The following is a 109,553-nucleotide window of genomic DNA, read 5'->3' on the forward strand; positions in this document are numbered from 1 at the left end:
TACGACACTTGTTCAACCGGTGCATCCTACGGAATCCCCGGAGAACCACCGTGACGGCTATTTTTGTGTTTACGAGATTTACTTCAAGGGCTGCGGATTGACCTTCCCCCTTCCCGAAGCCCTAGTTCGATTCTTGGCGGCTCTCGAGATTGCTTTACCTCAATTAACCCTCAATCTCCTCCGAACCATCCTCGGGATTATAACCGTTGCGGCGGAGGCTGGCTACGTCATCGGGGTCCCCGAAATGAACGAACTTCTAAGTGTGAGAAGTTCGTCAAAGAAAACAGGATACTTCTCGGCATACCCAAATGCCAATAGAAACGTCATCTCGCACCTCCCGAACAAGGATGAAAACTGGCACCATCCTTGGTTCCTGATTAAGAAAACTCCTGCTTCGATTGGGAATCTTTCCGATGTACTCCCATCGAAGTGGTCTACGAAGCCTGGTAGAGACTAGGTCGTATATTCCTTTCCTGTTCATTTTTTTTTTTTTACTGACCAAATTCGTTGTTTCACTTCGCAGCTTTCATCGCTTCAACTCTCCCGACTGAAGAATTTGTCAAGTTCTTCAAAACAATCCTCGAAGGGGAAACCCTTTGGAATTCTTTCACCCTCGATCGGTTTGTCGAGGCCAACCGAAAACTCAGGATGAGTCCTCCCAATCTACTTCATCGTCTTCCGCCTTCTCCCTCAACTCAGGGAATGTCAGCTCGGGCCCTTACTGCCCAGCGTAAGAAACTCTCCAAGCCGATAGCAGAGGCTTGTGATGAAAACAAGGCGTTCCTTGCGGCCGCCATTGACAAAAAAGATTACAGCAGGACCCTGCTGGTTGATGATAACAGCTCCGAGGGAGCCAGATCCGTTGCTGCTTATAGGCTAACACCTCGTCGCGAACGTCATGACGAACGTTCTCCTCGGAGAGAGCGATCTCCTCGTCGTGATTCTCCTCGTCCTCCCCGAGACGATTTAAGCAATGAACCACTCAAGAATTTGGTTCGTAGGAAGAGGGACAAGTCATCCCGTAGCGACTCGTCTCCGCGAAGGGAGAAATCAAGGGCCCGGATTGACCGTTCACCTCGATCATCCCCTCCCACTGAACCAATGGGTCCTCCCCGACCTGTTGACATGTCTTCTTCTTCCCGGCCCGACAGCGAAAAGACTGCTCGGAGTGCATCTCCTAAAAAGGGAGATTCTGAATCTCGAGATGCTTCCTCGAGGTAAAAGCCCGTTCTTGTCCCTCAAGTCAAATCGCTTTCAGGTTTGGTGATTTACACATACTCAAACGTTTTTGTCTCTATTAAGATTCTTATTTTCACAACTCTTCCTTCTTCGCAGCGTCTTCCGATGCTTCAAGACCCGGTCGGGTTCGATCTTGCCAGACTTCGACAAGTGGCGCCCTGCGATTCGTGAACGCTATTTGCTTCACGCGCATCACTCATCTCGGGTTAGTTCCGTTTTTGTTGTTTATTTTTTTATTGCATTGCCATTCTGCGAACTAACTCGCCATTCCGGGTTTATGTATAATGTCAGGGTCAAGGCGAACTTAACGACATGATTGAACATTACGAAGGGTTGGTCATTGGACGGGAGAAGGAGATTGACATGTGGAAGAAGAAATTCTCTGCTCTTGAGGCTGAACTCAGTTCTTCTGCCAGCTCCAAGCACGATCTGGAGGACAAGGTCGACAGTTTAACATCCGAGCTTGCGCAGATAAAGGGGGAGTTGCAAGACCAGTACGACCGGAATTACAAACTCCAGGATGAACTTTCTGGTGTTCAGGGTAGACTTCATGAATCCGAATCAACCGCCGATACCCTGAACAACCAACTTATCGAGCTTGACGCGAAGTACAGGGCGCTAGCCAAGTTGCGTGATTCCGAGTTGGCAAGGTCGGCATCGAAAGCCAGAAAAGATGTTAAGGGACGCGGGATGGAGTTGATCCAGGGGGCCATCCACTTCATTCAAACCGAGAAGGCTAGGTCAGATCTGGAATCAGACGTCAAGGAGCATGAAAGCAACCTGATTCTGTTGGACCAAATCCATGATGCGGATTTCTCCGAGGTGCAAGAGAGGGCCGAACTGTCGACCAATCTTTCTGAAAAGCGGAGTCGTTTGGCAGCTCTTCCCGCTTCGACTTTCAACCCGCAGGACTTTGAGGAATTCTTCACAGAATCTCCTCCTATAAGTGAATCGGGTCTAGACTGGGCGGGTAACTTTTGGCTCTTGATACTCACTACCTTTTCTTGCCTTGTACCTTTGATTGACTGGAATTATTATTATTTTTTTTAGGCTCAAGTGAGACGGAAGACGTTGTCCCACCCGAAGTTCCTGCGGCGCCGGAGGTCACTCCGGAGGATGGTTGTACCGTGGAGGGTGGTCCAGGAGCTTCATCTGATCAAGCACCAGTTAAGGAGGCGAGTGAAACTTTGACAGCTGAGCCGGAGTCCGAGGTGGATGTCGATCCGTAGTGGCTGTGTCCACTTTAAACTGGGGATTGTCCCATTTAGTTTAAACTTAATTTCGAACTTTTTTATTTTTTTTTGGCCTAAGGAGGCTTTATCATTTCTTTTGAACAAGATATTTGCCTGAGGAGGCTTTTAAACCTTTCTAGGTTATGACCCCAAGGGGGTTTGGTTAAAATTATATGCGGGTTTGCAAAGTCCGCTTTTAACCTTTTGTGGCCTTGTGGTTATGCTTTTGGGATTTTTAGGCTGATCAGACCTTTCCCTTAAGAATGCGAGAACTGAGCTCGGCTTAAAACGAGTTCCCCACTTCGGGTTTAGTCAACTCGATAAATTTATTGGGCTTGGGCCTTAGAAACTTTTGTAGTTAATGCGACGGTTGCTCTTTCCCTTCTTATAAGTAAGGAAAACGGCTCGTCTTTAATGCAATAACTACATTTTCTCGATTTTCCAAAAATGGTTTAAACCACTCGGACACACTACCATTATTGGATTTATGGTTCCAAGACAAACCCTAAATCATTATAAATAAAGGCTTACCTACTTCTAAGCTTTATTTAAACACGATTTTAGAATCTTACTTGAGAAATATTTCGAGAATGGAAAACGAAAAAGTAGCCCCCATTGATCCCGGCAGCCCACTTTTCTTGTCCGGCGATGGCTTTGAACCGGCCGGCGTTCTTTTCCCTCATGCCGTCTTTCACTTTCCTTCAAAGGAGAAGAAAGAGGCTTGCGACTTCATTGACAAGGTAAATACTTAAAGTTTTTGATTTAAAAACTTTTTGTTTTATCTTATTCATTCATCTTTATGCTAGGTTGCCGACAAGCACCGTCGCTTGTGTGAAGAGAGGCAACGGCTGGGCCTCAAAAGGCAAACACTCGAGGCTCGCATTGCTCGGGTGGAGAGGAAGATACGGGCCTTGGAAAGTGATCCCTTTCAATGGGAATGGCGGAACTTTGACTCTGTCGCTGAGATCCCGAAGATGCTTCGGATGTATCTCCGTGCTAAAGGAGTCCCGGGTCCCGTGAACACCCCCGTCTGTGCCGTTCCATCTGACAGCGAAGAAGAAGACGAAGAGGAGGCCAGCACCTGTCGGAAACGCGTTCGGGATCATCCCGAAGTGGATACCAAGAACAAGGCGTCCACTTCGAGGACTAAACCGGTGATGAAGGAGCCTGTTCCTGAGCCTCTTCCATAGATGTTCTCTAACTTCTTCACTTATTTTGAACTCGTAATGGGCTTCGGCCCCTTTTTATTTATGGAAACATTTGCAATTTTCCTTACTTTTCAAATATTCTTGGAGATGCGTCTTTTAATGCAGGAATCTGTTTGAGGGCATAAATCTCTCCGCGAATCACTCCATTCCTTGGATAGAATCCGCAGCTTGGCTAGGGATATGGCGTTCCTATAAATTATGGTCTCAATCTCCCTTTACTCCTCACCATTCTTTTCATTTTAGTAGGTATGGAGTTCAATCCTTCGCTGTTCAGAATCTATGCCCGACTTCTCCCAGAATCGGAATGATAAACGAAGATGTTCCAAATGAGCCAATCAGGCAGCCTCCTCCACTTCACGGCTTTTTAAGATCTCAGATCCGAACCCCATGTGCTTTGATCAGGCATCTCCCAATCAGAGACCAAGGAACAGCGATGGCTTTCATAGAGGCACTCACGCTTCAGCATCGGAAGCTTACACTGGAAAAGAGGAGACTCCGGAAGAGAATTAACCGGATGCAACGTAGGCTTACTACAGTGTCAAGAGATCTCCACATCCTTGAATCTCACCCCGGAGAATGGATAGAACTCGGAATCTCTGACTTCGCTCGAATTCCAGACTGCATGTTGTCAATCCTTGACCTTGCTGGCCAAGGAGTCGAAGTGTTCTGTTCGTCAACAAGATCTCCATAATCCAAAGTGTACGATGAGGGATATTTTGCCTTATTTGCTTGAATAAAAGCTTTATTTCCAATCTCTTGTATGTTCGCATAGCCGAACCTTTATTTGCTTCACTAGTTCGCACAGTCGAACCTATTTCCTTTAATAAAGAAATAAAACAAATTTTTATTAATAGCTGAACTCGTTTCCGAGCTGCCTACGTACCCATTTCGGGATCAAGCCAAACCGTAGTTCATGTACATAAACAATGCATGTAGCTTTAAACATAAAACTTCTTTAGGTTGATCACATTCCAAGGTCGCTTGACTGGATTGTCTTCTAAGTCTTTCAACCTATAAACACCGTTTCGGACCACTTTGGTAATAAAGTAAGGTCCTTCCCAATTAATACCAAGTTTACCGGCACCTTCTTCTTTTTTATTGTCAAAGACGCGCCTTAACACATAATCTCCTACGAAGAACGGCCTACTTTTGACTTTAGAGTTGTAATATCGGGCTGCTGCCTGCTGGTAGTTTTGAATCCGAATCAAAGCTTGATCACGCCTTTCATTTATGGTATCTAGTGAATCATTAAGCATTGCTGAATTTTCTTCCTCACTTAACGGTGCTTCTGTTCGATGAAGTCCGGGCACGTTGAGTTCAGCTGGTACTACCGCCTCCATGCCATAAACCAAGGAGAATGGAGTTTCTCCTATAGGTCGCCTAGGGGTTGTACGATAGGCCCACAGGACGGGTTGGAGTTCTTCATACCATCCTCCCTTTAGATGATTTAAGCGTTTCTTGAGATTGCTCAATATCGTCTTGTTCGCGGCTTCAGCTTGACCGTTTCCTTGCGGATATCGTGGAGTAGAATAACTAACTTTGATTCCCCAATCCGCACAAAAGGCATCAAACTCGTGTGAAATGAATTGTGGTCCATTATCAGTGACTATTTCGTACGGAACTCCATGTCGACATATAATGTTTTTCCAAATAAAGGTCTTCACCGCCGAATCCTTGATACCAACATACGCCTCAGCTTCAATCCATTTCGAAAAGTAGTCCGTAAGGACTAAAAGGTATTGTACACCTTGAGTTGATTTGTGCAATGGTCCAATGATGTCCATTGACCACCTCATAAACGGGTATGGGGCGGAAATGGAGGAGAATAATTCCGACGGTTGATGGATCAATGGTGCATGGAGTTGGCAGCGTTTGCATCTTTGGGCGAACTTAACACAATCTGTGATCATAGTGGGCCAATAATATCCCATTCTTTTAACTTTAAAAGCCATAGCTCTTCCTGATGAATGACTCCCACATAATCCTTCATGTACTTCGCTCATGACGATTTCGACTTCGGGCCCAAAAATGCATAATAGGTAAGGGTCACTGACACCTCGTCTATATAACGCATCCTTTGATAGACAAAATTTCGTGCTAACGATTTTCATTTTCCTGGCCTGCCACTTATTCTTTGGGAGCTCACCTCTCATGATATAGTGCTTTATTGGCTCCCTCCAGTCAGCCCCCCAGTCTTTAGCCGGAATTTGGTCAACTTTGTGAAATACTCGTGGCTCTGGCTCGGGATGCTCGTTTGGTTCAAGAGCATCCTCCTCAATTAACGGCTCGGTTTCTAACATTGTTTCTGGAATCACATCTTCAGCTAAGACAACGGGTTCCTTGTTAGATGTATTTGATCCCTTTGACTTCCTTCGTTTGTTGGGTGGCGGTTCGATCTCTGGTTCGCCACGGTCGCGTGCCGCTGCTCGAGACCTTGTAACGACGAGGGTTTCTTTGCTGTCTTGAATGCTTCGCTCCGAAATGCATTCCACTGGAATAACTCTTTTCAACTCAGGATCTGATGTTGATGCCAATGCGGCAAGTGCATCCGCAGTTGTATTCTCTCCCCGAGGTATGCGGATTAATTCGAATTCGAGAAATTTTTAGATAGATCCTTCACCACTTCGAGGTATGCTTCCATTCTTGAGTCTTTGGCTTCATAGTCTCCATTAAACTGGTTAACTACTAATTGCGAATCGCAATAAGCCAATATTTCCTTAGCTCTAACTCCTTGTGCTAATCGAAGTCCGGCAATCAGGGCTTCGTATTCTACCTCGTTGTTGGAGGCATTGAATAACAACCGGAATGATTGTTCTAGAATTTCTGATGTTGGAGACTCCAACTTGATTCCCACTCCGGATCCTTGCTTTGTTGAAGACCCATCTACGTGTAATTTCCAAGTTTGGTTCTCCGGTTGCTCTATCGTTCCAGGTATTGGTAGCTCGGTTAAGAAATCTGCTAAAACCTGAGCTTTCATATTGATCCGGCTTTTGAATTCTATATCGTACTCGCTTAACTCCACCGCCCATTTCGCCAAACGTCCGGACTGACTTGGACTATGAAGTATTGTTCGGAGTGGTTGGTTGGTTAATACTTCAACCGGATGGGATTGAAAATATGGGCGCAGTTTCCGAGCCGAAATTACCACCGCGAGTGCAAGTTTTTCCATCATTGTGTATCTGGTTTCCGGATCCGTCATTGACTTGCTTACGTAGTAAATTGGTTTCTGCTCCCCACGGTCTTCCCGAACCAAGACTCCACTAACCGCGTGGTTTGAAACCGACACGTACAAATAAAGTTTTTCATCTACTTCTGGGTTGGTCAATATAGGTGGAGTGGTTAAGTATGCCTTAAGCTGCCCAAAAGCTTCTTCACACTTCTCATCCCAAAGGAATCCTCTGTTCCCTTTTAGAATTTGGTAGAAAGGTAGCGACTTATCTATTGATCTCGAGATAAAACGATTCAAAGCCGCAATCCGCCCAGTCAACCGTTGTACTTCTTTGAAGTTTCTTGGAGATGGCATGTTTAGAAAGGCATTAATTTGATTTGGATTGGCTTCAATCCCTCTTTCTGTCACGATATAACCAAGAAATTCTCCGGATGGGACTCCAAATGTGCACTTCGCCGGGTTCAGCTTCATTTGATATTTATTGAGAATATCAAAACATTCCTCTAAATGCTTAACGTGATCCTCTTTCTTTAACGATTTAACCAACATATCATCTATGTAGACTTCCATTGTTTTCCCGAGATGATTATGGAACATGCTTTATTGAGGTCTGTGAAGTCGATGCAAACCCTATCTTTCCCATTCTTCTTCTTGACAACGACAGTATTTGCTACCCATTCCAGATATTGTACTTCTCTTATGGACCCTATCTTCAAAAGTTTATCCACTTCGTCATTTACTATTTTTGCTCGCTCCACTCCAAGCTTTCTTCTTTTTTGTTTCACCGGTTTGAAGCTTGGATCCACGTTTAGTTCATGACAAATTATACTTGGATTTATGCCAGGCATGTCCGCTGCTGACCATGCAAACGATGTTTTGTTTTTCCTTAAGAGTTCGATCAAAGCTTCTTTTATTTGGCCAGTCAAAGTTGCCCCAATTCGAATTTTCCGGTCCGGCTTGTCTTCTTCCAACACCACTTCGATTACTACATCATCTTTCTTCTGCCCGTTAGGAAATTTTGTTCTTAGTCCCTCTTTTGCGGGCTTCGTTAATTGCTATTGAATCTTCATACGGTGGCTAGCTAGATAACACGTCTGTGAAGTTTCTTGATCACCCCGAACTGTTTCCACTCCTCTTGATGTTGGAAATTTCATACATTGATGATATGTAGAGGGGACTGCTTTCATTTGATAAATCCAGGGAGTACCGAGGATGATGTTGTAAGCTGCGGGCTTATCGAAGACAACGAAGTCCACGATCTTCGATACCTTTTTGGCGAGGACCGGTAGCTTGATTGTCCCGAGAGACATGGCTGACTCACTTGTGAATGCAACTAATGGAGACGGAGGCCCCACTATGTCCGCCCGACTAATTCCCATTCTTTCTAAAGTACTTAAAAAGATCAAATCGACCGAACTGCCTGTATCTATAAGGATCCTTGATACTTCGAAGTTGGCAACGTCAAGGGTAATGACTAGAGCATCATCATGAGGTCTTTCGAGGTACCGCGTTTCTTCTTCATTAAATGATATTGATGCACCTTGAAAATCGACTTCTTCGCTTAAGCTTGCTTTGAGTAGGATATTTCGTCTATGTTTCTTGATGGAACTTATCGAATCTCCGCAAAATTTGGAACCTCCTAGAATAACATTGATCTTACCCTTAGAATTCCTTGGTTCTTCCTCGTTGGTTAACCTTGGTCTTTTGGAATTTTGATCTTTGGAACTTTCCTTTGCTTCGTGGTATTCCTTCACAAAATCTTTTATATCGAATTTGGAAAGATCTCCACTGGCCCAAAGTTCTGCGAGGTGCCTTTTAAGAACGCTACAATCCTTGGTTAAATGTCCGGTTACTTTATGAATGTCGCAATATAGACTTTCATCACGGACCCAAGTGTTTGATCTTCCTTTCCCTTGGAATTGCTTTCCGACGGTACTGTTGAAGGGTTGCGACCCAAATTTCTTTGGTCCTTTGTTCTCCCTGGGTTCGAACTTTTTTGTAGGGACGGTGACTGCCGGCTTCTCTTGCTTATTTCTTTTGGCAAAACTTTCTTTTTCGTCCTCTACCTCCATCCAGTTGTTTGCGCGGAAGAGTGCATCCTGAATTGTGTCTGGTTTATGAAGTATTAAGTCTTCTTTAAACCTTGAATCATGTCGCAATCCTTTTCGTAGGGTAGATAAAGCTGATTGCTGCGAGATTCTTGGGAGCTTTGACAGCACTCCTTTGAATTTGGTGATGAAAATTCGAAGTGACTCATTAGATCCTTGCGATAAGTTCCAAAGATCGGCATCCAAAACGCTTTTATCCATAAGGATGGAATATTGCTTTAAGAATACGGCTGATAGTTCGTCGAAATTGCTGATCGAACCCGGCTCTAACTGGGTGAACCACATTAGAGCTTGGCCACATAGATTTTCCGAGAAAAGCTTGCAGTAACCTGCGTCCTCGTCAGCTTCATCCAATTCGACTCGTCCAGCAGCTATCAGGAAAGCTGCGAGATAGCTCTTTGGGTCCTCTAATCCGCTGTAAGGGTCCAACTTGAGTTTCCGGGAATCTTTGATCCTCAAACTTGCAATTCGCGAGATGAAAGGTGTTCGCCTAGCTTCTTCAATGACTCGATTGATGTCTGGCTCCGAACTTGTAGCTTGATGAAATTTCGATTTCATTTCTTTTAATTCCTGGCTAACCTTCCTCATGGTCTCGAACTGGTCGAGGTTCTCCTGCTCGTATTGAGCTGCAAGTTGTTCTTCATCTCCGAGCTGTGTCTCTTCTTCCAACGTCTGAACTACATTATTAGTAGCACCGGGAGTTGTTTGTCCGCTGGTTTCATTTCGTGCAGCGGAACTTGGCGAGTTGAATATCCCTCTTCGGATTCCCACAAGGTTTCCTGCACTTAAAGAGCGAACACGAGTTTGTATAGTATTGACGTTTTGACTAAGAGATACCTGGGATGTTTGCAACGTATCGACGGCTTTTTCCACATCCGAGAACTTTTGTGATATGTCCGACATGGTCTGCTGCATAGCTTTGAGGGTTTCGGCCAATGATGTCTCAACGGCATCTCCTCCGGACATTGTTGCTTATCTCGGAAGTGTAATAAAGAAAAATCTGACCACTCAAGAATCCTATGTTGTGGATGTCGGATTCACACACTCAAGTATTTTATTAAGTAGGAAAGATTATTCTTGAGGGACAAAAATGAATATGTAAAAAACTTATAAATTGCTACGAAAATTGCTATAGTATTTCTTTCTTTTTGAGGAAGATCCCCCTTTCATGGCCATTGGCCTTTGTATTTATACATAGGAAAACGACATTAAAATGGCTAATTAAGTATAATTATTCCCTCTTAAATGCGTCCGTTTTGATCTTCGGCTTTAATGCCTCAACGTTTGAATTTAAATTGACTCTGATCTTCATGGGCCCCGCCTTTTGGCCCAAATGTCCTTAAACCGACTTACCCGTGTCTTCTACACCGAACTCATGTTGAAGCGCAATCACTTCGGATTCTTGAAGTGGTGATAACCACTTCGACCGTTCCTCCGGCTCACGGGTCCAATGGGCTTTATCCTTTATGGGCCATTATCTTGTCTTCGTGGCAATCTTTGGTTGGTCTCGGACTTCTGGTGCGGGATCCGACACCAACAATTAGCCCCCCAAGTTCTTCGAAGTGCTATTCCAATTCGGAGGACTTTAAATGCTTAAATGACCAAAGATTGCGTTCCGAGGAATCTTCTGATTTCTTCCCGCCAAGATCCCATCAGTCCTTTAATTTCGGCGCTACCCATATTTAGTTGCGTGACATCTGTCACCATTATGACCGTATCTTAATTATTTTCTATTAAAACGGGAAACCTTTCCACTTTCCCCACGATTCCCAAGGCGGTTTCATCCTTATCATTTAGCTGTCGTGAGGTAACTTCTTTCATCATCACTTTTACTCTTACGCTTTAATCGAAAACTTTCTCTTCTCTTTCTTCGCCGATTTTCTCTTTGCCGGATTTTAAATTTCTCATATTCTCCGATGACTTCTGATTCCGAAAGACCCGAATCTCCGTCATTCGACGATAGGCGCCCTAGTAATGACGAATGCACTCGCCCTAATGATATTGCCGGTCCGCACTATAGATCCACTTGTACTCTTCAATCCCTCGAGCGGTTGAGAGAGCTTTGCAGGATTCCGTCGGTAATTATGGCGGAAGCACAAATAGCTGCCCCCACAGAATCCCCAGAGAACCATCGCGATGGTTACTTCTGTGTGTACGAGATTTATTTCAAGGGTTGCGGATTAACCTTCCCGCTTCCCGAAGCCCTAGTTCGATACTTGGCGGTTCTCGAGATCGCTCTTCCTCAATTGACCCCCAATCTTCTCCGAACAATACTTGGAATTATAACAGTAGCGGCGGAAGCCGGATACGTTATAGGGGTCCCCGAGTTGAATGAGCTTCTAAGCGTGAGAAGTTCATCGAAGAAGACATGGTATTTCTCGGCATACCCTAATGCTAACAGGAACGTCATTTCACCCTTGGTTCCTGATTAAGAAAACCCCTGCTTCGATTGGAAGTCTGTCAGATTTACTTCCATCGAAGTGGTCCGCGAAACCTGGTAGAAATTAGGTCGCATACATTCCTCCAATTTTATTATTCCTATTGATTAAACTTGTTATTTTCACTTCGCAGCTTTCGTCGCTCCGACTTTACCAACTGAAGAATTCATTGGCTTCTTCAAAATAATCCTCGAAGGGGAAACCCTTTGGAATTCTTTCACTCTCGATCGGTTCATAGAAGCCAATCGAAAACTTAGGATGAGCCCTCCCAACCATCTTCATCGTCTTCCGCCTCCTCCCTCAACCCAGGGAATGTCAGCTCGGGCTCTCACTGCCCAGCGAAAAATGATCTCCAAGCCGATGGCTGAGGCTTGCGACGAGAACAAGGCGTTCCTTGCGACCGCCATTGACAAAAAAGATTATAGCAAAACCTTACTGGTTGACGACGGTAGCACCGAAGGAGCCAGATCTGTCGCCGTTTTCAGATTGACACCTCGACGTGAACGTCGCGATGACCGTCCTCCCCGGAGGCTTCAATCTCCTAACCGTGATTCTCATCGTTCTTCCTGGGATGACTTTAGCAACGAACCGCAGTGGTTCTTCTCCGCGAAGAGAGAAGTCAAGGGCCCGGACTAACCGTTCTCCTCGATCGTCCCCTCCTACTGAACCAATGGGTCCGCCTCGTCCTGTCGATATGTCTTCATCTTCTCAACATAGCGGTGAGAAGACGAACCTGGGTGCAGCTTCTCAGAAGGATAGTTCTGAGTCTTGAGATGATTCTCCGAAGACAAAGCCTGCTCTTGTTCCTCAGTCAAATCGCTCTCAGGTATGACGATACACATGTATTCTTTTCGTCTTGTACTTATTTTGAATTTCTAAGACCTTTCCTCTTTCGCTTTCGTAGCCATGGAGAAAGAAGGTAACGTTTTTCGGTGCTTCAAAACCCGGTCAGGTGCGATCCTGCCGGAATTCAACAAGTGGCGCTCTGCAATTCGTGAACGATACCTAATTCATGCTCATCATTCATCTCGGGTTAGTTCCGCTTCAATTTCTGACTTTACCGTCATTTTTCGAACTGATCCGTCATTCCGGGTTTATGTGTAATATCAGGCGAACGGCGAGCTCAATGACATAATTGAACATTACGAAGGGTTGGTCATTGGTCGGGAGAAAGAGATCGACACGTGGAAGGATAAGTTTTCTAATCTCGAGGTTGACCTCCGCTCCTCTACCGACTCCAAGCATGATTTGGAGGACAAGGTTGATGGTCTATCATCCGAGCTTGCGAAGATAAAGGGGGAGCTACAGGACCAGTACGACCAAAATTTCAAACTCCAGGGCGAGCTTTCTGGTGTTCAGGGTAGACTTCATGAATCCGAATCAACCGCCGACACCCTGAACAACCAGCTTATTGAGCTTAACGCAAAGTACAAGGCGATTGTCAAATTGCGTGACTCCGAGTTGGCGAGGTCGGCATCAAAAGCCAGAAAGGAGGGTAAGGGACGCGGGATGGAGTTGATCCAAGGGGCCATCCGATTCATGCAGACCGAGAAAGCTAGGTCAGATTTGGAATCAGACATCAAGGAGCACGAGAGCAATCTGATCTTGTTGGATCAAATCCATGATACAGATTTCTCTGAGGAGCAAGAGAGGACCGAACTGTCGGCTAATCTTTCTGAAAAGCGGAGTCGCTTGGCAGCTCTTCCTACTTCGACCTTCAACCCGCAGGACTTTGAGGAATTCTTCACTGAATCGCCTCCTATAAGTGAATCGGGTCTAGACTGGGCGGGTAATGCTTGGCTCCTGACACTTATTACCTTTTCCTCACCTTATGTGTTTTTTTTAAAAAAGTTGACTGGAACTGTCCTTCCCAGGTTTAAGTGAGGCGGAGGATGTCGTCCCACCCGAAGTACCTGCGGCACCGGCGGTCACTCCGGAGGATGGTTGTAATGTAGAGGGCGGACCAAGAGCTCCATCTGACCAAGCACCAGTCAAGGAGGTGAATGAAACTTCGGTTGCTGAGCCGGGGTCCGAGGTGGATATCACTCCGTAGTGGCTGCGTCCACTTTGAATTGGGAATTGTCCCATTAATTTTAAGACTTAATTTCGAACTTGTTTTTGCCTAAGGAGGCTTTATTATTTCTTTTGAACAAGATATTTGCCTGAGGAGGCTTTTAAACCTTTCTAGGTTATGACCCCAAGGGGGTTTGGTTAAAATTATATGCGGGTTTGCAAAGTCCGCTTTTAACCTTTTGTGGCCTTGTGGTTATGCTTTTGAGATTTTTAGGCTGATCAGACCTTTCTCTTTAGAATGCGAAAACTGAGCTCGGCTTAAAGCGAGTTCCCCACTTCGGGTTTAGTCAACTCGACAAATTTATTGGGCTTGGGCCTTAGAAACATTTGTAGTTAATGCGACTGTTGCTCTTTCCCTTCTTATAAGTAAGGAAAACGGCTCGTCTTTAATGCAATAACTGTCTTTTCTCGATTTTCCAAAAATGGTTTAAACCACTCGGACACTCTACCTTTATTGGATTTATGGTTCCAAGACAAACCCTAAATTATTATAAATAAAGGCTTACCTACCTCCAAGCTTTATTTAACTACGTTTTTAGAATCTTACTTGAGTAATATTGTGAGAATGGAAAACGAAAAAGTAGCCCCCGTTGATCCCGGCAGCCCACTCTTCTTGTCCGGTGACGGTTTTGAACCGGCCGGCGTTCTCTTCCCTCACGCCGTCTTTCACTTTCCTTCAAAGGAGAAGAAAGAGGCTTGCGACTTTATTGACAAGGTAAATATTTAAAGTTTTTGATTTAAAAACTTTTTGTTTTATCTTATTCATTCATCTTTATGCTAGGTTGCCGACAAGCACCGTCGCTTGTGTGAAGAGAGGCAGCGGCTGGGCCTCAAAAGGCAAACACTCGAGGCTCGCATTGCTCGGGTGGAGAGGAAGATACGGGCCTTGGAAAGTGATCCCTTTCAATGGGAATGGCGGAACTTTGACTCTGTCGCTGAGATCCCGAAGATGCTTCGGATGTATCTCCGCGCTAAAGGAGTCCCGGGTCCCGTGAATGCCCCCGTCTGCGCCGTTCCATCTGACAGCGAAGAAGAAGACGAAGAGGAGGCCAGCACCTGTCGGAAACGCGTTCGGGATCATCCCGAAGTGGATGCCAAGAACAAGGCGTCCACTTCGAAGATTAAACCGGCGATGAAGGAGCCTGTTCCTGAGCCTCTTCCATAAATGTTCTTTATCTTCTTCCCTTATTTTAAACTCGTAATGGGCTTCGGCCCCTTTTTATTTATGGAAACATTTGCAACTTTCCTTTCTTTTCAAATATTCTCGGAGATGCGTCTTTTAATGCAGGATCTGTTCGAGGGCATAAATCTCTCCGCGAATCACTCCATTCTTAGGATAGAATCCGTAGCTTGCTAGGGATATGACGTTCCTATAAATTATAGTCTCAATTTCCTTTTACTCCTCACCATTCTTTTCATTTTAGTAGGTATGGAGTTCAATCTTCGCTCTTCAGAATCTATGCCCGACTTCTCCAGAATCGGAATGATAAACGAAAATGTTCCAAATGAGCCAAGCAGGCAGCCTCCTCCACTTCGCGGCCTCTTGAGATCTCAGATCCGAGCCCCATGTGCTTTGATCAGGGATCTCCCAATCAGAGACCAAGGAACAGCGACGGCGTTCATAGAGGCACTCGAGCTTCAACATCGGAAGCTTATGTTGGAAAAGAGGAGACTCCGGAAGAGGATTAACCGGATGCAACGCAGGCTTACTACGGTGTCAAGAGATCTTCACATCCTTGAATCTCACCCCGGAGAGTGGATTGAGCTTGGAATCTCTGACTTTGCTCGAATTCCGGACTGCATGATGCCAATCCTCGATCTTGCTGGTCAAGGAGTTGAAGTGTTCTGCTCGTCAACAAGATTTTCATAGTCCGAAGTGTACGATGAGGGACATTCCGTCTTTTGAATAAACGTTCTATTTCCAATTTCTTGTATGTTCGCTTAGCCGAACCTTCTATTTGCTTCACTTGTTCGCACAGTCGAACCTTTTTCCTTTAATAAAGAAATAAAACAAATTTTTACTAATAGCTGAACTCGTTTCCAAGCTGCCTACGTACCCATTTCGGGATCAAGCCACACCGTAGTTCATGTACAAAAACAATGCATGTAGCTTTAAACATAAAATTTCTTTAGGTTGATCACATTCCAAGGTCGCTTGACCGGATTGTCTTCTAAGTCTTTCAACCTATAAACACCGTTCCGAACCACTTCGGTAATAATGTAAGGTCCTTCCCAATTAATACCGAGTTTACCGGCGCCTTCTTCTTTTTTGTTGTCAAAGACGCGCCTTAATACATAATCTCCCACGAAGAACGGCCTACTTTTAACCTTAGAATTGTAATACCGGGCTGCTGCCTGCTGGTAATTCTGGATCCGAATTAGAGTTTGATCACGCCTTTCATTTATGGTATCTAGTGAATCATTAAGCATTGCTGAATTTTCTTCCTCATTTAACGGTGCTTCTGTTCGGCGAAGTCCGGGCACGTTGAGTTCAGCTGGTACTACCGCCTCCATGCCATAAACCAAAGAGAATGGAGTTTCTCCTGTAGGTCGCCTAGGGGTTGTACGATAGGCCCACATGACGGGTTGGAGTTCCTCATACCATCCTCCCTTTAGATGACTTAAGCGTTTCTTGAGATTGCTTAATATTGTCTTGTTCGCGGCTTCAGCTTGACCGTTTCCTTGCGGATATCGTGGAGTAGAATAACTAACTTTGATTCCCCAGTCCGCACAAAAGGCATCAAACTCGTGTGAAATGAATTGTGGTCCATTATCAGTGACTATTTCGTATGGAACTCCATGTCGACATATAATGTTTTTCCAAATAAAGGTCTTCACCGCCGAATCCTTGATACCAACATACGCCTCAGCTTCAATCCATTTTGAAAAGTAGTCCGTAAGGACTAAAAGGTACTGTACACCTCGAGTTGATTTGTGCAATGGTCCAATGATGTCCATTGACCACCTCATAAACGGGTATGGGGCGGAAATGGAGGAGAATAATTCCGACGGTTGATGGATCAATGGTGCATGGAGTTGACAGCGCTTGCATCTTCGGGCGAACTTAATACAATCTGTGATCATAGTGGGCCAATAATACCCCATTCTTTTAACTTTAAAAGCCATAGCTCTTCCTGATGAATGACTCCCACATAATCCTTCATGCACTTCGCTCATGACGATTTCGACTTCGGGCCCAAAAATGCATAATAGGTAAGGGTCACTGACACCTCGTCTATATAACGCATCCTTTGACAAACAAAATTTCGCGCTAACGATTTTCATTTTCCTGGCCTGCCATTTATTCTTTGGGAGCTCACCTGTCATGATGTAGTGCTTTATTGGCTCCCTCCAGTCAGCCCCCCAGTCTTTAGCCGGAATTTGGTCAACTTTGTGAAATATTCGTGGCTCTGGCTCGGGATGCTCGTTTGGTTCAAGAACATCCTCCTCGATTAACGGCTCGGTTTCTAACATTGTTTCTGGAATCACCTCTTCAGCTAAGACAACGGGTTCCTTGTCAGATGTATTCGATCCCTTTGACTTCCTTCGTTTGTTGGGTGGCGTTTCGATATCTGGTTCGCCACGGTCGCGTGCCGCTGCTCGAGACCTTGTAACTACGAGGGTTTCTTTGTTGTCTTGAATGCTTCGTTCCGAAATGCATTCCACTGGAATAATTCTTTTCAACTCAGGATCTGATGTTGACGCTAATGCGGCAAGTGCATCCGCAGTTGTATTTTCTCCCCGAGGTATGCGGATTAATTCGAATTTCGAGAAATTTTTAGATAGATCCTTCACCACTTCGAGGTACGCTTCCATTCTTGAGTCTTTGGCTTCATAGTCTCCATTAAACTAGTTAACTACTAATTGCGAGTCGCAATAAGCCAATATTTCCTTAGCTCCAACTCCTTGTGCTAATCGAAGTCCGGCAATCAGGGCTTCGTACTCTGCCTCGTTGTTGGAGGCATTGAATAACAACCGGAATGATTGTTCTAGAATTTCTGATGTTGGAGATTCCAACTTGATTCCCACTCCGGATCCTTGTTTTGTTGAAGACCCATCTACTTGTAATTTCCAAGTTTGGTTCTCCGGTTGTTCTATCGTTCCAGGTATTGGTAACTCGGTTAAGAAATCTGCTAAAACCTGAGCTTTCATACTGATCCGGCTTTTGAATTCTATATCGTACTCGCTTAACTCCACCGCCCATTTCGCCAAACGTCCGGATTGATTTGGACTATGAAGTATTGTTCGGAGTGGTTGGTTGGTTAATACTTCAACCGGATGGGATTGAAAATATGGGCGCAGCTTCCGAGCCAAAGTTACCACCGCGAGTGCAAGTTTTTCCATCATTGTGTATCTTGTTTCCGGATCCGTCATTGACTTGCTTACGTAGTAAATTGGTTTCTGCTCCCCACGGTCTTCCCGAACCAAGACTCCACTAACCGCGTGATTTGAAACCGACACGTACAAATAAAGTTTTTCATCCACTTCCGGTTTGGACAGTATAGGTGGAGTGGATAAGTATGCCTTAAGCTGCCCAAAAGCTTCTTCGTACTTCTCATCCCAAAGGAATCCTTTGTTCCCTTTTAGAATTTGGTAGAAAGGTAACGATTTATCTGTTGATCTCGAGATAAAACGGTTCAGATCCGCAATCCGCCCAGTCAACCGTTGTACTTCTTTAAAATTTCTTGGAGATGGCATGTTTAGAAAGGCGTTAATTTGATTTGGATTAGCTTCAATCCCTCTTTCTGTCACGATATAGCCAAGAAATTCCCCGGATGGGACTCCAAATGTACATTTCGCCGGGTTCAGCTTCATTTGATACTTATTGAGAATATCAAAGCATTCCTCTAAATGCTTAACGTGATCCTCTTTCTTTAACGATTTAACCAACATATCATCTATGTAGACTTCCATTGTTTTCCCGAGATGATTATGGAACATCTTGTTAACCAACCGTTGATATGTTGCTCCTGCATTTTTCAAACCAAAAGGCATTACCTTGTAACAATAGATACCTCTATCAGTGATAAACGACGTTTTTTCTTGGTCTTCGGGGTTCATCATTATTTGATTATAACCCGAGAAGGCATCCATGAATGTTAATAGCTCGTTCCCAGCGGTGGACTCTACAAGTCGATCTATATGTGGGAGCGGGAAATTATCTTTGGGACATGCTTTATTGAGGTCTGTGAAGTCGATGCAAACCCTATCCTTCCCATTCTTTTTCTTGACAACGACAGTGTTTGCTACCCATTCCGGATATTGCACTTCTCTTATGGACCCTATCTTCAAAAGTTTATCCACTTCGTCATTTACTATTTTTGCTCGTTCCACTCCAAGCTTTCTTCTTTTTTGTTTCACCGGTTTGAAGCTTGGATCCACGTTTAGTTCATGACAAATTATACTTGGATTTATGCCAGGCATGTCCGCTGCTGACCATGCAAACGATGTTTTGTTTTTCCTTAAGAGTTCGATCAAAGCTTCTTTTATTTGGCCAGTTAAAGTTGCCCCTATTCGAATTTTCCGGTCCGGCTTGTCTTCTTCCAACACCACTTCGATTACTATATCATCTTTCTTTTGCCCGCTGGGAAATTTTGTTCTTAGTCCTTCTTTTGCGGGCTTCGTTAATTGCTATTGAATCTTCATACGGTGCCTAGCTAGATAACACGTCCGTGAAGCTTCTTGGTCTCCCCGAATTGTTTCTACTCCTCTTGACGTTGGAAATTTGATACATTGATGATATGTAGAGGGGACTGCTTTCATTTGATAAATCCAGGGAGTACCGAGGATGATGTTGTAAGCTGCGGGCTTATCGAAGACAACGAAGTCCACGATCTTCGATACTTTTTTGGCGAGGACCGGTAGCTTGATTGTCCCGAGAGACATGGCTGATTCACTTGTGAATGCAACTAATGGAGACGGAGGCCCCACTATATCCGCCCGACTAATTCCCATTCTTTCTAGAGTACTTAAAAAGATCAAATCGACCGAACTGCCTGTATCTATAAGGATCCTTGATACTTCGAAGTTGGCAACGTCAAGGGTAATGACTAGAGCATCATCATGAGGTCTTTCGAGGTATCGCGTTTCTTCCTCATTAAATGATATTGATGCACCTTGAAAATCGACTTCTTCGCTTAAGCTTGCTTTGAGCAGGATATTTCGTCTATGTTTCTTGATGGAACTTATCGAATCTCCGCAAAATTTGGAACCTCCTAGAATAACATTGATCTTACCCTTAGAATTCCTTGGTTCTTCCTTGTCGGTTAACCTTGGTCTTTTAGAATTTTGATCTTCGGAACTTCCCTTTGCTTCGTGGTATTCCTTCACAAAATCTTTTATATCGAATTTGGAAAGATCTCCACTAGCCCAAAGCTCTGCGAGGTGCCTTTTAAGAACGCTGCAATCCTTGGTTAAATGTCCGGTTACTTTATGAATGTCGCAATATAGACTTTCATCACGGACCCAAGTGTTTGATCTTCCTTTCCCTTGGAATTGCTTTCCGACGGTATTGTTGAAGGGTTGCGACCCAAACTTCTTTGGTCCTTTGCTCTCCCTAGGCTCGAACTTCTTGGTAGGGACGGTGATTGCTGGCTTTTCTTGTTTATTTCTTTTGGCAAAACTTTCTTTTTCGTCCTCTATCTCCATCCAGTTGTTCGCGCGAAAGAGTGTATCCTGAATTGTGTCTGGTTTATGAAGTATTAAGTCTTCTTTAAACCTTGAATCATGTCGCAATCCTTTTCGTAGGGCAGATAAAGCTGATTGCTGCGAGATTCTTGGGAGTTTTGACAGCACTCCTTTGAATTTGGTGATGAAAACTCGAAGTGACTCATTAGATCCTTGCGATAAGTTCCAAAGATCGGCATCCGAAACGCTTTTATGCATAAGGATGGAGTATTGCTTTAAGAATACGGCTGATAGTTCGTCGAAATTGCTGATCGAACCCGGCTCTAATTGGGTGAACCACATTAGAGCTTGGCCACATAGATTCTCCGAAAAAAGCTTGCAGTAGCCTGCGTCCTCATCAGCTTCATCCAATTCGACTCTTCCAGCAGCGATCAGAAAAGCTGCAAGATAGCTTTTTGGATCCTCCAATCCGCTGTAAGGGTCCAACTTGAGTTTCCGGGAATCTTTGATCCTCAAACTTGCAATTCGCGAGATGAAAGGTGTTCGCCTGGCTTCTTCAATGACTCGATTGATGTCTGGCTCCGAACTTGTAGCTTGATGAAATTTTGATTTCATTTCCTTTAGTTCCTGGCTAACCTTCCTCATGGTCTCGAACTGGTCGAGGTTCTCCTGCTCGTATTGAGCTGCAAGTTGTTCTTCATCCCCGAGCTGTGTCTCTTCTTCCAACGTCTGAACTACATTATTAGTAGCACCGGGAGTTGTTTGTCCGCTGGTTTCATTTCGTGCAGCGGAACTTGGCGAGTTGAATATCCCTCTTCGGATTCCCACAAGGTTTCCTGCACTTAAAGAGCGAACACGAGTTTGTATAGTATTGACGTTTTGACTAAGAGATACCTGGGATGTTTGCAACGTATCGACGGCCTTTTCCACATCCGAGAACTTTTGTGATATGTCCGACATGGTTTGCTGCATAGCTTTGAGGGTTTCAGCCAATGATGTCTCAACGATGTCTCCTCCGGACATTGTTGCTTATCTCGAAAGTGCAATAAAGAAAAATCTGACCACTCAAGAATTCTCTCTCCCCACAGACGGCGCCAAAATGTGGATGTCGGATTCACACACTCAAGTATTTTATTAAGTAGGAAAGATTATTCTTGAGGGACAAAAATGAATATGTAAAAAACTTATAAATTGCTACGAAAATTGCTATAGTATTTCTTTCTTTTTGAGGAAGATCCCCCTTTCATGGCCATTGGCCTTTGTATTTATACATAGGAAAACGACATTAAAATGGCTAATTAAGTATAATTATTCCCTCTTAAATGCGTCCGTTTTGATCTTCGGCTTTAATGCCTCAACGTTTGAATTTAAATTGACTCTGATCTTCATGGGCCCCGCCTTTTGGCCCAAATGTCCTTAAACCGACTTACCCGTGTCTTCTACACCGAACTCATGTTGAAGCGCAATCACTTCGGATTCTTGAAGTGGTGATAACCACTTCGACCGTTCCTCCGGCTCACGGGTCCAATGGGCTTTATCCTTTATGGGCCATTATCTTGTCTTCGTGGCAATCTTTGGTTGGTCTCGGACTTCTGGTGCGGGATCCGACACCAACATATGTCCCCACAGACGGCGCCAAAATGTGGATGTCGGATTCACACACTCAAGTATTTTTATTAGTAGGAAAGATTATTCTTGAGGGACAAAAAATAAGAACGTAAATGGCTTATGAATTGCTACAAAAATTGCTATCGTATTTCTTGCCTCAGAGAGGAAGATCCCCTTTACATGGCCATGGCCTTTTGTATTTATACATAGGAAAATGACATTAAAATGGCTAATTAAGTATAATTATTCTCTCTTAAATGTGTCCGTTTTGATATTTGGTTTTAATGCTCCAACGTTTGAATTTGAGTTGACTCTGATCTTCATGGGCCTCGCCTTTTGGCCCAAATGTCCTTAGGACCGACTTAACCATGACTTCGTCTCCGGACTCGTGTCGATGTGCAGTCACTTCGGACTCTCCTCACGTTGACAACCACTCCGACTGATCTTTTGACTTATGGGTCTAGTGGGCTTTATCCTTTATGGGTCGTTATCCTGTCTACGTAGCAATCTTTGGTTGGTCTCGGACTTCTGGTGCGGGATCCGACACCAACAGTTGGGTTTTGTTAAAGCACATGGAGATCACACTCTTTTTGTCAAAAGTTGTGATGATGATTATATTGATGTATTGGTTTATGTCGACGACATAGTGATTGCTAGTACTACTCATCATGCTGCTACTCAGTTAACAGAGGCTTTGAAGAAATGTTTTAAACTGAGAGAACTTGGTCCTTTAAAGTACTTTTTGGGCTTAGAGGTAGCTCGGAATGATGCTGGTATTTCATTATGTCAACGGAAGTACGCTCTGGAGCTTCTTGTTAACATTTTTCTTTGTAAAAATCTGTGAAGCGCAACTCAGGAGCATTGTCAGACCTCACTGACTTTACTTTAACATTGTACTGATTTTCAACTTGTTGAATGAAAGCAGGAAAGACCTGTAAAACCTCATTCTTTGTTCTGAGCAAATAAAGCCAAGTAGCCCTGGAGTGATCATCAACGATAGTTAAAAAATATCGAAAACCTTCAATAGCCTCCACTGAAAATGGACCCTAAATGCCAATGTGCAACAGCTCAAAGCTTGAATTACAAATATTGTTTGAAGAGGAGTAAGACAGCTTCTTCTGTTTTGACAAATGACAAATATGACAATAAGTAGTTCCTTTATTCTTAGATCTATGTGTTCCCAAAGCCTCTGAAAAAGAAGGATGCCCGAGTCTCTTGTGCCACATACCAAGATCAACCACGACATTAACTGAGACTGATGAACTTGAAGCTTCTAGCACATAGAGATTTCCTACTCTTTTACCCTTTCCAATTGTTGACCCCTTGGTAAGAACCTGAATTTCACAAGAAGAAGGATCAAATATCACTCTTGTTTGCAGGTCAGTAGTCAAAGAACTGATAAGTATCAGATTTAAACGAAACTCCGGAATGAACAAGACATTGTTGAGAAGAATATCATTGTTAATCCGGATAGTTCCTACTCCACTGATTCTTACACAAGAGCCTTGCGGTAGATTAACAGCACTCATAACAGAACTATCAAGGGATAGAAATAAATCCTTATCATAGGCAACATGATGTGTTGCACCTGAATCTATAACCCAAGATTGAGTAGATAAACTTTGTTGTGAAACTGTGAGAATACCAATAAAAGAGTAAGTAGATGGAGAGAATGAGATACCAGAGGTACTAGCTTGACATTGAGAAACATTCTGATCATGAGAGTTACTGACTTCTGATGGAGAGAAAGACTGAGATTGAAGCTGAGTACTGAAGAGAGCAATAAAATTCTGAATCTGATTTGGTGTCATGTCACCAATCAAACTCTCTAGATCAGTTCGCTTGCTATCAGATGACAAAGAAACATGAGCTGCAACCACTTTTGGTTTCTAGAACTTGTTATCAGGTTGAGACTTGTTATCAGGTTGAGACTTGTGATCTGATGGCTTGAATTTTGAAATAAAACCAGGTGGAAAACCATTTTTCTTGTAACAATGTTCATCAATATGTCCAACTATGTTGCAGAAAGAACAGATAGGCCTACTTTTGTTAGGACTAGATTGAACATAACAAATAGTAGAGTCATGTTCAACATTCTGAGAAACTTGAAAGGCAGCAGGAGGAGCAATGATATTGGAGAAACCTCTTTGAATGTCATCTTGATCCAGAATGTGATAAACTTCAGCAAGAGTTGGAAGCACTTTCTTCATAATAATTTGTCTCCTAATGATTGCATATGAATCATTAAGGCCTGCCAGAAATTTGACAATTTTGGCTCTCTCTGCCTTTAATTGCAGACGAGTAGCTTGTCCACAAACACACAGATTACCAGGTTCATCAGCACTCTCCAAATTATCCCATAGAGTCTTGAGAGTGGTGTAGTAATCTGAAAGAGACATTGAACCTTGACGGAGATCTTGTATCTCTTGTGTCAGATTAAATGTTCTTGGAAGATTAGTCATGTGAAACCTGCTGTACAAATCACGCCAAATATCGACAGCATCTTTCAAACGCAAAATACTGCGATAGATCTGAGGTGATACAGAGTTTAGTAACTAGGATTTCACCATGCTATTGCATCGTGACCAGATGCGAAAATTAGGATCAGTTTCAACAGGACGCAGCAATGTTCCATCTATGAATCCCAACTTATTCTTAGCATCTAGAGCAACTTCCATAGCAATATTCCAGTCATCATAATTCGTTCCATCTAGACGAAGAGAAATGATGATCAAACCTGGATGATCCGCGCTATGCATATAGAACGGAGAAGATGATGGATCTGTGATCGTCGGCATCAAAGTGGCTCGCGAAGCTCCAGAAGCTAAATCAAGTGCAACTGGAGGAGAATCGGGAGGAGAATCAGTGACGACGGTAGATCGAGATGTTTTACGAGGTCGAACTACAACTGACGATGTCAAAGCTTTATTCCGATTTGATCGGCGAAGAATCTTCATCGCAATCACCATTTGAGCTAAAATCGAGTAGAACTAAGCAAGATCTGAGCTCAAAAACAGTGAAATCGAAGCGGAATCAAGAGAAAAAGAGCTTTGATGGCTCTGATACCATATTAGTGAGAGAGAAGAAGACGATCGAGAGAGAAAAGTTTGTTAGAGAATTTCTCATCTTATTTATCAAGTAATCTGTACACAGTATATATATACACTTGGTTTTAATGTAAACCGGTCTACTAATCTAAATATATGTACATAACCGAGTAAACCGTTGTATACTCTCCAATATAAAGTCAAGTAACCAACACTGGTTACATAATAATGTTTCAGATATGACGTTAATCCAATGATAAGCTTACATATGTTAGATAAAACAGTTCTTTGAAAAGGAAAACAAAGTAATTCTGGAGCAAGAAGGACGTGTTCACATAATGATAGAACAATGAAAAATTGTAATATGTAAAAAGTCCGTAGTTCTAGTCTGTTAGAACTATAAATATTGCATGTTTGTGTCTAACAACAGTTTTTCTCGGGTTTAAATAGTTAAAAGATTTCATCGTGGAAAATATTCATGAAATTAACAATAAGCGTTAATGAAGTGGTACTGATCTAGTGGTTTCTATTTGAGAAGCAATCGTAGGTTTAGGTCTCAGAGATCGATTCTCTTAAAACGTAAAATTTATGAAACTATTCTTTTTGAACAAACGAAATAGTGTCATGTTTTACGTCTATTAAGTCGGTGAATGAGATACTTGACTATATTTATACAACTTCAAAAATTCGTAACAATGACCAAAAAATCTTATAAGATTCTATAAATGTTAGTGAAGGAATTAGCACCTCCGATAATACCGACTTAAACCGACTTAAACCGGACGAATTGCGAATAAATCTGAAAATTCAGTTAAACCAGGAAATCCCGGTTAGGCCTGATAATGGGCCAGAGACAAGAGGTCGCCTGGCGATCTCGGTCCAAAGACAGGAGATCGCCTAAACCGACATCTTGTTCGAGAAAAAGGAGATTTTCCTAAAAAGGAATGGAGAATCCCGAAAAGAAAAGAAAATCAGAAGATAAGGCCTCGAGGATTTAGAAGATTAACATATCTCTAAAACGTAACGTCATTAGCTATGTATAAATAGAGGGGTGTCCTCTATTTTAGGGGATCCGCAACTTTTACACAAAAACCCTAATCGTTTTGAGCTAAACCCTAGCGTTGTCTCTAAACAATAAAATTCACCCTTTTCTTCGAGTCTTTGATCGCAAATAACAAGAGAGTTAATTGAATTTGTTTTCCCTCTTTAAACAAATTTATTGTGTGATTTTCAGAATCAACAATAAACCTAGCTTTCTTTGGCTCCTCTCCAAATATGTATCGGAAGATTCCACCTACAGTAACCTGAAGCAAAACCCATTTCAGAAATTACCCTAAACTTTAGATAAAAAAAAACAATCACCCTAAACTAAACACTTCCGACTTCGGCTTTTCGCCACTCAAAAGACATGATTTTACGTTTATGAGCATATGAATATATTTCTAGAAGCTAATCAATGAGAGAGAAGACTGAGAAAGTTTTCTAGCACTGGAAAAAAAGAAAACCCAAGTAACATAAATATATGGTCCCGACTCAGTGATAGATATATTCAACCGACATATTGTACTAACGCCCTGCATGGTCCATGAGACACCACTCCGTTTATAATATAGTTCCAAAGACTGCACCATCATGCATGTCAACTTTGTGTCAGCTTTTAAAAGGACTTTACATTATTGAACACAACGATGGGAGAGTAAATTGCAATCATAAATAAGCTATCCGCCGATTCAAGCGTTGCTTAGGATAAGACTTGATTCAGGGCCAATCACGTCGATATTGCTATGCATTGTGGTAGATATCTCTGAAAAAAAGATAAATCTAAGATTTTGCAAAAAAAATAAAATAATATATAAATCTTAGAATGTAGAGATATACCACAACCTTTGATATAGGAACTAGACAGAAATGCCCACACAGCTGTGGTCCAGTGGTTGTTGAGAATTGGGGAAAAGTTTGAAAGAACTAACCCAGGTTCGATCTACGTTGGAAACAAAAAACACATTTGTGTAGGAAGTCTGGGCTTGGATCAAGCAGTTTATCTGGTAATCCAGTAACAGGCGATCTGGCTACTCCCTGGTATTAGTCGGAAAGCATTCCAAATTCGGGACAGACAGTGTGGTGGCTCTTCGGAGAGAAGTCCACTCTTAAGCACTTCGGTTACCGGGACTGACCGGATCAGCCGATAGGGTTTATCAGAAAAAAAAAAAAAAAAAAGACTAGACAGAAATCTTGATATGTCTACAACTACAAACCTGACTATTACGACTATGACCGAGCAGCTCACTCAATGTTCTAACGGTGGATAGTAAATTGTCCATGCCATGGAGTGGTTGATGCATGGCAATACAAAAAGCATAGAAGCTGTAAAACTAGGTTGTATCCAATTCACTAAACCAGAGAGACTTAATTAATTTAAATGTTCAACTCTAGCTCCCACCAAAAGCCCAAACCAACTAGAAAATCTATCCCTTTCAATGATCTACCAAGACAGCCTTATAAATCCAGCCCTCAATAATTACTCTCTCAGAAGCTTACAACAACTACAATGTGCTAGACTCAGTCCTAGGCTTAGTTATAGTAGACCATATGATTGTCTTTGGTTTGAGTTTTTCAAAAACCCAAGTATTACCCATTCTAGATTTTTGGTAAAATAGTTTTCAGTTTGTTTTCTTTCAATCATTTTCTTAAGAAAAACAAAAAACCCTATCATTTTGGTTGCTGCTTGAAAAGCTGTTTCATTTTAATAATTTTGAAAAACGAAACAATAAAACCAAAAACTTTATAGATCAAGTTTCTAAAATTAATAGGAACTAAAACTAAAAGGGTACCACTCAACTTAAAAAAAAAAACTAAAACCTATTGCAAAAACCAAAACATTAAAAACCAAAAACTTTTGTACTTATCAATGAATTTTGGATTTTGGCTTTTGGCTTTTTCAGTTTTTGGATATTGGTTTCTGGTTTAAGGTTTTGAAAAAAAAAAATGAATGGAAAGAAAAAAGGTTTATTTAGAGGAAACCCAAGTAGTAAGACCTCTATAAATTAATAATGTTGAACCATGATATTTTATTAATTTATAGTGATATTAATTTATCTATAAATTAATATTTATTAATTTATAGTATTAGTTAATATTTATTAATATATAAAGAGTTTTTTGTTTTAATTCATAAAATTTTAGAAAGAAATAAATTGAGACACTTTTGTTTAAATAAAATTAATGTTTTGGATGTTATAATTTTTGTAGTTTTAGACTTGAAATTTTAATAGCTAAAAGAAAAAAACTCTTTCAACAATAAATTACAAAGAGTTTAGATAAATTCACGTATACAAACGATATATTAATTGTTGACAAATAAACGATATATTAATGATCCAATATGTTGTAGTTTAACACCTATCAAACTACAGATTATTAACCTCAACAGTCATATTTTAACATATGTAAAACTATCAAAATGAAAATGATACACATTCAAAATTGAAAACTTACTGAAAAATTTGGGTATTTTTATGACATAGTTATAAAATATACTACAACACTATAGTTTAACAACACATTATAACAATTTTTTTATATAATAAAATTAGAGATGAGTTCTAACGAAAATACAATTTCTTTAAAAAACACTAATAGCATACATTATATATCAACATATAATATATATATATATATATATATGTATGTAAATTTATATGATTTTTAATTTATGGTATTAATGAGATCATATATCTCGAATTTACATACATTGAATCTACATAGAGATTCCAAAAAAATTATTATCTTATCGAATTTTACTAATTTTTATATTAGCCCGACGTTGATCCGGAGAAAAAAATATTTCATCCGTTTCAAAATATAAGGCGTTTAGCTAAAAACACGTCGATTAAGAAGATCTACTTTTTAAAAGTTCAGCCAATCATAAAAGAGACTGTATAATAAAAATAATTATAAAGTATTAAAATAATATATAATTTACATAGAAATTTGAAAACGACTTATATTTTGAAACAAAAAAGTTTCTCCAAAACGTCTTATATTTTGAAACGGAGAAAGTATTATTTTATCGTGTTTATTAATTTATCGAGTATTAATTTAGGGAGGTTCTTATGTAATTGGGTTTCTAAATTTTCATTGAAATTGGTGAAAACTAGTTAAAGATTATCAAAAGCTGTCTCGTTATGCCGTAAAGTTTGACATAACAAAAGCTTTCGACACATTTTTAATGGTCTTTTATAACAACAACAACAGCAACACTTGAGAGACAAAGCATTTTTCAGCTTCATTAATGGTCATTTTAATGATGTTTTATAACGACAACACTTGAGACAAGACATACATTGAATCTACGTGTGTATATATCTAATCTTCACGCCTTTTTTCTTTGTTACATTGTATCAATTTACGAGAAACTAGAAGGGTTTTTTTCGTGAGTTCGGGTAAGACTATGACATGGTCTCGTTGTCCCCTATCTATTTTTCATAAACATAACTCATAAATCATTTTCGTTGTGAAATAGGATTAACACATTTAATCTTTGTTGATGACATGGCTGGTCGAATTTCTCAAGCTCTTCTTAGAAACAATGACATTATACTTGGACATTCTTAAAGGCCATAGGCCCATGATAATCAATTTGTTATATGGGCTTACCTTATACAGTTTATACAATGGCTGACAATTTGGTGTCTCTGGTTTGTGTGTTTCATGGGAAAGTGATTGATGCACTTTAAGTGTTTGATAAAATGTCTCAGAGAGGGATTAAGAGTGATGTTTCACTCTATGGGACACTTATCAGAATTGCTCTAGATTTGCATAGAAGGATGATGCTTGAACTTTTAACATTTCGATATATCGTCTACTAACAAATCATATGATACAGTTCTAACAGTAACTTCTAGTATGCTTTTCTAATGTTTTTTTTTTTCTTTTTCTTGCATATAATACAATCGTATATGTGCATTTCTTCTACTGAGGGGAAAACTTGTTTAAGAATATAAAAGAATCACCATTTAAGGTAGAACAGAGCAAAATGATTAGGGTATATCACGGCAGCTTTGTTTGCTAGGCAGAGGAGTATTCCTCCATGAGCCACGCTTTGTGGCCACTAATTCCGGTGGTGACATATCAGACTCCAGCTTCTCCTCGGGCTCTGGATCTTCTCCAACCCTGAACTCTGGGTGGGCGTACGCATCTCGAAGGAAAGCCTTGAGGTTAAAGTTTGGCTCACGTATGCGGTCCAGTGTATCTTTGATCATAGCTTCCTGCTTTGGCTCGAAACAAGGAAAGGGTTAGCTTACACGTTTCACTCAAAAGCTACTAGAGATCTTCAGTTTTTTCTGTTTTTTGTATTAACTGACCTGTAACGGGTATGTTACAAAAGCAGGTTGGTAACGATTTTTGCAATGCATGTGGAACCCGATGGTCAGCAGCGGAAGCACAAGCAGAAATGGAGTGGACTTAGAAGCGTGTTTGGTGCTTAGAAGACCCATCAAGAGCAGCTGCGAAACAACCAGTGCGGTCACAACACGCCTGTGAACGTCAGGCCAGAACTTCCCTGCACTTTCATACTTTTGATTATACACATTTATAACCTGCAAATTGAGCCTTCATTGTTAGTTAACGACGCTCGAGCTTTGGAGGAAAAAGGAAGCAGAAGGAAGATTCAGTTATTTCACCTGATGACGGTACACTACGAAAGCCAGGCCGAAGAAGACGAGGATAAAGGGGAGAAGGATGGGGCTAACTGCTGCGTAAACAAGACCAAGAAGGAAGTAGAGTTGTATTTGAGGCTCACCAGTGTTGAATCCTATGGTTCCAGGATCAGTAGCTTCTTCCCTATCTTTCTCGGTTCTCACGAGGAAGGAGTTCTTTAGATGATAGATTATGAGTGGCTTCAACCTCAATATCTCCCCAGCAACACCAGCCCATCCATCAACCATTATGTATGTTATAAAGAAGGTTGCTTTCATTGGAATCGAGACACCAATTGTTTTTGGGATACTGCAGAAATGAAAAAGTCAGAAAGATATGATATCTCCCAGTGAAATGCGGACAAGGGAAGGTTTTAAAGAACATACTCGTTTGCAGACTGGTTAAGGAAACTATTGAGCTGTTGAAACGCAGTCCCGGTGACTATGCTTCCGAGGAAAACATTGATGAATTGGAACATGTAGAATCTAGTTGCGGCTCTTCTTTCTAATGAGGATGTGCTGACAAAACCTTCAAATTTGGACATTTGCATCAGTATTCTTGGGAGGAAAAGGAGGAAGATCTTCAAAGCGATTCCGGGAAGGAAACCTTGGATGATCGACTTTAACAATTTCCTGTTCACAAAGACCAAAAAACGTAAGAGATTTTATCAACGGGGCAGCGGGACAGAACAGGTTGATATATTCATGAAAGATAGACAGAGACATACACTTCTATAAGGGGCTTCAAGAAAGGAAAAGCCTTCTCTATGCCTTCGATGTTGGCAAGTGACTGTACAAATGCTATTGGTATCATGAAGAAGAAGGTGAGGAAGAAGTATGCGACGCCGACTATGAGCCTCCTTATCTTAAGGTCAACATATGGCAATGCCAGATTGTCATAGTAAATGTCACGTGGCTCTGCAGCCCACTCGGTTAGCCATTCTGTTGGGTTTCTTGTCTGTTGAGTTTGAGCACAAACCGCTGCTCCCCAACGGCTCTTGAAAGATACAAAAGCTGCAGGCACTATGGACTTTGTGCCGGTCCTTAACCTCTGTTTCTCCTCAGCTATCTGACACATCCAAAGATAGTATGATTAAATATGTTGCAAATGAGGTTGGAGAATAGCGTAGAGAAGTTAAGATGAATGCTTTACTTCTCTTGTGAGACCCTCGACGACGGACGTGTAATACTTGATTCCATCAGCTTCTTCACCACAGCAGCCAAGAAATCCCATCTACTTATGGACATTGAGATGCATCTTAAGAGAAACAGCAAAGGAGAAATTTAAGCTTATGTGATTTGCAAATGTGAGTTTACCTTTATTACTGGCCTGTTAGATTGATTCCTCATGTGTTTGTTTATATTGTAATCAAGCAGATTCTGCATTTGTTTCCTCGTCAGAACCAATTCTGAGAGTTTTGTTGCATCGTGGACTGCCTGAGTTAAAAGCAGATCAAGAATCATGAGCTCAGAAATCAAGTCAGAGATGGATAATATTAGTAACATAAAATCGAAAGATGATTTACCTGGAAAGTGAGGTAGTGATCTGGATGGTTGACTTTGAAGAAATGTTCAACAAGTTCACATATTGATTCATGAGGATCTGAAGGAATGTTTCTTACCAGCACCTAACACAGTAAGAAAACAGGTTTCAGCTTCTTCTATCAAAAGTAAAAACTCAAAGAGCATCAAAGGATTCATAGTGTCATTACAGTGAACTGGTTAGGTCTCCTTTGATCATTTGCAAGAAACTGTAGTCTCATTAAAGCTATATTCTGGTACTCTCTTTTCAGGATAAAGCATGTCCAGAAAGTGATAGCATAAGCCATACACAAATGCACCCAAAATCTACAGAAGATGAGAAGGATCCAAATGAGTACTCAATCATATTGAAACAAAGAAAAAGCCACCAAACTCGGAGAAGTGTATCTCTTACCTAGGTGAGCCATTTGGTATATTTGATAAAGAGAGTTTATCAATATCACTGAAACTTATATTAGAATGTCTTAACCGATCCAATCCCTTGTTTGTCCAATTAACAGGAACCATTGCCGTAAAAGCAACACAAGCTATAGGGAAAAAGATCTTGAGCCTGCAATCAAAAACCATGACTCAAATCTCTTAAACCAGAAGATAAAAAGAAAAGGGCTTGGAGATACATAAGTATATATATACCCGAGTAAGTAGATCCTCAAGTAGACAACAGAATCGAGTCCAGCGTGATCGACGAGCTCAGGTTCTGGCATTTTAAGTGCTTCAGGCATCCAATTAAGGAAACGAATATAGGATCTGAAGTCCAAGTTGATGAATTTGCTACCAAAGCCACCAGTTTGTATAGAACTACTTCTTAAGCCCTTGAGATACCATTTAGGGAAATAGACTCTGTCATTTACTGGTTGAATCCTGAATATAGCAAAAGCTAAGAGAAAAGCTAATGCTGTCACTATATTGATTGCTGCTGCTACTCCAATATCGTTTATTGTAGCCATGAGAGTGTCAAGAAGAAGATATAACTACTCTTCCTGTAAAAAAGATTCAACAGAATGAGAAACACAGATTCAGACTTTGCAAGTTGATGTAGGAAATTTCCAAAAAAATCTCAACTTGCTCTGTTTTTTTTTGGCATCCAAACAGAAACAAGAGCCATATGTCACAGTCACAAAGAACACTGAAGAAATAAAACCAGATTTGAACTCAATTACCTTTTAAAAGAGGTAAAAGACAAAGCTTTATTGTTCCAAATCGACCAAGACAGAACAGTAAGAGAAGAAGAAGAAGAAACAGAGGAAGAAGAAAAGTTGTATTTTTGGGAGAATTAATGAGAAAAATTCAGAATTTTTTCTTGCCGGGTTTTTAGGAAATATGTTCAAAGATTCATTCGAATAAAAAGATTACTGCGAATTTATTGTTTATAAATCCGTGAAGAAAAAAGGAGAAAAAATTGTTGAGGACTTGGCAAAATGTGAGCCTTGTGAATTTATTACATGAGGAAACAATAAAAAGATGCTCTTGTGCTTGTGGTATGGAAAGAGAGACTCAAGAGTAAACTAAAACCGTGACACAAAAGAAAGAAGAAGACAAGACATATCAATAATAGATGGTAGTGAATTTTTTGGATTTTGTCTGGCAACGTTTATTTTCCATCTAGAGAAAAATATGAATTTTTTTCATTTGCCTATAGTTCAGTGGGTAACAACTAGTGGCTATGATTCGTTTGATGTTTTTGATTCCAAATCTAATGTGTTAAAAATACGTGGATAATTATAAAGTTGATCCAAAATAAAATAAAAAAACGGTTAGTTTTTAGCAAGTGTGAACATATTTGTAGAAATATCACAACCACTATTATTTGATATTTTTGAAATTTTTAATGGTTTTTTTGGGTGGATAATTGAAAAAGCTGACGAAGTTTTTTTGTTTGTAAATTGTAAAAGTGGGTCCGAATCTACTTTCTTGCCAAAATAGAAATTTAGATCCAATCTGCATTATCCGTATTTAATATAGTGGTTTTTTTGCCGTAATATACAAAACTATAAAACTTTGTGTATTTTCTTATAAATTATATATAGAAACGATATGGTGATTGTAATGTGATCGTGATCGTGATCGTGATCGTGATCGTGATGGTGATCGGTAAGTAATTCTATTTATCGTAATCTTATGTGATACGGGTAAATATGTTCATTTTGAATATGGTGTAGTCTTTCGTGATTACTATTTACTAATCACATAGATAAAATTGTTTGTTGTAAATGTTTATTGCTTGCTCGTCATTAAAATTAAAATCATCATTTGTACCACAAATAAACATAAGTTTTTTTTTTTTAAAGAAGTTTAAATGATTAAAGAGTTGGTGATTGTGAAACCAATATTTGCATCGGTTCACCGTTCACACATTGGTGTGATGTGTTTAAGACTTTACGTTGCAAAAATAAAAAATCAATTAGGAAAAAGTCCTTTTTAATAACATTTGTTGATTTTGCCATTTTACTTTAAATTTTTAGATTTATCATTTTTTAAAAACTAAAAACACAATTTATTTATACATTATGTTTGGGTTTATTTGGTATTTTTTTTAGGGTATAATGTCTGTTATTAAGAATGTATTTTATATAAAACTAGATATGGACAACGTTACACGGGTTGCTGGTCGAAATTATCACTTTTTTTTTTTTAAATTTAACTAAAATTATATAAACATCTATGTTTTGATTTTAGAAAATGCAGCATGTTAATTATTTTTTAAACATATTTATTATGCATAACGCACAATATAAAACATTATTTGTTTTTATTTTATACTAATTAATAAATCATTTAATATAAATATTGGCCTATTTATCACCAACACCACCATTACCGCCTTTTCTCCTCTTTCCCAACTGATCTTATTTCACCTCCTTTTTTATCTCCTATAGCATATATCGAGCCGAGCCTCTTTCCGACAACAACTCCAGTCTATGTCCATCACCGTTCATAATTTCTTAATTGCCTCCATCGCCATATGATTCATGATTATTTTTAAAGTCAATCTATCACCACATCCGTAATCATCAACCACCACCATCGTCATCTCCATTAACAATCACATGCTACTCCTATTTCTTTTAGTATGATGTTATTTTATTAAATAACATTGTGTTTTCCTCTGATTCTCTGTAAATGTCTCTCTTTCGTCGTCAAAATTCTAGTATTGAATTTCTTTATCTATACGTATAGTTTCTTTATAATAATATTTTTATATCACAAAACTCTTTAAATTTATAATTTTGTTATAATTATCTTTTTACAATTTTTAATTTGTTAAAACCAAATTTTTGTTTTCCACATGACAAAATATCTTATGAAATTATAGGTATAATTTTCTGATAGTGATATTTTTACTTTTAAAACTGTTTAAGTTTATAATTATCTTTTTCTTTTTTTTAATTATTAAAAAGAAAATATTTATTTGACACATAGCAAAATCGAAGATCAATAGATTTGTCACGTGTCACGATCACGTGAATTACTAACTTTGAAAACCATACTTTATATAATAAGATCAATTCACAAATATATTGATTTTGAAATAGCAAAAAATGATAAATTGGTAAGTTTTATGTGAAAATAGAAAAAATGGCAAAATTCATAACATCGAAAAAAAAAAAAAAAAAAAAACTTCAAACTAATGTCATCTATATCATTAATTATGTTTCTACCACTATTAATGTTTTCTAGTGGTGTTTAATAAAGTTAACGGTGGAATATCTTTTCAGCTATCACTACTCTTTGAATATGTTCCCAGCCATAATAAAGTTTAGGGGAATATAAGACATTATTAATTATATATTCGTTTACTGCTTTTAAGAAGAAGTATCTGGATCCACTTGAATTAATCAAGAAATTAATTAATTCGCATGATAAAAGGTTATAGCTAGTACTAATAATGCGTGGTCAGACGTTAATCTAAGAATTGAAGGGACATTGGTGATATATGAATTATTTTTAATTTTTGTTTCCAACTTATTTTCTGGTAACTTGCAAAGTACAAAATCTCTTGCTCCTTGCTCTATTTTCAGCCACAGAAGTTGACTTAGAAAGAAAATAGAAATCATACATAAAGAAACTCTCACCAAGCAACTTGGTCCTATATTTCTTAAAACTTTCTATTAAACAATCACTCTCAATCATTGTCGTGACTACTACTGACCCACTGTAATAATACTTGCACATTAAGCATCATTGTTTTTTTTTTTCTGGTCGTTGTATAAATTTTCGACAATTTTGGTAAGTCAAAAGTTGGACAATTTAAGTCTCTGGGCTCTACTAAATCCATTCGTGAAAGAAAATATTTCGGATTGTGACTTTAAGAATCAAGTTGTGTCATAAATAATACAAATGGGTTTAATGCTTCTTCTCTGTTCAAACATTTGACACTTTCCAATCAGTTTTCAATAACAATGGTGGAAATTAGCTACTCTTACCATGAACAGCAATCTGGTGAATGTCCATATCTTTAAGCATCACAGATCGACCACACGAGTCGCATGGTGCAGTTCTTGAACCACAAGTACTCTCGTGTTCAGACATTCCTCTCATCCTGTCTCTAGTATCCGCTGCAGAGTTACCCGCTTCAACCATATCTCCACAGAACCTACACGCGATTAGGCGAAGAGGACAATCTCTCCCTTGATGTTGAACCTGCAACAATATCACAATCTCGTGTTAACTTAACCAGTTTGAGCACAACAAGGTAATGAGAAAAATGGTTCCAACTGTTTCATGTACGCACCATCTGTTCTTTCTCGAGTACTATTCCGCAGCCACAAGTGAGTGGTTCATGGAAGACTTTTAAATGTTTCTCCATCTCTGTGGGCTGCAATGCTTTCCCGCATTTTTCACAGTGCAAATGGTTTTTGGCCTCCTCAACTCTGAGAACGATTCCACATCCTTGATGATTACAAACAACGTTGTGTCTGCTACAGTACACCTCGTGCAACGCGATACTCCTACTTGGAATCATATGCTTACAGTTCCTGCACTCTACTGTATCAACATCTGACGAAGATGATATAGCCCGTTCCCCAACCTTAGCTCCATCGCTGCTTTCTTGGACCAGTACTGAGACCTGGTACTTGACTGTTCCTTTGAAGCCGTATACACCTATACTGTAGGTCCCTGAGCTCAAAGCCCTCTCCTTTGATCCCAAGATCAAGGTCTTTGAACCCACATCGTGTGAAGACCACTCGTGCTGATGAAGAGATGGGAATAGAACCGGGTGCTTTGATACATAGAGATCAGTATCCGCTCCGTCTTTCTCCACATCTATCTTTACAATAACTTTGATGTTTCCTGCCAATACATTTTCTACAGTAGCCTCGTCAACTGCAAATTTATAGTAATCATACTGCCCTTCCTCAACTGTTCCGGATTCAGATTTCCCAATTTGAAGCGGCTTTAGCACATGCTGATTTGGCTGATCTGAAACTATATCTGGACTAACTATATCAACCTCAATGTCAGTCTCCAGAACCGAAATGCTCGAGGCAGGTCTTAACTCGAGAACCTGTAGCTTGTAAGAGACCTGCCCATAATTTACCGAGAGAACATCATCTAGAGAAAGTGTAGCATGTTGGCGAAGAATAGTTTCGAGGATAGCTTTATGGTTGGGCAAATCCGAGAAGCCAAGGTTATCCGGTTGAAGCTTTGCGTAACTTCCTTTAGGCAACCGGATATAACGAATTTCAACCAAAGGAACATCCATTGGATCATGTGCTGAAAACAAGTTGCTCCAAACATGTGGAGGAAGCCCAACAGTACCATCTTCAGCAGTAAACTCAAGAACACCAGAGTGTGTTGTCTTTTTATTATCTCCCTGGCCAACTACAGAGAGCTCAAAATACAAAGGACCTTTATCAAAAGCTCCTTGATCAGACAACTCCGTAAAACACGATGGTGGCAGTTTAATCTTATCTCCAATTCCTTGAAAAGAAAGAGCTTGGAAAACTCGTTCAAACACTATCCCATCTCCAGAAACTAAACTCTCTTGCATATGTTGATCAGCCTAAATACAAGAACAAGCAAATGATCAGAGAAAGCCGAAGAACCATTGAAACAACAACCACCCAACTGTTCCTTTAAGTAAAATAAGATAAAGGAGCCAACTTTTCAAATCAAGATTATCAATGTCAAAGCTTTTAGTTATATGCACCAAAATCTACAATACCCATAATACAAAATTAGAATCACACTGTTCTAAGATATCAAAACACCAATTACAGAGAATTTATAACAGAATCTCCAATTCAAAAACCTAGGAGAATATATATGATTGACTCAAATTGGCAACTTCAAAAAGCAACGATTATAAGAATAGAGATAGAGACCTTAATCTGGGCTTCAATGGCGTCAAGCCTTCTAGCTCTTTGAGAAGCTTCAATGGCTTCGCGTTGCTTAATCGCAGCATCCTTGGCTTTCTTCTCTCGTTCGAGCTTTAGTTTCGCTCTTTGTTTCCTCTCTCTCTGCTCTCTTTCAAGCTTCTCTTTCGCTGATCTAAGCTCGAAATCCATTTCCTGGGGAATTCGAAATCTGAAGATGGAAGATTGGAGGAAACACAGCGATCAGAAAAATGAAAGTTTGATTTTCTCTTCTTCTTCTTCAAGAAAAAAGAAGGCTTAAAAGAAATTGTTCTGTGATATTATATTAAGTCAAATAAGTAAGTATCTAGAAGCATCTGGGCCTTTCTTAGATCCAAGCCCAAACCAGACTACAAATTCAGAAACCATTAGGGATTGACCCACCGGTTAGCATGCTTAGGGATTTATATGTGATTTTAGATGTTTACAACATAACACATGATATATATAATATTATAGATAAAATTATATAATGTTAGAAATATAAAAATAATAAACCGTAAGCAATAATTAAACTAAAACATTTGTTTGTTTTTCTTAATTTTTGGTAGAGTTCATTTCTAATATTTTTACTACATCGAAAACGATTTTATTATTTTATAAACTTAATAATTACTTTTCTACTTATAATTTGTTTTAGAAAGATATTGATTGATGGGGCTTTTACAAAAATGCCCCTTTTTCAATGTCACTTTTCAAAAATACCCTTTCTTTAAAACCTTATAAAAAATGCTCTTAAAAATGTAAGATTTACCCAAATATGTATGTAACATTATTAAAACATACACAAACTACATTTCTATGTATCTAAAATCTTATAAATACTTTATAAATACCTCATAAATGCATTTTAAATACCTTTAAAAACCTTTAAAATATCTTGTAAAACCTTTGAAAAACCTTAAAAATTCTTTAAAATAACTTGTAAAACCTTTAAAAACACCTTATAAAACCTTATAAATACTTGGATCGAGTCTTCAAGTAGTAGTTACAATCTATAAGTACATTATAAACCTAATAAAACTTTATAAAAATTTCAAATTAAAAAAGGGGCATTTTTGAAAATGGACATCTAAAAGGGATATTTTTGAACAGGGGCAAACCAAAAGGGGCATTTTTAACAATTTCCCTTGATTTTATAAAGAAAAAACTGTTTTTGAGATATAATAGAATTTTGTTAAGAAACTACTATTAATTTATCGATAAATTAATGCCTCTCTAAATTAATAAATTTTGTTAGTTCCGCCATTATTAACTTGTAGAGGTTTTATTGTATATATAATTTATAATGGGTAAGCTACAGTTTTTAAAAACTAAGTAAACATTCATTTAACAATTAATATTTCAATTGATTTAAGAGAAATTGATAATAAAACAATAAAATTGTCTATAAATACTCATTATTTAGAGAGAAAACTGTAAATTCAAATTTGGAAAAATTAGTGATTAAATTCTTTTTATTTATTAATGTTTTATTTTGTCTTGCTTTAAATACCCGTAACCTTATCTTACAAAAATTCCAAAATCAATTTCATCTGTTTCATATTCAGATCTAATCATATTGCACTTTGGTTTCTTTCTTTAAAGAATCTTCTTTAACATGTGAAGCAACGAAGATGATCCGCTCTTTGAGAAGAATTACAAATCGCTGTACCTGACTAACACGAGGCTTCTCTTAGAATTGTTTAGAGGAAGGTACTCGGTTGAAAAATGTATTAAAAGATTTCATGAACTGTCGAGGAATAAAAAGAACATATTTTTGTTCTTTCGATACAGAAGGCTTTTGCAAGAAAGGAGAAAATTGCGATTTTCCTCACCACGATGCAAAGGTAAGCAAAGGTGTGAAGATCAAATGATTAAATTTTGGTTTCTTCCGGTGAACCAATGAAATCATCTATATAGACATATATCTTACTTTTCATTTGGATTAAATCTTTAAGCATATTGTATTTTAATCACATTTTTGATTTATTGTTCTCCTAAATTATGATTCAAAAATGTATATAAGATTTAAAGATATCATGATACAACATTTCAACATTTTCGAACAACCACTGCACACATGACGAGTAATTAATGGTTTATTTACGTTTAACATATCTACATTTGACTATATTTATCAATACTTAAATAACACTATACTAGGTAAGATATTTTATTTAAAGAGTACATAGTATTTCGGTTTTATTTAATAACATACTTTTTAACACAACTCAGAAATCAACGGATTATCTTTCAGGTCTCCAAGTTAAATTGATCTAACTATATGGATCAATGGCTTAATATATTTTTATTATAAATTATGTAAATATATATATATATATATAGTAAGGCTATCGAGAACATCTTCATCATCAAAATTATAAGGTATTTGGTTGCTTTCTATATCCCATAAAAATAATTTTTCACCCACAAGTCTGATAGGAGGACTAGGAGACATGAATCTACGTCTTCCTCCTATCATCATCTTCATCTATGCGATTCTGCTTCTGGGGATGTGTGCTTATAAAATGGATCTTGAACCGGTCGGTTAAGACCTCATGTACTTCATCGATCATCCTCAATCTTTGATTTTTCTTAACCGGTCGGTTTAATCAGAAGGTTCAATATTCACATAGTACGTAGTAGTCTCGAATTGCTCAATTAGTTTAGATTTTGGTCTGTCCGATCAAATTATCACATACAAAGAAAAGCAACATAAGAATTACCAAAAATATTATAATTTCGAAATGTTTTTTTTTTTTTAAAGTTTTAACCAAACAAGTGGAACAACCAGAAATCGAATCAACTAAACCGAACCGGTCCAACTTAACGGACTCAAATTATGTTTTGTAGACAGAAGAGCAAATTGCATTTTGACTTTGGTTTGCAGTTGCATCTCGTGCCTATGGAATAGCCTTTTTTTTTTCTTTTTTTCACCTTTTCCAAGTAGTTTGGATCGGAACACTTTCACAAGAAAGTAAGAAACCTAAGTAATTAACTTTCCAGGAAAGTATTGGTTCACATACACATTAAATCACACCATTCACCAAGCTTTCTTGTGCTTCTTAATTAACCACAAACTTTGCTTTTAAAACTTAGTGCATTGCATCTTGCTATATACATAAACATGTTTCCTCTTCATACTAGAGAAAAAATATCTTCTCATGTGTTTCAAATATCAAATTGCTCTGATCATTGGAGAGGAAACAATCAAATGCTCATTCCACTTTCGCCGACATCAATGAAGTTGAAGAAGAAGCAGAGCAAGAACCTCAACAGCAAGTTGAATAAAAAGTAATTTTTATAGTAAAACAAAATATAAATAAAAATTACTTTCTATTCAAATAAAATTAAAAATGATTGTCACGTCATTTAAAAATTAATAGTTACTTTAAATTATAATGGTAAAATTGAAATTTTATTTTGTTATGAAATCGTGAGTATGAAAATAATAATATTTTTTTTTTGGGTATTAATCGCACTTTAATTACTATGTGTATTTTTTCAACCGAAAACAGTTGAGTATTAAATATCCAAATCAAAATTAAACGGGATTTTTCGGCTTTTTCCCGTTTTCTCTGTCTAGTTTGCTCATATTTTCCCTTGTTGAAACTTATCAATTTTGTCACCGGCAGCGGATGCAACTACTTTACCGATCTTGGGCCAGCTTCAAACCTTAACTCATCATATGCTTATAATTTATTACAACCCAACAAGCTCATGGAACTTGATCTCATCTAGATTCATTTTCACATAACTGTCTTTTGACCCCTTCACAAAAAAAAAAAAAAACACTCTTTTGACCACAAAATTGTTTTATGGTGAACAACTTAGAATATTTTTGTTTCACCATAACTTGTGCCTCAATTGGATTGGAGCCCAGCTTAGCAAGCTTCACTCATCATCACTAATAGAGATGTCAAATGGGTTTGATGACCATAAGCTAGACCAATCCAAATTATAATGGTTCGGTTATAGTCACACCCAAAATCGAAACGGTTAATATGGGAAACAAACCAGTTTAGCCTGCAAACTAATGGAACGAACTCGTTTGGACTTGGGCTGTCTAAGAAACCTTAAAAATTAGGGTTACTAATTGGGGAATTTTTTTTTTTCCTAATTTCTCTTAAAAATTAGGGTTACTCTAATTACTTATTCCTCACATTTTCTTACTTTCTCGGTGAAATTTTTACTCCAAAACGTAATTCTTTGTTTAGCACCTAATACATGATTCTGTTTTTTCCCGCCAAAAATATAAATTCCCGTTTCCTGCCAAAAGTATGAATTTTCGTTTCCTGTTTCCCACCAAATACATTTTACAATTTTGACAGAAAATGTGATTTGCGATTTGCGGAAAACTTAATTCTTTGATTTTGATTTGCGATTTAGTGGTTTTGGCGAAAAAATATTATTTTGCATTTTTGGATGGAATATTAGATTTTGCGGTTTTGGTAGAAAATAAAAAATCATATTATTTGTACCCTGCAAACAGCGTTGTTGGTCATAATACTATTTGGGTTTTGTTCTATTTAGATATGGTGTTATTTGGACTTTGACCATCAAAACATCAATAACCAAAAAATAAAGCTGTCTATTTGGACATGCCCATTTCGACGTGGACAACCCAATTGACATCCTTAATCACTAATTCATATTTTCTCAAACTATGATGCCAACATATATAACATCAAAGGTTTGTGAACAACGATTACCTTTTGTAGATGTCTTCATATTCTCTAAAGGATCTCACACATGTTGTAAAGTAATTAGCTCTTCCGTAAGCGTACATGCTCTGATACTAATTATAAATTAAAAAATGTAGTGACAATCACAAACGTTGTGAGAAATCTTTTAAGTAATCCTCACTCACGGACTAACTTAACTAAATTATCTAAACAATCATTTTCTCTTACATATTCCAAATCCTAGTATTTAGTATTTACCCATGTTCACCGAACGGTCTATCCAACACGATCCTTGTTGTACTTAGCACACACTCTCACTTACATAACCATACATCTCAAGCTCTATTTCTTCCTCAATATTTTGGCTATCAACCTAGTTTAGAAAGAAAAAGAAAAAAGAAAAAAAAAACCATTAAATATGTATTCATACCCATACACATTTTTAACCATTTCCAAAATTTACCCTAGATATTTATGTGAGCAAAAGTTCTTGTCCTTTTCTTGTTACGGAGATTTTTAAAACCTTGAGCACCTAAATCTTTCGTGATGTTCAAGTTACACGTCAGCTATCTTTCTCTTTCAGTCATCTACAATTTGCTCTATTCTTCTGAAAGATTTTGTACATGGTCCATCAAATCCAATGTTTGAAGGTGTTTTTGTTCACACGTCTCCACGTAAATCACTATAGTTTTTACTAAATAAAACTTGTCCAAAATTATTTCTCAAGTTACGGCAAAGATTTGGCCATTTGGGTTACCATAATCAACCTTATGCTATATTAAACAATTTCTTGTCCTTTTCTTATATTTGAATGTAGTAGATATCTTTAGAACCAATTTTGATTCAAGCAATTATTTAAGAGGATAATTGTCCTACCCCCATACCAAGAGCTCATAAACAATTGTTAAAGGGTCAATAGCAACCAAAAAAAATAATAAATTGGAAAAGAAAAAGAAAACCTAAAGTAATAATATATAAGAGAAACGAGTTAATCAACTCAATGTCATATTTATTGACCTAAATAGGATGACTAAATTGAGTTTATTATATATCGGGCATTGCTAGCTAATAATAATGCAAAGAGAAAAATCTTCTGAAAAGTAACGTGATTTAACTTTGAGTAGCGGTCATTTTTATAAAGATAGTATAATTCTACTCATGTTTTTTCAGTGGAATTTGGAAGAATAAAAAAATAAAATTTCTTGCAAAACTCTAGATGCAACACATTAAAACCAAGAAAGAAGGAAGCTTAGACTGAAATAAATTGAACAGAAACAAATTTTCCAAAATAATAGCATATTGTGAAAAAACACTCAACCCAAAAATTGGCATAAAATAATTTTTCAAAAAAAAATACTTTAAAAATCGAGAGAACTAGAAACTATAATTGGAAACAAAGATTCCTATCAAATTGTGATAAAATCGTCAAATAATACACCGTTATGGCGTTATCCATGAGAGACACCGTTACTTTGTTAACCCGTCAGGGACACCTAGAGCATGATTATTGTTTGTATCTTAGAAATACCTCTTAACAATATTTAAATAATATATATATATAAAAGTGATTGTTAAGAGATAGTGTTTTTGAGCTAAGATTTTTGTGTTATTAATGGTAGGCTCTTAACATGTGGTTCTTTGGAAAAAAAAAATTAACATAAAAATAAAATTTATAATTATAGAAAATTTAATAATGGTTGCAAATTAAAAAAATTAAAACATACATGAGATACAATGTATAACATAAATAACAGAAAGCATAAATGTTTTAAATTTAATTTCTAAAATATTTTGTCCATATATGCTCTTAGCTAAAGAACGTTCCTTAGCTAACGTTTCTTAACATTAAACCACAAAGTTGATTAAATTATATTGCATTAAATGTTAAGAAAAGTTTAAAATTTATATAAGAGCTTGCCTTTAATCATGCTCTTAGATTATTGATCCATGATTTTGATCAATTATTAAAAATTCAAAATTTTAATAATTTGATAAAAGAAAAATAATATATATATATATATATATATATATAGGCCCTAGGACCCTTGATGTTGTTGGGACGGGGTTGTAACTCTATAAAACACAAAGTAGAGATATGTTCAAATCACACAATTGCTAACCACACATAATATGGAAATGATATTAATCTATTTGTGCTTAGCTACCTTCATAGCCCTACTCTTCCTAACACCACTCCTCAAACGAATCACCACCACCAAACGTAAGTTACCACCGTCTCCATGGTAGCGAAAACGAATGTCTTTCCTATGTATTGAAAAGTAGACTTTATTTGGATTCAAAAGACCTCTTACAAATTATGTACCAATCAATAGCTAAAACAATTTTTTTTATTCCTTGGTTTTTCAGGATATGTTTTTTTCCGGAACCGCAACAACCGCCTCACAACTAGAATGGACAATGACAGAATTTATGAGGCATCCAGAGTGTATGAAAAAACTTCAAGATGAGATTAATTCAGTTTCGACGCATAATTCAAATGTAACAGAGAAAGAAGTTGAGAAAATGGACTATTTACATTGTGTGATCAAGGAGGGACTACGGTTACATCCTTCTGGTCCATTATTGACCAGACATCGACTGAAGATGTCCAACTAAAGATATATGACATTGCTGCAGGGACACAGGTAATATATTTTTTAAAATCATATAAGACTAACTAAACCTAGATCATGTAAAAAATATATAATGCTTGGAACACAGGTAATAATCAATGCTTGGGCACTCCAACGAAACCCTTCGATATGGGGACATGATGCAGAAGAATATAGACCAGAGAGGCATTTTGGTTTGAACTTGGATTTTAATGGTACTGATTCCAAGTTCGTTCCATTTGGAGCAGGAAGAAGCCTTTGCCCCGGGATCGGATTTTCTATGGTCTTGTCCAAATTGACACTAGCCAACCTTGCGAAAAGGTTCAATTGGAGACTCGAGGTCGGACCAGGGGGAGATGATAAGCCTGACCTAGTTGAAGCATCTGGTATTGATGTTTGCCGCAAATTCCCTCTCATTGTCTTTCCATCACTTGTGCATGCGTGAAGGTATTAACCCACCTTGTTGAATGATGATTGAGTGTGAACTTTGGTTTCCTTTATAAACGTACTTTGATATTTGTGGTCTACGTAGATCCGGTGTCTTCTTAAGCAAAAGTAAACTTATTTGTGTTTGTTACATGATGTGATTGGATATCTTTGTATTTTATGAATAAATTATATCTAGTTTTATGAATAAACTATTTTTGTTATATATGTGTGCTATTCCATGATCCATATCACCAGATTTATCTTCTCCCGAACTTGATCAGAGGTAATTTGGGTCTCTAACCAAGATTTACAAATGATATCCTCCGGTTCTCGAGTGACACTCTCATGTATGCTTATACCATTTATGGTATATATAGCATGCTTATACAGTTATACGTACCATTTCAACATGGCTAGGTTCATATTCACATCATTCTTTTTTTTTGTCGTTTCTTCTTTTTTTTTGACGTCTTTCACACCATTCATAAGAAAAATGAAAAGATGAATTTTATTTAACACAAGCTAGTTCAAATACAAAGACAGTACCATGCATTATGCATATATCTGTGTTTTCTTTTTGTTTACTATAACAAAAAGAAAACACAAAGATAGTACAATTTCTCCTGTAGAAATTTATAAAATACAATTTTTGTTTTTATTTTGATACAAATTCATATAACTAAAGGTCTCCGAAGAATTTAGAAAAATTGTCGATAGCATTTTTTGCAGCGAAATTACGAGCAGTTTCTTTCTTCACAGGATGTTGTCCACATCCAACGAACTTATCCTCAATATGGAAACAATAGGTTTGATTTTCTTCCCAAGTGTCTTTGGGCGTCAATTTCAAGTTCCTCTTCTGACACATCTCATTAAGTTCTGTCATTGGATGGCTCTTCATTTTGTCTAAAGGTATGATTGGCTCCAACAATGGTTTTATCACCTATATATGGATGAATCAATTACCTAAATCTAGTAACTAGATATTTATAACATATGTATGTATAGTAAGTTACCTCCCAGACGGTCTCAGTGGAGTTGCAGTCCCTGAAGAGAGCTCCAATGGTAGACTCTACTATGTCTGCTAGAACTTTAGGAACTTTCAAAAGACCATTTGAATGTAGTGGATATTTTTCCATGGCTTCCACAAATTCCAGTATCTGCATATATTAGTTATATGAAAATCTCATCAATGTAAGTCACGTATAACTCACAACCAATACAAATGTTTTTATTATAGAATATTGTCGATAAATATATATTAAGCCCAAGGGCTATGAAATAAACAAAAACATTTATTGAGACAAATTTGTGGATGAAATTGAAATAGAGAATGTAGAAAAAATAAAAAACAAGTTGACAAAAAAGTGATGAAATTTATTTTCTCATATTTATTTTGTCTATCATTTAATCAACCATATTGCAGTAAGACATGATTGAGGATAATAAATGGAATTTATAAGACTAAACACGGTTAATTACTAGGGGTTTTAAGAATGTAACTTACTTGCTCCTCAAGCAAGGGTTTCTTATGACGGAGGTAGCGATAGAGTTGGTGTTTTACAGCGACCCGGGCCAATTTCTCGGTGTCTACGTTAACGGCTCGGAGCTTGGTCAACGGACCAGGTGATTCTTTAGGGTAGAGCTTAATAAACTCATCGATTATACTCATATTTAGGATCGAATCTCCTAAAAGTTCTAGGATTTCGTACGAATCACACTTATCATCAACGTAACTAGCGTCTGTAAACGCTTGCACCAACAATCTCTTGTCTTTGAACTTGTAATTTAAGATCTTCTCCAAGGATTCGATCTCCAAAAGCTGGTCCGGAGCGGTTGATCCGATGGTTTTGGTGTTATCTTCACCTTCGACGACTGTGTTTGAGAGTTGCGATCCCATAGAGACAAGATGTTGCGTTTGAAGAGGGAGAGAGAGAGATAGGGAGATATATGTCTCTGTCTAAGTCTCTATAGTTTTTTTTGCCTCTTGTTCTTCTTAAGTCTCCGGTTATGATTCCCTTTTTATACACGTCTTCTTTGAAATAGTTGTTATGATTTCAATTTTGTTATACTTGTCAATAATCTATTATTTTAGTTATTTAATATAGTAGATTCTCATCAATTTTTAGAATAGGTCATTATCACAGCAGATTTTGACTAGTTAATTACATATATATCATATATTTCCTCTGTTTGACACTAAGAATACTTAAATACCATTTTAAGTTTTTGTTTTTATATCATAAATAAATAATATTACATTGTATTTTCAAATCCAGTTTATATTTTCAATGAAGGTTATTAGATTAGATAATAAATTGCTAAGTTTTATTATCTCCTAAAAAATAAAAGGTATAATATAACTAGAAAATAGCTGTTGACAAAAAAAAATAAAAAACTAGAAAATAAAACCGAAACTCCCACATGTTTGGATTTTGGTTTCGATGCTTTAATCGAAGCGGACTTCCATAAACTCTTGCCAAAAAACCTGCTTACTATATCCGAATATAGATGCGGCGATGCGAATAAAAAAAAAGAAAAAAGGAAAATCGATATAATAATCTTCGATATTATTGTATTTCGTTATAAAAAAAAATTGTTCCAAATTTAATACCAACATAGATAAAAAAAAAAATATTTTAAAATGCAAATTTGGTTAATTTACAAATCCTTTTAGGAATAAGAAATCTATAAAGAAACATCATGTTTAGAAATTACAAATTTGGGGTGGAAACGGAGAAAAGAGAAACAAAATAAAGTTGACTTTGACTTGGTAAGATTGGGTTGTTGAGTAGGCCGTGACAATGAAATTGAATACCACTCATTGACTAAGAACAAATAATAAAGGATTCTTCACTAGAAAAGATGAATTTGATTAAATAAATGGTAATTAAGGTAAAAAATCTCACCATACTTAATATTTGCAAAAATGCTGTGGTAATATCTTCGTAAATAAATTAGATTTCATGACTTTTTTAGAACATAGAGGTTATTTGATTTAGTGACACATACCTGCATTCCAGCTGCTTCCAAACACGAGTAATTCAAAATAGCCCTATGCATATAAACCGTACCAAACCGAGAAACGGTAACTTCGGTTTCGATTCGGTTAATAGTGGAGAACCTCAAAGCATAAAATACAATTCATTCCACAGTACAAATACGAATAATTGTTTAGTCGTCCTCTCAAGAACTATATCTATAAGCCATATTTCTTACACCACAGATTGTTTTTCAACTCCTCTAAGAGCTGAGTAAGAGAGAAAAAACAGATCAGAAGCAACAAACAATTGAACCCATGAATCCAGAAACCTGAAAAAAATGTTACAAGTATTCACTGATGATATTGCCTTCTTAATCATTGTGCTTAATCTTCTCCCTTCAAGGACTGATCCTGATGCTCGAATGGATCGATACAACTCTGCTGGATTGTTTGAAAGTATTGTCTCGGTAATAAAGAGCAGAAAAAAGATCAACTACCCGAAGTTTTACCGGTTGTAAGAGTAACCGAAGATGAGAATCTGGGGACGAGTACTGCCTCGTTGCTTACGGATTTGGAAGCTGCCAAATCTTCCAAAAGCTTCCATGTTGCTTCTCGTTTGGCTACAACCTCGTTTTCATTTGCTTCATCTTCTTGGAACTTGGCTAAGCATTCATCAAACAGAATTTGGTCTGTCTCTGCCAATACCTTTCTCACATTCAAAGTCAGACTCTGAACTGCTTGGTTCCAATGGCCCCGTGTGTTTCTCTCCATAGCCGGGAATACGATTGGCATTATCACTTTATGGTTTTGAGTAATCAGGTTTCTTATGTGATCGTTGTTCCACAGAAACAGAGCCCTTTCAGCCACCTGACAAAAGAAGCAACTTTGAATCTAACAACTCCTCTTCCTCAAACTTGCAAAATTGCGACGCTATATGAACAACTTATTTATAGCACTACTTTTAACAAATCAAGAGTCGAACCTGAAAATGTGAACTGTTGAGGCATCGGGCGATTTGACGGAATAAAGGAACCATACATCGCTGAAACTCAGCTGCTTGAGTTGCTTCCAAAACTTCTTCCAACTCCCCAAGAAACATAACTTCCTTTGAACTGTTAGTCACAGGCCAATACTTTAGAAGGCCTCTAATGACGGTATCGGCAAGCTTAAAGTCTTTCTCTACAAATTGAACAATGCAATAAGAGAGCTGTTGATGATAGGCAGATGCACATTTAGGTCTGTGGAGTGGAATCAAGGCCCGGATTAGGAAGAGCTTATGTTCCTCTTTTAACGGCAAAGCGAAACCGTTGATTATACTTCCTAGAATCTCAAGCAACTCTGCAATTCCGTTATGCTTTTCAGTTTCAAAAATGAATCTGTAGAAGATATTGTTGATGGCCTTTCTGATAAAGGGTCGGTGTACCATGAATTTCCCGTATATCCGATGCAGAATGGTCTTTAGATATTCCCTCTCTCTTTGGTCTTCAGAGTCAAACAAATCCAAGAGCTTCAAGACGAACGAATGGTCAATATATCTCTTTGCAAGCTTCGCGTCAGTCATAGGCGAGGCCACAAATCTGAGAAGAAGCTCATAAACAACTTGAAGATGAGGCCAAGCCGGCTCTAAAGCAGGTTCCTCATCATCCACATCAAGCGTTTCAAGAATTTTACTCTCATGATTCGCAGAAGGAAACGTCCTGAAAAGATTAACCACAGCTACTTTCGCAATCTCTTGCATCGCAGCATCACTCAACTTTGAAGAAACCGTTGCAATATAATCAACAAGCTCCAGCAAAGTCTGTCTCTTTATCTCTTTCTCTCTCAGATTCTTGGACGGATCACTAAAGTCGAAAACAACGCAACACAAACTCAACTTCTTGATAAACAGATTAGGTTTCTCCGAGCTAGGAACATCTCTAAAGCTTGGCAATGCTTCATAAACCCCATTGACTTGATTCGTTCTGTTAGAACTCGTTGAGGAAGGAGCAATAACAGTCCCATTTGCTCCATTCGAATTCGATGCTGACGATTTCGATGTAGGCTTCGAGATACTAGTACCCGAATTGGGAATGTGATATGAATTAACCCCACCTTCTCCGTTTGGATTTGAGTCATTATGCGATGATTTCGAAGGTTTTCTGGGTAATTTCCCAAATATCTGCTTGATCATAATTACAGAAACCCTAAATTATCGCCAATAAAAGAGCCAAAACCCCCTCTTTTTTTTCTCTACTTCGCCACAAGCCTAAACTAGTTACCAGTTAAAAACCCAAGCTTTGGTTCTAAATGTAAACCCTAATCATTGAACACAGCCCTGCATGCAGACAAAAACCCAAAATCAAAAGCGGAAAAACAATCTCACAACTAGAATCAAAGATTAACTTGAGAAAACAACAAAAAAATGTAAACTTTGGAGAGATAAAGAGCGAGAGGAAGAAGAAGAAGAAGAAGAAAGAGCTTACAAATGGCAGATGAGTAGAGAGAGAGAGATCTGGGCACTAGAAATGAAATCAAAGAACCCTAAAAGAAGGATCTTTGTGATAAACCCTGTAAAAAAAACAGCTCCTTTTTCTTACCCTAAACTGAATCGAGAGCAGAGGAAAGAGAAAAAGAGGAAAAGGCAACGAAGCCCAGCAAAGAGAAAAAAAATCTGGGAAGATACAGAACACAACACGAAGATTAAGGTTGTAATTAAAACAAAAATACGATTTTTTTTTTAAATAATTGTCCCTCTCCCTTCGCTATCTCTCCTTCTGTAGATTTTCACTGTAAATCTCTATACCTCTGGCTTTCTTCGGATTCCGAATAACAGACATTAGAGAATTGTTTTTTAAAAAAATAAAAAATTTTGAAGAGAACAAGGAAAATGGACAGATGGGCAGGTAGGTCAATTTACCTTTATGTCCCTGATTGGAGGAGAGCGTATGTGTGTGGAGTTTATGCAGCAACTGGTCAATTCGTCAATTCACGAGTCCAAGGATATAAGTAATTTGCTCATTGGATAATCTTTTTTTAGATTATTCTGTCTAAAAAAGATATTGGTGGTTGAGTCGATAGAAGCGATGAAATAAATAATTATGCAAAAGCTAAACTGCTAAAGTGATTAAATCTGAAGAAAAGAGTTGATGAATCTACGAAAACCCAAAGCCTTTGGATCGTTGACTAAAATAGTTGAGTCAACGATAAGGTTCAAGAACACTTAAAAGCAAAAAAAAAGAGAGACATGAATCGAAGGGATGATCAGTATAAGTCTAGAATTTCTGGATGACGACGGCATTAGCAATACCAGCTTGCTCGATGGTTTGGTCCAAGTCTGTCAATTGTTTAGGAGGGAACCCCATGGTTAGTAACTGATACTCTTTGGAGCCACCGGGTCTAGAAGCGTCGATGAACCCACGTACGTCTCTGACGGTGTGGTGGTTGTTGAACCTGGAGACAAGGCGTGTTCCGTCTGCTAATCTGAGCTGGATAGAGGTTGTCGGTGCTGCTGGATCTACAACTAGCCCTCTTGATGGTGCTGGTGCTGCGTTCATTGGGGCGGATGAAGCTTGTGGTGCTGAACTTGATCCAGATCCACTGGCTCCTAGGGTTCTTCCTACACCTTGGAATGGATTCTTGGGCTTTGGTGGTTCCTGTGAGTCAAGAGATAAGAGACGTTAAATGAATCCTTGAAAATATGATAGCAATATCCTACCCGAGTGGCTTATCCAGAGAATCGGTTAACGAGAATATTACTGAGAGATGGGAATGAGACTTACGGTGAAATTTTCTCCACGCCTGACAAGGTCGACATGAACAGGGATCTTCCTATCTGCTGGTTCGAGTTCGCTGGGGCACTCTGACCTTGAGATGCTCTGCAAAAGACAACATATATATATTAAGGATTCCAAAAGTATCCAAGTAATTATTAATGAGAGAAAGATTTGGATATTACATTCATAAAAGCTGCGTTTTCAGGATCAGTAAACCCCCTTAACGGACCATCATCAACAGTGAAACCATTCAACCAGAAAGTGATGGTGTGCATAATCCTTTGAGGCTGCTCTTGCTGTTGTTGCTGAGGAGAAGACGAAACAGCTTCACCAGACAACAATCGTGCAGCTCCAGTGAAGCTTGTAGAAGGTGCTCTTGATGGTTCAACAGGTCTGTCTACAGCTGATTGCCTAGCTTGGTCAAATAGTGCATCAACGTCTTTCGCTTTCTTAGGATCTTGTACCATCATCCCACTAAAACACATTGCACAATCCAAAGAAAACTCTGTTAGCTACACATATATAAACTTCCTCCAGCTAAACACAAGATATGGTCAATCCCTACATCATCATTGATCTATCAATAGCAAAATTCTTCAGATTTTGGAAACAATTACTCTCTTCAAGAAAGCACATTGTTCAAATTCATGATCATTGCCCTAATTTACCTTTCTAAACACTATTCTCATCTAAGTACTTCCCAAACTATGATCAGATCTACTTTAACAAACAATCAAGAATTGAGTAGAGAGTTTTACCTCTTTTGTCCACCAGTATAATACTCATTGGCTTCATCAGAATCACTGCCCTCACCATCAGCCGGAGAACGGTTCAGATCGGCGAACGTACGGATATTCCCAGCGTGTTGACGACTCCTAGAAGTCCGACTACCAGACGGATTCTCACTTTCTTTATTCTCTCCAGCACCGCCTCTCGATCGGAGACCGTAGGGAGCAGCGCGAGAAGACGGAGAAGGAGATCGTGATCGCGAAGGAGAAGGAGAGGTTTCAGAAGGAGTGTAATCGGAAGAGTGAGATTGAGAAGGAGATTGTGCAGCGGCAATCGGTGGTGGTCCGGTAGGGTTTGGTTCGGCGATTGCGGCTGCGGCGGCATCGTTATCGAGGAAAGTTGAAACGGCAGCGTCTAGATTCCAACGGTGACTTTCGAGGAAGAAAGTAGCTTCTTCTCTTGATGAAGAAGTTATCTCGACGAAAGAGTTGATCAGATTCTCGTTCATCTCCGTCGCCATCGTCTTCTCGAAGCTTCTTCTGTTGCTAGATTGTTTTTTTTTTTTTTTTCGTTAGCTTTCTGATTTTTTTGCTTTCTACTATTTTAATTTTAATATATATAAATATAAGGGAATAATGTATATCTTCGGAATATTTTCCTTTTTTCACCCGTCAAACTTCTCTTAACATAGGTTTCGAATCAACGAGACAACGACCACTTTAATGGGCCCAAAGGCTTGGCCTTTTTAAACTCTCTAAGGCCTTTTTACAAAATTAGGGGTTTTTATTATATAAACATCTAAATTCTCCCAAGAAAGCAAACTATGGCCGTAAACGGAGCGGATATCCGGTTTTTTTAGGATATCCGTATCTGTATCTGTATCCGTATTATCCGCTAATTTGGTATCTGTATCCGGATCCGAAATTCCGGATATCCGGTATCCGGATATTCGTTAAAAATCCGGATATCCGCGAATATCCGGAAATAGTGTTTTTTTTTTTTGGTAAACCGGAAATAGTATTTTAAAATCCTAAATTCATTAATATCATACATAAAAAGCTTTAAAAAATCACAAAATAGCTAGAAGTTGATTATATATACAAAACATTACAAAAACAAAAAATTTATTAAAGTAGCAAAAAGTTTAAAAGATTCAAATGATGTTCTTAAAAAAAAGACATTAATCAACTTCTTAAATCCTTCTTAAAAATTTATTTTTATTTTTTGTCATATGATTTATTTATTAACATTAAAAATAAAATAAAAACAATTAAAAAAGTTGGCTTACAAGTTTTTTTGGGCTATAACACTTGAAAATGGACTCATGAAAGGCTTTTAAGTATTTTTTTTCCCGGATATCCGTTATCCGTTTCTAATTTTAAGAGCATCCGTATCCGTATCCGTTTTTCCGGATCAAAAACCGGATACGGATACGGATATTCGCGGATAGCGGATATTAATCTCAGGCCTAAAGCAAACATAGAAGGAACAACACTCTGTTTTTTTTTTTTTTTTTGTCAAAGGAAACAACACTCTGTTGCTGGCTTGCTGCCTTTGTATAAGAACTCGTTTACATTGATTATTAGCTCGGGTTCATCGTGGAACGTCAGAGAACGGCCGGGGAAAAGAGTCCACTAACCACTAACGACTGCTTCAAGTCAAACCGTGACTATACAAAAACGGAAAAACCCAATAACTTGCTAGGGATGAGTATCACTATATATAGTCATGCTAGATCACACAAGTTGTCAAGAAGATGACTGAGAAATGATTTGCGGAATTCTTCCCCGCCGAAGCTCCGGAAAAAATCGTATTTACAAGTGCTAGAAATATCAAAAGCCATGGAAAAAGGATGGAGAAGAGATCAAAATTTCGCAAGTAAAAAAATGTGAAAAGGAGAAAATTTGTCGTTAAGACCGACCCATAGTTTTACGATGCCTAAAATCTAAAAGAATTTGATTCCCATTATGAAAAAAATTACAAATTTATTAAAATTTTGTGGGAATAAGACTCGATCTCGTCATCTTCCAGCTACAGAAAAAAAAAAAAGTCAATTACCACTACACTATAAGACATTTTTACAAATTAAATACGCCTTAAGATTTTACTATAAAACACCAGCTTGTTGTTCTTTACATCAGAACCAGACCTGCTTGTCGTTGATTGATTCGAATACTTGGGATATTTTGAGTCAATCAACTTCAAACTAGAAATATTAAATTGAAAGGCAAAAGAAAAGAGAAATCATAGGCGATAGGCCATAATTTATAATTGAGAAAAAAGGACATAGTTTATAATCACCGTAACGAACTCATCACAAGACATACATTTCATCCGAAGTATACAAATTTCATTTTGGTAAAGGCAATATATATAAATTATCAAAGCATTTTTCCAGATATATTTTTTTTCATCTGATCAATACTTAAATGTAAAATATATTGTATCAAATAATATTGTTTGTTCAATAGAATAACATGTTTTTTTTTTATAAACTTAGAATAACATGTTTTGTTGATATAACATTATATTTTATGTTTGTTTACATAAAATAACATGTTACACGTTACTTTTCAATATTTCTTTTATTGTATAGTAAGTGTGTACTATCCAAAGTAGGTTTGGGCATAAAATCCGAAAACCGATCCGAAACCAATCCGAAAAATCCGGTTCCGAACCCGAACCGAATAGTCACAAAACCCGAACGGATAATGAATTCTCCTATCCGAATTATCCGAACCGAACCCGATCCGAACCGAAAACCGAAAATAAAATTATATATCCAAAAATATTAGTTATATTTAGCTATAATTTTATAACAAATAACAAAATATTCTAAATAACCTAGATATTGGAAATTTTTAGTTATATTTGTTAATACATATTTTTGTAAAACTTTGTCAAATTTTAGTAAAATTAAACTATTTTTTATTTAAATTGAACATTTTTTAGTTTTTTTCTTTCTCGAAAACCGATCTGAAACCAATTTGAATCCGACACTATCCGAACCGAACCCGATCCGAATAGTCATAAAATCCGAATGGATAATAAACTATCCTACCAGAATTATCTGAATCCGAATAAATTCAAACCGAATCCGATCCGAAATCCGAATGTCCAGGCCTATTAATATATATGTATATCTATATATATATATATCCCACCAAAACAAATAAAATCAAGAAAGAAAATAATAATATACCCAAGATTCAATTTGCTAGGCGCGCGCCAATAGAACATTTATAAAGGAACCAAGTATTTGGAGGTTAATCAGATATTTTACTTTCCATATTTTTATATATATTATGTTAATGTGAAAATAAAAAACACGATGTTAAAAAATGATATCCAACCAACGATGAGTTGACCTAATGGTCAAATTTCTTGGTTTCCAAAAATGTAGAAATCTTGGAAATCACGGATTAGGAAGGATCTGTTCTCCAAAGAAATGTTAAATTTCATGGTTTGGGCTTCGTCCTAAGAGATGTATGGGCCTACGGGATCATAACCTCCTAATCATAATATATACATTATATATATTTGATATATATATATATATATATATATATATATATCATATCATTTTTATTAGTTTTATAAGAAAATTAAAAGTAAGTATAAATATATTTGATCGTTAGCCTAAGCCAATTAAGCGGGCACATAAATCTAAAAAGATTGTTGATTTTTCGTTGGAATAGGCCATGTATGAAACTTCCAGTGTTTGGCCAGGGAAACAACGAATTTTCGTAGAACATTGATAATACCTATTTCAAAAATGTAAACAAGGAAAGATATCTTGAAAATAAGAAAAACATAGGAAAAATAAACAAAAACATACAAAGAAGGGAAAATTTGGTTTTCAATATATATAACAAATATCTCTTTTAGGAGATGCTCAACTGCAAGCATTCAGTTTTCTACTAGTCTGAGTATATTTTTGGTAAAAATATTTCCAATTAATTATGACTCATATATATATGTGCATAGGGTTGTCTTGCAATCAGTGCAAGTCTCTACTCTGGTATTTGGTAGAAAAAAAAAAGACACTTCTAAGATAAAGATTAAGGGCAAATATTTTGAAGGAAGGTGAGAGGGAAGCAATGGAGGATGAGAAAAGCAAGAAGAGTAGAGTGAAAGATGAAAAAGTGTCATTTTACAAGCTTTTCTCGTTTGCTGACAGAAATGACGTAGTTTTGATGACTGTCGGGACCATCTCCGCCGTGGCCAATGGCCTAACTCAGCCGCTTTTGACTCTACTATTCGGCCAGCTCATCAACGCATTTGGCTCCTCTGAAATCTTTCAAGAAGTCTCCAAGGTAACTTCTTAATCTTTGAAGAAATCTTTGTTTGTTCATATACTGATGAGTTAAGATTCATGTATCGTGTAAATCTTGTTATCTTACTTAGTTGTCCCTGGATTTAAGTTTAAACTATTAGAAACGATTTATCAAATTGTTGATCATCATTATCAGAACAGAAAACTTAGTTATCATCATATTCATATACATAGACATTCGTGTATTTTATTTATTTTTTTTTTTTTCCAATTTCTTAATTAATTGCAACTAGGAAATATATCCAAACTTTATCATCATGTCATTTTCCTATATTTTCTAATATACACTTACCTTATAAACATATATATATATATATATATAAAGTATTTGTATATAAAAGGTACTCTTAGTTGTCTTTTATAATGTTTTCAAATTCAAATTGTTCTTCTTAACCTGGAATAATAATTTATTTTGTTCTTATTTTACATATCTTTCAAATCATATCAATTTTTCATTTTATTTCTTTAAATTATTTCATTTTCCGTATATTTTCATTATCATCATTTCATATTTGTCTATATATTCTATTACATATACCGATATACGTTTGGTTTAAAGATTTCTCGGAATTCAGAATTTTCTGATATATATGTTTCCGATATGGTTATGGTTTGTTTTCAATCACAGTGATTGAATCACAAAAAAAAAAAAAAAACTAATAATATAAATGGTCAACAAGTCGGTTGGACACTTCACTAAGATATTTATAAATTTAGTTCAATAAAATTTTAAAATATATAAGAAAACTAAATATTCTGTTAAGAAAAAATTGAAAATTTTGAAACTAATTGGCGCCTAAACCATTTAGACATAAACAAATCTCCAACTCCAACATCCGACTATTTTACAATTTTAATTGTTTCATATATTTCTATATAGATAGATAACCTTTCGCATAATGAAAATAACCTCATAATAAATATTGTAATTTTCACAATAGATAAATGAGTTTGAATCTCTTACTATCTACATTGATTTAGTATTTGCAATCCATTACTGCTTCTTATGTTACTTTTACCGGGGAACAAATATTCAGATTGCAGTGAAGATTCTTTACCTTGCGGTGTATGCCTGTGTCTTCTCTTTTCTGCGTAAGTCCACACTTGTTCTTATTTCCTCCCCTGATCAGGTTTGCCCTAACTTGGTGTCCAAGTTAACCTATGTAATTGTCTTTTATGCAGAGGTTTCATGTTGGATTGTGACTGGAGAGCGTCAATCCTCCAGAATTCGCAATCTATACCTGAAGACGATATTGAGACAAGACATTGAGTTCTTCGACACTGAGACAAACACAGGAGAAGTCATCGGAAGAATGTCTGGAGACACCATTTTGATTCAAGAAGCCATGGGAGAAAAGGTTTTTGAGTTTTATATTCTGAAGTTTTGTTGTAGAAAGAGACGCTAAAACAAAACTGATTGTTTTTATATATTATGCAGGTCGGGAAATTTATACAATTAATATCAACCTTCATTGGTGGATTTGTGGTTGCTTTTATAAGGGGATGGGAACTCACTTTGGTTCTTATGGCGTGCATTCCGTTGATCGTGGCCGTTGGTGCAACAATGGCACTGACCATGTCTAAAATGGTTGGGAATAGACAAGCCGCTTACGGGGAAGCTGGAAACGTAGTAGAACAAGCCGTAGGTGCCATTAGAACAGTAAGTTTTCGCCTTTGAAATCCTCGTGTTTTAGCTTGTACAGGAATTAAGAGATTGGATTTCAGGTGGCAGCGTTCACGGGGGAGAAACAAGCGATAGAAAAATATAACAAAAAGCTCGAGATTGCTTATAAGACTACGGTTAAACAAGGGCTAGTCTCGGGTCTAGGCCTCGGGGCTATGTTGTTTGTGATCTTCTCTAGCTACGGTTTCGCGGTTTGGTACGGTGCCAAGTTAATAATGGAGAAAGGTTACAATGGTGGACAAGTCATGAACGTGATTTTTTCGGTCCTGACTGGTGGGATGTGAGGATACATTCATCTCATAGATAATTACTTGTCCTAAAAGCAATCTTGTGCTGCTAAAAGCCCTAATTCTTACATATTTCACTTTGTAGGTCATTAGGAGAGACATCTCCGTGTCTTAATGCTTTTGCTTCTGGACAAGCTGCAACCTTCAAAATGTTCAAGACAATCAAGAGGAACCCAAAGATTGATGCTTATGACGCAACCGGTGTAGTCTTGGAGGAGATTCGAGGAGACATCGAGTTGAGAGACGTGCATTTCCACTACCCGGCGAGACCTGACGTGCCGATTTTCTCTGGATTCTCCTTGTTTGTACCGAGCGGCACGACTATGGCTCTGGTGGGGCAGAGCGGGAGCGGGAAGTCTACAGTGATCAGTTTGATTGAAAGATTCTATGATCCAATATCAGGGGAGGTGCTAATAGACAACAATGATTTAAAGAAGCTTCAACTAAAATGGATCAGAAGCAAGATTGGTCTTGTAAGCCAAGAGCCTATACTCTTCGCCACAACAATAAGAGAGAACATTGCATATGGAAAAGAAGACGCAACTGATCACGAGATTAAAACCGCGACTGAGCTCGCTAACGCATCTCAATTCATTGGGAATTTTCCAGAGGTATTTGAATTTTTGCAGCTAATTATAGCTAGAACTTAGAATCATATAGTTGAGTTCATATTTTCATGAAAACTTTGGGTTTTTTTTTCTAGGGGTTAGACGCAATGGTAGGAGAGAATGGGACACAATTATCTGGTGGACAGAAACAGAGGATCGCTATCGCGAGAGCGATTCTGAAAAACCCGAAAATCCTTCTACTAGATGAAGCTACAAGCGCTTTAGATGCAGAATCTGAACACATTGTTCAGGATGCGCTAGTGAACCTAATGGCTTATCGAACCACCGTCGTGGTGGCTCACAGGCTGACGACTATAAGAACAGCAAACACAATAGCTGTTGTGCAAGAGGGAAAAATCGTCGAGAAAGGTATATTTTTGACGAAAGTGATCAAGTTTGATATGTATAATCAAAGCATATGGTATAATGGTTTTATGGTGTTACATAGGAACTCACGAGGAAATGATTCAAGATCCAGAGGGAGCGTATTCACAACTTGTTCGTCTACAAGAAGGATCAAAGGAAGGAACAAGAATTAAAGAACCAGAGAGTTATGACATTGATATGTCAGTTGGTCAAACCGGAAGTTATAGGCTCTCATCAACGGTGAGTAAGAACACTATGAGAAGTCGCTTGAATGATGAACATCACGAGGGTAGCTCTTACGAAAACAAAACCGCTGAAAAGAAGCACGAGAAAGTATCGTTGAGACGGCTTGCTCACCTCAATAAGGCAGAGATTCCGGTTCTGTTGCTTGGTTCAGTGGCTGCTATGGTTCATGGCACAATGTTTCCAGTCTTTGGTTATCTACTATCAAGCTCCATCAACATGTTCTTTGAACCTGCTGATAAATTGAAGAAAGATGCACGTTTCTGGACGCTCATTTACATCATACTTGGTTTGGTCAATTTGGTAGCAGTTCCAATCCAAAACTATTTCTTCGGTATCGCCGGGGGAAAACTGATCAAACGCATCAGATGGATGACGTTTGATAAAGTCTTACACCAAGAGATTAGTTGGTTCGATAATACCTCAAATTCTAGGTATATAATTGTTTTATAAATAAAAACCTCACTATTTTTTTGGATGAACCAAAAAAGTTGGTTTGTTTCATATTTCATTTTGTCCAGTGGTGCTATTGGAGCAAGGTTGTCAACGGATGCTTCAACAGTGAGAAGTCTGGTTGGTGATGCTTTGGCTATGATCGTCGGAAGTATAACGAATGTTACCGCTGGTTTGGTAATAGCGTTTGTGGCTAATTGGATGCTAGCTCTCATTGTTCTTGCTATTTCACCGATTATATTTATCCAAGGATACCTTCAGACTAAGTTTCTCAGCGGTTTTAGCGAAGATGCAAAAGTTAGTCTTCAACGTTTTGGCTTAATCCCATAAACTAGTTTGATCATTGTTTGTTGACCTAATTTACTTTGGTTCAGATGAAGTATGAAGAGGCAAGCCAGATTGCAAATGATGCCGTGAGCAGCATAAGGACAGTAGCATCCTTCTGCGTGGAGAAAAAAGTGATGAACTTATATGAGAAAAAATGCGAGGGACCGAAGAAACAAGGTGTTAGGTTAGGAATCGTGAGTGGTTTGGGTTACGGTTTCTCATTCTTTGCCCTCTATTGCATCAATGCGTTATGTTTCTTTATCGGTTCATTGTTGATTCAACACGGGAAAGCCACATTTAGAGAATTCTTCATCGTAAGAGCCAAGCCAAACCAAATTCATCTTACATTTGGTTTAGTTCTTTTTTTTTTTTTTTTTATATGATTTTGAGTTTTGTATGTTGTAGGTTTTCTTTGCACTAACGGTCACCGCAATAGGAATATCTCAAACGAGTGCGATGGCGCCTGACATGACCAAAGCCAAAGACTCCGCAGCTTCAATTTTTGATATTCTTGATAGTAAACCGAAGATCGACTCGAGTTCAGATGAAGGAACAACGTTAGAAATTGTTAAGGGCGACATCGAGTTCCAACACGTTAGCTTCCGTTACCCGACGCGGCCAGACGTTAATATTTTCCTAGATTTGTGCTTGACTATCCCCTCCGGCAAGGTAACAATGTCATAAAAACAGAGTATTTCTCGGTTTAGTCATATACCAAAGGGTTAACACATTCTGTTTTGTTTTCTTTGGTTTTGTAGACCGTTGCATTGGTGGGAGAGAGCGGGAGTGGGAAATCGACGGTGATAAGCATGATTGAGAGATTCTATGACCCGGATTCAGGCAAGATTCTTCTAGACCAAGTCGAGATTCAAACATTCAAATTGAGTTGGCTAAGACAACAAATGGGTCTAGTTAGCCAAGAACCAATTCTCTTCAATGAGACAATTAAATCAAACATTGCTTATGGCAAAACCGGAGGATTCACTGAGGAAGACATCATATCCGCAGCAAAAGCAGCCAATGCACATAACTTCATCAGCTCATTGCCTGAAGGGTACGAAACTTCTGTAGGAGAACGCGGCGTTCAACTATCAGGTGGTCAGAAACAGAGAATTGCTATCGCTCGTGCGATTCTTAAAGACCCTAAGATTCTTCTGCTAGACGAAGCGACAAGCGCGCTAGACGCAGAGTCTGAGCGGGTGGTGCAAGATGCACTTGAGAGGGTTATGGTGAACCGAACCACAGTGGTGGTGGCTCACCGGCTTAGTACGATCAAGAACGCAGATGTGATCGCAGTTGTTAAAAATGGTGTGATTGCGGAGAAAGGAAGACATGAGAGGCTCATGAAGATTTCTGGTGGTGCGTATGCTTCGCTTGTAGCGCTTCATATGAGTACCAACTGAGACTAACCAGCTATGTGATCGCTTAATGTGTTTTACCCTTTTTACTTATGTATCTTGTGTGTTTGTTTTGATTGTAGTCTAGCTGTTTTGGCATTTGTTATGAACTCATTCCGAGAGTTTTTTTACATTGAATCTATAATAAACTCAAACATAGCTTGATTTACTTGGAATAAAGTGAGTTTGAGGAATAAGACATAAAGGATGTCAAAAATTTCTCTAATTAGATATTGAGTCTTGACGGTCCATAATCAAATAACAAAAAAGGGAGAAAAGTTGGAGGATGTTAGAATAGTAGAGAAAAATGATATGAGATTCCAAGTTTGATCATGTATTATTGAGATTACATATTTTGTGGGAGGAATAATTCTATGACAAGCAAATTATTTTGTTAATTTTTTTGGCTAAAGCATGCTTTCTGCCATGAAGTGTTTTTTTTTTTTTTAAACCTTCAGTTGTCAAGTTACAAAAAAAAAAAAAAAAAAAAAAAAAAAAAATCTACAACAAACTATTTGAACAAAATAATATTAAAACTTTTAGCAGGAGTTTGACCGATACTGATAACCATTACGGGCCTGGCCCAGATAGATGCGGCCCGGCCAATTTGATATCTCTAATTTCTGAGTAACTCCGTAACCACGTGCTTAAGGACAACACTCCGCTTACTTCATTGGTTTCTTTTATTTCCTACTAGTATTAAGCCCGTACATTCGTACGGGCGAAATTTATTTGATGATAAATAACTGTAATTTCCGTTTTCAAACGTAAGTGTGGGTTAGTCACATTAATACATATATGATCAAAATTTAACATTAAAGAGATTGAAGGAAATTATTCAACGTACAATTTCAATAACTAATAACTTCTCAACAATGATCAACCTCAATCGTACTGAACGCTAATTAAAAAATTATGTGATACCAAACATTCAATGGTCCTATCACAAGAATCAACAATGGCCTATAAGTTTTAAATCACCACAATGCTTTTCAGAATGCCGTAGATATGTATCGACGTTAGCTTTTTGTTGTACGTGGTGAAACGCCACCCTTAGCGAGTTTCTAATTAGAGATGTGGTGGCGAAACAATTTGAGATCTTATGGTCAGTCGGGAGATTCAGTGGCTTGATACACATGTTTGAGAACCTTGTTTTCAACTATCACTTTCTCCGGGAGCTCTTATGTCTAACTTGTTGCTGCCCAAAAAAAACCGAAGTTCAGAAAACCAGAGAACCGATAGTGAGATATACAAATGAAAAGAGAGATATCCTTTTCCAACAGAGAACAGAGATATTTGGTCGAGTAATCTACAAAAGGGATGTATAAAACAAAGAGAAGTAAATCAGAAAAAATTGTGGTTCAGAGAATCTAACTACAGATCGAGTAATTATTGCTGCTTTTTACGTTCGTTATGAATAATGTTTTGAACATGGGGTCACTTATAACAAAAAAGCAGTAATCGACATATCTAGTAAAATCAAACTATTTATATATAAATAGATAAAAATCAAAACAGAGAGAAAAGCAATATGTTGATTACATGTTCGTCTAAAAAAAAATTCAGATTTTATGGTGATTTGGATTATTGGGATCACCTTATGAGAGGAGGAGGAAGACGACCAGAGGTGGAAAGTTGGAATGAATGAACTGTGAGGATGAAATAAGAATTTGGTGTTAAGGGATCATGTTCGGCTGTCGAGCAGGAAAGACAGTTCTATAATAGTAACAATAATTTTTTTATGGTGATTTGGATAAAGTGAAGGGAGAAACAATTGTGATAATCGATTGTGTCATTGTGTGATATATATACATGGTGATTTGATGAAACTGATGAGAGTAGGAAGTTAAATTTGGGGATCGTGGAATGCAAAGAGGAGAACGTGGGATTTTGTTTCCCAATTTAAAAGAAAGAAATTGGTCTCGACAAAGGTAAGAAAACAATAGTGAAACAAATAAAGAGTGAGATCGTGCCTTTTTTATTGACTTGAGGAAAACTGAAAAAAAGAAAAATATTAATTAATTAATTAATTTTCTGTAGAGTTTTGATCTTAAAAGTGAAAGAATTGGGATTTATGACAGATGTCAGATAGAAAGAGTTGCAGTTATTTATAAAATGACTTGTGAATTATTAGATAAGGATGTGATGTGATATCATAAAAGTAAAACACATAATGCTCAAAAAATACAAAGGGGGCAAAACAGTGAGAAGATTGAAGAATTGGGGGTTGCTTATGTGTTTTAACACAAATTTCGACCAAAAATTGAGACTCTCTAAGTTATTTTGGTGCTCGATTTTTGTTTAAAGAGTGTGCTTTTTGCAATTGCAAGGGTTTTGATGGGTTCGAATCTCGGTTGATCGGCTTTGTTATTTGCAATGTCAAGTGTTTCGGTTGGTTTGAATCTGGTTTTCCTGTTCGATTTCAATTGCTGCGAGTCTAAGGTTTGATTTTTTGTTAAAATCTGGTTTTAGAGTGGCTGCTTCGTTTTGGTTATAGTGTTAATTGTACTCAGAGTCTGGTTCGATTGCGGTTTCCGCCGTTTGATGATGAAGAGCCGGTGTTGGATTATGCGGGTAATTTGATGGATGTTGATCCTTTGGAGCCTATTTAGTTGGAGCTTGATTTGGAGGATGATTCTTGTGTGTATAATTGGTTTTATGATCATAAGCCACTTTTGAAGACGAATATGATCAATGGTCCGAGTGACAAGAGGTGGAATCTTTCACTTCCGATTATGGCAACGCTTCATAGGCTTGCGGGTCAGTTGCTTTCTGATTTGGTTGATAGAAACTATTTCTACTTGTTTGATATGCCATCGTTCTTCACAGCAAAGGCATTGAATATGTGTATACCTGGTGGTCCTAAGTTTGAACCTTTGTATCGTGATATGGAGAAATATGACGAGGAATGGAACGAGTTTAATGATATCAACAAGGTTATCACTCGATCACGGCTGCGTACTGAAGGCAGAATTGCTTTCCCTTACTTGTACAATAACAGGCCAAGGAAAGTCAAACTATGTGCGTATCACACTCCAATGGTTATGTTCATTAAGACAGAGGATCCTGATCTTCCTGCGTTTTATTATGATCCGTTGATTAACCCAATAAGTAACACTTTTCATGACAGGAAGGTATGTGATGATGATGAGGATGACTTTGTATTACCTAACGGAGTGGAGCCTCTGCTACAAGAGACTCAGCTTTACACTGACACTACAACTGATGGGATTTCGTTGTTGTTTGCCCCAAGACCTTTCAATATGAGGTCTGGGAAGACGCGACGGGCAGAAGATATACCGTTGGTGTCAGAGTGGTTCAAGGAGCACTGTCCAACATCACATCCAGTCAAAGTTCGGGTTAGTTACCAGAAGCTTTTGAAATGTTATGTGCTGAATGATTTGCACTGTAGACCACCTAAACCTCAGAAGAAAAAGCACTTGTTCCGGTCTCTTGCAGGTACAAAATTTTTCCAAAGCACTGAACTTGATTGGGTTGAAGCTGGTCTGCAAGTTTGTCGGCAGGGGTATAATATGTTGAATCTGTTGATTCATAGGAAGGGTTTGAATTACCTGCATCTTGATTACAACTTCAACCTCAAGCCTGTTAAGACTTTGACGACTAAAGAGCGTAAGAAGTCACGTTTTGGGAATGCTTTTCATCTCTGTCGCGAGATTCTCCGCCTGACTCGTGGTTGACGCAAATGTCCAATTCCGTCTTGGGAATGTTGATGCCTTCCAATTGGCTGATGGCCTGCAATATATTTTCTCCCATGTTGGCCAGTTGACAGGTATGTATCGTTATAAGTACAGACTGATGAGACAAATTAGGATGTGTAAGGATTTAAAACACTTGATCTATTACCGTTTCAATACTGGTCCTGTGGGTAAAGGACCAGGGTGTGGATTTTGGGCTCCAATGTGGAGAGTGTGGTTGTTTTTCCTCCGTGGAATAGTTCCTTTACTTGAACGATGGTTAGGGAATCTTCTTGGACGTCAATTTGAGGGGCGTCACTCAAAAGGAATGGCAAAGACCGTCACAAAACAAAGAGTCGAAAGCCATTTTGATTTGGAGCTTCGATCTGCTATCATGCATGATATCGTTGATGCCATGCCAGAGGGAACCAAGCAGAATAAAGTGAGGACAATAGAACAGCACCTTAGCGAGGCATGGCGGTGTTGGAAAGCTAATATCCCGTGGAAGGTCCCTGGACTGCCTCTGCCAGTTGAGAATTTGATCCTCCGATATGTGAAGCATAAGGCTGATTGGTGGACAAATATTACTCACTTCAATCGTGAGCGTATCAGAAGAGGGGCTACTGTTGATAAGACAGTTTGTAGAAAGAATCTTGGAAGGTTGACTCGTCTTTGGTTAAAGGCAGAACAGGAAAGACAATACAATTACCTGAAAGACGGTTCACCTGTCACTCCGGACGAAGCTGTGGCAACTTATAGAACGACCCAAGAGTGGCTGGAAGCTAGGAGATTTTCACCAATTCCATTCCCTCCTCTGTCGTACAAACACGAGACAAAGTTGCTCATCCTCGCCCTTGAGAGACTGAAAGAATCATGTGGAGGTGAAAGGTTGAACCAGCAGCAGCGAGAAGAGCTTGGTCTAATTGAACAAGCTTATGACAACCCGCATGAAACTCTAGCGCGAATTAAACGTCATCTTTTCACGCAGCGTCAGTTCAAAGAAGTGGGCATTGAGTTTATGGATCTCTACAGCTATGTGATTCCGGTCTATGAAATTGATCCTTTAGAGAAAATTACGGATGCCTATCTTGATCAATACTTGTGGTACGAGGCTGACAAGCGCCACTTGTTTCCCAACTGGATTAAGCCTGCAGACTCAGAGCCGCCACCTCTTCTGGTTTACAAGTGGTGTCAGGGTATCAACAATTTGCAAGGCATATGGGACACATCTGATGGACAGTGTGTGGTGATGCTCCAGACAAAGTTGGAAAAGTTGTTTGAGAAGGTTGATTTCACATTATTAAACAAGCTTCTTCGTTTGATTGTTGACCCCAGTATTGCAGACTACGTGACTGCCAAGAATAATGTGGATCTGTCTTATAAAGATATGAGACATACTAACTCGTATGGTCTCATTAGAGGACTTCAATTCTCATCCTTTGTTACTCAGTTTTATGGACTAGTGCTTGATCTTTTGCTTCTTGGTTTGACTCGAGCGAACGAGATTGCTGGGCCACCGCAGAAGCCTAACGAGTTTATGACCTATTGGGATACAAAAGTTGAAACACGCCATCCCATAAGACTATATTCTCGGTATGTAGACAAAGTGCACATAATGTTAAAATTTACCCATGAAGAGGTTCGAGATCTTATTCAACGGTATCTTAGGGAGCATCCTGATCCCAATAATGAGAACATGGTGGGATATAACAACAAGAAGTGCTGGCCGAGAGATGCAAGGATGAGGTTGATGAAACATGATGTCAATCTTGGTAGAAGTATCTTCTGGGAAATGAAGAACCGTCTTCCTCGGAGCCTTACAACTTTTGAGTGGGAGAATAGCTTTGTCTCTGTGTACAGCAAGGACAATCCTAATCTGCTGTTCAGCATGTGTGGATTTGAAATCCGCATACTTCCAAAAGCCAGGATGAGCCAAGAAGCTTTCAGCAACATAGGGGATGGTGTGTGGAATCTACAGAATGAACAGACAAAAGAGAAGACTGCAGTTGCTTTTCTGCGAGTTGATGAAGAACAAATTAAGGTGTTTGAGAATCGTGTGAGGCAAATTTTAATGTCGTCAGGGTCGGCCACATTTACCAAAATCACCAATAAATGGAACACAGCTTTGATAGGTCTCATGACTTACTTTCGTGAAGCCACTCTACATACGCCAGAGCTCATTGATCTGTTGGTTAAAGGTGAAAGTAAAATCCAAACAAGGATTAAGATTGGGCTGAATTCAAAGATGCCTAGTCGATTTCCTCCTGTTGTTTTTTACACCCCGAAGGAACTCGGTGGGCTTGGAATGTTGTCTATGAGTCATATACTGATCCCAGAAAGTGACCGTCGGTACAGCAGACAAACAGACGTTGGTGTTACCCACTTTAGGAGTGGAATGAGTCAAGAAGAGGATCTGAAGATACCCAATCTTTACCGTTACATACAGCCATGGGAAAGTGAGTTTATTGATTCACAGCGTGTGTGGGCAGAGTATGCTTTAAAGAGGCAGGAATCACAAGCCCAAAATAGACGTCTTACACTTGAGGATCTGGAAGACTCCTGGGATAGGGGAATTCCGCGTATAAACACGCTTTTTCAGAAGGATAGGCACACATTAGCATATGATAAAGGTTGGAGAGTCCGGACTGACTTCAAGCAGTACCAAGTCCTGAGACAAAATTCTTTCTGGTGGACTCATCAGAGGCATGATGGGAAGTTGTGGAACCTGAACAATTATCGAACTGATGTAATCCAAGCTCTTGGAGGTGTTGAGAGTATTCTTGAGCACACCTTATTTAAGGGAACATACTTCCCAACATGGGAGGGTCTTTTCTGGGAGAAGGCATCTGGGTTCGAGGAGTCAATGAAATATAAGAAGCTGACGAATGCACAGAGGTCTGGTCTGAACCAGATTCCTAATAGAAGATTCACGCTCTGGTGGTCGCCAACAATCAATCGAGCAAATGTTTATGTCGGTTTCCAAGTGCAGTTGGATCTAACTGGAATATTCATGCATGGAAAGATTCCTACCCTTAAGATATCTTTGATTCAGATTTTTCGTGCCCATATGTGGCAAATGATCCACGAGAGCGTTGTTATGGATCTTTGCCAAGTATTGGACCAACATATGGATGAGATGGGGATAGATATTGTGCAGAAGGAGACAATTCATCCAAGGAAGAGTTACAAAATGAATAGCTCTTGTGCTGATATTCTTATGTTTGGTGCCTCTAAATGGCCAATGTCGAAGCCAAGTCTGGTGACCGACTCGAATGATATGTTTGATCAGAAAGCTAGTAAGAAATATTGGATAGATGTACAGCTTCGATGGGGAGATTATGACTCTCATGACATTGAACGTTACACTAGGGCCAAGTTCATGGATTATACAACGGATAACATGTCTATCTATCCATCTCCGACAGGTGTGATGATTGGGATTGATTTGGCATACAATGTGTATTCTGCTTTTGGTAATTGGTTCCCTGATTCAAAATCTTTGATTGCTAAAGCAATGAACAAGATTATTAAGTCAAATCCGACATTATATGGGTTGAGAGAAAGGATAAGGAAAGGTTTGCAGCTATACTCATCTGAGCCTACAGAGCCAAATTTGTCATCTCAAAACTATGGCGAAATATTCAGCAACCAGATAATATGGTTTATTGATGATACCAACGTCTATCGTGTGACAATGCATAAGACATTTGAAGGAAATCTGACAACAAAGCCAATCAATGGTGCAGCTTTTATTTTCAATCCAAGAACTGGGCAGCTATTCCTGAAGGTTATGCATACAAGCGTTTGGGCTGGTCAGAAGCGTCTTGGTCAGCTTGCAAAATGGAAAACTGCTGAAGAGGTTGCTGCACTTGTGCGGTCTTTCCCCGTTGAAGAACAGCCAAAACAAGTTATTGTGACTCGTAAGGGAATGTTGGACCCCATTCAGACTACCATGAAGGATTTTCCCAACATTGTTATCAAGGGAAGCGAACTGCAGCTTCCATTCCAGGCTTGCCTGAAGATTGAGAAATTTTGTGATCTGATTTTGAAAGCTACTGAGCCGCAGATGAACCTCTTCAATATCTATGATGATTGGTTGACGAGCATATCTTCTTACACTGCCTTCTCAAGACTCATTCTCATCCTCCGTGCTCTTCATGTCAACAATGAGAAGGCTAAGATGTTACTGAAGCCCGACAAGTCTGTTGTCACTGAGACACATCACATCTGGCCTTCTCTCACTGACGACCAATGGATGAAGGTGGAGGTTGCTCTTAAAGATCTCATCCTTTTTGACTACGCCAAGAAGAATAACCTGAATATATCAGCTTTGACACAGTCAGAGATAAGGGATATTATTCTTGGAGCTGAGATTACTCCACCGTCTCAACAAAGGCAACAAATAGCTGAGATTAATAAACAGGCCAAAGAAGTGAGACAGCTTAGTGCAGTCACAACAAGGACCACTAATGTTCATGGTGATGAACTCATTGTCACCACTATTAGTCCCTATGAACAGTCTGCATTTGGTTCCAAAACAGATTGGCGAGTGCGGGCAATCTCAGCTACTAACCTCCACCTTAGGGTCAACCACATTTATGTGAACTCATATGATGTAAATGAAACAGGATACACCTACATAATGCCAAAGAACATCTTGAAGAGATTCATACGCATAGCAGATCTTCGTACTCAGATTGCTGGGTATATGTATGGTATAAGTCCCCTTGATAATCCTCAGGTCAAGGAAATACGATGCGTTGTGATGGTGCCACAGCGGGGATCACACCAGCAAGTTCACTTGCCTTCATCTCTTCCTGAGCATGATTTCTTAAAGGATTTTGAGCCCCTAGGATGGATGCACACACAGCCTAATGAGCTTCCTCAGTTGTCGCCACAAGATGTTACATCACATGCACGTTTTCTGGAGAATAACAAGCAATGGGACAGAGAAAAATGTATCATCTTGACTTGCAGTTTCACTCCAGGCTCATGTTCTTTGACCTCATATAAGCTGACGGAAACTGGATATGAATGGGGACGTCTCAACAAGGACAGTGGCAGCAATCCCCAAGGCTATCTTCCGACACACTATGACAAGGTTCAAATGCTATTGAGTGACCGGTTCCTTGGGTTTTACATGGTTCCTGATAACGGACCATGGAACTATAACTTTATGGGGGTGAAGCATACAGAGAGCATGAAATATAGTGTGAAACTCGGAAACCCCAAGGAGTACTATGACAATGAGCATCGACCCACTCATTATCTGGAGTTCAGCAATATGGAAGAGGATAGAAACTTCAGCGAGAGAGATCGTGAGGACTGTTATGCTTGACATTAACTCTTTCACTGCCTTTTTGTTTTGCTTTTTTTATCTTCGTACCTGTATCTTATAAGAATCTTGTATACTATGTATGAGCCTTTAGAAATTGGAAACTGAAAACCGGATTTACTTTCTTGTTCATTACTGGGATTTATTGGTCTGCAAAGCTAACCAGCCCTTTGGTTACAAGTAATATTCTTTTGATGTAGTGTAAAGTATTCTCTTTATTTTCTTCATCGTAATGTCCTTGATTATTAGACGGTAATGTGCTTATCTCTCTGTGATATAATCACGATCTGAAGCTTGGTGAAATTTCATTTGAAACAGTTTCTTGTGGCTGTCTTCTTTTGCAGGCATCTTACTTGGAGTCTGTGCTATGCACCGATAATTGGCCATTGATGCGGCGCTTTACTGAGGTTTGATGTAATCTATTTGTATGACTGAAGTTGGTTGGTATTCCTGAAGTCTTTTTCTCCTTTTCTGTTCCCTTGTGGTTTCGTCATCTCTCATAGTGGAGTATTTAGATCTTTCTATATTTGTTTAATGTTTAGTTTCTATTGTTATTTCTTAGACTAAAGTGGCTTATGATTTACGATCATAAATACTTGCAGGTGTCATTGCCTAAAAACTTGGCTATAATATGCTCTACTTAGCTCTAGGATTTCGGTTTAGAGCAGCTTTATTTGATATTTACTCCTTTACTATCTTTTGTTGTGCTTTCTTCACTCTTGTGTTTTATTGCGCTGTAGAGATGTTCAAGAATCATATGTACTAAGAGACCTTAGAAATCTGAAACTAGGAATTGGATTTACTGTTTTATAAAAGTTTCGGGGATTTGTTGGTCTGAAGAGGTAACCAGTCCCTTTTGGCTCAAGCTTAGATCTTTTAAATGCTATGTTGAGAGTATTGTCCTTGATTACTTCTTCTGAACCGTATAACATGTCGTGAATATATCTGTTGTGTCTGAGTGAATCTGACAGTCTTTTTGGCAGGCTATGGATCTCACTTGGGAGTGTGTGTGATGCATCAATATTAGGTCTGTTGTATTCTATTTGTATGATTGAAGTGGTTTGTTCATTTGTTTCCTTAGTCTTTGTATGTTTGCTTAGTTTCTAGTTTTGTTTTTCGATTATGGTTCGTTATTTTGGTCATGAAAGGTTGACTGTGAAGAATTTTCTTTGACATTTTGAATGATAAATTCTCGTTTTTGCTTTGCTACCTATTGAGTTGCCAAGAGTTTTATTTCACATTTTACTCTTGAGTTGAGACTTGAGAAGATATAATAACTCTTTAGTTGTGCTGCGTCTTTCTTTGTCTTCTTCTCCTGCTGTCCTATTCTGCGATAGAGACTTGTAAAAAATGTATGTAGAAAAAGAGCATTTTGGAAATTAGAAATCGAAAACTAGGAACTGAATTTACTGTACGCTTGTGAAGGACAATGATGGTTGGAGATATCAGATGTAAATTGTAATATACCAATATGTAAATGTGTTAATTGTTTTTGTGAGACCGATTAAATCAAGGTCTAATTCGGACCAGCCTACATTAGTCAAGTTTTTTGATAATACCATTATTTTAATTTCAGAAATAGTGACCAATTTATTCTTTAAATGATTATGGGTAAGAGAATGTGGAAAGCAAATCAGTGGGAAATAGGTGAAAGTAAAAGGATGAAAAATAGTTAAGCTCGGACTCAGGATACTCTTAAATGTGGGTCTATTTTTTTGGTATGAAAAAGGAGACAATGTCTAGCATACTTTATTACAAAAAAATTATAAGAAGCTAACGAGTCTGTCGTGGTAATGCAATTCCACTGGTATATTCAAGCAAAATTAAATTAACTGAGTTCGGAACCGATTCTAGCAAATGAAAACCTAAAAGAAGTGAAAACGCATAGTTGGTTAATCTATCGGCTAGTCGATTAGCTTCTCTATATATATGAGAACTACAGATTATCCAATTCCTTAAATACGGTTTGTTAATCGAAAAATTCAATTCCAGTTTTGCGAATTTGAAGACATCGAAGAATACAATTAGTTTTTGTTGTTAGTGATAAGACAATTTTTTTTTGAGGGAAAATAGATTGGCAAGCAATCTGTTGGAACAGTTTAGCAAAGTCAACCCTATTAAATAAATAAATAAATAAAGTCCATCTGTTTCAAAATATAGGATGCTTTAGCTAAAGGCACATACTTTTAAAAAATTATTTTTTGCTTTTAACAACTATCATTTAATACTTATTTTAATAAAATTCAACCAATGATATAAAAGTCTGCAGAATTCAAATGATCATAAAATATGAAATGAATTTAAAAATTGCATAGAAAATTGTAAACATTTTATATTTTGAAACAAAAAGAAATCTCTAAAACATCATATAGTTTGAAACAAAGGGAGTAGCTTTTATAGAATTATCTTTCTATAAGATATATATGTTTATTATTACAAAAGCTATCATACTCACTTAGAAAAGTCTTGCATAGTAAAAAAAAAAAAAAAAAAAAAAAAGTCTTGCATAGTATATTATCGACGTCTGCCATCTAATATCATAAAGTAACCATTAATTATTGTTAAATGTTCTAACATATGTACCATTCTACCAGTTAAATTAATTTATTACTTCCTCCGTCCCACGAAGATGGAATTTTTAGAAATTTTACATTCTTTAAGAAATTGTGTATAATGACAATTTTAATCTTTTAACACACTTTAAAGAATATATTACTTATTTACTTCAAAATTAAATTAATGGTTTTAAAATATAAAAAGATACGTGAACTTTTTAATGGTTTTAATGACTAGTGAATATTTTTAATAAAGAAAGGAATGCAAAATGTCATATACGTTTCATTGGTCTTCACAGTTTGGGTTTGATATGCGTTTGAAGTGTCAACCACCGAATTCACCGGATTTGAATATATTGGATCTTTAATTTTTAGTGCCATCCAATCACTACAACACAAAGTATGTCCAACAACGGTGGAAGAACTTGTTTCGGCGGTAGAGACATCATTTGATGTATATCCCGCAAAACAGGTGAATCAGATCTTTTTAACTTTGCAATCTTGCATGCTCGAGAGCATGAAAGTGAAAAGCTCAAATAAATATAAAATCCCGGATTTGAAGAAGGGCTCATTGGAAAGAGAAGGCCGTCTACCTATACAAATCTCTTGTGATCCATTTTTGGTGCGAGATGTGATGAATTTTTTAGCAAGTTAGTTTTTATAGAACTTTTTTATTGTCATGATTTGTGTGTGTGTGTGTTATTTTTTTAATTGAATTTGGTCCTGCGAGTTTATTTCAATGATTTTATCTGTTCTTTAATTTTTTTAATTTATTATTGTTGTTTTATGAAAATTTATTTTTGATTTACAATATTTAATCATCAAAACATCTAAAAATACACACGTAGAACAAGTTCAATCGCCATAAACATATTCAAAAAAAAAAAAGAATCATTCAACAAAAAAAACAAATTATTTGGTGTATATCAATGAGAATAATCTCTGCTTTGCCTCTATGATCCGAAATAATATGGGTTTAGATTTCAAACCAAAAATATTAATCTTACCAATAAGTTCTGAATAAATATAACATTATCATGATCATTTTATTAGAACTAGAAAATTATATTCATGATTACAAAAGTCTAACACCAGACTCTTAAAAAAACTTTCATAAATCTAAAAAGATTTTGGAAACATCATCTTGAGCATGGTTAATACTTAATATAGTGTCTTCGATAAGAAGTTGGTTCAAATCCAGCTCATGATCGACATAAACTACACGATTTGTTCCAGAATTTTTCACTACCTTTTTTTCTTCTTTTTTCACGTTTAGGAGAGACTCCATGAATTTGAAGAAGAAGACAGAAAAAAATTTTAGTTATGAAAATAAAAAGATCTCATATTTTTATTTGATGACACAAATGCTTATACTTATATACTCGGTGCATGGAGAAAGGAATATAGTGCATGGAAGAAGAATTACTTTGGAATGTGTACTTTTAATTAATGGAGATGACCAGTCTCACGAATGGGCAAAATCATTTTGGAAAAAATTTAAAACTATGTAATTGTTTAATGAGGGTAAAGTAGAAAAGCAAAATTTTTATTTTTGTGGGACAGTTTTTTTTTCTAAAAAATCTATCTTAGTGGGAGTATAATTTTACAATTATTGAACATCATGTACATATACACATTATAATTTAATCGGCAATATAATGTGGGACAAAAACTTTTGATAATTTAAAATTTTCATGATATATATATATATATATATATATATTTTTTTTTCAATCGATTTATATGATTATAATATATAATATTTTTATGTATATTTAGTATATAGTTGGATCATTATAATTATTGTTGTTTTCTCATATTTTCAAATTAATTATTATTATTAAGTGAAATTCGATTTACTTATTAGAATCGAATGTGTACACTTGATTTATAATATATTATTTTATATTTTACATAAAGGGTCCAATTGGTAACCACTTTTTAGGAAAGAAATGGGCAGGAACAACATGTTCCTTATTGTTCCTCTTTTTATTTTTTACCATTCAGCAGTAATTTTTTTTCTAAGTTGTAACATGTGGACCCCATACTATTCCTAATCATTCCTTATTTTTTGAGGAACAAAATTGTTCCTTCTCAAATTTGATGAGGAACAAACAGGAAAACAAATTAAACATTTATAAATTAAAAATTAAATTTATGGAAAATTAGAAGGAAAAAACGTACGTGATAACGTGGCTATGAAGTTGTTTGAGTTCATGATAGCGAGATGAAGTAGTCAAATCAGATTCAAACTTATCTTCGTCTATCTCATAATTATCTCAATATATAGTTGTTTAAATAAATAAGTCTTCTCAAATACTATTATAAATAGTCTTTCTACCTTATTATTTTTTCTAGAGCTAATCAGATTGCTAGTCTCTATTCGATAGATTGAAAAAAGCTAAAGCCTAGAGGTAATAAAAGAAGTCATACACTACTATATAGCATATATGAGTTTTTTATTTATGATTTGCTTACAATCTTATATTTGATTTTGTTTATATATTTAATCTATAGAAGTTTTTTTTTAATTTTTGTTACTATTTTTTCTATGTTTTTGGTTATCATTTACAGTAACATTTGTTCTATTTTTCCTCTACATCCATTCCTCTTCATTCCTATTTTATCATTTTTTATTTTCCTGTTTGTTCGTTTTTAGTCATGTTCCTCTTCATTCCTTGTATTCCTTAATAGGTCACCAATCGGACCCAAAGCTTCATGTTATTCTTTAATTTGTAAAATCTAAAAAATAGATTATATAATTATCCACAAAAATTTGTATAATCAATTTATTTTGCCAATAAAATGGTAAGATGTATTTTACTGATGGAAATTTGCCTAATATAATTAAAAGTAAGAAACTAGTTAAAAGTTTCATCATACAAAACTTCATAATTAAATTTGCGATTATTTTGTGATGAATGCAATCGCATATTTAGAGGTGTTGGTTAAGCTTGAAGATATCTTGGAGAAGAAATAATCCTAAACCGAGTTATGGTTATTAAGAGATAAGGTTGTTAAGAGATAAAGTTAAATATATTGGGAGTTATCCAATATATTATGAGTCCTTATAGAATTAGGATTTGTACTTCTTGTATAAATAGAGATGTCGAGTAATGGCATAAGATTGTGAGAGAGTTTAAGTTTTGAGAGATTTTCTTAAACTAATAAAAGGTTATTGAGTTTGTGAGTTAATACTTTCTCTTGTTAATCGTAAGAGTTGGATCATCAAATATCGTTTACAATATTTGGTATCAGAGCTCTTTGCGATCATGGGAGAGATCACGGAAAGAGCACAAGCGGAGGTGGCCAAGATAAGTAAAGGAGGAGGCTCGACGACGATAAAGTGTCCTATGCTTAACACGACCAACTACACCGTTTGGGCTATGAGAATGAAACTTCTACTCAGGGTGCACAAGGTCTGGGAAGTGATTGAAACCTCATCAAACGATGAAGAGAAAAACGTGATGGCCACGACCTTAATGTTTCAATCTATTCCCGAGACTCTCACCTTGCAGATAGGAGAACTAAACACTGCAAAGAAGGTATGGGATGCCATAAGAACGAGACATGTAGGTGCTGAGAGGGTTAAGGAAGCAAGGTTACAAACGTTGATGGCTGATTTCGATCGTTTGAAGATGAAGGATACGAAGAAAATCGATGACTTCGCCGACAAATTATCAGAAATCGCTTCAAAATCGTCGGCTTTAGGAGAAGAGATTGAACAACCTAAACTTGTCAAGAAGTTCCTTAAGAGTCTTCCTAGGAAGAAGTATATTCATATTGTTGCTGCACTTGAACAAGTTTTGGACCTCAAAACCACAAGTTTTGAAGATATCATAGGTCGATTAAAAACCTATGAAGACCGTGTGTGTGATGAAGAAGAAGATCAAGAGGATCAAAGCAAGCTGATGTATGCAAACACGGAATCTCAACACAACAAATAGTTTAATGATGAGTATAGAGGCAGAGGTCGTGGAGGAGGCTTCTATAGAGGAAGAGGCAGAGGACGTTTTGGTGGAGGAAGAGATACTTCAAGTGTTGTTTGCTACCGGTGTGACAAGACTGGTCACTTTGCAAGCAATTGTCCGGATCGTCTTCTAAAGCTACAAGAAGCTCAAGAGCATGACAACAAGAGCACAACGGAGGCAGATGAACTCATGATACACGAGGTAGTGTATTTAAACGAAGGAAAAGTTGTACCAAGCAAATACGAAACAAATTTAGAAGAAAAGAATGTGTGGTATCTTGACAACGGCGCTAGCAATCACATGACCGGAGACCGAAGATACTTCTCACACATAGATCAATCTATCACCGGGAAAGTAACGTTTGGCGACGACTCTCGAATAGACATCAAAGGGAAGGGATCTATCGAATTTGTTGATAGAAATGGAGAACCAAGAACAATGATTGATGTCTACTTCATTCCCGATCTTAAAAGCAATATTATTAGCCTTGGACAAGCTACAGAAGCTGGCTGTGATGTGAGAATGAAAGGAGAAGAGTTAACAATGTTTGATCACGATGGCAAGTTAATTGTTAAGACGACAAGATCAAGAAACCGGCTGTACAAGGTGAGAATGGGATTAAAGGATACAATGTGTCTTCATTCAAGAGTTGATTCAAGTCTGTGGCATGCAAGGTTAGGACATGTAAATGTTGACACAATGAAGCTTATGGTACAAAGAGAGCTTGTGACAGGAGTACCTAAGATTGTTTTTGAAAAAGAAGTGTGTAGCTCATGTTTACTTGGAAAACAAGCAAGACAAGTATTCCCGCAAGCTACTAATTATCGAGCAACATAAATTCTTGAACTCATTCACGGTGATCTTTGTGGTCCTATAACTCCAAACACTATGGCGGGAAACAAATACGTGTTTGTTCTCATCGATGATCATACTCGGTATATGTGGACAGCCTTGTTGAAAGAGAAGAGTGATGCATTTAACAAATTCAAGAGATTCAAGAGCTTGGTAGAACAAGAAACTGGGAAAAGAATACAAACGTTTAGGACGGACAGGGGAGGTGAAGTTGTGTCACAAGAGTTCAATGATTTTTGCAATATCTCAGGAATAAGACGGCACTTGACAGCTCCATACACTCCTCAACAAAACGGGGTTGTTGAGAGGCGAAACAGAACTCTAATGGAAATGACTCGAAGCATACTAAAGCATATGTGTGTCCCTAATTTCCTTTGGGGAGAAGCAACAAGGCACTCTACGTATCTGATAAATAGGGTTACTACACGGGCCCTTATGAACAAGACACCATATGAAATGCTTCGGTCTAAGAAGCCCAATGTCAGTCATCTCCGAGTATTTGGGTGTATAGCATACGCGAAAACAGAGTCAACTCACTTGAAGAAGCTAGACGACAGATCACGAGTGTTAGTTTATCTAGGTACGGAACCAGGATCCAAGGCATACCGTCTATATGATCCACAAGCTCGAAAGGCAGTGGTAAGTAGAAACGTTACTTTTGATGAAACTAAGGGTTGGAACTGGAGGCAAAGCATTGATGAGCTGAACAGAGAACTCAAAATCAACTTTGGAATTTTTGGAAATCATGGTATTCAAGGAACAAGAGTAGCCATAGAAGAAAAGGAGCCCAAAGAAAATAATGAGGAAATAGAGGAGATAAATGAGGATAATGAGGATAACGAAGAAAACAACAACACGGGAAGTGGAGATAATGAGGACAATACTCAAGTCCCTAAGCTACGGACATCACAAAGAGAAGTTAGCAAGCCAAAATATCTAAACGATTATGTGTTGTTAGCCGAGGAAGAAGGAGAACGCGTACTCATGTATTTGAATGATGAACCAAGAAACTTCTGTGAAGCAAGAGAGTCGAAAAATTGGATGCGTGCGTGTGAGGATGAGATTCACTCGATTACAAAGAACCACACTTGGGATCTCATTGAATGTCCAAAAGAAGCTAAGCCGATAGGTCTAAAATGGATTTTTAAACTCAAAAGGAACTCCGATGGTAATATCAATAAATACAAAGCTAGGCTCGTTGCAAAAGGATATGTGCAAAGATACGGAATTGACTTTGAAGATGTGTTTGCTCCGGTGGCACGGATTGAGACAATCCGTCTCCTTATCAGTCTCGCGGCTTCAAGACAGCGTTCCTACACGGTGAATTAAAGGAAACTGTCTATGTAACTCAACCGGAAGGTTTTGAAGTGAAAGGAAGTGAAGACAAGGTTTACAAGCTAAACAAAGCTTTGTATGGTCTAAAACAAGCTCCTAGAGCATGAAATGACAAGTTGAATCAAGTGCTCAAGGAACTCAAATTTGAAAAATGCTCAAAAGAACCTTCCGTGTATAGGAAAAAGGTGAATCAAGATGTTCTTCTCGTCGCTGTGTACGTTGATGATTTATTTGTCTCGGGGACAAATGTTAAAGTCATAGAAGAATTCAAGATGGAAATGGCGTCTAGATTTGAGATGAGTGATCTCGGTAAGTTAACCTACTACCTTGGAATTGAAGTGTGCCAAAGCAAGGAAGGAATAACATTGAATCAAAGACGTTACGCCCTAAAGATCTTGGAGGAAGTTGAAATGGCGAAGTGTAATTTGGTTCATACACCAATGGAGGCTGGCTTGAAAATATCAAAGGCGCTAGAAGAAAAGGACATTGACGCCACGAGCTATCGTAGAAACATAGGATGTCTCCGTTACTTACTTCACACTAGACCCGACTTGTCTTATTGTGTCGGTGTGTTAAGTCGGTATATGCAAAATCCTAAGGAGTCTCATGGTGCTGCAATGAAGCAATGTCTAAGGTATTTACGAGGTACTACTACGCTTGGACTGGTCTATCCAAGAACAACTTTAAAGGAGTCAAGACTGATCGGGTACAGCGATAGTAGCCATAATGAAGATCCCGACGATGGTAAAAGCACAACTGGTCACGTTTTCTACCTTGGTGGAAGCTTGATCTCGTGGTGCTCTCATAAACAAGAAATTGTGGCGTTATCATCGTGTGAAGCTGAGTTCATGGCTGCAACGGAGGCTGCTAGACAGGCGATATGGCTTCATGATTTGCTTGGAGAGATTACCGAGTCAACATGTGAAAGAGTCACTATCCGAATAGATAATCAATCGGCTTACGAAAAATCCGGTGTTTCATGGTCGAAGCAAACACATTACCAAACGGTACCATTTCATAAGGGAGTGCGTGGAGAATGGATTAGTGGAAGTTGAACATGTACTTGGTGATGAGCAAAAGGCCGACATTTTGACTAAGGCGCTTGGGAGGATCAAGTTCAAGGAGATGCGTGAACTTATTGGTGTAAGAGATATGAGTGGAAGTGACTTCAAGCTTAGGAGGGAGAATGTTGGTTTAGCTTGAAGATATCTTGGAGAAGAAGTAATCCTAAACCGAGTTATGGTTATTAAGAGATAAGGTTGTTAAGAGATAAAGTTAAATATATTGGGAGTTATCCAATATATTATGAGTCCTTATAGAATTAGGATTTGTACTTCTTGTATAAATAGAGATGTCGAGTAATGGCATAAGATTGTGAGAGAGTTTAAGTTTTGAGAGATTTTCTTAAACTAATAAAAGGTTATTGAGTTTGTGAGTTAATACTTTCTCTTGTTAATCGTAAGAGTTGGATCATCAAATATCATTTACAATAAGAGGGTCAAAGCAGTCTAACACGTTATGTTTAACTTGTTATACGTGAGGCTAATTAGATATTTTGCATATTTCGATGGATCAGCTTGCGAAAGACCGTACTAACATCAATCATAACCCACCCACCACATAACCCACAAGGTCTTATAATTTTTTTTCTTCTTTTTGATCAATTTAAATTGTTTATAATATTTTAACCTTTTTCAAGTTAAATTATGTTTATTTTTATTAAATTAGACTATTTATAATATTTTAGTTTTTGATCACCTTGTGTTTTGGTATTACTAATTTTTCTAGTATCAAGTTAAATACTTATAAATTTTTTCTTAATTAGTTCTACTTATACAATTCAACTAAGAAATCGGATTAAACCGAATATAAACTTTCAATTATAAATGCATATTTAGTGAGAACTTTTTTTTTTGTTTTAATCTGAAAATTCTGAGCATAGATCCATACATCTCTTAAAGTCGGGACCATCATTTAATAAAATATCACTCTCAACAATAATCGAACTCTTGTCTTCCTAAATGTCTACGTTTTCGGCGTACTAAAATTCAACCACTAGTTTAACCTCACGATGGTTAACAGTGAGGTTTCATACCTTTTTCTTTTAACATATCATTTCGATTATTTTAATAATTTTTTTACTTAGGCTCATCGTCATATTCGATGTGAGACTTTAACAAACTATTCTTATAAAAGTTTTACCAGTTGGTAAATGCCACTATCATTTGCTATTTTTTCTTCCTCATAATGTTTCTATTTTTTTCTTATTAAAATTCTTTTAAATAACTATATTTATACAACTATATTTATAAATTTATTTCCCCTTTTAAAATTCATATACACTTTCTAGATTTTTAAATATAATCAATCTTCAATATATGGTTTTTGGTTAAAAGCGGATTATATTCTCATTACTAATAAAATATTACATAGTCATCTATTTTACGAATTTGAAGTTTCCTTTAATTTTAAGATATATATGTTTATTATTACAAAAGCTATCGTACTCACTTAGAAAAGTCTTGCATAATATATTATCCACGCCTTTCATGTTATATATACTATAAAATAACCATTAATTATTGTTAAATGTTCTAACATGGGTACCACGCTACCAATTAATTTATTATAGTTTTATATTTATTGAATATTATGTACATATACACATTAGAATTTAATCCGTAATATAACGTGAGACAAAAACGTTTGATAATTAGAATCATTTGATATTTTAGTTTAATATTTTTTCAATCGATTTACATAATTAGATAATGTTCTTTTTTGTATACTTAGGGGGTGTTATTCAATCATGAAGTTAAAGTCAATTCTTTAAGGTTTAGATTTGCTTTCTGATATTGTTTTTAAGAATCTGTTTGTGTGGATTTCAAAATCTCTGCAATATAGCTTTGATTATGATTCTAATAATTTACTCATGAAACTCCAAAGAGGTTTCATTTCAAATGTTTTAATATACAAAAATTTTACAAGTCTTTTAGTTTTGAATAACACTGGATTTTAATGAAGTATTTTAAATCTTAGTTGAATAACACCAAACTTTGAAAATCTAATGAAATATAAGATCCAATAACACCAGATTTTAAAGTTAAATTTAGAATCATTAGTTGAATAACACTGAATTAGTGTTGGATTTCAATTCTATTAAAATCCATCATTGAATAACACCACCTTAGTATATGGGTTGGATCATTATAACTATTGTATCGTATTTTCAAATTAACTATATTATTATGTGAAATTCGATTTACTTATTAGAGTGGAATGTGTACATTTGACTTATAATATATCATTTTCTATTTTACGTAAAGCTTCATGTTATTCTATAACCTATAAAAACTAAAAATAGATTTTATAATTATCCAAAAAAAGTTGTATAATCAATTTATTTTGCCAACAAAATGGTAAGATGTATTTTACTGATGGAATGTTGCCTAATATAATTAAGAAAAAGAAAGGTTAGAAGTTTCATCATTAAGAACTTCATAATTAAATTTGTGATTATTTTGTTATGAATGCAATTGCACATTTAGAGTGTCAAAGCCTTTTTATATTTTTGATCATTTTAAATTGTTTCTAATATTTTAACCTTTTTGTCAAGTTAAATTATATTTATTTTTATGAAATTAGAATATTTATTATATTTTCATTTTGATCACCTTTTATTTTGATATTATTAATTTTTTTTGTATCAACTTAAATACTTATATGCTTTTTCTTAATTCGATATACTTATACAAATAAACTAAAAAATCGGATTAAACCGAATATAATGTTTTAAATATAAATATATATTTAGTGAGAACTTTTTTTCGTTTCCATATAATCTAGAAGTCCATACATCTCCTATGATCGAGACCATCTTTTAATAAAGTATCCCTCTCAACAAGAATCGAACTCGTGTCCTCCTAAATGCCAATGTTTTTGGCTTACTAAAATTCAACCACTAGTCTAACCTCACCTTGGTTTACAGCTAGTTTTCATACTTTTTTCTTTAACATATCATTCGATCATTCTAACAATTTTTTGGACTAGGGCTCATCGTCATATTCGATGTGAGACTTCAACAAACTATTCTTTTAAAAGTTTTACCAGTTGGTATATGCCACTATCATTTACTCTTTTTTCTCATAACGTGTATATTTGTTTTTCTTATTTAAAAATATTAAATAACTATATTTTTCAAATTTATTTCCCCATTTAAAAAATTCATAAACACTTTCTAAAATTTTAAATATAATCAATCTTCAATATATGTTTTTTCTGGTTATATTATTATTACCAATGAAATATTACATATATAGTCGTTTATTTTACGAATTTGAAGTTCCATTTAATTTACTAAATTTTTGTGAGTTTATATTTCACAATTTTATCTTCTATTAATTATAAGTTACTTAGATATTAATATGTATGAATTAATTAAACATTTTAAGCAGACGTTATTCCAAATATTTTTATGTTTATTCAATTGACACATAAAATGAGATGAAACTTTCTAATTTTAAAAAAAAACTATTCTAAGATGATGAGATGAAACATGTAGCAAATGCCATTTTAAAAGGGACATCTACGATCCATTGTTTCTTCCATTTTCTCCACTTGTCAAAGTTCACTCATTACCTCAATCTTGTTACCCGTTGACTTTTAAGGTCTAGCAGGAAGAAGACGATGGAAGCGAAGCTAGAGGTGGCTGCGAGAGAAGTGATCAAACCTGCTTCACCATCACCTCGTGATCGCCTTCAACTCTCTATCCTCGATCTCTATTGTCCCGCAATCTACGTGTCGACGATCTTCTTCTACGATCTCGATAACATGTCCCCGGAAATTTTGTCGGAAAATCTGAAAAGCTCTCTGTCCGAGACTTTGTCACGCTTCTATCCACTGGCTGGACGAATAGAAGGCGTTTCCATCAGCTGTAACGATGAAGGAGCCGTGTACACCGAGGCTCGCACCAATCTCCTTTTACCTGATTTCCTGAGAAACCTCAACACTGACTGCCTGTCGGGATTCCTCCCGACAATAGCCGCTGGAGATTCTCCAGCGGCTTGGCCCTTGTTGAGTGTCAAGGTCACTTTCTTCGGGTCGGGATCTGGGGTGGCGGTTTCTGTCTCTGTCTCTCACAAAATCTGTGATGCAGCCTCATTGGTGACCTTTGTTAAAGACTGGGCTACCACTACGGCCAAAGGGAAGTCAAACAGTACTATTGAGTTCGCTGAAACGACTATTTATCCTCCTCCTCCTCCTTCCCATATGTATTTAGAGTTCCCATCAACGGATTCCGATTCTAACATCGCAAATAAATGTGTAATCAAAAGATTCGTCTTCGAACCCTCTAAGATAGCTGAGCTCAGGCACAAGGCCGCTAGCGAAAGCGTTTCTGTACCTACACGTGTTGAAGCTATCATGTCACTTATTTGGAGATGTGCCAGAAAATCCTCACGCTTTAACTTGGTAATTCCAAGGCAAACAGTGATGTGGCAGGCCATGGACTTGCGGCTTAGGATTCCATCTAATGTTTTGCCACAAGACGTGATTGGCAACCTACAATCAGGATTCTCTCTCAAGAAAGACGCGGAGAGCGAGTTTGAGATCCCCGAAATCGTGGCGGCATTCAGGAAGACCAAAGAAGGAGTCAACGAGATGATCAAAGAGAGTGTCCAAAGCAATACAACTGGTCAGAGTTTGTTGAGTTTGATGGCGGAAACAGTGTCAGAGTCAGCGGACATAGACAGATACATAATGTCTAGCTGGTGCAGAAAGCCATTCTACGAGGTTGACTTCGGATCTGGTAGTCCGGTCTGGGTGGGATACGCGTCACATACCAATTACGACAACATGGTGTGGGTCATGTTGATTGATTCAAAAGAAGGTGATGGTGTAGAAGCATGGATAAGCTTACCTGAGGAAGACATGTCTGTGTTTGTCGATGACCAAGAGTTGCTTGCTTATGCTGTCCTAAATCCCCCGGTCTTGACCTAAACAAGACTACTACCAGTCGCACCTCAATATACAATCCAAGATTGCTCTATGCTGGATTTACTAAATTCTTGGCTTTTGCGTTTCGTTGTGATCTGAATAAAGTGAACAGTCATTTCAAATTTTCATCTAAATTTGGTTGATGTGTTCGTGACCTTGATCTTGTTTGTACTCTATGTGGTTATCGTTTTATTTGTCAATTTGTTTTTCCAATTTGTGAATAACTCTTTCATGATATTTAAAGTGTTTAGTTGACTTCCTTCAAATTTGTTTTTCTTAGTTTCTAATCAATAGGCTATGATACGGTTCATGGCTTGTAGAAGCTAAGCATTTTGAAAACACTGTTCTGACAGACTTAGGAATTAGTGAAAAATCATACCAAATTCTAGAGACATGAAATTTATACACCAACATGTATATTGATTATTGAGACAGTTGTTAGTCAAATAATGACTAGATTTGCCCCATGGTGTGTAGGAAAATAAGAATTTAAAAAAATTAACAAATTGAAGAATTTGATATTTAGAATTAGAGATTTGTATAAATTAATTTTTGATAGTCTATTTGATTCATTTTCATCTCGTTTATTCTTACTTTATGAATTCTTTAATACAAGCTTATCCTCTTCATGTAGCATTTAAACTATATTTTATCCACAAGAGAGGTTGCTTATTTTACTAACAATCGACTCCGTATCATATGATCTCAGTATCTGCGATGGTTAGATGAGTTATCAAAGGTGAAGGTCGTTTCGAGTTTAAGATCATGAACAATATTTTTTAGAAAGGCTCTGGTAAGATTCATAAAACATTTTTACGTGAATGTTCCCTAGGTTGGCTAAGTCGGGTTACCTCACTTTTTTAATGAAGAATAGTTCTCTTAAAACAAGAATATAGACGCCGATAAGAACTAGTAAGAACACCTCAAGGTTTAATCAAACTTAGAATGATGAAAGCGGATAGTTGAAGCATTTTGTACGCTTGTTTAGGATGGAAAAAGTGTTTAATGAAGAGGGGTTAGGACGTAAACAGAATCTTTACAACACTTTTAAGCCATAAATATTCTAAGGTCTCATGAGTTGTACTTTGGAAGGAAATGAGTTCTTCGATCCATTTCTTTGATTCCATACCGTTCAACTATTTCTCATTCGTGTTTATTGCATTGATTTCTCACGGAGAATGCGATGCATTGAAGTTTGGAGATGCTATTTTAGTTGGTACCTGTCACGATTTTTTTGATTTTTTTTCGTGTTGTTTTTAGCATAATTTATATATACTAGATGGTTTTTAACAACATGAATATGAGTTTGTGACGATCTAGCGACGTATATTATATGAGTTTTTATGCAAAAAAAACCTCCAACTCGCATATTTTTGCAACTTTACCCTTCATCTCCGAAAAATGCAGATTAATCCTACGAATTTCAAAACAATACGTAATGTAATCCTTATAGATATATTCTAGATACATTCTAGATACACCATGCATGTTATACAAGGTATATATTTTATTAGCATCTGAAATCAAACCAAATACATACATGGATAAATTCTTGACAGTTGCCTCTTACAAGATGGGTTTTTATCCATTTGCAGCAATCAGAACAGTCTGACATATATAAAGAATTCGAACTAACAACCTTAAAAAATAATACCACTCTAATGACTAACAGAGTTAAAAATAAAATTAAATTATGGGTCAATAGGTGATAAAAATGAACCTGTATCTAAACATATGATGGATAAAAATGGCCATTTGAAGCTTAGCGAACTCAGCTCCCACACATAGTCTAGAACCAGCACCAAAGGGAATGTAAGTCTTGGAGAGGATTGAGCTCAAGTCTTCTCTCTGAAAATTTAATATTTATATGCTGAAAATTCTATAAATTTGACTAATGGAAATATAGTAAAAGTTCAAATCACCTTCCAACGCCATGGATTAAATACCAAAGGGTCATCGTATTTTTTGGGACTGAAATGTACATTAGGATAGCCCATGAAGATCCAACCAGCTGGAATTGTATAATCACCAACCTGGAAATCATGGTCAGTTATTCTAAGCACAGTCGGCGCCGTGCTTGTGATCCTAAGTGACTCATTAATCACCTGAAACGAAAAACCAAATGTGTTTGAACTACTATGTAAATCAAGGTTAACGAACATAAAACTCAAAACTAATTGATAATGAGTGGATTGATATATTAATATGTGATTTTTGTCTCCATATAATTGTATATATGTTTGTGGCAGACATTCACCTTGTGTGTGAAAGTCATTGATTTGTAGTCTTCCCATGTAAGGCCAGCCTCCTTCTCAGTCTTACCTCGAACAATTCCCTCATGCTCTTTATTCAACTCTTCCACAACTTTAGGGTGGTCGCTTATGAGCTTTACTGTAGCCGCAAGGATCCCTGGTGACTGGTGTTGTTTCGTTAGCTATCAAAAAGAAAGTATATATGTACTCAATCGAATTCTCTACGCTCATTTTTTCCGCTCCTCCTTCCATTTCTCCAAAGATGATCTTGAAAAATTCTCCAAACTCCTCTCCTGATGCTCTCTTCTTTAGTACCATCTCCTTTATCAACTTCATCATCCGCTTTCTTGCCTGTCACAAAACACATCATACGAGCGATTATTTTCCCTCAAAAGTCATATATATGCACATATAGTCCGATAAAGGTTTAGATGAACTGAAAATCACAAACCTTCATCATTCGATAGACACCAGCCCCAGGAACGTTCCAAGAGAATTGAAACCAATCCCTTGGAAAATATCTCCAACATAGTGCAAGTTCTTTTGCTGCCTCTGGTTCCATTTCACCCATAACTTTCTTTGCAAGACATTCAATTAAGATCTGTAAAGTTTGATGATATGTGTTTGATGAGATGATCCATTAGTAATCGTACTGTAGAATGTAATTAATCATACCAAGAGTTATATACAGCGCGAAATGGATGAGTTTTTCACCTTGCTTGATGTTTCCTTGACGTCAAGGCAACCGTTCCTAGCTCCTTCCTCCATGTATGTGCGAGCCAAGAGATCGACTTCTTCCACCATCCTCAACTTTAAACATTGTGGACCTAACAACTGGAATGTCAAGTTCCGGACATGTTTATGGGACTGCTTGCTTTGGATAAACAAGTTGTTTTTCCCAAATAGCCGTGCAATGCTCTTCGTGACACCAGGGACATGATTTGCCTTCGCTATCTCCACATTCATTTCAAGATCCATCGAGATTATAGCTTTGGCTCCAAATAAGCTTGTCCGAAAAACTGGTCCATATCTATTATTTTTTTCCGAAAAATTGACAAGGGAAGGACAACGTAACTAAAAGTTAGGAGTAATTGAAAAATATATTTTCAAACACTACATAGAAAATGCATGGTCGGGAAATTAGCAAAGAACCTGAGAACTCTCTCTTTGACGAATGTTGGAAACTGAAGAACGTCATGAGGCTTCATGAACTCAAAAGTCTCTCCGATGATCGGATAACCCATCGACCCTGGAGGTAGTTTTCCATTACTTGTCGGATTTCTCCACTGATAGATCCAATGAAATAGCTTCACCACTATGAGTGAAACTACCACGGTCAATAACTCATAAACTTCTACCATGTTCGTTAATTTGTTTTTTTTTCCAACTACACTATTTTGAAGATGTTGGTTGAGGGGTGCATGATTCCCCAAGGGGGGGGGGGGGGGTACTCTCTTTATAGTTTATACTAGTGCTCTCTCGTCAAGTTATAAATGATATTTATCCAAGTAGGCGATTTTATATACGATTTCAAAATATTTCTTTTAACACAAGCTATGCTCACACATGACATGTCTCCTTTTTCTTTTTTTTTTCTCTCTCTTTAAATCCAAATACACATTACTCATTTTTTCTTTATATTAAAAACATTTTTCTTATTTACCCAAATAAATATTATGATCCTATTTCTTTTCATTTATAAGTACATCATTATATTAAAAAACTTATTTGAGAGACACATTCTTTTTGAAGTTTTCCTTTAACACAAGCTCCGAAAACCTTACACCGTGGCCTCTTCCATTTTCATTATTTTTATGTATATCATTATATCAAAAAATATATGAGAAACATGTTTTTTCTTTGTTTCTCTACATATATATATTGTCCTAAAATTTATGTTTATTTTTCTTTCTCATCTTAGATTTTTTAAATAATGATAATTTACATATTTGTGTATATACACGTAAATTGAGTAAATATTTTGGATATTGTTGTAACTTAGAGTTTGTGAGGAAAATAACATGAGGATCCTCTCCTTGACGAATGTGGGAAACAGAAGAGCCTCATGAGGCTTCATACACTCAAAATTCTCTCTAATGATTGGAAAATACATCGACCCTGGCAGAATTTGGAGCAATTTCAGAACGACAAGGAAGAATTCTCGACCTTCTTTTTATCTTTAATTTCTCGTAGTGCAATAAAAGCGGACAATCAGGCACGAAAAATTCGTTCGGAACCGCTTTATATCACATATGTAAACAACGTTCTCCCGGAATGACTCTTTTGAACACTAATTAATTTTGGATGACAAAAAAAAAAAAAAAAACATCGACCCGGCGGTAGTTATCCATTAGTTTTCGGATTTCTCCACTTACAGATCCAATGGAATAGCTACACCACTATTAGTGAAACTATCATAGTCAGTAATTCATAAAATGTAAACTTATTTCCTTCCTTTCATCTATATTGAAAATGTTGGTTTGAAAATTTAGGGGTACTTGATTCTACGGTGAAGTTAAAAAAACTTGCGACTACGTAAACTTGGGTTCAGGAAAATTCAATTTTAATGTCTTTACTATTTTGATTTAATATTGACTTTTTCAAATTTAAATTTGCTTAGTTATAAAAAAAATTTGAAAATGTGAAAGTTGAAAAATAATTTTACAACAATTACAAAAAAGTGAGGAATTTAGTGGTCCTTTTCATATATTAGTGATCTCTCCTCGATTCAAGATATATACATTTATTCAAATTGGGTAACTTTGAATAAATTTACTAGTGATGAGTCGGATGAGAGATTAATTGGTACCGTTAATAACTCACTCTTGAATCAATAACTTTTTGGTTCATTCTAACTTTTAAGTTTCTATTTTAATTTCTGGTTTATATTATTTGGGCTTTGCCTGGAAGCACTGTAGTTGGGTTTGTAAGAAGTTCTTTCCTTTTCTCACGTAATTAAATTGAAAACCTTTTATTAAAAAAATGGGTAACTGCTTTTTATTTATTTAAGAAAACACAGTTGTCTTTGTGTTTAAGAGTTTGTCAAACAGGGTATAATACAAGTTGCAAAAGAGTTTTAATTTTATTTTGTCAACTCACGCAGGCTTTTCTATTAGATTTAGATCTGGACAATGCAACAATAACAATACTATAGTATACACAACTAGCTCTATTGTATTTTTGTGTTAGAATTGTCAAAAGTTTATGCAGAGTTATGAATTTATCTCTGAAAAGTTGGATCCACAAGGACCACAACTACATATCTATGAGAGATGACGCAATCCACAGAAACTACTGATTATATTACAAAAATACAGTGCTTGACGTATAAGAAAATTGCAAATAGTACGTAAACTATTAAGAAATTTAATGCAAGTACATGTGCGATTGATTATGTTGCTTGTCTATCAAGTTTCATGTCTTTATAATGTCTGCTGGACAACCTTGACGTATATAAAGTCCACGCTTCGAGAATATAGAAAGTGTTACACAAAAATCACTTTTTGTAAGATGATTTTGGTAACCAAATGATATTTTTACATAGTCAGAAAAAAATGTATAAGAAAACAATCCTGACTAGACGACCTTCCAAACACCTAATCACTAGTAAATAGTAATACAACCCTGCTCATTCCTTCAAATCCTGTTTTCATTGGGAATTTTAAAACGACTAAAGATAAGCCAACTTGATTAATGAAAGACAGAAAGCATGGATTATCGGAAAAGTGATCGAATATGATAGACTAAAAATTAATTCAAGGTACAAAACAATTCTTTTAGATCAATCCCAAAACAAGGATCACACACAATAGACTAACTCACTTCTATGATCTTAATCCCTTTTTTAAATTGCCCAAATTAAATCAAACCATTGGTCGAGTTTAATAAATTACTATATCAGTTTTATATTATTAATTTGTTCTTAAATACTTATATATCTGATTGTCTTTTTAAAGTCTTAAGCCAGTCTGGTTTTATTTTCGGGTCAACGTGTTTCTTGGTCTATCCTATTTTCGTATTCTCAAATAACATTTTTCTTTACTTCGCAGAAGGTATTCGATTATAATAACTTATTTTCTTTCATAAAGCCCCCTAAACGTGCAGATTAAATCAGAGACCTTCTTCGGCTCGATTTAGAACTATAAAACACAATTACTATGGTTTACCTTGCATGATCATATTAAAGACATGTTCAAGAGATGGTCTCGGTTTGATCATCAATCATCATGATCTGTCTCCTTATTGTGTGTGCGAGCAATACACACACAATTAGATCGGAAAAAAGAAGAGATTCAAGAAAGTTAAAGCAAAGAAGGGATTCAAGAAAGTGATTTTCTTTATTGATTTCGAGATGTAAATAGTTTTTCTTGGTTGAATAAAGTTTACATAAATTGATTTTCTTTATTGATTTCGAGATGTAAATACGTTTTTTTGGTTGAATAAATTTTACATTCATTCAAAAAAAAAAAAAAAATTCAGTTACAAGAGATTTTTTAGCAATAGTCAAGCATAGGGTTCTCGAGAGTCAAAAATCGGATCCCTCGCTCGGCTATCGTGCTCTTTTATATGAGGGGATAATCGGTCTTGAAATATGGTCTTTTTCCTTAATTTTCGGACGAGAATATTCATTCATTCCTCTTTTCTCACATCATTTGTACTTATCTCTTTAATTATATTCAAGTAAATAATCAATTTTCTTCATGTAGGTTGGTGCCGAGCTTGTCAGCTTTTGGCTCATGGGCTGATCTCGCACTTATTCGGTATATTATTGGGTTCAACCGGAGGGTGCTAAACCACTCTCCTATATTATGTCGTTGAATCATATGAGAAACTTATCCATTTGAATTCTTTGTTGTAGCGTAAACCATAAAGTGGCAATTCCACATTATATTCACACTTTCAACCAAAACGAAATGGGAAGAACACAAAGTTTTGATATTCATCGACCATCGTCGAAGTGTACTTAATTCTCAATTCCATGTTAGACAAAGAAATTAAACCATAGAAGATAAATCAAGCTTAAAAAGGATGACATAAGAAAACGAAATGAGATTTAGAGCAAATACTGAAAAACATCCAAATCGTCTCTCATACAGAAACAAATTGAAAAGTTGAGGAGAAAGAGTGAAAGGAAGAGAAATGTCTAAAACTTTTCTTATTCTCTCATAACACTACAATCACTCTAATAACCAACAGAGTTATCCAGTTTTGGTGTCTTCTGAGATTTGAACATCTGATCCACGTGGAAGCATAAGTACAAATCTTCGAAGTACAGGAGTCTCTGTCTTCATTGACCACCTTCACACAATAAGTATATAAACATAAGTAAGAAAAACTTAGACTACAGTTAAAATTAAATTAAATCGTGGAGTGATAAAAATGAACCTGTATCTAGACAAATGATGGATAAAAATGGCCATCTGCAACTTAACGAATTCAGCTCCTACACATAGTCTAGAACCAGAGCCAAAGGGAAGGTAAGTCCTGGAGACGTTTGCGCTCAAATCTTTTCCCTGAAAATTTAGTTTAATAAATATTTAAATTCCTAAGAATTTGCTTAGTGTAAATAAATAAAATTAAAAGATGAAGATCACATTAAAATCACCTTCCAGCGCCATGGATTAAATGCTAAAGGGTCATCATATTTTTCTGGATTGAAATGCACATAAGGATAACCCATAAAGATCCAACCAGCTGGAATTGTATAATCACCAAATTTGAACTCACGATCAATTATTCTAAGCATCGTCGGTACCGTGCTTGTGATCCTAAGAGACTCATGTATCACCTAAAATGAAACACGTACGTACCATATATGTAAGTTTCATGAACTCATGTAAATAAGTTTTAAACATACCATTATTTTATATTTTATTTTCATTTCATTTGGCCGGATGTAAAAACGGTAGGTAAGTCGTCAATATTTTTAGAAAGTTAACTACTAATTATCAAATAATCTATTTGCATCCTTGTTAAGTTATAATATATAGGATTTTGTTGGGGATACTCACCATCATGGTGAAAGTCATTGATTTGTAGTCTTCCCATGTTAAGTCAGCCTTCTCATTCTTCTCAATCTTATCTCGGACAATTCCTTCATGTTCTCTTTGCAACTCCTGCATGACTTTAGGGTTGTCGCTTATGAGCTTTATTGTAGCCGCAAGGACCATTGGTGTTGTTTCGTTAGCCAGCAAAAACAGAGTAAATATGTACTCGGTCGCACTCTCTAGACTTATAGTTTCTGCTCCTCTTTCCGTATCTCCAAAGATGGTCTTAAAAACCTCCCCCAATTCCTCTCCTGATGCTCTTTTCTTAAGTACCGTCTCTTTTAGTACCTTTATCATCCGATTTCTTGCCTATCACAAAATATGTATGCTCAGTTCAAGAAAAAATGAAGGCCCTCTATAAATTAATAATGTCGGGATAAAAAAATTCTATTAATCTATAGAGATATTAATTGATCAAATTATTAATTTATAGAAACATTTTACTAATTTTGTAATTTCTTGAAACATTATATCTAAAAAGAATTTTTTTTTATATAATCAATATCTTTCTAAAACAAATTAATGTACAAGTAGAAAAAAAAAATTATTAAGTTTAGAAAATAACACAAACTTTTTAAAATGTAGTAAAAATATTAGAATTAAACTATGTTAAGAATTAATAGAAATTTAAGAAAAACAAACAATACTAGATTCATATTTCACTAAATATTTACATATATATATATATATATATATATATATATATATATATTTATAAGTTTATACAATTATTAATTTATGATATTGATGAGACCATATGTTTACATAAGATTTTCAAAAAAGTTATTATCTTATTAATTTATCGATTTCTGTCACTTTTTACACTGGTCCCAACTCGGGACCAGAAAAATTTATTATTTTATAGAGGTTATTAATTTATCGAGTATTAATTTATAAAAGTTCTACTTTATTTGTTGGTTTTTGTGTGTAATTTTTTAAAAAATGGTTATGGGCCCTTGGACCATTACTCATTCGGCCTTTATTTGGGACAATTATGAAAAATTGAAAACACAATGGCATCTATTTTTCCACACAAATCCTATCCATATTGAGTACTATATATTAAGGTAGATGATTGAAAAATATGCACCTTCACCATTCGATAAACTCCAGTCCCCGGGATATTCCAAGCGAATCGAAACCATTCCGTTGGGAAAAATGTCCAACAGAGTGTGAGTTCTTTTGCTGCCTCTGGTTCCATCTCCCCCATTACTTTCTTCGCAAGACATTCAATAATGATCTGTAACGTTTGATGATATGTATTTGATGAGATGGTTTATTAAGTGGAAATTAATCTTGTTATGAGCTACAAAAACTGTCAAAATGGATGACATATTTTTTGTACCTTGCTTGTCGTTTCCTTCACGTCAAGACAACCTTTCCTAGCTCCTTCCTTCATGTGTGTGCGAGCCAAGAAATCAATGTCCTGAATCATCCTTAATTTCAAAGCTTGCGAACCTAAAAACTGGTTTGTCAAGCTGCGGGCATGTTTATGAGTATCCTTATTCACAAACAAGTTATTTGCCCCAAATAGCCGCACTAAGCTCTTCGGCATACCGGGAATATGATTTGTCTTTGCTATCTCCATGTTCAGTCCAATATCAGTGGAAATTATAACTTTGCCTCCAAATAAGCTTGTCCTAAAAACTGGTCCATGTCTATTTTTTTGGAAGGAAAAAAAAAAGCAAAAACTGAGACACGGTAATTGACTAAGCTAGGATAGTAATTGCTTATGAGAAAACATCATCAACATATTCTCAAGGAGAAAACGTTATTTTGCTATTTTCTTTTTCGCTTAAATGTGTTATCCAAAGAGAGATTTAATTAATTAGGATTTTTTTTTTTCTGTTCTTTGAAATTTGATTATGTATAGAAATTTCATCTAATTATATTTACTAGATATCATTCATCATTTCTTTAAAAATTATCCAATTTATTTTTCATGTAGTATGCATACAGAAACATCCATTCATTTATTATAAGGAAGTGCAGAACATCGTAAGTTTTACTTAATTGATACATGTTTAGATTTCTTAAGAAAAAAAAAATACTATATTAATTCATCCATAAAATTTATCACAATCATTTCTTAAAAGTTTTCTGTAATAATTAAGTTTATATTCAATTTTATGTATTATAGTGGTCAAAGACTTATATTTCAATTGTAGTGGTCAAATATGTAGTTGATAAGTAATTACGACATTTAAAAAGAACCAATGAATACATGAATAACCTGAGTACTTTCTCCTTCACGAATGTTGATATCTGAATAGCATCATGAGGCTTCATGAACTCGAAAGTCTCTCCGATGACTGGAAAACCCATCGATCCTGGAGGAAGTTTTCCATTACTCTTCGGATTTCTCCACTGATAGATCCAATGACACAGCTTCACCACTATGAGTGAAACTACCACAGCCCACAACTCATAAACCTCTACCATGTTAATTTTTTTTGTTTTTAGAACGTGTTTCGGGGTTTCTATCTTCCATAATTTCATATCATATATGACGATCTAACCCGGACTATGTATAATGGGTTTGGACTGCCCTTATTACTACAATTTAGGAGATATTCGTTTATGTTTTCCTACGTTTTTGCGGATATGTACTAACTATTTATATATAGGGACAATCGTATTACTGTTCAAAAAAATTTCTATCTCTTGAAGATTTTTCACTTTAGGTTCTTTAGATATTCAATGTAGGTTTTGGATCTGCTAAGGAGAAACGGTAGTGAGTGAGGTTCGGCTCTATCCTGGGAGAAGAGAAGTTTTGTGGTCAAGTCCAGTCAAGGTCGAGGACATCTGTGGATTTGGAAGAGAGAATTTTCACGGCTTAATTGTCGCTTTAGTCGTTGCAGCTGCGGCGGAAGTCATTGGAGATAAGTGGATTTTGTTGAGTGTCTCGGTGATTAATTGTAGATCCCTAGTGTTGGTGTCGGATCCCGCACCAGAAGTACGAGACCAACCAAAGATTGCCACGTGATCAAGATAATGGCCCATAAAGGATGAAGCCCATTGGACCCGTGAGCCGAAGGGACGGTCGAAGTGGTTGTCACCATTTCGAGAATCCGAAGTGATTACACTGTGACACGAGTTCGGTGTAAGAAGACACGGGTAAGTCGGTTTACGGACACTTGGGCCAAAAGAGGCGAGGCCCACGAAGATCAGAGTCAACTCAAATTCAAACGTTGAGCATTAAAGCCGGAGAATCAAAACGGACACATTTAAGAAGAAATAATTGTGCTTAATTACTCATTTTAATGTCGTTTATCGGTGTATAAATATAGAGGCCGATGGCCATGTAAAGGGGATCTTCCTCTCGAGAGTGAAATATATAGCAATTTTCGTATCAATTTACAAGTTTTTATATATTCATTTCTGTCCCTCAAGAATAATCTTTCCCACTTAACAAAAATACTTGAGTGTGTGAATCCGACATCCACATTTTGGCGCCGTCTGTGGGGAATATCAGGATTCTTGAGTGATCAGATTTCTTCTTTTCTACATTTCCGAGATAAGCGACAATGTCCGGAGGAGACGCCGTTGAAACATCATTGGCCGAAACCCTCAAAGCTATGCAGCAAACCATGTCGGACATATCACAAAAATTCTCGGATGTGGAGAAGGCCGTCGATACGTTGCAAACATCCCAGGTATCTCTTAGTCAAAATGTCAATAATATACAAACTCGTGTTCGCTCTTTAAGTGCAGGAAACCCGGTGGGAACCCGAAGAGGGATATTCAACTCGCCAAATTCCGCTGCACGAAATGAAACCAGCGGACAAACAACTCCCGGTGCTACTAATAATGTAGCTCAGACGTCGGAAGAAGAGACGCAGCTCGGGGACGAAGAACAACTTGCAGCTCAGTACGAGCAGGAGAACCTCGACCAGTTCGAGACCATGAGGAAAGTTAGCCAGGAATTAAAAGAAATGAAATCAAAATTTCATCAGGCTACAAGTTCGGAGCCAGACATCAATCGAGTCATTGAAGAAGCTAGGCGAACCCCTTTTATCCCGCGAATTGCAAGTTTGAGGATCAAAGATTCCCGGAAGCTCAAGTTGGACCCTTACAGCGGATTGGAGGATCCAAAAAGCTATCTCGCAGCCTTTCTAATCGCTGCAGGAAGAGTCGAGTTGGATGAAGCTGATGAGGACGCAGGCTATTGCAAACTGTTTTCGGAAAATCTATGTGGCCAAGCTCTAATGTGGTTCACCCAATTAGAGCCGGGTTCGATCAGCAATTTCGACGAACTATCAGCCGTGTTCTTAAAGCAATACTCTATCCTTATGGATAAAAGCGTCTCGGATGCCGATCTTTGGAACTTAACGCAAGGATCTAATGAGTCACTTCGAGTTTTCATCACCAAATTCAAAGGAGTGCTGTCAAAACTCCCAAGAATCTCCCAGCAATCGGCTTTATCCGCCCTACGAAAAGGATTGCGACATGATTCAAGGTTTAAAGAAGACTTAATACTTCATAAACCAGACACAATTCAGGATGCACTCTTCCGCGCAAACAATTGGATGGAGGTAGAAGACGAAAAAGAAAGTTTTGCCAAACGGAATAAACAAGAAAAGCCGGCAATCACCGTCCCTACCAAGAAGTTCGAGCCTAAAGAGAGCAAAGGACCAAGGAAGTTTGGGTCGCAACCCTTCAACAATTCCGTCGGGAAGCAATTCCAAGGGAAAGGAAGATCAAACACTTGGGTCCGTGATGAAAGTCTATATTGCGACATTCATAAAGTAACCGGACATTTAACCAAGGATTGCAGCGTTCTTAAAAAGCACCTCGCGGAGCTTTGGGCTAGTGGCAATCTTTCTAAATTCGATATAACAGATTTTGTGAAGGAATACCACGAAGCAAAGGAAAACTCCAAAGATCAAGATTCCAAAAGACCAAGGTTATCCAACGAGGAAGAACCAAGGAGTTCGAAGGGGAAGATCAATGTAATTCTAGGAGGTTCCAGATTTTGCGGAGATTCAATAAGTTCCATCAAAAAACATAGACGAAATGTCTTACTCAAAGCAAGCTTGAGTAAAGAAATTGATTTTCAAGGTGTTTCAATATCATTTAACGAAGAAGAAACGCGGCATCTCGAAAGACCGCATGACGATGCTCTAGTCATTACTCTTGACGTCGCAAACTTCGAAGTATCAAGGATCCTTATAGATACAGGCAGTTCGGTCGACTTGATCTTTTTAAGTACTCTAGAAAAAATGGGAATCAGCCGAGGAGACATAGTAGGACCCCCATCTCCGTTAGTTGCATTCACAAGCGAGTCAGCCATGTCTCTCGGAACAATCAAGCTACCGGTCCTTGCCAAGAAGGTATCGAAGATCGTGGACTTCGTTGTCTTCGATAAGCCCGCTGCTTACAACATCATCCTCGGGACTCCCTGGATTTATCGAATGAAAGCAGTCCCCTCTACATATCATCAATGTATCAAATTTCCAACATCAAATGGGGTGGAAACAATTCGGGGAGATCAAGAAGCTTCACGGACTTGTTACTTAGCTAGCCACCGTATGAAGATTCAATAGCAATTAACGAAGCCCGCAAAAGAAGGACTAAAAACAAAATTTCCTAGTGGGCAGAAGAAAGAGGATGTAGTAGTCGAAGTGGTACTGGAAGAAGACAAGCCGGACCGGAAAATTAGAATTGGAGCAACTCTGACTGGCCAAATAAAAGAAGCTTTGATCGAACTCTTAAGGAAAAACAAAGCATCATTTGCATGGTCAGCAGCGGACATGCCGGGCATAAATCCGAGTATAATTTGTCATGAACTAAACGTAGATCCAAGCTTCAAACCGGTGAAACAAAAAAGAAGAAAGCTTGGAGTGGAGCGGGCAAAAATAGTAAACGACGAAGTGGATAAACTCTTGAAGATAGGGTCCATAAGAGAAGTGCAATATCCGGAGTGGGTAGCAAACACTGTCGTTGTCAAGAAAAAGAATGGGAAAGATAGGGTTTGCATCGACTTTACAGACCTAAATAAAGCGTGTCCCAAAGATAGTTTCCCGCTCCCGCATATAGATCGACTTGTAGAGTCCACCGCTGGAAATGAGCTGTTAACGTTCATGGACGCTTTCTCGGGTTATAATCAGATAATGATGAACCCCGACGATCAAGAAAAGACGTCATTTATCACAGATAGAGGTATCTACTGTTACAAGGTAATGCCTTTTGGTTTGAAAAATGCAGGAGCGACTTACCAACGGTTGGTGAACAAAATGTTTCACAATCACCTCGGGAAGACTATGGAAGTCTACATAGATGATATGTTGGTTAAATCGTTGAAGAAAGGAGATCATGTTAAGCATTTGGAGGAATGTTTTGATATTCTCAATAAATATCAAATGAAGCTGAACCCGGCGAAGTGCACATTTGGAGTCCCATCCGGGGAATTCCTTGGTTATATCGTGACAGAAAGAGGGATTGAAGCCAATCCAAATCAAATTAACGCCTTTCTAAACATGCCATCTCCGAAAAACTTCAAAGAAGTACAACGGTTGACTGGGCGGATTGCGGCCTTGAATCGTTTTATCTCGAGGTCAACAGATAAGTCGTTGCCTTTCTACCAAATTCTAAAAGGGAACAAAGGATTCCTTTGGGATGAGAAGTGTGAAGAAGCTTTTGGGCAGCTTAAGGCATACTTAACCACTCCACCTATACTGTCCAAACCGGAAGTGGATGAAAAACTCTACTTGTACGTTTCAGTTTCAAACCACGCGGTTAGTGGAGTCTTGGTTCGGGAAGACCGTGGGGAGCAGAAAACAATTTACTACGTGAGCAAGTCAATGACGGATCCGGAAACCAGATACACAATGATGGAAAAACTTGCACTCGCGGTGGTAACTTCGGCTCGGAAGCTGCGTCCATATTTTCAGTCCCATCCGGTTGAGGTATTAACTAACCAACCACTCAGAACAATACTTCATAGTCCGAGTCAATCCGGACGTTTGGCGAAATGGGCGGTGGAATTAAGCGAGTACGACATAGAGTTTAAAAGCCGGATCAGTATGAAGGCTCAGGTCTTAGCAGACTTCCTGACCGAATTACCAATACCTGGAACGATAGATCAACCGGAGAACCAAACTTGGAAATTACACGTAGATGGGTCTTCAACAAAGCAAGGATCCGGAGTGGGAATTAGGTTGGAATCTCCGACATCAGAAATTCTAGAACAATCATTCCGATTGTTATTCAATGCCTCCAACAACGAGGCAGAATACGAAGCCCTTATTGCCGGACTTCGACTAGCACAAGGAGTTGGAGCTAAGGAAATATTGGCTTATTGCGATTCGCAATTAGTAGTTAACCAATTTAATGGAGACTATGAAGCCAAAGATTCAAGAATGGAAGCTTACCTCGAAGTGGTGAAGGATCTATCTAAAAATTTCTCGAAATTCGAGTTAATCCGCATACCTCGGGGAGAGAATACAACTGCGGATGCACTTGCCGCTTTGGCGTCAACGTCAGATCCTGAGTTAAAGAGAGTTATTCCAGTAGAGTGCATCTCGGAGCGAAGCATTCAAGACAGCAAGGAAACCCTCGTCGTTACAAGGTCCCGAGCAGCAGCACGCGACCGTGGTGAACCAGAGATCGAACCACCACCCAACAAACGCAGGAAGTCAAAAGGATCAAATACATCTAACAAGGAACCCGTTGTCTTAGCTGAAGAAATGATTCCATAAACGATGTTAGAAACCGAGCCATTACTCGAGGAAAATATTCTTGAACCACACGAACATCCCGAACCAGAGCCGCGGATATTTCACAAAGTTGATCAAATTCCGGCTAAAGACTGGGGGGCTGACTGGAGGGAGCCAATAAAGCAATACATCATGACAGGTGAGCTCCCAAAGAATAAATGGCAGGCCAGGAAAATGAAAGTCGTTAGCGCGAAATTTTGTCTGTCGAAGGATGCGTTATATAGACGAGGTATCAGTGACCCTTACCTATTATGCATTTTTGGGCCTGAAGTCGAAATCGTCATGAGCGAAGTGCATGAAGGATTATGTGGGAGTCATTCATCAGGAAGAGCTATGGCTTTTAAAGTTAAAAGAATGGGGTATTTTTGGCCCACTATGATCACAGATTGTGTTAAGTTCGCCCAAAGATGCAAGCGCTGCCAACTCCATGCACCATTAATCCATCAACCGTCGGAATTATTCTCCTCCATTTCCGCCCCATTCCCGTTTATGAGATGGTCAATGGACATCATTGGGCCATTGCACAAATCAACTCGAGGTGTACAGTACCTTTTAGTCCTTACGGACTACTTTTCAAAATGGATTGAAGCTGAGGCGTATGTTGGTATCAAGGATTCGGCGGTGAAGACCTTTATTTGGAAAAACATTATATGTCGACATGGAGTTCCATACGAAATAGTCACTGATAACGGGCCACAATTCATTTCACACGAGTTTGATGCCTTTTGTGCGGACTGGGGAATCAAAGTTAGTTATTCTACTCCACGATATCCGCAAGGGAACGGACAAGCCGAAGCCGCGAACAAGACGATATTAAGCAATCTCAAGAAACGCTTAAGTCATCTAAAGGGAGGATGGTATGAAGAACTCCAACCCGTCCTGTGGGCTTATCGTACAACCCCTAGGCGACCTACAGGAGAAACTCCATTCTCTTTGGTTTATGGCATGGAAGCGGTAGTACCAGCTGAACTCAATGTGCCCGGACTTCGTCGAACAGAAGCACCGTTAAATGAGGAAGAAAATTCAGCAATGCTTAACGATTCACTGGATACCATAAATGAAAGGCGTGATCAAGCTCTAATTCGGATCCAGAATTACCAACAGGCAGCAGCCCGGTATTACAATTCTAAAGTTAAAAGTAGGCCGTTCTTCGTGGGAGATTACGTATTAAGACGCGTCTTTGACAATAAAAAAGAAGAAGGTGCTGGAAAACTTGGTATTAATTGGGAGGGACCTTACATTATTACCGAGGTGGTTCGAAACGGCGTTTATAGGTTAAAAGACCTAGAAGACAATCCAGTCAAGCGACCTTGGAATGTGATCAACTTAAAGAAGTTTTATGTTTAGAAGCTACATGCATTGTTTATGTACATGAACTACGATTTGGCTTGATCCCGAAATGGGTACGTAGCACGGAGGTACATCCGAAGCATCCTCGGGATCTCAGCAACGGAGTCGAAATTCCGCCATTCCCACAGAAAGGGATCACTTTCCAAAGCCCTGATCTTCCTCTCCACACGAGAAATACGAGCCTCGAGTGACTGCCTTTTGAGGCCCAGCCGTTGCCTCTCTTCACACAAGCGACGGTGCTTGTCGGCAACCTAGCATAAAGATGAATGAATAAGATGAAACAAAGAGTTTTTAATCAAAAAAAAAACTTCAAATACTTACCCTGTCAATGAAGTCGCAAGCCTCTTTTTTCTCCTTTGAAGGAAAGTGAAAGACGGCATGAGGGAAGAGAACGCCGGCTGGCTCAAAGCCGTCGCCGGACAAGAAGAGTGGGCTGCCGGGATCAACGGGGGCTACTGTTTCGCTTTCCATTCTTAAAATATTTCTCAAGTGAGACTCTAGAGTCATGTTTAATAAAGCCTAGAGGTAGGTAAGCCTTTATTTATAATGATTTAGGGTTTGTCTTGGAACCATAAATTCATTAATGGTAGCGTTTCCCAGTGGGTTAAACCATTTTTGGAAAATCGAGAAAAGGCAATTATTGCATTAAAAGACGAGCCGTTTTCTTTAAGAAGGGAAAGAGCAACCGTCGCATTAACTGCAAAAGTTTCTAAGGCCCAAGCCTAACAAGTTTACCGAGTTGACTAAACCCGAAGTGGGGAACTCGCGTTAAGCCGAGCTCAGCTCTCGCATTCTAAAGAGAAAGGTCTGATCAGCCTATAAAAATCTCGAAAGCATTGCCACAAGGCCACAAAAGGTTAAAAACGGACTTTGCAAACCCGCATATAATTTTAACCAAACCCCCTTGGGTCACAACCTAGAAAGGTTTAAAAGCCTCCTCAGGCAAATATCTTGAAAATAAAGCCTCCTTAGGCAAAAATAAATTCGAGATTAAGTCTTAAAATAAAAAGGGACAATCCCCAATTTAAAGTGGACACAGCCACTACGGAGCGATCTCCACCTCGGGCTCCTGCTCAGCAACCAGAGTTTCATTCACCTCCTTGACTGGTGCTTGATCAGATGAAGCTCCCTGACCACCCTCCGCGGGACAACCAACCTCCGGAGTAACCTCCGATACCACAGGAGCTACGGGCGGGACAATGCCCTCCATCTCACTTGAACCTGGAAATAATAATTCCAGTCAATCAGAGGTACAAGGTAAGAAAAGGTAAGCCTTAGGAGCCAAGCGTTACCTGCCCAGTCTAAACCCGATTCACTTATTGGAGGTGATTCAGTAAAGAATGCCTCGAAGTCAAGCGGGTTGAAGGCCGAAGTGGGAAGAGCTGCCAAGTGACTCCGTTTTTCAGAAAGGTTAGTCGACAGCTCGGTCCTTTCTTGCTCTTCGGAGAAATCTGCTTCATGGATTTGATCCAGCAGAATCAGGTTACTCTCATGCTCCTTGATGTCTGACTCCAAGTCCGACCTAGCCTTCTCAGTCTGCATGAATCGGATGGCCCCTTGGATCAACTCCATCCCGCGTCCCTTGACCTCTTTTCTGGCTTTTGATGCCGACCTCGCCAACTCAGAATCACGCAATTTGGCAATCGCCTTGTACTTTGCGTTGAGCTCGATGAGTTGGTTGTTCAGGGAATCAGCGTTTGATTCGGACTCTTGAAGCCTACCTTGAATACCAGAAAACTCTTCCTGGAGCTTGAAGTTCTGGTCGTACTGACCCTGCAGCTCCCCCTTTACCTGCGCAAGCTCGGATGTTAAGTTGTCGACTTTGTCCTCCAGCTCGTGCTTGGAGCCGGCAGAAGAACTGACTTCGGCCTCAAGAGCAGAGAGTTTCTTTTTCCACATGTCAATCTCCTTCTCCCGTCCAAGGACCAGCCCTTCATAATGTTCGATCATATCGTTAAATTCGCTATGAGCCTGGCGTCATACATGAACCCGGGATGACGAGTCAGTTCGCAGAATAGCAATACAATAAAAAAAAATAATAATAAAAGAAAACGGAACTAACCCGAGATGAGTGATGCGCGTGAAGCAAATAACGTTCACGAATCGCAGGGCGCCATTTGTCGAAGTCTGGCAAGATCGAGCCCGACCGGGTCTTGAAGCATCGGAAGACGCTGCCCTCTTTCTCCATAGCTGTGGAGAAGGAAGAATTGTAAAAAATTGGAATTTTAATAAAGACAAAAAGTTTAAAGTACGTGTAAATCACCAAACCTGAAAGCGATTTAACTTGAGGGACAAGAGCAGGCTTCAGCCTCGAGGGAGCATCTCGAGATTCAGAATCTCCCTTTTTCGGAGACGCGCTCCGGGCAGTCATTCCACTATCCGGCTGGGAAGAGGAGGACATGTCAACCGGTCGTGGAGGACCCATTGGTTCAGAAGGAGGGGATGACCGAGGTGAGCGGTCAGTCCGGGCCCTTGACTTTTCCCTCTGCGGGGAAGGATCTCTGCGAGAGGACTTGTCTCTCTTCCGGCGAACCAAGTTCTTGATCGGCTCGTTACTAAAATCATCTTGGGGAGGACGAGGTGAATCACGGCGAGGAGATTGATCCCTCCGAGGAGAACGTGAGTCGCGGCGATCGCGACGGGGAGTTAGTCTGAAGGAAGCAACAGATCGGGCTCCCTCGGTACTGCCATCATCGACCAGCAAGGTCCTACTATAGTCCTTCTTGTCTATAGAAGTCGCGAGAAACTTTTTCTTCTCCTCGCAAGCCTCAGCCATCGGCTTAGAAAGCAACTTACGCTTGGCCGCAAGGGCCCGAGATGACATTCCCTGAGTCGAGGGAGGGGGAGGAATTTGGTGAAGATGACCAGGCGGACTCATCCTGAGTCTGTGGTTAGCCTCTATGAATCGTTCGAGAGTGAAGGAATTCCAAAGGGTTTCCCCTTCAAGAATTATTTTGAAGAATTCGATGAACTCTTCAGATGGGAGATTGGAAGCAATGAAAGCTGCGAAATGAAACAACGATGTTAGTTAATAAAGATAAAGAAACAACCGGGAAAGATACGGACGACCTAATCTCTACCAGGTTTCGCCGACCACTTCGAAGGGAGGAAATCTGCAAGATTTCCAATCGAAGCGGGAGTTTTCTTAATCAAGAACCAAGGATGATGCCAATTTTCATCCTTGTTTGGAAGATGCGAAATGATGTTCCTGTTGGCATTAGGATATGCTGAGAAATATCCCGTTTTCTTCGATGAACTTCTCACGCTCAGAAGCTCATTCAGTTCAGCAACTCCGATAACATAACCGGCCTCCGCCGCGATTGTTATAATACCAAGAATTGTACGGAGAAGATTGGGGGTTAATTGAGGAAGAGCGATTTCAAGAGCCGCAAGGTATAAAATTAGGACTTCGGGAAGAGGAAAGGTAAGCCCGCAACCCTTGAAATAAATCTCATACACACAGAAGTAACCATCGCGATGGTTCTCTGGGGATTCTGTGGGGGAAGCTATTTGTGCTTCCGCCATAATTTCCGGCGGAATCCGGCAAAGCTCTCTCAATCGCTCGAGGGATTGAAGAGTACAAGTGGACCTATAGTGCGGACCGGCAATGTCACCAGGGCGGGTGCACTCGTCGTTACTAGAACGCCTCTCGTCAAAAGACGGAGACTCGGGTCTATCGGAATCAGAAGTCATTGGGAAGAAAGAAAAATTCAAGATCCGGCGAAGAAGGGTTTTGGTGAAGGAACGAAGAGAGAGGTTTTGATTAAAGTATAAAAGTAAAAGAAGAGAGTAATGGTGAAAAGAAGTTACCTCAAGCTAATGATGAAACCGCCTCGGAAGTCGTGTGGGAAGTGGGAAGGTTTTTCCCGTTTTAATAGTAATTAATCAATATACGGTCATAATGATGACAGATGTCACTCGGTTAAAAATGGATAGTGCCAAAATTAAAGGAGTGATGGGATTTTCGGCGGGAAATCAGAAAGATTCTCGAGCGCAATCTTTGGCCACTTGAGCATTTAAAGTCCTCCGAACTGGGATAGCACTTCGAAGAACTTGGGGGGCTAATTGTTGGTGTCGGATCCCGCACCAGAAGTACGAGACCAACCAAAGATTGCCACGTGATCAAGATAATGGCCCATAAAGGATGAAGCCCATTGGACCCGTGAGCCGAAGGGACGGTCGAAGTGGTTGTCACCATTTCGAGAATCCGAAGTGATTACACTGTGACACGAGTTCGGTGTAAGAAGACACGGGTAAGTCGGTTTACGGACACTTGGGCCAAAAGAGGCGAGGCCCACGAAGATCAGAGTCAACTCAAATTCAAACGTTGAGCATTAAAGCCGGAGAATCAAAACGGGCATTTAAGAAGAAATAATTATGCTTAATTACTCATTTTAATGTCGTTTATCGGTGTATAAATATAGAGGCCGATGGCCATGTAAAGAGGATCTTCCTCTCGAGAGTGAAATAAATAGCAATTTTCGTATCAATTTACAAGTTTTTATATATTCATTTCTGTCCCTCAAGAATAATCTTTCCCACTTAACAAAAATACTTGAGTGTGTGAATCCGACATCCACACCTAGGATTTCTTAAATGGCAGTCATGGATTCTAGTTTCTGGGTATTTGATTGAACCATCAACCTCTGAAACTGTTACCATTTAGCTTCCACCGGACCGGGCTGAGGTGGTTTTTGCTCAAAGTATATGGGGATCGCTAGATCTCGAAGGAGGGGTGTTAGATATGAGATTGTTCAGGATCTGACAGAGGAGAGTCGGTTTGTCGATCATGTTTTAATTTCGGAGGTTTGTAGCGGATTAGACGGTTCGTAAGAAAGGGATCAAAAAAAAAATTGGAATACTTCCGTCGATGGCTCCGATCTAACATTGATGCCATGAAGTCTTGGATATTGTATTCGCCGGTCTAGTGCTTCGGGTTCTTTGCTTCTGGTTATCACCAGGCTCCGATCTTCTTCTCTGTTGATGGCACCAAACTCCGGAAACTTCTTTTTTTAACTGTTTTTCATTTATAAAAACCCAAGACCTAGCTTAATTTGAGAAGGCGCATTTTATATAAAAAAAAAAAACTCATTTAAAGGAGGCAATAGGAATTTGAAGATAAGGATTAGTGTGTCCAATTAAAAACTTTTCTCTCTCTTAACTCACCCTCATCTTTCAGAGAGAGAAAAAGTGTCCAGTTTAGCACGGATCTTCGTCTGGTTTTTTTTGTTTTTGT

At 37.7% G+C, this 109,553-nt stretch overlaps 10 protein-coding genes, 1 long non-coding RNA gene and 2 pseudogenes across 13 annotated transcripts; 5 read left to right on the forward strand and 8 right to left on the reverse strand.

Annotated features, from left to right (window-relative positions):
* The first annotated feature begins 10,872 nt into the window (after positions 1 to 10,872).
* Positions 10,873 to 11,388, forward strand: LOC110226223 (meiosis-specific protein ASY2-like). Its single transcript, XM_021017006.1, has one exon. It carries the CDS (start codon positions 10,873 to 10,875, stop codon positions 11,386 to 11,388), a length of 516 nt encoding a protein of 171 aa, XP_020872665.1.
* An 18,188-nt stretch (positions 11,389 to 29,576) lies between these two features.
* On the reverse strand, positions 29,577 to 33,520 carry LOC9306310 (CSC1-like protein At4g15430). Of its 2 annotated transcripts, none has more exons than XM_021019129.1 (12): positions 33,148 to 33,520; positions 32,621 to 32,967; positions 32,382 to 32,537; positions 32,158 to 32,293; positions 31,972 to 32,073; positions 31,763 to 31,882; positions 31,599 to 31,679; positions 31,174 to 31,514; positions 30,833 to 31,078; positions 30,431 to 30,755; positions 30,113 to 30,346; positions 29,577 to 30,016 (listed from the first exon to the last, which is right to left on the reverse strand). In XM_021019129.1, exons 2-12 carry the CDS (start codon positions 32,932 to 32,934, stop codon positions 29,789 to 29,791), a joined length of 2,283 nt encoding a protein of 760 aa, XP_020874788.1. In that variant the 5' UTR covers positions 32,935 to 32,967; positions 33,148 to 33,520; the 3' UTR covers positions 29,577 to 29,788. The 2 variants fall into 2 exon arrangements, with proteins under 2 accessions (XP_020874788.1, XP_020874786.1); XM_021019127.1 differs by having other exon boundaries at positions 29,577 to 30,019; positions 33,148 to 33,475.
* Positions 33,521 to 36,266: 2,746 nt separating this feature from the next.
* On the reverse strand, positions 36,267 to 38,596 carry LOC110226914. Its single transcript, XM_021019843.1, has 3 exons — positions 38,314 to 38,596; positions 36,720 to 37,991; positions 36,267 to 36,628 (listed from the first exon to the last, which is right to left on the reverse strand). The coding sequence occupies exons 1-3, from the start codon at positions 38,494 to 38,496 to the stop codon at positions 36,398 to 36,400; spliced, it is 1,686 nt and encodes a 561-aa protein (XP_020875502.1). The 5' UTR covers positions 38,497 to 38,596; the 3' UTR covers positions 36,267 to 36,397.
* Positions 38,597 to 45,428: 6,832 nt separating this feature from the next.
* On the forward strand, positions 45,429 to 46,067 carry LOC9306311 (cytochrome P450 71A27). The gene is made up of 3 exons (XM_021017019.1): positions 45,429 to 45,509; positions 45,602 to 45,655; positions 45,732 to 46,067. The coding sequence occupies exons 1-3, from the start codon at positions 45,429 to 45,431 to the stop codon at positions 46,065 to 46,067; spliced, it is 471 nt and encodes a 156-aa protein (XP_020872678.1).
* A 555-nt stretch (positions 46,068 to 46,622) lies between these two features.
* Positions 46,623 to 48,414, reverse strand: LOC9304277 (ribonuclease 3-like protein 3). The gene is made up of 3 exons (XM_021019848.1): positions 47,556 to 48,414; positions 47,065 to 47,208; positions 46,623 to 46,991 (listed from the first exon to the last, which is right to left on the reverse strand). The coding sequence occupies exons 1-3, from the start codon at positions 47,946 to 47,948 to the stop codon at positions 46,731 to 46,733; spliced, it is 798 nt and encodes a 265-aa protein (XP_020875507.1). The 5' UTR covers positions 47,949 to 48,414; the 3' UTR covers positions 46,623 to 46,730.
* A 761-nt stretch (positions 48,415 to 49,175) lies between these two features.
* On the reverse strand, positions 49,176 to 51,864 carry LOC110226915 (serine/threonine protein phosphatase 2A 59 kDa regulatory subunit B' gamma isoform). Of its 2 annotated transcripts, XM_021019845.1 has the most exons (3): positions 51,494 to 51,864; positions 50,014 to 51,345; positions 49,176 to 49,898 (listed from the first exon to the last, which is right to left on the reverse strand). In XM_021019845.1, the coding sequence occupies exons 2-3, from the start codon at positions 51,199 to 51,201 to the stop codon at positions 49,521 to 49,523; spliced, it is 1,566 nt and encodes a 521-aa protein (XP_020875504.1). In that variant the 5' UTR covers positions 51,202 to 51,345; positions 51,494 to 51,864; the 3' UTR covers positions 49,176 to 49,520. The 2 variants fall into 2 exon arrangements, with proteins under 2 accessions (XP_020875504.1, XP_020875505.1); XM_021019846.1 differs by having other exon boundaries at positions 50,014 to 51,864.
* A 235-nt stretch (positions 51,865 to 52,099) lies between these two features.
* LOC9306312 (plant UBX domain-containing protein 5) lies at positions 52,100 to 54,188 on the reverse strand. Its single transcript, XM_021019847.1, has 4 exons — positions 53,542 to 54,188; positions 52,966 to 53,257; positions 52,790 to 52,885; positions 52,100 to 52,663 (listed from the first exon to the last, which is right to left on the reverse strand). Exons 1-4 carry the CDS (start codon positions 54,030 to 54,032, stop codon positions 52,283 to 52,285), a joined length of 1,260 nt encoding a protein of 419 aa, XP_020875506.1. The 5' UTR covers positions 54,033 to 54,188; the 3' UTR covers positions 52,100 to 52,282.
* Positions 54,189 to 57,527: 3,339 nt separating this feature from the next.
* Positions 57,528 to 63,336, forward strand: LOC9306313 (ABC transporter B family member 9). Its single transcript, XM_021016537.1, has 11 exons — positions 57,528 to 57,828; positions 58,886 to 59,206; positions 59,287 to 59,508; positions 59,574 to 59,812; positions 59,905 to 60,430; positions 60,523 to 60,796; positions 60,876 to 61,470; positions 61,558 to 61,786; positions 61,864 to 62,130; positions 62,222 to 62,485; positions 62,575 to 63,336. Exons 1-11 carry the CDS (start codon positions 57,613 to 57,615, stop codon positions 63,217 to 63,219), a joined length of 3,798 nt encoding a protein of 1,265 aa, XP_020872196.1. The 5' UTR covers positions 57,528 to 57,612; the 3' UTR covers positions 63,220 to 63,336.
* A 668-nt stretch (positions 63,337 to 64,004) lies between these two features.
* Positions 64,005 to 65,064, reverse strand: LOC110226033. Its single transcript, XR_002330152.1, has 2 exons — positions 64,811 to 65,064; positions 64,005 to 64,411 (listed from the first exon to the last, which is right to left on the reverse strand). It is a non-coding gene; the product is annotated as an uncharacterized LOC110226033 (long non-coding RNA).
* A 310-nt stretch (positions 65,065 to 65,374) lies between these two features.
* LOC9304278 (pre-mRNA-processing-splicing factor 8A) lies at positions 65,375 to 73,454 on the forward strand. Its single transcript, XM_021017411.1, is given in 4 exon segments — positions 65,375 to 66,234; positions 66,348 to 66,901; positions 66,903 to 72,495; positions 72,588 to 73,454. Coding segments are annotated over 3 exon segments (6,021 nt in total). The 5' UTR covers positions 65,375 to 66,111; the 3' UTR covers positions 72,247 to 72,495; positions 72,588 to 73,454.
* A 12,063-nt stretch (positions 73,455 to 85,517) lies between these two features.
* Positions 85,518 to 87,075, forward strand: LOC9304279 (BAHD acyltransferase At5g47980). The gene has a single exon (XM_021016830.1). The coding sequence runs from the start codon at positions 85,643 to 85,645 to the stop codon at positions 86,951 to 86,953; it is 1,311 nt and encodes a 436-aa protein (XP_020872489.1). The 5' UTR covers positions 85,518 to 85,642; the 3' UTR covers positions 86,954 to 87,075.
* Positions 87,076 to 88,495: 1,420 nt separating this feature from the next.
* Positions 88,496 to 90,597, reverse strand: LOC9304280 (annotated as a pseudogene).
* Positions 90,598 to 94,231: 3,634 nt separating this feature from the next.
* On the reverse strand, positions 94,232 to 97,980 carry LOC9306314 (annotated as a pseudogene).
* Positions 97,981 to 109,553: the final 11,573 nt, after the last annotated feature.

Source organism: Arabidopsis lyrata (assembly GCF_000004255.2).
Source record: "Arabidopsis lyrata subsp. lyrata unplaced genomic scaffold ARALYscaffold_7, whole genome shotgun sequence".
NCBI lineage: Eukaryota > Viridiplantae > Streptophyta > Magnoliopsida > Brassicales > Brassicaceae > Arabidopsis > Arabidopsis lyrata.

Excerpts from the sequence above, each read along its gene's own strand:
- LOC9304279 (XM_021016830.1), top strand. The coding sequence starts at position 85,643 with ATGGAAGCGAAGCTAGAGGTGGCTGCGAGAGAAGTGATCAAACCTGCT.
- LOC9306311 (XM_021017019.1), top strand. The coding sequence starts at position 45,429 with ATGACAGAATTTATGAGGCATCCAGAGTGTATGAAAAAACTTCAAGAT. Across the intron at positions 45,510-45,601 it reads TTTCGACGCATAATTCAAAT|ACATCGACTGAAGATGTCCA; the intron begins GTAACAGAGAAA and ends ATTATTGACCAG. Across the intron at positions 45,656-45,731 it reads ACATTGCTGCAGGGACACAG|GTAATAATCAATGCTTGGGC; the intron begins GTAATATATTTT and ends CTTGGAACACAG.
- LOC110226223 (XM_021017006.1), top strand. The coding sequence starts at position 10,873 with ATGACTTCTGATTCCGAAAGACCCGAATCTCCGTCATTCGACGATAGG.
- LOC9306312 (XM_021019847.1), bottom strand. The coding sequence starts at position 54,032 with ATGGCGACGGAGATGAACGAGAATCTGATCAACTCTTTCGTCGAGATA. Across the intron at positions 52,886-52,965 it reads AAAACGCAGCTTTTATGAAT|AGCATCTCAAGGTCAGAGTG; the intron begins GTAATATCCAAA and ends TGTCTTTTGCAG. Across the intron at positions 52,664-52,789 it reads GGCGTGGAGAAAATTTCACC|GAACCACCAAAGCCCAAGAA; the intron begins GTAAGTCTCATT and ends CTTGACTCACAG.
- LOC9306313 (XM_021016537.1), top strand. The coding sequence starts at position 57,613 with ATGGAGGATGAGAAAAGCAAGAAGAGTAGAGTGAAAGATGAAAAAGTG. Across the intron at positions 60,431-60,522 it reads TCATTGGGAATTTTCCAGAG|GGGTTAGACGCAATGGTAGG; the intron begins GTATTTGAATTT and ends TTTTTTTTCTAG. Across the intron at positions 61,787-61,863 it reads GTTTTAGCGAAGATGCAAAA|ATGAAGTATGAAGAGGCAAG; the intron begins GTTAGTCTTCAA and ends ACTTTGGTTCAG.
- LOC9304277 (XM_021019848.1), bottom strand. The coding sequence starts at position 47,948 with ATGGGATCGCAACTCTCAAACACAGTCGTCGAAGGTGAAGATAACACC. Across the intron at positions 47,209-47,555 it reads AACCCTTGCTTGAGGAGCAA|ATACTGGAATTTGTGGAAGC; the intron begins GTAAGTTACATT and ends TAATATATGCAG. Across the intron at positions 46,992-47,064 it reads CCACTGAGACCGTCTGGGAG|GTGATAAAACCATTGTTGGA; the intron begins GTAACTTACTAT and ends ATCCATATATAG.
- LOC110226915 (XM_021019845.1), bottom strand. The coding sequence starts at position 51,201 with ATGATCAAGCAGATATTTGGGAAATTACCCAGAAAACCTTCGAAATCA. Across the intron at positions 49,899-50,013 it reads TCAACAGTTCACATTTTCAG|GTGGCTGAAAGGGCTCTGTT; the intron begins GTTCGACTCTTG and ends TTCTTTTGTCAG.
- LOC110226914 (XM_021019843.1), bottom strand. The coding sequence starts at position 38,496 with ATGGATTTCGAGCTTAGATCAGCGAAAGAGAAGCTTGAAAGAGAGCAG. Across the intron at positions 37,992-38,313 it reads CCATTGAAGCCCAGATTAAG|GCTGATCAACATATGCAAGA; the intron begins GTCTCTATCTCT and ends TCTTGTATTTAG. Across the intron at positions 36,629-36,719 it reads TACTCGAGAAAGAACAGATG|GTTCAACATCAAGGGAGAGA; the intron begins GTGCGTACATGA and ends ATATTGTTGCAG.
- LOC9306310 (XM_021019127.1), bottom strand. The coding sequence starts at position 32,934 with ATGGCTACAATAAACGATATTGGAGTAGCAGCAGCAATCAATATAGTG. Across the intron at positions 32,538-32,620 it reads TTGAGGATCTACTTACTCGG|GCTCAAGATCTTTTTCCCTA; the intron begins GTATATATATAC and ends TTTTGATTGCAG. Across the intron at positions 30,020-30,112 it reads TTGTAACATACCCGTTACAG|CAGGAAGCTATGATCAAAGA; the intron begins GTCAGTTAATAC and ends TTCGAGCCAAAG.